General features: G+C 41.4%; 1 pseudogene; it reads right to left on the reverse strand.

Annotated features, from left to right (window-relative positions):
• Positions 1–129,226: 129,226 nt before the first annotated feature.
• LOC117354851 lies at positions 129,227–130,561 on the reverse strand (annotated as a pseudogene).
• Between the last annotated feature and the right edge of the window lie 13,618 nt (positions 130,562–144,179).

The following is a 144,179-nucleotide window of genomic DNA, read 5'->3' on the forward strand; positions in this document are numbered from 1 at the left end:
TCTTTTTCCTCTGTTACCACTCCTTTCCTGTCTCCGTCATCCAATGGTCCCACTTCCTCCCTGGCTGGTTGCTTCCCCTTCACATACCTGAAGAATGGTTTAAAGTTTCTTGCTTCCCCCGCCAGTCTTTCCTCATACTCTCTTTTTGCTTTCCTAACCTCTCAGTGACATTCTTTCTGGTGCCTTTTGTGCTCCTTCTGGTTGTCCCTTGTTGGGTCCTTTTGGTGTTGTCTGTGAATTTTATTACCTCGCACTTCGTCCCTGTTTCTAGATCATTTATAAATACATTGAACAGCAGCGGTGGAACACCACTCATGACCCTCCTCCAGTCAGAGTAGTGGCCCTTCACTCCTACCATCCTGTTCTTTCGGATGGCCTACAATCACCAGACAGAGTCAGCATTTTGGATGTTTTCAAGCAACTCATTTTTATGTGGTCAAATTACAAAGGACCCCAGAAGAAGGTTGTTTAATATCGAAACATGGACCGTGTTGGGTCCTTACCACAAAATTGATACTGTGCACTACAGGATTTGTCAATGATATGCAACACTTTTACTTGTGAAGATTTTTTACAATAAACTTTTCATCAAGATCATTGTTCCCACAGTTTTGTTTTTTCTTGGTTGTCTTCTTCTCACTGTGGAACCCTTTAGTGATTTTCTCTTGCTTGCTGTGTTCAAAGTCTGCTGCACTGACCACCAGGTTACTCCTTATACTTGTTTGCTGCTCTGTTAGAAATAGTGACAATACCTGTCACTGTCATGGAGCCTGCTATCCACTGTCACTTTCACTTCTTAGGGGGTAGGGATAGGAGGGACAGTGTGTTCATCCCTCTAGTGCTCAGCTGCTTAATCAGGGCACCTTTTTGTTCCCTGGATGTGGTTGAAACAGGTCTAGATAAAAAGTATATATATACAGTATATATTTTTGCCTTCAATGTTTCTTCCCATTCCATTATTGCTGAAATATGTCCTACATTTGGGATCTCCCTAGTCCTGCTCAAAACATGCCTACAACATGGCTTCTTTCTATTTGGATTAACATCCGATTTTTGTGAAACGCACAAGGCTACCACATGAAGTCTTGGCAGCCATTTTGAAAAAAAAGCATTGACACGGGTTCCAGCAATGGTAGCAGGCAGGAAAGAGTGGGGAGCTTTCCTGCCCCTGAAGAGGCCTTTAGACCACCAGGGTTGTAAAGGTAGGTCTGGGGAGGGCCAGCCTATTCCCCAGTTCATTTTACACACACAAGTTTTGCTACAGGTGTATATTGATTGAACATAAGTTAATGTGCATGCACTAAACTTTTTATGGCATCTAAATGAATGCATGCTAAAGAATGCACAATCCGTACAGTTTTCTTATATTGTAAATGTCCTTCTTAATCTTCACTCCTATGTCTCCTTTCTTTACTGTTTTCTTTATTTATCTATTTCCCTCACTTCATTCCATAATTCCCAGGCTTTCTACTATCTTGTTTTCTTTTCTTTCATTAAAAAAAGTATAATCCCCCTCCTTTACAAAGCCATGCTAGCATTTTTTGTGCTGGCCACTGCGGTAACAGCTCCGATGATCATAGAATTCCAATGAGTGTCTGAACTGTTACCCACTGCAGCTGGCACTAAAAATACTATTGTGGCTTTGTAAAGGAGGGGGTAAATAAGCTTTGTTCTAATACCAATCAAAATTGCTTTCCTCCCCTCAGTTCTATTTATTAACTTACCCGTCCCCAACCCTCTTTTATCTAGCTGTGCTGACAAGCAGCGCGAGCTAAATACTAAGGGGTCCTTTTATCAAGCCGCGCTAGCGGGATTAGCATGTCGAACATTTCATCACACGCTAACCCCCGCGGCCGGCTAAAAAACTAATGCCTGCTCAATGTAGGTGTTAGCGGATAGCGCAGCAGGCAGTTTAATGCACGGTATTACGTGTATTAAACCCCTACCGCAGCTTGATAAAAGGATCCCTAGGTCGCACTGCTCAGGAGCGCAGCTTGATAAAAGGGGGGGTTAGTGTTTCATAGAAGAGGTTTATAGCAAAGCTTGGTTATTTAAGTCATTTTTTCTATTAATTGTAATTGTACATCTGAAATTAAATGCAGTACTATGGAAGTTTCGTACTATCAAAAAATATTTTGATTTAATGTCTTTTAAATTGTCGGTTCAGTCATCAATTCTATCCACTCTGGACTATTGTAACATTATTTATCTAGGTTTGAGCATGGGAATTGGACGCCCGCGCACTCACAAAGCTGCAGCTGCCAACCAAGCCGCCAGCCTTCACTCAAGGTGTGAAAAACAACAAAAAACATGAAAAATTGGCACTAACGCAAAGTCACCAAAATATAATTATGTATTTTATTGTTTCTATTTTTCAATCATGAAACCAAAAGAATAAAGCATAATTGCGTTAGCCGTTGCATTAGCGGGAGGTCGTTATAGTTGCCAAAATGCTGGCCTTCTGATAACGAGCTCAGTTCAATATTTTGAAACACCCCATTATATACCTTTGGCTCAGTGTGACATCATCGGTTTATCAGTCAATCAAAAACAGAGGTGGTGTTTAAAGTTAGACAAATAAATTCCTCTACATTTAAAAGTTTCAGAAATTACATTTGTTCTGTTTACATTCATTTCTGAATATACATTAACATTTTATAACCTCCAATATTCAGGAGAATCTACAATTGTTAACAGGGTGCTGAAAATTTTCTCAGCCTGCTGAAATGTTCTCAGCCTGCTTTGAACAGCCAAGTTTCATGTTACCTACAAATAGTGCTGAAAATTGGTCAGCCTTAGAGGAAAGGAGAAAGTGAAGGAGAAGGCAATCAAAGAGAAGGAGGGGCTGTTTTCCCCCTCTCCCTAAGCTGACAGTTTCAAATTTCATTGATCTTCACATAGAAGCCTTCTTATGTTAGAGACTGGAACAGCAATCTCTGACTCTAAATTAACCATTTCTGGATGTTGTGTTCAGGATTTTTTCCTTAGTATTCTTCCATTTCATTTTTAATACATCCATCCATTCATACTTGCTTGGGCCCAAGCATTCATACATTCATAACTTGGTCATTCATATTTCATAAATGTTATATCTCAGTTTAGGATAATATGTTTTTCCTACCAGCCTAAGGCACATCTGGTATCAATTAGAACCACGATGCTTAGAAGCGGGAAAAACTCTGAACAAAGACTTGACAGAGAGAACAAAGAAGACAGAAAATCATTGACACAAAATGGAGTCCAAGACACAGCAGATATAGAAAGACAGAGAACAAAATGGAGTCCATGTATATCCTGATTTCCTCCATGATCTAGCCTAATAGCAAAGTAAATAAAATAATATTATTATACTTTCCCTTAATATTAATCTGTAGTGTGTTTTTCTGGCCTTGACTACAGCCATAATCAGATTTTTATTCACCAATTTTTCATACGCTTCTATTGGGCGTGGCCTTAACTGACACATATGCTTGTATCTAACTAGAGTTACCCAGAATCACATGAAAAAACAGCCCTTTTGTAGAAAAACTCTACAAAATACTGCACTATCATGTCCTGATGTCCATTCCATTACCGTCCCATAAATATCACCCCTACTGTCCAAGAGCCACTACTCCTCAGGTTCTTATTAAAAAAAAAAAAAAAAAAACTTTTTGTAGACTTAGAATGATACAGAATACAGCTGTCCATCTGATTTTTGGCCTTAAAAAATATGATCATGTAAGTCCTTATTACCTAAAGCTCCATTGGTTGCCATTCGAGGCTAGAGTTTTGTTTAAATTTGGTTGTATTTGTTTTAAAGCTTTATTTGGACTGATTCCAACCTACCTCTCTTCCCACTTTGAATTTTGAATTTTATAATTCAAACAAGAATACACAAAGAACTTATTGGTTTATGTTTCCATCAGTAAAAGTATGTCGCAGGAAGAGATTCTTCGGAAAAACCCTTGCATTTCAGGCTAGTGTAATGAATTCATATTGGAATGCTCTAATTCCTCAAGCTCAGTCTTATTATCTATTTCGTAAAATTCTTAAAACTTATCTGTTTGAAAAATACTTGACTCAATTATAATTGTATTTTCCGAGAAACATTTGATGCTATGCTTGTAACTCATTGTTTGTTCAACTGTTTTTGCTGTGAATTGCCTTGAACTAAAGGTTTGGCAGTATATAAGAATAAATTATTATTATTATTATTCTAGTATACACTCAGAACATGGTACAAATTAGATTCTTTGTAGTTTATAATATCTTTTTTATTAAAAACACAAAAAAGGAAAAAAAATGTTTTGCCAAAAGAGATAAAGAGGCACTATTCTGTAAATACTGGCTGATTATAATTTACTAGATATAACTCAATCAGGGTTTTGTAGTCTATATAGTACAGACTGTAATAGCTGAAATGAACTAAAGTGCTTGATAGATATAAACAGGATTTTATAAGAACATAAAAATATCCTTACTGGGTCAGACCAATGGTCCATCAAGCCCAGTAGTCCGTTCTCACGGTGGCCAATCCAGGTCCCTAATACCTTGCCAAAACCTAAGGAGTAGTAACATTCCATACTACCGATCCAGGGCAAGCAGTGGCTTCTCCCATGTCTTTCCCAATAACAGACTATACAGTAGATATCAGACTATAGACATCAACAGCATTTGATCTAGTAAACAGGAAAAGTTATTGGTGAAATGAGTGATGTTGGGGTATCAGATGTAGTTTTATGATAGTTTAGCAACTTTTTGAAGAACAGGTAATTTCAGGACTTTTAAAAGGACAAATTTTCAGTACCATGCAGCATGTATTATGGAGTGCCACAAGGTTCTTATCTTCCATTTATCTTATTTACCGTATATACTTGAATATAAACTAAGATTTTGGGGCCAAAAAAAATGGCCCAAAAATGGGGGTCTCTGTTTATATCCAAGTCTACTACCATAGTTTTTTGTTGTTTTTTTTAAAATCCAAATTTAAGCCTCTTAGGCTGTAGGGAATGGAGTTGCAGGTCAGGGGCAGGGGCAGGCCTGATATAGAAGGCAGGCAGCTGACTCCTCTCGGCAGCGTCTGCAGCCATCCTCCCTGCTCTTTGCCAGCTGCCAAGAGGAGGAGGAGGTGAAAAGTCAGCAGCAAATCAAAAATTGTGAGCAGCTCTGCCTTTGGTCCCGTTCCAGTCCCGCTAAACCGGCTGACAATAATGAAGCCAGAAGCCATGGGGTCCTTCTCTCTTGCCAAATCTCTATAGGCTCTACTGGCCTTGATCCTGCTCCTCAGAGCTGCTCAAAATTTTGGATTATAGAGCTTAATTTCATATATTAGTGAAACCAAAAAGAACCTCCTTCACTGTAATCATAAATTTTATGATAAAGCTGCCGATTGTTTGTATTATGCAAAAAGAGTGTAGAAGGCCACAGATAGAGGAACAAGGTGGAGTCATATTCACAGGGAAGCACCTTGAAATAAAGACCTGACACAGCCCGTGTTTTGGTGAATGTGCGCATCAGCAGTAAAAAAGTCACCAACATTTCCAAAGATTTTCTGTCAGAAAGACACATTCATAAAAGCAAATATTGGATTATCAGAGACATGTCCTCTTCTATGAAAACTCATATAGAAACATAAAACATGAGAAACTATTAATTTACAATTTTGGAATGAACATCAGAGCCCCCTGGAAGAGAAGAACATTTTGAAGGGTTTAACCTGACTGGACTAGACTTACTTCAGCAGTAAGTACATTATATTTTTACCAATGCTTTGCATAGCTATATCAGTTTTTTTGGTGTGTGGGTTTTTTTTATTTATCACTGTATTATTTTGCTACCATTTCTATCAGTAGCCATCTGGACGTTTTTCTAAAATATATCGATATAAGGGTAATGACAATCTCAATTATCTACTTAACATAGGGCATGTTTTATGAAGCCGTGTTAGTGAGTGTCGCGTGGCAAAAGCCCTGAAGCTCTTTAAATCCCTATGGGCTTTGGGGCATTTATTGCAGCTGTCTGTGCTAATCGGCTTCATATAAGAGGCCAATAAATAGTAATTTTAATTATTCAAAAAGGAGTACGACAGACAATCTAGCTATTATTGTTATTAAATACACTATTAAACTGTCTCAAGCATGTATCCTAAAGAACAAAGGTAATGCGTTTGCATCTCTGAAATTAGCTGTTTATTTTATTTTACAGTAAATAATTGATAATACCAATTCAAAGGTTAATTATGCTTTAGTGTTGTTTTTTTTAAAGAAATCGGGGTTGCATTTAGAATAACAATATTACATTTTATTATAATACTCTTCCATGTCAACATTAGGGCTCCTTTTATATAGCGGCTTTAGCTTATGTACCTTTTTAGCGCGCGCTAACCCCCACGCTAGCCGAAAAACTACCGCCTGCTCAAGAGGAGGCGGTAGCGGCTAATGTGGCTGGCAAATTAGCGCGCACTATTATGCACGTTAAACCGCTAACAAGGCTTCGTAAAAGGAGCCCTTAATAAATAAACGGAAATGTCCACTTTCTAAGCAACACAAAATGTGCCCTTAAAATAGTGGCATAGTGAGGGTGAGAAGAGCCCCTCCCCTGCCCTCATCTCCCCCCCTGCTCCTTCCGCAATCCCCCCTGCCCCGCACCCGCGCTCCCTTCCTCCGTACCTCTAGCTGTTCACCACCGCAAGTAACCACTTCAATGTGCTCCTTGTGACCCCGATGGCTCTCCTTCTGATGTCACCTCCTATGCACGGCACCTGGAAGTGCAGTTTAAGATTGTTGCAATTATACATCAGACATTGTATCGTGCTTCCCCAAAGATCTTACAATAATTTTTTTTCAGATCTATAACCTAAGAGAGCTTAGAGATGTAAATGGGATGAAATTAGGTTTGGAGGGTAGAATGTCAACTATGCAAGCTAGGATCAGAGCATCAATGATATCTGTGGCTGGCGTACAACTGTGGAATGCCTTGCCTGGTATCCTGCAGTTTTGTGGGGGGAGGATGAATTTTAAGAAAACGCTGAAAACTCAATTGTTTGCTAATGTCTTCTTATGCTAAGATGTATTTTAGTTGATAATCGCCTTCTAGAATTTTCTTTTTTTTTTTCTGACATCGAAGTATGATTCTAAAGCTTGTTTGTACTGTATTTTTGAATTGATTGAATTTGTGCTCTATCCCTATTATAACAAAGATGATTAACGATGCTGTCTCGATATCTCTATGTTATACGTGATAATCCAGGGGTCTCAAAGTCCCTCCTTGAGGGCCGCAATCCAGTCGGGTTTTCAGGATTTCCCCAATGAATATGCATGAGATCTATGTGCATGCACTGCTTTCAGTGCATATTCATTGGGGAAATCCTGAAAACCCGACTGGATTGCGGCCCTCAAGGAAGGACTTTGAGATCCCAGTTATCAGAGGGAAACAAGATTCTATGTATGTCATATGGAAATCACATAGTTGTATGCGGTATATACTTTTTTAAATAAATAAATAAGTTGTAGCTTGCAGTAGTGAACAACTAGAGGTGCGGGGGAAGGGAATGGGGCATGCAAGTGGTGATGGGAAGAGGCGGAGGGGGAAAAGAGGAGAAGGGGTGCTGGCGCCCGCACTAACATGGTGCCCGGGGCGGACTGCCCTCTTCATCCCCCTTACTATGCTAGTACTTAAAGAAACATAGAAAAAGGAAGGCAGATAAAGGCCTATCTGGTCTGCCTAAACATGCTATCTACTATCACTTAGAGATCCAAAGTACTTCTCCCAAGCTTTCAATTCAGATATACCTTTTGAGGGAAATTCTATAAAAGGCAGCTAAAGATAGGTGCCTAAATAAATAGGTCAGAGTTTTACAAGCCTACATTATAGGCACCTAAGTACTTAAGAGAATCACACCTAATAGTGCCTAAGTCCTCCTCTGCCTCTAAATATGTCTACTTTGGAGTTAGGTACCTATTTTATATAGAATCTTGGCTAAGGAGATACTATATGCACCTATCACCCAATTAGTTTTTATATTTTTTTTCAATTATGAGCTTATTAAAGCTCATAATTTAAGACAATATACTAATTAAGGGGTCCTTTTATTAAGGCGCTAACACGCCCATAGAATATAATGGGCGTGTTAAAATTTAGCACATGCTAATCTTTAGCGTGTGCTAAATCAGCGCGCCTTAGTAAAAGGACCCCTAAGTTAGGTGCCTATTTATTTAGGCGCCTTTTATAGAATTTCTTCTACTGCGGCTTAGTAAAAGGGGGAGGGGTAAGTTTGGCACCTAACTTATGGTGCTATTTATAGAATATGCCCCTAAGTGCTTTTTTGGCAGTGACTGTTTACTTTACTGGGAGATTCCACATAAACTACTGAAAGAAAGAAATACTAGAAGAATATGCAAAGGTTAGTACCGTACACAAGATTCAGTCATTTCATGGAAGGGTGGTTGTTGACAAATTTAAAGCCTATCCCTTGAAGACATTATTTGAATGACTCTATGGTCTATTTGGGGGGCAAACATTTTTTTCTAACACTGATTATTTTCAATATTGGGGGGAAATGCTTCTGCATGATGTAGTTGACAAGGTTTTCGTCTCCATCTGGTTCTTGACACAGAATTGTCCCAAGGCCTTCCTCTAAACCACCTGTCTGCAGTATAATATTATTCATAAAATCTCTACTATGTAAAAAAGAAAATGGATCTCAGTGTTTATAGTTAGAATGCTAACTAGATTTCCATCAGCAATTATTTACTTTTAGTTTATCCTCACAAATCTCTCCTTGAATTGGTTTTTATAATTAGTTTCTTTTTTATTTGTAGCATTTCTTGTAAAATATGTTTCACCAAAGTTATTCTTTTCTTGTATATCGATACTTAATATGCATAATTGAAATAACTTAAAAAAAGTCTCTACTATGAAGGATTGATTCACCTCTTTAAGGTAGTAAAATTTTGTTTGTACTCTTGAGGTCACTTTATTATATCATGCCAGGATTCTTTATTAAGTTCATAAAGGGTTGCACTGAAAAGTTCATCGAAACTCACATTCAGCACAGTATTGATCTGTTCCATAGCTATGTTAGCAAACAGTCAAGGATTTTCTCATAACTTAAATCAACCCTGCCAGACTTAGTTGGCCCTGATTTAATCACTTCATATCTATGGTTCACATGGCCCTAATAAAAATAAAAATATATGCAGAGCTCCTTAATAATAAATGCTAGGAGACTTGACAATAATAGTGTCTGACATGAACAGGAGAGAGAAATTCTGCAACAAGGCAGTACACTCTGCTCAAAGACCACTATAACAGAGCTAACTAAACTCTCTGAACAATACATATGATAGTTACATAATCAATACTTGCTCTCTGTCCCTGTATCACACTTGTGCAATTTTGTGCTTCATACTTTCATAAATAAACCACCTCTTTTACTAAGGCGCGCTAGCCGATTTACCGTGTGCGAAATATTGATGTGCGCTAAATGCTAACGCGCCCATTATATTCTATAGACGCATTAACTTTAGCGTGCGCTAAATTGGCTAGTGTACCTTAGTAAAAGACCACCTTAAGTGCGGTGTCTCCAAGTGATCAACTGTCTTTATCAAGCCCAAAATCTTAAAACTATTAAAGATCCAAACAGTACACAATTTCTCTTAGCTTGTGAAGATACTTTGAATTGCCATAAATTCAGTCAAACTTCAGGTCCAACGAGGTGCCCTGTTTCAAATACTGCTTTTGGGACTCTCAGCAGCTCTAACATGCTGTAAGTTTACAATCCACTTAAAAATTCAACACAGCTTAATAGAAGTCATTTGAAACTCTCTTTATATCAAATTGCAATGAACAAAACCTGATGTCAGAAGACGTGATGATGCCATTGTAACAACTTTATAAACAATTCTCAAATGAACAACATAACTCTAAGGGAATTTCTAACAAATTAAAAAATATATTTGTATAGGCCCCAATTCTATAAAGTCATGTCTAAGTCATGCCTAAAGTTAAGGCATGCTATAGGCATCTAATCTAAATAGTTAATGAGCCAATTAAGGGTCTTAACAAGCGATAATTGGTGATTAGGTGTCCAAAGGACGTAGACACCACTTTGTAGATGCAGCCACAATTTCATGGATGCCCATGTTTAAAACTCGCACCCGATTCAATAGGAGTGGGCGTGGAATGGGCGTGGTTTGGGCAATGATTCAATTTGGGCATCCTTCCATTCATTTATATAACACTGAGCAATCTAGGGCATCCATATCATGCCTATATTGTAGGTGAATGAAAACCAGGTCTACTTTTGAGCCTAGTTCAGTCTTCAAATAGATCTGAGTTCTATGGACGGAACTTAGACACTCTTTGGACATTCTTAATGCTATCTGCTAAATAGCTCTCTGGGATTTATTTTTGCTTTATTAAGCTCAAAATACATTTAATAAGGCACCAAATAAACGTGGCACATCAAAACAGATATATTGCATGCAAAACCTTCTATTTTTGTGGACAAACAGCAATGCTATTTACTAATTAGAGAATAAGATCCATTAACTGAAGCACAGCACATGAAAAACATAGCTTTAGTTTTCTTGCTACAAAGCTACACTTTTTTTCTGGCTAAACAGTGCTCCAATTAGCTCATTCTTGAAAGCAAAGAAAGCACATGAACAAAATATATAGACTGCATACATAACTTCATTTGCAAAAGCTTAAAGACAGAAAAAAGAGATACAGACCTTAGCATTGCTGCTACTTCATTGTAAATTGAGGTTTGCAGCTGTACAATGGTGACCTCATTGTGAAATCATCAAGGTGCACCTGCAAGGTAGAATGACACAATTAAAATATATGCTTGGGAGCTGGTTTGGATTTGAATTTATGACCTCTAGAAGAGAATCACTGGGCTTATACTTATTGAGCTATAGCAGCTTTCAGGTAGGTGTTGCTGACTGCCCTGTGATATGATAGCTTAGAGATCTGCTAACTTTAGACGCATTTTGCAGAATCGGGGCCATGTTTCTTTATATATGATATATCCTTTCCAAACTGAATCCCATTTTCCATTTTAATTATATAATGGTATTCCACTTCACAAAATTGTTAAGACCCTGAAGTTTAACTGCTTGTAACTGCTGAACCCAATACTGATGATGATACAAAGACACAATGGGACAAAATCATTTTTTTTAGCATGTAGGAAGTGTGCATTGATCTTAAAACTATCTAAGCGTGCTCTTCAATAGTGGTTTTTAATGTGTTAGTGCTTTTTGCAGCTTAGTAAAATGGTCCCCATAATTTGTTACTTATAATTAAAGTTGCAACGAGTATAAAACTATTCCATGCAACAGACAATCTAAATGTGAGGTAGACTCACATTCCTCTTTCCTTAACCATTTAAAAAAAAGCAATTGACCCTCTCTCCACTCTCTTCCCACCTTCTTACCCCAGTCATCAAGAGCTCCTTTTACAAAGGTGTGCTAGCATTTTTAGTGCACGCACTGGATTAGCACATGCTATAGCGCATGCTAGCCGAAAAACTACTGCCTGCTCAAGAGGAGATGGTAACGGCTAGCACACGCTATTCCGTGCATTAAGGCCCTTACGCGCCTTCGTACAAGGAGCCCCAAGTCTTCAAGATATACAGTATAGATAGATATAGATCTCATAAGGCATTGCAACCCAATTTTTTATTGAGTTGAACAGCTGTGTATTATGTATTGTGTTATGTTAAGTGCTATCTTATATCCCACTGAATCCTCATTAATTAGAGTTCTAGGCAGGTTACAGGAAACATATTGTTGCATAGAATTTTATATAGAGTTAAATATGTTCAGATAAGCTTGCATCATTTTGAAAACAGTACTGGAAGCACATGAAAACTCAGATAATTGGATAAGAGATTGAAAGAAGCTGGAATGAGTGGATAGAGGACCTGAGATATATATATATATTTTCATTTCTTTTCTGCAGTTTATATATCTGCACAAGGAGCAAAGTATGAGGAGGGAGGGGTAAGCAGTAACAATGAAAGTGAAACCTAATGAGCAGAATACTCCACAAGTCTTGGGATCTTTGTGTGTATAGCCTGAGGTTTATCGTATTATTCTCTCCTTGGAGAAGAAAACCTATAATGGCAGAAGCCTGTTCAAAATAGACCCAGTTTGGGAATACTTTAATTAATTTCTTCTACCTATGGGTAAAGCAGGAATGCATGCAAAATATAAACAGTGCAACAAAGAAATACAAGGCACAATGGCCTGGATAAAAAAGCATCAAGAAAAGTTATTTGATAAAGATGACAAAAGGAATATGTTTGACCAGGCAGGATCTTCAGGTTGGTAAATATTTTGTCATCATATTTATAAAAGATTACCTTGAGAAAAGGTCATATTTGAGCAAAAATATATTTATTAATATAACACTGGCATTCACAATTCCATTCACCTTTAACTTACTTCATTAACCACCCAAAATTACCTCAAACCATATAAATAGTGGCAAAACATTGGCCACAGCTTTATTACAATAAAACACATTCCTTAACAGTTATATTAACATAATACCATTACAAATACAATTGCTTCCCTCACAGCTAGATAGTACTGCACTAGCTGTCTTCTTCACTCTGAGTCTTTAACTCTTTCTATCCCAAAATACATAACCTGCTATATTGCAAGATCACTTTCCATCTCATGGTAGCATCACACATGATCCCCAACTTGCAACACCCTGAACTCTGTATCTTACTCAATAATTCAAAGGACCCTCTTGCCTTCCAACCCTTTCTTCTCTGCCTGCTGCAATCAGTCAGAACCCAACCCTTCCACCCCCCACCCTCCCTCAAATGAAAGGCAGGCAGGGTGGGACAACATTCATCCCACAGTCTCCCATTGCTCTCTCCACCCACCAAAAATCCCTTCCCACCTCATTCCCTTTACTTTTTATCCTGCAAACCAACCCCCTTTCCCACAATCTTCTAATCCCTTCACTCCTTTTCAGATGTTGATTGGGGTATCCCTATTGCAGGGACTTCTAGAAGTAGGGAGATCCTGGATTCTCTACAAGGAGAATTGTTCCAGCAGTTGGCAATGAAATACATGTGGGATGGGGGTCATACTGGACTTAATGCTTACAAACGGGGAAAGTGTTTCTGAAATTATAATGCGTGATCATCTGGTATCCAGTGATCACTGCATGGTGCGGTTTAATATTAAGACGAGTATAGAGAGGGCTCATTCAAAAGTAAAGGTTCTAGACTTTAAAAAAAATCTAACTTTGATCGGATGGGGGATTATCTTAAGGAATTGTTGTCTGGATGGGAACATCTGGAAGGAGCAGAAATGCAGTGAGCAAAACTGAAAGGAGTTATTGTAAGGGCGACAAACATTTTATGAGGCAAGTAAGTAAAAGTAAGAGGAAAAGAAGGCTGTTTTTGTTCTCAAAAGTAGTAGCTGAGAAGGTAAGGATTTCATAAGAGGTTAGATTTCATAAACTACAAAAGATCACAGAAAGAGGAAAACAGGCAAAAATTTCTGGAAAAATTAAGAGAAGCTAATCGAGTAGTCAGAAAAGCAAAAATACAAATGGAAGAAAAAATAGTTCAAATGGTAAAACAAGAAGACAATTCATTAAAAAAAATATCAGTGATAGAAGGAAGTGCAAAAGTGGCGTGAGACTCAAAGGTGAAGGGGAGAAATATGTAGAAGCTGATAAAGAAAAGGCTGAATTGCTTAACAAATATTTCTGTTCTATGTTCAAGGCTGAAGCGCCAGGAATGGGAACGCAGTAGACAAATGCGAATAAGGATAGATAAGTGGTAAATCCTGATCGATTTTCAGGGGATTGTGTCCTTGAGGAGCTAGCTAAATAAAAGGTAGACAAAGCGAAGGGGCTAGATGGTGAACATCTGAAGGTGCTGAAGGAACTTAGGGAAGTTCTGGTGCCTCCACTGACTGACATTTTCAATGCTTCTCTAGAGTCGGGAGTGGTACCAGAGAACTGGAGAAGGGTGGAAGCAGGGAATTACAGGCTGGTATGTCTGAGTTCTGTGGTAAGCAAATTAATGGAAATGCTTTTAATACAGAATGGTGAAGTTTCTGAATCCAGTGGATTTCAGGACTGAAGGCAATATGGATTCACTAGAGGTAGGTCTTGTCAAACAAATCTGATCAATTTCTTTGAATGGGTGACCTTTGACAGTGTTCCACACAGATGTATAATAAATAAACTGAGTGCCCTCGGGATGGGCCCCAAAGTGGCAGACTGGGTCAGGAACTGGTAGAGTAGAAATGAGAGAGGGTAGTTTTTAATAGAGATCACTCTGAGGAAAGGGATGTTACCAGTGGTATGCCTCAAGGTTCTGTTCTTGGGCCTGCTCTTTTAAACATTTTTATAAGTGATATTGCTGAAGGGCTGTCAGGTAAGATTTGCCTCTTTGCGAATGATACCAAATTCTGCAATAGAGTATAAAGCCTGGATGGTATGAAATAACATGAAGAAGACCTAGCAAGGCTTGAAGAATGGTCTGAAATTTGGTAGCTAAAATTTAATGCTAAGAAATGCAAGATCATGCATTTGGGCTGCAAAAACTTATGTGCACGACGTAAGAATGGGACAAGGGTGTGATTGTATGTGATCATCTTAAGGTGGGCAAACAGGTTGAAAAGGTGAAAGTGAAAGCTACAAGGATGCTAGGGTGCATATGAAGAGGTATGGCTAGTAGGAAAAAGGAGGTATTGGTGCCCCTGTATAAAACCCTGGTGAGACCTCATTTAGAATATTGTGTACAATTCTGGAGACCGCACCTTCAAAAAGATATAAAAAGGATGGAGTCAGTCCAGAGCAAGGCTACTAAAATGGTAGGTGGTCTTCATCATAAGGTGTATGGAGACAGACTTGAAGATCTCAATGTGTATACTTTGGAAGAAAGGTGGGAGAAGGGATATATGATAGAGACGTGAGTCGAGGCTCTTTCATATGAAATGAAGCTCTGGAATGAGGGTGAAGTTAAGAGGTAATAGGCTCAGGAGTAATCTAAGGAAATACTTTTTTACAGAAAGGGTGGTAGATGCATGTAACAGTCTCCCGGAAGAGGTACAGAGACTGTGTCTGAATTCAAGAAACTATGGGATCGGCATGTGGGATGTCTTAAATTGAGGAAGAAATAATGGTTACTGTAGATGGGCAGACTGGATGGGCCATTTGGCTTTTATCTGCCATCTTGTTTCTATGTTTCTCCACAAAAAATATCCAATCCCATATCCCCCTTTCACACAACTCCAAACTGTTCCTTTTAACCCTTTTTTTCATACCTTAAATCACCTATCCCCATTAAATATCCCTACCTTATTACCGTGAGTTGCATTAGCTTCCTGTTGAGGCCCGGGTGATCCATAAGTTAGGATGCTTTTGTTATAAAACTGCCTTTGGAGCAGCTCCACTATACCTTGCCGACAGGTTTCTCATAGTGTCGCATAAAAATAGTAGAAAAATCAAACGCCCGTTTCACGTTTCCATCAGTTAAGGGCTCTAAAAGTAAGAAATATCACGAGCATACTCTTTCATATCAAGCAGCTTACTATGATAAATATTTCAGACCATTGCTGCTTAGATCGAGCTCTTATGGACATTTTAGAAAACTGCTGAAAATCTTTCTTTTTTTCAAAATTTCTGACTAATTAGATTTTTCTGTATTCTTCATAACATAATCTGTAATTTTCATAATACGATCTTTTGTTAACCACATTGAACTTATGGCTATGCGGTCTAGAAATTTGTTGTTATGCTATGTACCTTCTTTCCTTGATCCTTGCCTCAGATTTCATCCCTATAACCTATCGCACCCTAAACTAATACCTTCCCCAGATTCATGGAATGTTCCTCTAGTGTTATTATCCCACTGTCCAAAACAGAGATTTTCTTATTGCATGTCACCATCTTTTTAATACAGTTGTTATAAAGAAATAAAAGAGTTTAAACAAGCAAATATTCCTTTTTTGAGTGGGATTGATGTAAACCACTTAGATGTCTTACAGAGCAAGTGTCAATAAAGATAAACCCCCCTTTTTACAAATCCGCAGTAGCGGCTGCTGTGTGGCAAATGCTTCACCATTCATTATATCCATATGGGCATTGGAGTGATTGTTGCAGCAGCGGCTACCCTGGCTTTGTAAAAGGAGTCCAAACATAGATAAAGATAATTTGAACTAATGCACATTGACATGGGTTAATTCAAGACATGCATTAGTAGATCCCATTGACAAAAATCAGGTTTCTCTTAAATAACATGTTGGATTGCATCAACATATCTTAATGTGGATCAGTGCTTATGGACACAACAGTGCACATTAGTACATTTAGCCGTAAGACTGATAATCTAAACCCTAAAATTGTCACCAACTACAATTCATTCTCAGTCAAACCTCACTGTGGCAATTTTGAAAGTCACAAAGCAAATATTTTATTATGTGCCTGAAGCAGTGGATTAAATATTTCTGAAAAAGAAGAGGGAAATTAAGTATGAAGTTCTCTTTTTTTCAGGATATTATTTCTGAAGCAGTATGGCAAAATATGATGTCATGTTGGATTAATTCTCTTGTGGCAGTTATATTGATTATCAGTCTGCTTCTCAAGATAAGTACTTACTTTTAAGATTGCTTTTTGAAGTATGGCTTTTAAATTAAAGGTAAATAAAAAATGGATCCATGAAGATGTTGTAGTGATTTGTATCCTTGTAAACAATTTTGGATTCCAATAGAAGAAAAATAGTTTATAATGAAGAAAATATTAAAATTCTTCTCTAAGGGGGGGAATTCATCAACAGGCGCTAACCCATGTTAGCATGTGCTAAACTCTAATGATAACATTATGGGGATGATTCTATAAGCGAGTGTCCCAGTTGTAGGCAGCGATTGGCATCTGGCAGCCAATTGGTATGCATAAAAAAAAAACAACAACCCTGAGGCAGGATGCCTAAACTGTAGGAATTTGTCATGGGTCTAGGGAAATGCTTACGGAAACTTAAGCTCACACCATCCTGAATCCCCAACTCCCCACAATCTTCAATCCCCCCCAACCCCCCCCCCCCAAACCTCCAGACCCCCACCACGCACCCCTCAGGCCTTCCCCCACTTGATATCTCCCACCTCCTGTACCTTTGTAGAAGAATATCTGGCCAAAGTGATGCTTACTCCCTCTGACTGGCAGGCCTACCTCTTCAAAATGGCAGGCATTGAGGGCCTAAGACCCTGATTGGCTCAGATGCCTTAGGCCTCCTTCCCGGTGCAAGCTGAGATGGAATGGGCATGGCCTAAGACTCCAATTGGGCTTTGGGAAGGCCTGCCAGCTCAGCTGATTATGGATTCACTTGCTACAATAAGCTGATGGTAAGGGATCCCTCAATCAGGCAGGTTGGATTTTGTAACCAGCGCCGGTGACATGGGTGCCAATTAGGGAATCGGGTGGTAAAGAGTCTGTTTTTTTAATGACAGATGCAATCTGTATAGGATGCAGGTGTGCGATTCTCAGCTATTTCTTAGGTGGCCATTGAAACTGGCATCCTATGCAGAATCATCCCCTATATTCCTTTTGGGCATCTTTAGTGTTTAACATGTGCTAATTGTTGCAGTCAGCGCAGACTGAGATAGCGCCAGTTTATGAATTCCCTGCTAAACCTTAAATTAGATTCCACAACCATCGGAAGTAGTACATCTCCTAGCTGGTGTGAATCTGTATCTGTACACTCCAAACATCACACATAGAATAACTCCCACTCTTTTATTAAGCCGCTGTAGAGATTTCCACTGCGGCCCAGAGCACTAAATGCTTTGATGCTGCTCTGACGCTCACAGAGTTCCAATGAGGGTCAGAGCAACACTGGAGCATTTACAAATCTAGGCCGCCACAGAAACCTCTACCACAGTTTAGTAAAAAGTAAATTGGGGCAGGGGGCGGAACAGAAAAAAAATCAATAAACAAAGAGTTCATATACTGTCATGACAATGCAGGTTGCGGGGAAAAAAGACTTGAAATATTTTTAGCCATTATTGACTTATCTGTTTACTTTATTATTTTTCTCCATTACTAGTCAAAAAACTTGAACCTTTAATTAACTAATAATAGTTTTTTTTTGTTTTTTAGTAATAATGTGACATTTATCTTAGATGCAATATGAAATAAATCCACAGCCCAGATTTACCAACTATGTGATTAAAGCCAATTTCACACTATTAGCTGCATCAGGGGTGGGCATTAAGGGCCATATTCTATAAATGGTGCCATAAGTTGGGCAGTAGTAGGTACCCTACCACTGCCTAATTTAATTTTTTTAATTAGGCACTAGGAGGCATCTAAAGTGTAAGTGCTTTTAATGTGTCTACAGCAGGATGCCTGATGACACTTTACATCTAAGTGGAAGTGGTTAGGGATACAGTGGGACTTAGGCGCCATTAAGCTGGCCTACATCGCAGGCAACTACCCCCTCCCCTCCCCGCTCATTTTACAAAACCAAGGAAGAGGTTTTTAGCGCCGGCCAGTGTGCTGATTGCTCTTTGCTGTTCCGAAGCTCATAGGAACTCTGTGATTGTTGGAGCAGTGCAGAGCATTCAGTGTGCTGGCTGGTACTACTACTAATAATAATAACTTTATTTTTGTATACCGCAGTACCATAACAGAGTGGTTAACAGAGTAAGAGACTGTACATAGACAGCGATGTTACAAACAAGTCAATTGGCTTAGCTTAGCAAGTCGGGAGTAGTCAGGAAATTTGGAGACATGTCGAAGATACAAGGCAGGGAGGGAGTCAGAGAAATTTATCAAAGAGATGGGTTTTAATTGATTTCCTGAAAGTTTGGTAGGAGGGTGAGTTAGAAATTAGAGTGGTTAGTCATTTATTCCATTTGCCTGCTTGGAATGCCAGAGATCTAAAAACCTCTTGCGCAGTTTTGTAAAAGTGGGGGGTAAGCTTTTTCTTAGGTGTCATTAGCAATGATTCTGTTAATGGTGCCTAAGCATGTTTGACATGCTGATGGCACCAATTTAAATGCCATTTATAGAATTCACCCCCTAATTGTTTGCTGCTTCTAAATGATCATCTATATGTAATTCTAAGGCTCTTGCTAACAGTTAAAGTCAATCTAGTCAGATACCGATATTACCATATACTCGAATATAAGTCAATACGAATATAAGTTGAGACCCCCCATTCCCCCCCCCAAAAAAAGGAGGAAAATAGTTGACTCGAATATAAGTTGGGTGGCTTAATATTCAAGTGCCTTGCCCTGTCAGACTCTACATCTAGCCCCCTTCCCTCCATCCCCTTTAAGGCACTGCACCCAGCCCTTTTCCCTCCCTGTCAGGCACTGCACCCAGCCCTCTTCCCTCCCTCCCTCCCTGTCAGGCTCCAGACTGAATGATTTTATAGAATGGAACTGTGCCATCTGAATTGTCCTGTAGTTACTATTTTCCTTTTTATTTTTCTTGCTTTTTTAGGGCGCTGTTTGTTGCAACTCCATTTTTTTGTTTCAGGGGTTTTTTTTTCTTTTATTTTGAGGTATTTCTCTTTTTTTTTTTTGCAGCGTGTGACCTCATTTTGAATTGATGGCTGGTTGCAAATGAGCTCCCTGACGTTTTCACGCTAGTCATCTGTCTTTACGGCTTGACGTATGCCCTTGGACTGTAGTTAAGATGCTGAAGGCGTTTCCTCCCGGCAGCGTCATTTTTCAAACCTTGCTTTGTATACTACAGCTTGCTGGAATTATTTACTCCATGCAAAGCAGTGCTTAGTTCCCAATGAAGGTCTGTCCTTCGAAGCAGGGCCCGTTGGACTTTATTAGCCTGCGGAACGGTTCGGGGCTTTTGATTGTTTTTCTAGCCCAAAGATAAGTACAGTCTTTTTGATATATATGTTTTGGGGCCAGCAATGTTGTTTATACACTGCTTTTGTGGTGACCTTTAAATAAGATGCTGAGTGTGTTTACCTATGGCAGCGATATATTATTATTGTTTATTCTTTAATATTGTTTAGTACTTTTTTGCATTATCATTTTAAATGATTTTTAGGGTCCGGGGATGTATCACAAGATACCCTTTTTGGGTTATCCAGTGACAACTCTGTGTTAGGGGTTTAGCGATTTTCCCCAGGTGCGAGTTGTAATTACTGAGGGCCCTCCGTCTACTTTCTGAAATACTTTGCATTCGCTGCTATCAGTTTACACACACAAGGAGGGATCTTTTTTGCCTCTGATAGTATTAAGGCAGCTGGCCACAATTTTAATGAAATGTGCTGCATTGTGTTTTTCAGGCTTTTTCTTTACTGTTGCTTAAAATACCACATACTCCTCAGTATTCTCCCATTTTTGGCATAGTAATTTTCAGAATAACTTTTTTATGATACCCTTCTCTGCTGGGTTCTTTCTAAAATTGTAGTTATGAGTCCAGGGTGGCCATGTGGATCTGACTTCATCAGGAGTCTAGTAGGAGAGAAGACAGCATCAATAAAGGGCTCCATTTACTAAGCTGCACTAGCGTTTTTAGCACGCTACAATGCTGCGTGCGCTAGACGCTAACGTCTCCATAGAGCTGGCATTGGTTTTTCCACGTAGTGCAGGGGTTAGCGCGCGCTAATCTGCAGCGTGCGCTAAAAATGCTACCGCAGCTTAGTAAGTTTGAGAATCACTGTCCTACACTAACTCATTCAAGCTGCTTCTTGATTCAAACACTCTGATATGCCATCTCCCAACTGCTGGGCTGTCCAAGATGCTGTCTTGTTTCCTGCATCTGCTTATCCCTGACTTCCACCATTCTGATGCATTCTTTATTGTATTCACAAAATCCCTTATTGTGAATGTCACCACACACCGCTGCTTATCAACCGATGTTGAGACACGGATTAAGAAAATCCTGACTCTCTGGAGTGACTCATCATTTTTCGACTAAAATTCTTACTCACTGATTTAGAGATTGATCTCAGAGCTGCTGTTTTAAGCCATTCTTTTGTCATTGGAAATGATTACAGCATACATCTTCTTTTATAAAGCTTAGTTTTGAGGACATATAAAAATGTGTCTGCATCTAAGCCAATGATATGTCTCCAGGACTTTTTTTTTTTTTCATTTAAAATTGATCAAGAAAGTTAGACTTGCTGGAAGTATTAAATATAGCATTAAATGCTTCCCTGAAGGACTGTATTTTTTCCTGTTTAAGGCAGCAATTGTCCTCTATTAAAGAATCCTATTTTAGATCTTCAATCACTGACAGTTACCACTCAGCGAACGACTTACCTTTTTTTTTTTTTTGGGGGGGGGGAGACAGTTGATAGAACAGTGTTGTGCCAGTAAAGTATTGGGGTCAGAATAGCATATTATATTGATGGCATCTGCTAGCATGTTGTCCTCTTATCGTTCTTTGATTGCCTTCTGTGTTCTTTGGACAGGGATAGATATTATCATTTTCCTACAACTTGGTGTGGCCTTTGACATTCTTATCCCCCTTCCCCCACTGTTTACAAACCAGGAAATGCAGCACTGTCAGAACATTCATTACATCTGTGGGCTCTGGGCTGTGCACCCTGATGACCAAACATTACCAAAAATCTACTTAAAAAGGCAATCTGGGGAAAATATTTTTGTTATCTTATCATATACTGTATATTTCTAGTCCACCTTCTCCCAAGAAAGGTTCAAAGCAGATTACAATATAACTAATCAATCACTGGAATGGAACAAAGGCAGTTAAAACATGTTTAAAAATTTCAAGTAACCCTACTACAAAATTACATCTTAAGCTGTATATGATATCTAATATAATAAAACGCTAGACGCGCAAGCACATTCAGATCTGCGTGATCTGAAATCCCTGATCCGTGAGATGTATGTCCGTGGCTTTGCAGACGTGCGCATGCGCGAGTCCCGAGCCTTACTGCTTCCCAGCTGCATTGCTTGCCAGCCGCAACCGTTGCACTCCCTGCTCTCCAGATCGCGGTGTACAGACCGGTAGGGCACTGGGAGCTAGGGAGAAAGCAAGGGCTCAGTCTTCGTCGTCGTCTTCGCCCCTCCCCCCAATCCCCGTTGAGCCTCCCACCCGATTTTCTCTTCTCGCAGTCTGGCCAGCTCCCTTAGTCCCTTGCCGCCGCCGCCACCACCCCCTTCCCTTCCCTTCCCGCGGTCGACAAACCTCTTGGCTCCATCAGCGGCCGCAGCACTGTAAACACGCTGCTTCGCAGCCTCTACTGCCTTGATTTGCTCTTCCGTTTCTCTGATGATGTCATCAGGGACACGGAAGAGCAAATCGGAGCAGTAGAGGCCGCGAAGCAGCGTGTTTACAGTGCTGCGGCCGCTGCTCGAGCCAAGAGGTTTGTCGACCGCGGGAAGGGAAGGGGGTGGCGGCGGTGGTGGCAAGGGACTAGGGGAACTGGCCAGACCACGAGAAGAGAAAATCGGGTGGGCCACGAAGAGACAGGGAGGAACTGGGAAGAAGGAAGAGGAAGAGGGAGGAAGAGGGAAAGGGGCCTGCTTTGGGGAGGGGTGTGCTTGGAGGCACACAGCTTTGCTTGGGGGGGAGACAGAAGGGGGGCCATGGAGAGACAGGGAGGAACTGGAGTGGGAGAGGGAAAGAGGCCTGCTTTGGGGGAGGGGGTGTGCTTGGAGGCAGACAGCTTTGCTTGGGGGGGAGACAGAAGGGGGGCCACGGAGACACAGTCAGGGAGGAACTGGAGGGGCAGAGGGAAAGGGGTCTGCTTTGGGGGAGGGGTGTGCTGGGAGGCAGACAGCTTTGCTTGGGAGGGGAGACAGAAGGGGGGCCATGGAGACACTGTCAGGGAGGAATTGGAGGGGTAAAGGGAAAGGGGGCTGCTTCAGGGGGAGGGGTGTGCTGGGAGGCAGATCATTTTGCTTAGGGGGGAAGACAGAAGGGGGGCTACGGAGAGACAGTTAGGGAGGAACTGGAGGGGGAGAGGGAAAGGGGGCTGCTTTCTAGCACCCGTTAATGTAACGGGCTTAAAGACTAGTATGATATAACTACACTGCTTCCCAGCGAGAGCTTGTTTTGGTTTCAAAGTTGCTTGTCTGGTTTATAAAGAGTTTGGGAGATGGCACTGCTGACCACTTATCCAACACTGTAGAATTGCTGAAAAGAAATCATACTTGTTGCATATCAAACTTGGCTTTGCTTAAATACATGCCTGCCAGAGGCTTGAGATCTAAGAAAGTACTAGAAAATGATTTTCCATATCCTTTCCATCAAGCCTCTGGTAGACAGGTATTTAAGCAAAGAAAAGTTTGATATTGTAGTGCGTCGTCCCTTAGAGCAAGGCAGGGACAGGCACACAACTACTATCTAGCACTGGCGTGCTTCCCCAAGAGGGAAGAAGTCCCTGTAGTGGAGAGCTTACCCCCAGCGTGCAAGAGTCAGGGTACTATCACAAAGGTAAGTAGTCAGAATAATCAAGCCAAATTTATTTATCATTCAGTCTTAGCAAAAACAATATGCAGAAAAAGAATCCAAAACTATCAGCAACAATAATTGTAACAAAAAAAAACAGTGCTGCATTCACCAGCCTGGTCTGGTCAACTCCGTAGTGTTCGGCTTATGTCCTAGGTAAGTCCTACTAAATAGTGGCATCAACAGAACAAAGCACAAGTTCAGTCTCAAGCAGTCTGTGAGCTAAACACAAAAACTATAACTTCGCAATCCTGAAGATCTTCCCTCCTTTCTAAGAATTAAGGAGCAGAAGGTTGGTGGATTCACCAAATCAACCCCTTGACAAAGCAAAGAGCAAAAATAGACTCTCAAACCCACCACACAGATGTCGGGCAAATCCTGCCCCTGTACTGCAGGGACATAATGGTCAGCCCTAACCAGTTTAACAGGGTGAATTCTGGGGTTCCTAGCTGGCACAAGACAGGTATGGGAGTCGGGCTTGTGACAATATGCAACAAGTATGATTTGGTCATAGAAGGGGTTATCTTATCATATGTCTTCAACCCAAATATCATCCTACCTGCTGTATTCTGTAAAAGCTGACTGTCCTGACCTGTCAATTCCCTGAAAGATAGTTGAGCAGTTTAATTCTTTGGGCTTGTAGCCTAAATATTACCAAGCCTGGACTCTGTTCTTGAAAAAGGTCTTTTTAAATATCAATTTAAAACAAGCATGAACACTCGCAGTTTGTGGATCTTACAGCAGTGCTTTTTCACAAAGTCCATACACTCAACTGACATCTCCTTTAACTAGGGAAAGCCAAGAGTAGGTGGTTGTTGTTTTTTTTTTTTGCCTAGTCCCTATGCAGAGGTAATATGTGCTTTAGCTTCTCTCAGACTCCTAAAGTCAGGAGACCAGCAACCCCAAAGTGCAAAAACAGATTGGGGAGACAAACTCTCTCTGCAGCATGTGATGGACAAGATGGAGTCAGCTTTCTTCACAGAGCTGAAGAAGAAGATGGGCTCCAGCAAGCAGCCAATAACTCAGTGAGCTGCTAGGCACTCTGGGAATTTGAGTCCATAGAACACACACTATTTACACAACTTAGACAAACAATCTATTGTCTCTCAACAAAATGATTAGCCTCCAGTCACTATTGATAGTTCTATAGGTTGTTATCCAATAACATCATGAAATTAACATGTTTCAATGGCTGTATTCCTTATCATTATAATTTTGTTAGCTTTTAATTTTTAGAATATATTTTCTGTAATCTCCTAAGAGTCATATTTATTTTGCTTTTATCATTCTTTAAGAATCATAAAAGAGAAATTAATCAACGTATATCTAAAGAATGAACATAAGAACATAAAAATTGCCATACTGGGACAGACTGAAGGTCAATGAAGCCCAGTTTCCTGTATCCAACAGTGGCCAACCCAGGTCCAAAGTACCTAGCTAAATTTCAAGTAGTAAAGCAGATTTTATGCTGCTTATCCTAGGAATAAACAGTAGATTTCTCCAAGCCAACTCAATAATGGCCAAGGGACTTCTCTTTTAGGAAAGTATCCAAACCTTTTGTAAACCCTGCAAAGCTAACTGCTTTCATCACATTCTCTGGCAATGAATTCCAGAGTTTAATTAATCATTGATTGAAGAAATAGTTTCTCTGATTTGTTTTAAATCTACTGTTTAGTAGCTTCATTGGATAGGAACTAACAATTTAAGAGGAAGTGAAAAAAAATCTGTTTGTCTATAAGTATGAATAAATGTATGTACTGTATGTGTAAATACTGTATATGCATACATACATACAGGTACATGCTTTCTAAATATAGGGGTCTTTTTACTAAGGTATACTAACAGATTTTGCATATGCTAATGAATTGATGTACATTAAGGACTCAATTCTATTAATGTCACTGAATTTTGGTGCTGTTAAAAATTAGCTCTAAGCGTTAGTCTATGAACAGAGCTCAAAGGTAGGCAACGTTTTTAGAATAGCATTTGGCACCGGGATCTATGCCCTTATTTTATAACACAGCACAAATTCTAGGAAAGTCCCTTCCATGGCTGTGTTTCCTTTGCTGATCTACAAATAAAATTTATTTTCAGCATCATATATAGGATTAGGGTGCAATGAGACCTTATGCTAAAATAACACAACTTGTGGTAAAATAACCCATCTTAAGAGCAGCACATATTGATGAATTCCCTCCTTAGTGTACACTAATTGTTAATATGTGTTAAATCACCATAATAAAAGAACCTCCTAGTTATTTTTTTTTCAATCATAAATTCAGTTTTCTATACTATTCTCCAAGTGGAATTCAGAATGGTTTATATTAATTTATTCAGGTACTCAAGCATTTATTCCCTGTCTGCTACGGTAGGCTCACAATCTATCTAATGTACCTGGGGCAAAGGGGGGATTAGGTGACTTGCCCAGGGTCACAAGGAGCAGCATGGGTTTGAATCCACAACCTCAAGGTGATGACTGTAACTTTAACCACTGCATCACACTCTCAAATGATTTGCCACATATACAGTATCCATTTAAACTTTTTGATTTTACAAAAAAATAATTTGATGCATATAAGATAAGGGAGAGAAATAATTTTAACAATTAGTAACAGCTAAAATATTTATAGTAAGTTTCCTTTAAAATGGACATAGCATGAAAAAGTTCAATTAACCCAAATTTGAAAAATTATTTGACTTTGATGAATACAAATTATAGCATCCTATGTTTTAAAAAAAATGATGCAGTCCCTGCATGTTATAGGAAAACTGAATACATTATCTTTAAATGACTTCTTGGAGAAGCCGCCATGTGGAGCAGAAAACTAAATGGACACTAAGGACCATATAAATTATAATTAAATTGACCGTTTTAAAAATGCAGAGTACTCTCCTGATAATTCAAGCAACAATTCAGAATAGGCAGAATCAGCACACTGATCATGCTTACTACTTGACATTGTAGTTGTTCTTAAAGAAGCCAAAATCTCTTGTCCAAACATTGATCACCATATACTTATTTGTCTTGTCACACATATAAACACACAGAAGTTATAAAAAAGAATAAACTATATAATCTCACTAGCAAAGCCTAAAAAATATATATCCCCCTTTTACAAAACCATAGCATGGTTTTTAGTTACAGCCATGGCGGTAACAGCTCCAATGCTCATAGAATTTCTATGAGCATCTGAGCGGCTGGTACTAAAATCCATGCTACATTTTTATAAAAGGGGGGATATAGAGTATAACCCAAAACCAGACTAAGTACATTAGCAATTATATCAATAGAGTCTGCACTAGTTTCTAATAGTGGAGAAAAAGACCCCTCAGATATCTTGCTCCAACAACTTCATGAGACTGAATATATATATATTTTATAAAGGAGCTCCTCTAGTCATTGGTTAAAACAACTCAGATATCTAAGGGGTTTTTTCTCCATTATTTGAAACTAGTGCAGTCTCTGTTGATATAATTGCTAATGCGCTTAGCCTGTTTTCTGATTATACTCTACAGCATATATTTTTACACATAAACACCCATACTACTTAGAATTTAGGGCCTGATTCTCAAAACAGTGTCCCGATTGAAGGCAGCGCTAAGTGTCCTACTGTTGTCTAACAGACCAATTGAGACGCACATATTTTTGTAATTGATGTGGCGAATGTTGCCTACAATATAGGCATTTGACTCACACCTACAAAAGCATCTAGGCACACCTACAGATGACTAAGGCTGGCATAGATGTGTCTTATGCCAGCAGTGGCCTTAGGCATCTATAGGCATGCCTAGGCACTTCCATAGGCGTGAGTCAGGTACTTTAAATGTAAGCCTGTAAAATGCTGGCCTACATATAAGGTATCTACAGTGGCATAGTAAGGGGGGCGGTCTGCCCCAGCCGCCATTTTGCTAAGATCTCTGCACTTCTCTTTCCGCTCCCCCCCCCACTCCTATCCTTGCCACATGTGCACACCACTTGCCTTCCCCATACCATTTTTACTTTCCCAGCATGAGGTTGCTGCCTGCATCGGCATCGATGCTCTCTCTGATGTCACTTCCGGGACCGGCGTCTAAGAAGTGATGTCAAAGGGTGAGCCGACACTGATGTGGGCATGCTACTCACACCGGAGAAGTTAAAGAGGTAGGGGTACAAAAAAATGATGCAATTCTGGATGTGGTGTCTACTGGTATTGATATCCGGTGAGCGCCCATTTTGTAGGCATCTACAATGGCAGGCGCCATTTCCTGAATCAGGCCCTAGAGCCTAATTTTATCAAAATAGGAAAATGGGAATAAAATCTAGGACAAACAACCCAAATTACTGCTGGGTGTAGTACTCTGGACAAAATGCCTTGAATCTCTTCACTATATATTTGTGACCACTGAGGCAGGCTCATTTTAGAGCCGAAACACAGACCTTGTTGGGTCCAGCTTATGCACCTTAAATGCGATTTGTTTGGAGATTTAAGACATTTTGTCCAGAGTACTACACACAGCATTAATCTGAGTTTTCTCCCAGATTTTATTCCCACTTTCTTAATTTGGTGACTTATTTGTGGGATTATGGTTCCATTTCTCTGTCTTTGAGCCTAATTTTATAACAGAATGTCTATGTAAAAAGTCCAAAAAGGCAACCAGTTTAAAGCTAATTTATAAAGTAATATAGATACCCAAAACAAGCCTTTGCAGAACTCTACTGCCAATGTACACTTTAAAGAGGCCTAAACTAGTAGACTGCGGCTTGGCCAAAGTAGTTGTAACAGAAGGAACTGTGTATGAAGTACAGGAGCAGAACTAAAACAACTGGTGCTTGCGATATAAGCAAAAATTATCTATTTGCAAAACCAAGTAATTTAGTAGTAACTTATTATTGTGAAAGACAAGTAGTAATAATCACAATCCTTGAAGCAGGTGTACAATAAAGTACTAAAAAGTACATTTTAGGAATGCAGCCCCTTTTAAAAAGAAAAAGAAACAAACAGAAACCACGGTTATCCTCAGAAACTATACAAGGTCTCTATCATTTCTAAAAGATGAGAAAGGGTGTTTGAGTTGATAGGAGAAATCTCTGTCCTCTAGCAGACTCTGCTGGTATTTTCTTCCATAACAAAATATTTTCTGAAAGATGGAAAGTGAAACGTTTCTTCCATAATTTATTGAGGGATCATCTGTGATAACAAACTGAGCAGGTTTTAGATTCTGCAAACAGCGCCATAAGTTACTCCACCACTGCCTAACTTGTTTTAATTGGTTTAATCAGTGCACTAATTGAACGTGCCAATTAAAATCTTGTTAAAAAATGTAGGTGCCTACAAAAAGGGCACCAGAATTGCATCTATAGAGGCACCTAATGGCGCCTAAGGTCAAAATAGGCATGGTTTGGGCCGGAAATGACCTTATGCAACATTAAAACAACGAAGAGGCAAGAGAGATGTCTAAACCAACCAATAGTTACATTTATTCAAAACACCTTTCATGAGAAAAATATGTATATATATAAGTCCTAGGTCTTTAAACAGACCATAAAAAGTCCCAAGAAGTGGAATCCTAGGTAAGTCCCAACTAGCATCCGGGTTTCGGCAAACATTAGGCATGATTCTCTGTCAAGAGCAGGTGCCGGTAAAGTAGGCCTTTAAAATCCTGGCCTGTATTACAGGCATCTACCTTTAATAGGAGCTATGATTCTGCAAATGGCACTGTAGTGTGATTAACACGTGATTGGTGCCATTGTTGTAAGCGTCCACTGATTATGTTTATATTTATTGTGAATTTGATACACCGCTCTGGTATTGACAGATCTAAGTGGTTTACATAATAATAATAAAGGAATGTAAGTAAAACTGAAAATGGAAAGGAACTCCATAAAATTAAATAGGACAGAGAAGATATACAAATAGAATAATTACATCCCCAAATCAATCACAATGCTAAGAATCTGCACAGAAAATCCAGTAGAGGCCTTACATTGTCAAATTAGTTTTGTGGCAAAATAAGGAAAGGGGACAATCCCTCAAAAGCCTGGTTGAAGTAGAAAGATTTTAACTTTACCTTATTATTTATTTATTTTTTTAACTAAGCTTACTTCGAATGTCTAACGACTGGTTATTCCTTAGAGAGGGAGCTAAAGAGAAGAAGGCAATATTTCTGATAACTGCCCAATGAGCCGTAGAGATTGAGGGAATGGTCAATCTAAAACCTTCCACCAATCAAAGAACTCTATTAGGCACATAAAGGGAGATTTTACTGAGGTAGGCTGGTAACATTTCCCAAAGGGCTCTGTGAGCTAAGCAGAGAATTTTGTTTGATTGGTTACCGTACAGGTAACCAATGAAAGTTATAAAGCAGTGGTAACATGGTCATAAAAATGGACATTAGATAGGAGTTTTATAGTAACATTCTGAACTATTTTTAACCTTTTAGTTTGCACAAGTGGCAAACCTGCATAAACCATGTTGCCATAATCTAGCTTACCCAGTAGGAAGGAATGGATTAGAGTAAGTAGAGCTTTCTCATCAAAGTAGTATTTTATTGATTTTAGCGTCTGTAGTGTACAAAAACATTTCTTAACTAATTGGGAGATATGGTCAGTAAAGATAGGAGTCAAAGATAATTCCCAAATATTTAAATAAAGAAACTGGATTGAATTGGTGATCAAATAGTATAGGTTTTAAATTCTGAATTACGGCACCATTTGCAGAATCTGGCCCCCTGTGTCTCCATTGGTCACCGTTTTCATACAAATTCAAAGGAAGAAGAACTATGCCAAAGTTAATTGAAAAATGCCGTTTAAAATGGCAAAAAAACTGTAAAAAATAAAATGTTTATGGCATCTAAATAAAAGGCAGTGGATTTGCACCTTTGTAGGCACTTTAGGCCGCCTAATGCCAAAGTAGGTATGGTCAATGCTGTAGGTGGCCTTAGGCATCCTAAAGTGCCTACATAGGTGTGATTCCACCATCTGTTATGTCCTTATGTTCTTAAAGATAGGCACTGTAAATATAAGCCTAAAAAACCCTGTCCTACATTTTCAGTGCCTATTTTTGCTGGGGGATCCTGAATATAGTGCACTGCTTGTCATCAGCTGATCACCGCAAGGGAATCCCCAATCAGCTGAGCTGGCAGAACTGTTAAAGCTACAGCTTTGGGGAATCCTGCCAGCTCAGTTGATCAAGGATTCTCCTGCTGCGATCAGCTGAATGTTTCCACCACCTCTTCCGGGAGACTGTTCCATGCATCTACCACCCTTTCTGTAAAAAAATATTTCCTCAGATTACTCCGCACACCACAACACCCTCCTGACATAACCACACACCCCTCCATCCAGGAGGGATGCCCACTCTCTCCTGCAATAGGAATGCCTCTTCAAAATAGTAGCTCTTCCCCCTCCCAGTGCATCTTGGGATGCGGCTTCGGGGAGTCCTGCTGGCTCAGCTGATCAGTGATTCCCCTGCTGTGATCATCTGATGACAAGCCCTAAACTATTTAGATTTTTGAGGCACAATTCTCTAACAGGCGCCATCATATGATTGACATGAAATTGGCAGCTGCTTTTAAGGCAGCCACCGTCTTCGGCATCAATTAGACAATCCTGGCATTAATGTCCTAACACAAGTACAACTTGATAACTCCCTTCCTTAAAAGTTGCTCTGGAAGGATCAAGGAAATGAGGAAATGCTGAATAATTGAACAGAATACTAAATCCGAGTGCATCAGGTCACAGGTCATCAATGAAGCATCTCTAACAGGCTGAATACATATGCACTTGCCCTGAATATCTCAGACTATTCCCTGTATGACTAAGTTCAAAATGATAGGTGTGAATAAGCCTTTTGAACTTTATTTTTATATTAGCAATCCTAAGGCTTCTTTTACAAAATGGCGCTCCCAGTTAGTGTGCACTGATTGCAAAGAAACAAAGCTTCTTGATATTCAGCATGCCACTATTCAATAGCACCACTTTGTAAAATGAGCCCCTAATATGCCAAAACGCAGTGTCCTAAATAATTTCTAAAACATCATATTTTCATCTAACCTATTCCTTTACCCTATAAAAATAAATAAAATAGTAAATATAAGTAGTAATAGTCTTTTTAAGGGACAAATCAAACTAAAAAAACTGCTTTGCATCATTTCCTAAAACATAGGCTCACATTTTTAGTGCCCTCACTATCACTAAGGAAAATAGAACAGTGATGCTTGTTTATTTCAATAATGTCATTATCTCCTAGGATCTTTTTCGTCTGTGAGATAGTGTATAAGCCATTCATATTCCATATTTATGTTTTCAAGTGTCTTTTTTTATAAATATGATATAAGTTAATTTGTTTTATGTTGCACATCCATCATCTTGTCAGGTTGTGGATAAATATTGTAGGATAATGTCATAATGTGTCAAAATCACCTCAGAGAAAATGAGATGTTGCAACCCACGTGCACATTTCTCATCTGTGGGATACCTACATTTCGAAGAAGAGATGGGCACTTCATGGCAAGTAGAAATAAGATACTGCTTAAGCCTGCCAACAAATACACATCACTCAGGCCTCTCAATCCTGAATTTAACATTTTGCGTACCTGGAGTTGTAATGGGAAAAGGAGGATCATCACTTTTCATGCATGCATTGTGGCTAATTTAAGATTAGACCAGCCTGCTTGAATTGCACTAAAGCTAAAATCAACTGTGACAACATAGAGCTCTAGCAACTATCAGTGCTGTCCTTAATTTGGCTTTCCTTTCCTACAGTGATAAATATTTTGTAAACCACTTTGATTTGCTGTGAAAGGTGGTATATAAAGCCCTGAATAAACCATAAAAGCAAGAAATGGTAACTATTAGATATAATAGGCTATGATCTTTATTTTAAATTTACTAAAACATGACACAATTTCTAAAATTACCAGTGTTTTCACATTTTAATAAGCCAAAAAATGACAGTGGAACTGAAGCTGTTCTAACCAAACCATTCTCCGACCAATGTTTAGTGCTATTTAACAAGCCAGAAATGCTTAAATAGCGCTTAACTGGCTAAATGCAAATATTCAGCCCAAAATAACTGGTTATCTCGGCTGAATTTTCTTGGTTAGCGATTAAAAGTTTACTGGCTATATCATTCCATAACCGGTAATTGTCAGTAATGACTGGCTACATTTAGTGTCCAAATCGGAGTACGCAAATAGCAGTTCTATCTTTGGTCATTATAAACTTAACCAGCCAGCGTTGAATATTGACCTAGCTGGTTAAAGTTTATGCTGATCATATATAAACCAGATATTCAGTTTCAGTCTCTGGAAAGAGCCCAGCATTGAATATCTGCAGTCAGCACCGACTACGGAAGTTAGCCAGACAGCTTCCTACAGTTTGAATATTGGCCTATCCATGTTTTTTCTACTTCCTTTTTTAAGGTTTTGACTGATGTTTGTTAGGATGTGTGAATATGTGGCGCAAACACTGTTTTAAGGGTGTAGTTATCCAGCTGTACTGAGGGACAGATCTGAATTATTTGTCCCTTAATACAAATTAAAGGAAACTAACACTGTTATTATGCCCTAATACAGCATTAATGTAACCACTGTGGGGTTAAAAACATTTTTCTGATGCTGAGAGGGCTCTGGTCTCATGAAGAGATTAATTGCAGAATTCTGAGAAATATTAACACAGGCAAGCATATGCCTGCTGGTTGCCCTGGTAACCAGGGTAAACATTCTGGTGGCTGCTGTTGGTTGTACAGTTCAGTTGGGTGGTTTTCTTTGAGAGTGTAGGATCTGTGTGCTGTGGCTATAGCCTTTTGGGAAATTTAACCCTTTGGATGAAACATTGTAGGAGGGATATCTACTCGGGGCATCATGTGTTTCTATGGCTCTTAAGGGAGATCTGCAGCTCAATATGTCCGCCACTTGGCCCTGTTGCTCTTGTTCAGCATAAAGTTACGTATAGCAGCCATTTCATCAGCTGCAAATTAAAGGTTTTTTTAAAAATATCTTTATTCATTTTCAAACTTACAATAAGTGTGTCAATATGTTAAAACAGATTAACATTAAATATATCACTTAATAATCATTAATGGTACAAATGATATGCTCTTATCTCCCTCCCTTCCCACCCTTTCCTATCATATAATCTAACTATATAAACTAATCATATAAACTATATAATCTAACTATATAAACTAAATCATTTAAACTAAACCTTAGATTTGTATATCGCATCTTCTCCACAATCGTAGAGCTCGGCACGGTTTACAGGAGTTGGGAGAGAAAGGAATTCCAATGAAGGGTTAAAGGATAGAGTAAGAAGAATAATTAGAGGGCTTAGAATGCCAAAGATGGAGTAAGTATTACATTTTTGAGAATAGCCAGGTTTTCAGATGTTTGCGGAAAAGTTGGAGAGAGCTCAGGTTCCGAAGAGGGGATGTAAGGTTGTTCCAGAGCTCATTGAATCTGAAGGGGAGGGAGGTCCCTAGTTTCCCTGCATGGGAAATGCCTTTTAATGAGGTGAAGGATAGTTTTAATTTGTGGGTGGATCTGGTGGTATTAGGATTTGAGGAGTTCCAAGAGAGTGGGATAAAGGGAGGGAGGATGCCATGTAGAATTTTGAAAGTTAGGCAGGCGCATTTAAAGTGGACCATGGTGATTATCGGAAGCCAGTGAAGCTTGGACAGGAGCGGTGAGACATGATCAAATTTACTTTTTGCAAAGATAAGCTTAGCTGCGGCATTCTGAATCCGCTGAAGTCTATGAAGGTTTTTCTTAGTTAGGCTTAAGTAGAGAGAGTTGCAATAGTCCAATCTGGAAAGGATGATGGATTGGACAAGGACGGTAAAGTGTTTTTGATGGAAACAAGATCTTACTTTCCTCAGCATGTGAAGGCTGATAAAACATTTTTTTTTTACCAAGGAATTGAGGTGGTCGTTGAAGGACAATGTGGAATCAATGATGATGCCCAGAACATTGCTTGAGAACTCATGCTGCAGAGTGGAGCCAGAGAACAGTGGGATGGAAGTGGGTAGTTGGTCTAGTTTTGGGCCGAGCCAAAGTAGTTTTGTTTTGGACTCGTTCAGTTTCATTTGCACAGTGTGGGCCCAGGATTGGAGGTTTGTTATACAGGAGAATATGTTCTCAGAGAGGTTGGTGAGGTTTGAGTCAGTCTCGAGGAGGACGAGGATGTCATCAGCATAAGTGTAAATTGTTTTTAGGGGGGATAGATGGAGGAGTTTTATGGAAGACATATAGATGTTGAAAAGAATGGGAGATAGAGGTGAGCCTTGCGGGACTCCACATATCGGTTTCCAGGGGGCGGATGAGGTGCCATTCATGTTGACAGTGTAAGAACGAGAACATAGGAATTTTGAGAACCAGTCTAGGAATGTGGAGTTAATGCCTATCTCAGAGAATTGGAAAACTAGAATATCATGATGGACAACGTCAAAAACAGCTGAAAGGTCGAATTGTAGGAGGACGGCAAACTTATTTTGAGAATGAAGTTGTTGAACCTTTGAGATAAAGGAGGTCAGAAGGGATTTGGTGCTGAAGTTGGGACGGGATAAAAATTGAAATAAATAAATAATTGATGCCATTTAGCAATAATTAAAACCAATACTTTACAGTTTAACTCCAATTAACAGCCAGTTATTCAATGAAGTTATGCACAGCTCATCTTATTCTATAACTTGTATGTGCAAATTTGCATACTAATCAGAAATATGAACACACAAGTTTATAAAATTAGGGGGCAAGTACAAGATCCATTGCACAAATAAATGTTGCTGATCCTCCTAGCACAGACCCAACTTGTCTGGATCAAATCCACTTCATAAACTGGATGCTGATGTTCTCTTTTAACAGTCTCAGCAGACTTGGATCAACTTTGTCCACAAAATGGATGCTGCTGTTTCTCAATCATAGTCCCAGCAGTTATCAATCAAATCTTCCTCACAAAATGTGTGCTTCTCCAGATTCTCAGAATCAAATCCTCTTGACAAAACATAGGCTGATATTTTCCAAACACAGTTCCTGCAGTTAAACTTGACTGACTCTAGCTTGGAAGGCCAACATTTACTACAAACCATCATCAATAAAAGTATTGTTATTAGCTTAAAAGCCTGAGTGCTTTTTGGAAACTCTAAACAAAACATTTACACTTCAGTGTATTCTATTTCTTCTTCCTCATGGGAAGCTTTCACATTCTACCTCCATTTCCTCTTTCTGGAGCATACAATTCTCTTGTTGCATTTATTTTTCCTCTCTTGGCAGGGCTTTACCACTACATGTTTATCTCTTGTCTGTCTGAGGAGAGGGTAGTGCAGTGGTTAAAGCTACAGCCTCAAAACGGTGAGGTTGTGTATTCAAACCCTGTGCTGCTCCTTGTGATCCTGGGCAAGTCACTTCATTCTCCACTGCCCCACATGCGTTAGATTCAAGATTTATTTAAAATTTGATTAATCGCTTAATCATACTTCAAAGCGATGAACATAATTTGTAAAACTTTACAATTTTCAGGGGGAACAAACGCATAAACAGTACTCAACGAACAAGACATACATTACAAAAAGGGAAAAAAGGGTAAGAAATACAATATTTAATAGAAAAGAAACAAATTGATTAAGCATTAGGAGGGGTAAATAAAAACAAGGGAGTATAAAATTCAAAGGGCAGACTAAGGGCTCCTTTTACTGAGCTGCGATAGCGTTTTTAGCGCGCGCAGAATATTAGCGCACGCTAACCCCGTGCTATGCAGCTAGAACTAACGCCAGCTCAGTGGTGACGTTAGCGTCTAGAAAGCACAGCAATGTAGCGCGTGCTAAGCGTGCACTAAAACCGCTATCGCAGCTTAGTAAAAGGAGCCTTAAATTTTAAAAATAAAACTAAATCAGTCAAAGGCATCTTTAAAAAGAAAGCACTTTAACTTGCTCTTAAATCTGTTTATAAGACGTTTTTCTTATAGATAAATGGGCAAGGAATTCCAGGTTTATGTTGCTGTGACAGAAAAAAATATACGGTCGACTGGGACGGATAGGGAAAATGCTTGAAGTACCTGTATGTAAAATACTTTTTACTGTGATTGTAAAACTACAGAAAGGCAACATACAAGTCCCTATTCCCCTCTAGTTCCAAATCTCATCTAACTGCTAATATTCAGTGACCATCTCACATCAATATTAGCACTTATCAGTGGCATAGTGCGGGGGGAGAGGGGCTGTACTGGGTACTGTCTTGGTGGGGGCGCTGGCATCCATCTTCCTCTACCCACCCTCTGCTCCTTCACCGCCCCCACTACCATGCACGCCCCTTCCCTCCCCTCATACCTCTTTAATGTTTGCGGCGCAAGCAGCAACCCCAACCTGCTTCTTGCACCAGTGTCAGTTCTTCCTCTGACATCACTTCCTGGACCTGCCTGGCAGGGGGGGGTTCGCTATTGCCCCAGGCACCTCTCACCTTTTCTATGTCACTGGCACTTATGCAGCTCTATGTATACTATTTAGCCAGCCAGAAGTCATTTCTGGCCAGCTAAATAGCTCTGAATATTGGGTAGTTTATACCCTGAGCATATTTTGTGGAAACAGTTCTTAGTATAGTTATGCAGACAAAAAAAATAAAAATGTAATTTCATTTAGTTATCCTCAATGCTATTTTTTAACACTGTTAAATGGGCTCTCCCTAAACCAATAGGAACACAAGTGGTGTAAGGAGAGCCCATTTAACAGTGTTACAAAGCAACTTTGAGGAGAAGAGCAACTGCCTCTGAGGAAACATGCCAGTGAAATGGCTGGGTAGCCGTAGGGCTATAAGATAAGTGCTCCTCCTAAAATTATTTAAAGCACCACATAGATGCATTAGGATATAACCTACTTTAAAAATTTAACAAGACCGGTGATTAACTCATCACCCCAGTAAGGACACAAAATAAGTACAAGTAGTTTCTTAGGTGTTTGAGGTCTTGGTGTATACAAAAATCAACTGCAATCAGTTTGTTCATATATAGTTGCATGTTGTATGATTAGTTGAACAAGCTACTTTTCCATATATCAATTTGGATTTCATTTAGTTACCCATTAGAGAATGACACGGTGACAAAATTCATCACCGTTCCCATCCCTGCGGATAACCGCAGGAAATAATCCCATGTCATTTTCTAGTGTCTGTTTCAACCTCGGTCCTTCTACACCAGCATCCTTCAAAGCAAAGCTTGCGGGTCAGTGGTTGTGGCCATTCATACTCTGATTCTTATGTGAGCCAAGGATAATGAAGCCATTGTGACATCACTGATGTGATTGGCTCTTAGGCACTGGTGGAATGAGGCATTATGACATCACAATATCTGCTCTGGATACCAGAGACTGTCATTTTCTAGTGTCTATTTCAACCTCGGTCCTTCTACACCAGCATTCTTCAAAGCAAAGCTTGCGGGTCAGAGGTTTTGGCCATTCATACTCTGATTCTTCCCTCTCTCCTTAAAGAATGACATGAAAATGGTTTCCCGTGGTTATCCACGGGGACGGGAACGGTGATGAATTTTGTCACCGTGTCATTCTCTATTACCCATCTCATTTGTGGCTTTTTGAAAATATATGTTTTGGGAAATTTTCAACAAACAAGACTGTGGAAATACAATGTTCTTGGACCTTGGAGATAATTTATTCAAGATTTTCTTAATAAACTCAATCCACATGAGTCTTTTAGAACATGAGCCGTGTTTCAGCTAAACACACCTTCCTCAGGGATCCAAGATGTAAAAGACTGTCTTTCACATTTGTGCAAAAAGTAAATTCCTAAAAAAATCTGATTCCTGAAGCCGAAATGCTCAAATTTTATGTGTAATGTTCCAGTGCTGTAATCTAATCTAATCTAAACCTTAGGTTTGTATACTGCATCATCTCTACATTCGTAAAGCTCGACACTCTCCTCTTCACTGAATAGCACAGTATTTGGATGCTGCAAAAAGTAAGGATTCCTTTCTTAATAAAGACAATGCATCCATCCTTTCTCCTTTCAACCATATTGGTGAAAGTCTAGAATATAGAATTGTTTTTATGCTGGTGGAAGACGTAGGAGAGATATTGGGCTGCTTGAAGGGAGTTTAAATGGCAACTTGTCTCCTAAGGGTAGTACTATGATACTTTTGCTTAGGGCAGTAATTTTCAGCCCTCCCATGGAGACACACCTGGCTAATTGGGTTTTCAGGATAACCAACCACAATTAATATGCTTGAAGGAAATTTGCATACAGTTGAGGCAATGCATGCAGATTTCTCTCATGTATATTCATTGTGCATATCCTGAAAACCTGACTGACCAGGTGTGTCCCAAGAACTAGGGTTTTTTTTTCTTTTACTAAGGCGCACTAGCTGATTTAGCACGCGCTAAATGCTAACATGTCCATTATATTCTATGGACATGTTAGTATTTAGCGTGCGCTAAATCAGCTAGCGCACCTTAGTATAAGAACCCCCTAAGTTGAGAACCACTATGCACTTGTTTGACGCTGCTTTCAATTTCAAACTCCAACCCACCTTCTAAGCACCGATATCCATCTTATCGTTCCCTTTGTAATCCCCCCCAACCTGAGCACAGTGTCTTGATGAACCTTCATGTCCAGCTTGTCTGTCTTGACTAGATTGTAAGCTCTTTTGAGCAGGGACTGTCTTCTGTGTTTTGATGTACAGTGCTGCGTAGGTCTAGTAACACTATAGAAGTAGTAGGTAGCTGAAGTGGCCTTTTAGAATCAGGTTGCTGCTGGAGCAAAGCAGGGGAGGGGGTGAGGTGATCAAAAGAGTTGTTTTGGAAAGGAGATCAACATATAGGGGATAAAAACTAATTTAGAATGGTATGGGGACATGACTATTTTTAAAGGGGATCAGGTGTCTGGGGTTTGGGATGGGGAATTTTGACAAGAAATTAAGGACACAGGCAAGTTTTTACTATGCAAATTAGAAGCAACAATAAAAAAAATCATATCACTTTAAATAGTCTCATTACATGGTGAAACCCTACAGACTTTTCCCCTGAAACTGTGGTGCAATCCTTCTGTTTTCTTGCAGACTCAATGAGGAGGAGGATGTGGTAGAATTTTAAAAGGAGCAGGATGAACATAGATAATACATAAAAGGTGAGGAAATGGAAAGAAATAAGAGTTTCAGTGAGACTGCCACTGAAATTACTTCTTGTTTCTCTAAGTAAATATGGGATATGATGCTTGGAGCACAGTTACAACTCTAGAGGAAAGCATAGGACAGTTATAACTCTAAATAAAGGCAGGATGAGGGGGTAACCTCCACAAAGTAGCAGTTATATCCTAAGGGGCTCATAATCAAAACAGAAATACATCTAAAATCCTGCCCAAATTGGCACTTGGATGAGAAAAAAGACAGGTCGTCCAAGTGCCAATAATCAAAACGGGTTTTTAGACATATCCAGAGACTTTTTAGACCTCTGAATCCCGCTGTGTGCCCAGAGCAGATAGGGGCATTTTTAGAGGAGTGGTTAGGATGGGATGTGGGTAGGATGTGGGTCAACCTAGACTTAGGGCTCCTTTTACTAAGGTGTGCTAGCGTTTTTAGCGCGTGCTGCATTACCGCGCGCGCTAATCCCGCGCTACGTGCCAAGAACTAATGCCAGCTCAATGCTGGCATTAGCGTCTAGAGCACGCACTAAAACCGCTAGCGCAGCTTAGTAAAAGGAGCCCTTAGTCATACTGCAGGGACAATCGAAAGTTTTATGAGGCTACCTGGACAGAACTTATACGTTGTGACTTGGGCGATATAAAAACAGGTCCAAGTGCTCAGAAGCTATCCAAAGTGACCAGATAACCACTGCAGACACAAAGTACAGACCCCGCACCCACACTCCCCCAGTGATCACTGAACTTCCCTCCCACCACCATAAAAATCAGACTAAAAACATCAGCACTTGGCATAGGAAAGCCTAGTAGAGCTGGATATGGTTAAAAAAACTAAATGGATAGTTTTCCCAGTGGCTTAAGAAGAAAAATGGAGTGTTCAAGGATTTGCCCAGAAACTGGTGCTGTTTAACTTATTCATTAATGATCTGGAAAATATAGCAATGAATAAGGTAATGATATTTGCAAACACAACATTATTCAAAGTAATTAAAATCTGAGCAGATTGTGAGGCTTGGAAGGAGGACTTATGAGACTGGGGTATTGCATATTTAGATGGCAAATGAAATTTAATGTGGACAAGTTTAATGTAATGCACATGGGGGAAATAATCCTAACTATATTTATACAATGCTGAATTTCTCATTAGGAGTTACTACTTAGGAAAACAACCATCAGTTCATTGTGGATTAACTTTGATATCTCAGCTCAATGTGCAGGAGTGATCAAAAAAGCAAAGAACATTTAAGAATTACTCACGAAGGAATAGAAAATTGTCAATAGCGTAACACCTCTGCATAAACCCATGGTGCATCCATACTTTGAATATCGTATTTTGTTCTGCCCCTCCCATTTCTAAAGTGACATAGCAGGAACGGAAAAGGTACAGCGAAGGGCAACAAAAATAGCAAAGGATGATGAATTGCTCCTTTAGGAAGAAAGGCTTAACAGTTTAGGACTCTTTAGCTTGAGATGAGTTTCTCAGGGAATATGACAGAGGTTTATAAAATTTATGTATGGTGTAGAAAAAAAAAGTTAATTGGAACAGTTAATTGCCTTTCAAATATTACTAGACCTCGGGTATAATCCATAAAATTAAGTGGTAAAATGTTTTAAATTTTTTTTTTTCAGGCAATGGACAGTGACTCTAGGAAGTGTATTCAAGAAGGAGGTGGTCAAGGTTTGCAGCAGAGATGGATTTATAAAAAGCTTGAAGAAGTTTGTTGAGGAGAGATCCAATAGAAACTACAAGGCAGGAGACTTAAGATCACTACTTCAGGGAATAAGCAGCAGGGATTTACTGAAAACCCAAATTGGCTGCTATCAGGATGCTGGTCTCAATAGACTATTAGGGCTCCTTTTATTTTTATTTTTTCCATTTGTGTGTCACACATACCTATACAAGCTCTAGGTGACATTACAGAGGAAAGGGTTAGAAGAGGGTAGAGAAGACTATGGAGGGCAGGAAGGAGTGGAGAGGAGAGAAGCATGTAGAATATTTCATAGAAATTCCTAACTTTACAGATAGGAGCATCTAAATGAATTAAAGTAATATATAAAAAGGAATAGAAGGGAGGAAGCGTTAAACAAACAAATTCAGTTAATAAAATAAAAACAATAGGGGTAAAAACAATGGAATAAAATTTAAAATAATTCATAAACTGGAACAAAAAATTGAAAAACAAAATCAAATCAGTCTGGCAGAAGTCCAATTTCCTGAAGCAGCTCTATTGCCTCAGCATATTTTAAATAATCCCAACGGCAAAAGTCCAGACGGGACAGACATCAGCTCAGGTTTTCCAGCTGCTACAGCCCTGACTCATCGCTTCCAGGCAGAAGATGCACAGAAATAGAGAACAATCCAGCGCCAGGCCGCACTGCTCTTGGTGGGCGGCGGATGCTCATGGGCAGCTCCTGAAGAATACAGCACTCTGCCTCCATCGGACAACCAAGAGGAGGAGTCCACGGCACGGTCCCACTCCAAGGATTCGGAGACACCACCAGCTCCTCCCCAATGAGAGAACAGACGCCGCCCCATCCTAAGCAACCACCAGCAGCGATCCACCATGCCTCCACTGGTCCCGCCTCAAGCAACGATCTCCCCACAGCGATCTCCAGTCACCACACACAGGTAGGAAGGTCCTCTGCTGAAAATGAACCATTCCAGGCCTTTAGGTTAGTAGACAGTTATGCTGTGATTCTATAATTGTCAAATTCCTCCTATCTAAGATGTTTTCTGACTCGCCCGAGTGAAAATTAAAAGAAAAAAGTACAGAACCCTGTAAAACTATGAATAAGGTAGATGAAAGGAATAAAATAAAGTAGAAACCAACAAAATAAAACTAAATAGAACTAAAAACTTTAAAATATAAGAGAGAAACACTGAAGCCCAGGTCTTACTCAGGCAACATTCTAGAACAGAATCATCTACGAATTTACTAAGCTGCGCTAGCATTTTTAGCACGCGCTGAAGTTTAGCGCATGCAAACCCCGCGCTACACAGAAAATACTAACGCAAGCTCTATGGAGGTGTTAGCATCTAGCACGCACAGCATTGTAGCGTGAACTAAAACGCTAGCGCACCTTATTAAAAGGAGCCCTTAGTATGTCCCAGCATGTTGTTATTTACTATGGCTTGACTGCTGGGAATAGGATTTGATATACACTTTTCCCTCGTTATTCGTGGGGGATACGGGCAGAGCCGGACCGCAAATGGCAAAAAACCGCGATTATCTGGCTCTGACCCACCCCCACCTCCCTGCCGCCTTCCCGGCCTTACCTGGTGGTCTAGAGGGCTTTCGGGGCAGGAGCGATCTTCCTACGCTCCTGCCCCATGCAGATCGCCATGAGAAAATGGCTGCTGTGAGTTCCCGTAGTCTCTCGAGACTACAATGGGAACTCCCTACAGCCATTTCCTCATGGCGATCTGCACGGGGCAGGAGCGTAGGAAGATTGTTCCTGCCCCGAAAGCCCGCTAGGCCACCAGGTAAATCCAGGAAGATGGCAGGGAAGTTAAAAATATGTGTTTTTTTTATTTTCCCCCTCCCCAGAAAAAAATCGCGATTATGTGAAATTGCGAGTGCAGAAACCGCGAATGGGGAGGGGGAAGTGTAATGTCTTTCTGTGGTTACAATCAAAGCGTCGAAAAAAGCCAACAGGATGCTGGGCATCATAAAGAAGGGTATTACAACCAGGACGCGGGAAGTCATCATGCCACTATACCGGGCGATGGTGCGCCCGCATCTGGAATACTGCGTTCAGTATTGGTCGCCGCACCTCAAGAAGGACATGGCGGTACTTGAGAGAGTCCAAAGGAGAGCAACAAAAATGGTAAAAGGGCTGGAACACTGCTCATACGCCGAGAGGCTGGATAAGCTGGGTCTCTTCTCTCTGGAAAAAAGGAGGCTCAGGGGAGATATGATAGAGACCTTCAAGATCCTGAGAGGCATAGAGAGGGTGGATAGGGACAGGTTCTTCAGACTGAGAGGGACAACAGGTACGAGGGGGCACTCGGAGAAACTGAAGGGGGATAGGTTCAAGACAAATGCTAGGAAGTTTTTCTTCACCCAAAGGGTCGTGAACACATGGAATGCGCTCCCGGAGGAAGTGATCAGGCAGAATACAGTACAGGGATTCAAACAGGGATTGGACGGATTCCTGAGGGACAAAAGGATCGTAGGGTACTGAAACCAAGGGGTGATTCAGACAGGTCGTGACCTGTTGGGCCGCCGCGGGAGCGGACTGCTGGGTGGGATGGACCTGTGGTCTGACCCAGCGGTGGCACTGCTTATGTTCTTATGTTCTTATGTTCTGTCTGTATATTTTATGCAGATATTTATTTTGTATCTAGGGTAATAGAGGGTTAAATTTGTGTTATTTATTGTTAGGTATTTATATACCACCTATCAAAGTTATCTAAGCACTTTGCAATCAAGTACTCAAGCATTTTTCCCTATCTGTCCTGGTGGGCTCACAATCTGTCTAACATAACTGGGGCAATGGAGGTTTGAGTGTACATAATCAAAACAAAAATACGACTAAAAGCCTGCCTAAATAGGCACTTAGATGACCTAAAAGACAGGTCGTCAAAGTGCCAATAATGGAAATGGGTTTTTAGACGTATCTAGAGGCATCTTAAACCTCTTGACTGTCGCTGTGTATCAAGAGCGAAAAAGGGGCATTTTTCAAAGAGTGGTTAGGGCGGGAGGTGGGAGATTGTAACATTTTAATTTAAAGTTTCTCTTTTAGGGCAATTCCTTGATATTTATTTATTTATTCCATTTTCTATACTGCTGTCCCAACGGTGCTCAAAACAGTTTTCACTAATTTATTCAGGTACTCAAGCATTTTTCCCTGTCTACCCCGGTGAGCTCACAATCTACCTGGGGCAATGGGGGGATTAAGTAGCTTTCCCAGATCACAAGGAGCAGCGTGGGTTTGAACCCACAACCTCAGGGTGCTGAGGCTGTAGCTTTAACCACTGTGCCACACACTCCCCAGCAGCAGTGAAACATGCCCCCTCTTTTACTAAGCTGTGGTAGCATTTTTAGCGCATGCTGCCGATTAGCGCGCCCTACTCCCTGCGCTGTGGATTAGCGCACGCTACTCCCCGCGCTACACGCCAAGAAGTAACACCAGCTCAATGGTGGCATTAGCGTCTAGCGCGTGTGGCAATTCAGTGCGCGTTAAAACCGCTAGCGCAGCTTAGTAAAAGGAGCCCATAGTGCCTAAGCCAGAACAGTAAACCCCCAGCTGAGTGAATTGCTAAACTTAAATTTAAAGATGAGTATTTGATTTATATTTTTGAAATTTTAAAAATGTTTCTATGATTGTTGAGATAAATAACTTTTGCTGAACCAATGACGATTATGCTGTTATCAGTCTGAAAGGCTGAGCTATGTACTGAGCAGCAACACCTCAGAGTTCTGTTTAGAGCACATAGCTCAGAGATGATACACTAGTGATGATTTAAGAAAAAAAACCTCTGAATTAAAGCCTATTCTGTGGTGCTCTGCTGGAGTTTTACATTTAAGACAATAATATGGCACAAAACACTAATGAATTTGTTGGACATTCATATGAACAATTTTATTAATTGTCACTCACTAATGGCTACATTAGTACATGTTACTTAAGAAATGTAAGCAAATAAAGTCTCACAATAATTGAACACAGTATAATAAATGATATCTGATTAGAATAATGAGGAAAAAGATCTCAAATACACCTATGTCAAAAAACAAATTTTTGCAGACACTTGTGTAGGGTTATAGGTTCTAATATTGATCAAATAAACCTCATTATTGGCACAGATAAGTGATGAGAGAAAAAGAAATTCAAAGGGTGTGCTCAAATCAACTTTAAATATTTTCTGCAGTGCACAACTTTTTTTTTTGACACAGGGGTATTTGAGGTCTTTTTCTTCATTTTTCTAATCAGGTGTCATCTATTATACTGTGTTCAATTATTGTGATACATTAGTGTATGACCATTAAATGAGAAAATAGAAAATTAGCCATTTTCCATTATGGTAAATACGGCTTTAGCATGAAGGAAAGATCTGCATAAGGGTGCACTGTGCCACTTTTTTTTTTTTTTTACCACAGCTTAATAAAAGAACCCCTTTGAAATCTCTGTGTGCACTTTCATACTGCCCACACTCCATCCAAACTCAAGACTTTGTACATGCCTTTTGGGTGTCATGTCAAAATGCCTGACTTTTATACCAGTTTGAATTGTAGAAAAGAAGATTTTCACATGCATGTGACCTCATACACAATCAAATTACTATAAATTACACCACACATTGCATTAAAAAATAGGCACTATGTCCCAGATTCTCTATAGCAGGGCTGCCCAAGTCCGGTCCTTGAGATTTACTGGCAGGCCAGGTTTTCAGGATATCCACAGTGAACATGCATGAGAGAGATTTGCATATCAAGAAGGCAGTGCAGGCAAATCTCTCTCATGCATATTCATTGTGGATATCCTGAAAACCTGACCTGCCAGTAGATCTCGAGGACCGGACTTGGACAGCCCTGCTCTATAGGGTGCTGATATTGGCGACCACCTAAAAAGCGGTTGCCAATCACATATCAATCACATGACAATGCCCTATATATAATTGCGCTTCCACAAAAGATAGGCGCCAGAAATGTAGGCCAGGATTTTCCAGGCCTACATTTTCAACAGCTATCTTTGTCATATATTGCACCTACATAGGCACTTTAAGTTACTTAATGCCACCTCCAGCATTAGCCATGCCCATAGTGGTATTCAGCAGCCTAAAGCACCTATATAGGTGCAGTTCTGGTGTGCATTATTTAGGTGCTGGTAGGCGCTTTAACTGTGCAATTTTTTGCCATAGTAAATGACATTTGTTATTTAACTTAGGTGCTGGGAGACCACCTAACGGTGCTTAAATTTTGGTGCTGTTTCTAGAATTCCCCCTATGGGGCAATTCTATTAATGGTTAACTCCATTTAAGTACCCTGATGTCACATGGAGCCTATACTATGAGTATAATGGCATCTGAGCACTATCTTATAGGATACTAGTGTTACCTGGTCTTAGCTTACATTTAAGCCAAAACCAAAGAAAATTGACCCCAAGAGATCCACAGAAATAAAATCCAGGAGAAACACACTGTGGCGTGAAGATGTTCCTGAAATGGACTTTATTGAAAATATCAAAGTCCAAGGATACAATTAAATAATCCACATAAAGATAAAATAATCCACATAAAAACTTAAAGGACCTAGTCCGCTGAAAGCGTAGGACCCAACACGGTCCGCATTTTTACAAAATAGTCTTCTTCATGGGTCCCTGAAAGTCCTATGGTAGTAGATATGTGGAAAAAGTGATATGTGGAGAATCGTGGAAAAAATGCTGCTTTGGTATCGAGCAGCGTTTTTCCACAATTCTCCACATATCACTTTTTCCACGTATCTACTACCATAAGACTTTCAGGGACCCCTGAAGAAGACTATTTTGTTGAAACACGGACCATATTGGGTCCTATACTTTCAGCGGACAAGGTCCTTTTGGTTTTTATATGGATTATTTTATTTTTATGTGGATTATTTAATTGTATCTTTGGAACTTTAATATGTTCAATAAAGTTCATTTCAGGAACATCGTCATACCACAGTGTTTTTTTTTGGTTTCTCAGCTTACATTTAAGCATCCCCACTTACACCAGCTATGTACGTGGTATAACTTCAGGCACTCAAATGCAGCAACAACATTCCCAATTTACTGTATTCTGTAAATTGTGCGGGTGTACAATTTGCAGCCCCGCCCATTTCCTCCTCATGCTCTCGTCATGTATATACCCTCCTCTCATGTATATACCCTAATTTCCTTTACAGAATAAGCTTTCACAGTATACTCTCTGAATGCTTGATTTGAGGCACCTGTTATAGAATGGCACCCCTAGCTCCTCACATATTTAAATGTTTTGTCTACTGTATCGGGGAGAGAGAGGGTGTGAGAGCAAGCAGGTGAGGACTGACTCAGTGTAAGAGCTGGAGGGAAAGAGGCATGCCTGTTGTATCTTCAAGTGAGTCTCACTCAGTGGCGTACCTAGGGTATGTGGCACCCGGGGCCCATCATTTTTTGACACCCCCCCCCCCCCCCCATGTAAAAAATTTTTTTTTTTTTTTTTTTGCAATAACCATGAAATGGAATAAATGGTCAGAATAGAAACAGGCAGTGAAAATTTTCTTTTATTGAACCTCATATATGTAACCATTATTCCAAACATAACAAAACATAAATTATGTCTAAATTGTCATGACATTAGAAGTACATATGGAGTAGTTGCAGGCAGTGGCGTACTTAGGGTATGTGGCACCCAGGGCCCATCATTTTTTGACACCCCCCCATCTATATGAAAAATATGATTTTTAGTACCAATCTACATATCGCACCACAAGAGTGTACCTAGGAAAAGGCTGCATCTTAAACACTGCAGTGAGCACTAGAACACCAACACATACATTGTAAAACTAAACAAGCCAGATCCCGCACAGTCAATTGGTCCTGTAGTCAATGCCAACTGAAAACTATGTCTTTTTCATACACACAGAACAGAGATACACCCTCGCCCAAAATGGAATAATCACAAACTAAAAATAGAAATATGTAGACAAAAGTTAAACTGATCCGCCAAGAAACCAGACCCTGGATACAATGCAACACCACAAAAAAACAGTAACACATGTCCTCTAAAACAGTGCAAAATATAAAGACAGTAGATGTAAATTTGAAAAAACTGATACATAACAATCACCACTTTATAAATTAACAAATAAAAATAAAACAAATAATGAGATATAAAAAAATACAATTTTATTGGACTAATCCCCGTAAGCTCGGTCCCCATCCCCGCAAACCACCTGATTCCATCCACACAAGCCTTGAATTGTTTATATTAAAGTATAAAAAGAAACAATATTCTGTACAATTGTCAATTTATAAATCAGCGTCTTCTCCCCACTCTCTTCCCCATTTCCCTTCAGCATCCTCAGCCCACTCTCTCTCCACTTTCCTTCAGCGCACGCACATAAAAACAAGCAAGTAATTTTATATCATTTTCATTCTATTCATTCATAGAAATTAAAGTCTAGATAATGCCAGTCACATAACAAAACATGATTTTACAAAAATAATTCCCTGCAGTCAAGCCTGCAAGGATTATTAGATGTCTTTCAGCAGTTCCCCTCCCTCCCTCCCCCTTACCTTTGTGGCCAAGTCAAAATGATCTACCAACAATAAAATTTTAAAAACACAAAGCACGCTGTACGCAGAGAAAATGTTAATTATCATTTATATTCCGCGGGTTTTCAAAGAGGTCAAGGCAGATGACTTTATGCAATGTCACCTCAGTAACAACTATACAAAAATAGACAAATATTCCCCCTCCCTTTTTACTAAACTGCGATAGCGGTTTTTAGCGTAGGGAGCTGCGCTGAATGCCCCACACTGCTCTCGACGCTCATAGGCTCCCTGCGCTAAAAAACTCTATTGCGGTTTAGTAAAAGGGGGCCATAGTGCAAAATATAGACAGCAGATATAAATTTTCAAAACGGACACATTTTGATCACTAAGTTGAAAATAAAATCATTTTTCCTACTTTTTTGTCTGGTGATTTCATGAGTCTCTGGTCCTTCTTCTGATCCTTCTTCTTTCTCTCTCCCCCTGGCTCCCCTCTTTATTTCTGCCTTTCTTTCTCTCTCCTCCTGGCCCCCCTCTTTCTTTCTGCCTTTCTTTCTCTCCCCCTTGACCCCCCTCTTTATTTCTGCCTTTCTTTCTCTCCCCTTGGTCCCCCTCTTTCTTTCTGCCTTTCTTTCTCTCTCCCCCTGGCCCTCCTCTTTCTTTCTGCCTTTCTTTCTCTCCCCCTTGACCCCCTCTTTATTTCTGCCTTTCTTTCTCTCCCCTTGGTCCCCCTCTTTATTTCTGCCTTTCTTTCTCTCCCCTTGGTCCCCCTCTTTCTTTCTGCCTTTCTTTCTCTCTCCCCCTGGCCCCCCCTCTTTATTTTTTCCTTTCTTTCTCTCTCCCCCTAGCCTGCACAAAGCCATCGTGCCGATTTCTCCACTTCCACGATTCTTTCCCTACCCTCACCCCCAAGCCAGCAGCCGATTTCTCCCTGCTCCTTCCCCGATGTCCTGATGTCCTGAACTTCATCGGGCAGCAGCAGCATTCACAATTCACTGATGTTGCCCGCTTCAGGCCTTCCTCTCTGTCGGGTCCTGTCTTCATGAAAACTGGAAGTAGGCAGGACCCGGCAGAGAACAAGGCCTGAAGCCGGCAACAGCAGCGAATTGTAAACGCTGCTGCTGCCCGAATAAGGTAATGGAGCACCGAGGCAGTCCGCTTCTCCCCCCTCCCAGCCGAACCCCCGCTGACCCCCCTATCTCCCCCCCCCCGTGAACCTTTCCGACCTTCCCAGCGAGAGCAGCAAACCTCCTTCGCGGCTTTCTCCTCCCTCTGCCGCGTTACTGATGACGTCATCAGTGATGCGGCAGAGGGAGGATAAAGCCGACGCTACTGGAGGGAGGTTTGCTGCTTTCGCTGGGAGGGTCAGAAAGGTTCACTTGGGGGGGGGAGAGAGATAGGATGGTCAGCGGGGGTTCGGCTGGGAGGGGGGAGAAGCGGTCTGCCTTGGTGCTCCAAGGCCTGGCGCCATTACCTTTTTCGATAATGGCGCCGATGCTGCTTTCGCTGGGAGGGTAGGAGCGCGATAGGGACCGGGCCAGCTGTGCACCCCCCCCTAAGGCGGCACCCGGGATGGACCTCCCCCTCGCCCCCCTTGGTACGCTACTGCCCTGGGGAAACAGCCTGCAACAAGATCGCGCGATGCCAGAGATTTTTGCCTGCTTCGGCTGTTTCCTCCGCCGCGGTCCCGCCCCTCCTCTGACATCAGAGGAGGGGCAGGACCGTGGCGGAGGAAACAGTCGAAGCAGGCAAAGATCTCTGGCATCGCGATCTTGCTGCAGGCTGTTTCCAGACGCGACACCCGGCGCGGGGGGGGGGTAACTGGACCGGACCGGGAGCACCCCCTTAGGGCTTGGTACCCGGGGCGGACCGCCCCCCCCGCCCCCCCCTTGGTACGCCACTGGTCTCACTCATACCTTTCTGTACTGTAAGCACGTTCTTCTCTGTTTGGGAGTGTGTGGCACAGTGGTTAGAGCTACAGCTTCAGCACCCCAAGGCTGTGGGTTCAAATCCCTCACTGTTCCTTGTGATCCTGTGCAAGTCACTTAATCCCCTCATTGCCCCAGATACACTAGATAAGAGTTTATGCCCACTGGGACAGATAGGGAAATAAGATAAAGTAATTGAATGTAAAAACCACGGATATAAGAGGTTTACAAATAAAATGGTGGTGCTCCTTGGGGAGGAAGACCCTGGCCAGCAGCCTGGAGTTCACCTCTACAAAATTGGGCACTTCCTGCATGCCATTTTACTGTATACAATTTTAATGCTAAAAAAACAGCATAAAATTGCCATTCTAATTACATCATAACGTTAAATCACGATAACATCATAGACGCTGTCAGACTGTCAATGCGACGCCTAAAAGGCAATTCTACAAAGCACGCACAAAAGACTACTCGATTCTATAAAGGATGTCTAATAATATAGACACACTTAGGGATTCCTTTTACTAAGCCGCGTTAGGGCTTTAATGCGCGGAATGGCGCACGCTACATTGCCGCGCACGCTAGACCTTAACACCAGCATTGAGCTGGTGTTAGTTCTAGAAGCGTAGTGCGCGGTAATTTCCTGCGTGCGCTAAAAACGCTAGCGCACCTTAGCAAAAGGAGCCCTTAAATTCACTGAGTGCCACTAAGCGCAGTTCTCTGTTGTGCATCTATACATAATAGAATTGCGCTGAGCATTGTAGTACTTGACGTCTAAACAATGCCTAACTTTAGGCATCATTTATAGAATTTGGCCCTTTGTGTCTATAGGAAACATTTTGTACCTCTATTCCAAATGCTCAAATTTTATCTTGAATACTGTGTTAGTACAGAGGTCCTACCTCCAGTAGGCTATTTGCTTTTATTTAATCATAGAATTACAGTATATATTTTCTAGCATCTATTACTTATATTAGAACCCTTCAGCAGGGTTTTTTTTTATCTTTTAAAAAATGCCCAGACAGATTGTTGTTAACCATATATTTTAGGCAGTTATTGCTTATACATCTTGGGTTCCTGTCTTTTTTTGAAACATTTTAATCTGAAAATCCCTACTTTTCTATTTAGTAATAAGTAGATTTATTTGATTTTCAATTCATTCAGCTGAACAGTGAAAGGTAATCTTTAAGGACCCAACAAATATAAGTTTTGCTGAATCCCAAAGCACAGCAGGATTGCATTTCAGGAAACACTTTCAAAACCACACAGGATTTAAGAAACATGTATGCTCTTTAATAGGTGCACTTATTACTTTCCACTTTCAGTTTTATAGTGTGGAACAAATGCTGAGCCCTTGCTAATCAGATAATTTTGTGTCCAATAAATCTTGTAAAAACGTGAAGGGCATGATATTCAAAGTCATTTATGTAGCAATGAACATATAAGATGCGGTTGTTGACCCTTTTGTCCTTCTGCTGTGCCTCATGCAGCATGGCCTCCACAGCACACAGGTTCTGGCAATTCATGGCCAACATACCTACCACCAGCATTACCCACAAGCAATAAACACTCACTGTTACCAGTTAAGCTAGCACTAGAGATTCAGAGCTAGGCGATGTGTGAGCACTGACAGTGACTATCTGGGGTTAATTAATGGAAGCAATGGCCACTGGATCTTATATGGGTCCTAACCCATCCTGCATGAAGTACTGGTGTCAGGGGTGTGGGGTAGGGTAGATTTTTCAGGGGGAGGGTGTGGGAGTGAGATCTGACGTCATCAGGAAGGGAGAAGGGGGATCAGGGTCTTTGGCACCTTTGTTTAGTTATGCCAATATTCAGGCAGCAGCTGTCTAGCCGAGTGCCTGAATTTAGCACAGCATTCATCCAACAGCGAGGAGAGATCATTATCTCTTTCCAGCAGACATCTATTGGTGGATCTTCTGCAGCAAGGCAGGTTTCAGCTTTTTCAAGGGCCAGAATTTGGCCTTTAGGTGCTAAAGTTCTTTATCTGTTAGTCAGTATAAGAACCAGAAAATCAGATGTGAACCTTTGAAAACCTGTGCTTAAAAGCACAGGTCAGAACCCTCTGTTCGTTCACCTACATTGCTCCATTCAAATCCTTCTCCTTAGCAGTGGTTACCTATTATTTATTGGGTATGTGCCATTATCTCTATAAGTTATGCATCTTGATAGTTCCCCCCCCACCCGCACACACACTATCTATTTGTATAATAGGTGAACATTTAACCATGTGTGGTTGTTTCTCTGCCAGTCAGGCAGGTAGCCTTGACTCCTGGGTGAGCCATCTGCCATGCCAGGAGCTGATTCTTCATTCCACAGTCCAGTATGGATATCCCTTGCATTGCACTTAGGGAGTAGGGGCTTTTCAGAGATTTATACAATGGTGTTCATGTATTAGATGCAGCTCACAAGGTATTCATGGTTGTGTCAGATGCAACCCTAGTACCCTAGCAAAACAGAAGTGAGGATATTATGATATGCATGCTATAGTGAAGGGATACACAGGCCAATTGGCTTTTATCAGCGATCATGTTTCTATGGCCTGGGATAGGCCCATGGGATCTCTCGGAGAGAGAAAGAGATAATGATTACTGTGGATGGGCAGACTAGATGGGCCATTTGGCCTTTATCTGACATCATGTTTCTGTGTTTCTATGAGATATAAAATAATGTTTATATGCCCCTTGTCATTTCCTATATAATTTTTTAAAACCTGATGACTCAAGTGTGCTCTATAGAACCACAGTGGCGGGAGAAACCAGAAATGCACACCCAGAGCGGCACACCCTCTAGCACCCCCTACCCTGCCCATTGCATCTTGGCCTTCACAGGAGGCAATCTGTGTGGCTACATCTACCTCAGAACCCTTTGGATGGGCTGCATAGTGCTCCCTATTGACAAATATTTATAAAAGTGTAAGACTTAAACTAGCCACCAAATGATACATTTAGATAGAAAGTGTTAAGAAAACTACACTCAAGTTCCTCAGTTTGCCACACAGTTTTTGACGTATGGTAGCTGTCCTCATAGGAACCGATAACGTGTAATTTTGTTTTTTTCTTTTTTTGTATATCAATAAACAACTTATAAAGTGCTTGTGCTTAGATTTTCATATTATAATTGCAATAGTAGCAAAAGTAGCAATTACTTATCTTTTTTATTTTACGTAGCAACTGGGTCTGGCTCAATCCCCACCGACGCGTTTCATTTTTTCATCAGGGTCGGGGAAGGAGTACGCAGAGCAGTTGAATATTTTAGCAGAACGCTAAATCCATAGGTATTGAGCCGGAAGTATACCTATGGATTTAGCGTTCTGCTAAAATATTCAACTGCTCTGCGTACTCCTTCCCCGACCCTGATGAAAAAATGAAACGCGTCGGTGGGGATTGAGCCAGACCCAGTTGCTACGTAAAATAAAAAAGATAAGTAATTGCTACTTTTGCTACTATTGCAATTATAATATGAAAATCTAAGCACAAGCACTTTATAAGTTGTTTATTGATATACAAAAAAAGAAAAAAACAAAATTACACGTTATCGGTTCCTATGAGGACAGCTACCATACGTCAAAAACTGTGTGGCAAACTGAGGAACTTGAGTGTAGTTTTCTTAACACTTTCTATCTAAATGTATCATTTGGTGGCTAGTTTAAGTCTTACACTTTTATAAATTAAGTTTCAGTGCCCTATTGACAAAATCATCTTTCAATGCAAACAATACTATTAAAGGGCATCTGAATAAAAATCACATCCATAAAGGTGACTACTTGTTCCTACGTCCACTTCTGGTGTAAAATACCCCTACTTTATTTATTTATATTTATTTAATTTGTTTTCTATCTCATTTTCCCCAAAGAGCTCAGAACGGGTTACAAAATATTCAGTTAACAGGTTACAATTTGTCATAGTTAAAGTACAAGATTTTTTTATACAAGTTTTTATCATAGTAAATGATGGCATATAAAGGCCTGAATGGTCCATCCAGTCTGCCCATAAGTTATACCTATTAAAAAATACATGATTAGATTAACTTGTCTCTTCTTTGATATTTCTGGGCCATAGACTGTAAAGTCTGGTATTGTCCTAGGTTCCACACTTAGTAGGGATCTAATACCAATATACAATATATAATATACAGGTTACAGGTTAAATTTGCCATAGTTACAGTTCTAGGTTTTTCAATACAAGTTTTATCCTAATGTGACACATACCAAGGATCTAGTACCAATATATAATACATTTCTTTGAAATCCATCGGTCGTGGTGTGGGAGTTAAGTGTATCTTTACAATACTTCCAATCATTATCCCCCCTTTATTTATTTATTTTTTTTACAAAGCCTTAGTGTAGTTTTTAGCACTGGCCACAGCGGTAAACAGCTACGATGCTCATAGGAATTCTATGAGCATTGGAGCTGTTACCGCCACTGCCGGCGCTAAAAACCGCGCTACGGTTTTGTAAAAGAGGGGGGTAAATTTCTCACTCATAGAGTGTAAAGCAGACAAAACAAAACCAGCTCGCTGTTCTCAAACTTCCCTTCTTGTCACTGAGGAATAAGAATTGTCCATATTTTCATTCTACATCTCTCAGATTCACATCCATCTGTGAACGATTCTACGTAAGAATTCCTTCCAAATGGTTCAAAATTTTTCTGCACTCTGTTTTTGGCCTGCAGCATTCTCTTCCTGCTTTTGGGATTTATTACATTTCAATTTGAACCACCACATTGTGCTCTCTAGCTTGTGTGTGTGTGTGTTCAATTTTGATAAAGGCACCAGTAAGCATCTCTATGGATGGGAGATGGCCGCCGTTCTTTGTAGGTGCCTCCAGGTACCTATATATATTTTTTTCTAATGTGTTTTTAATTGGTTTTAAATTATGGTGTCAATTACCACACTGTTTATCACTAAAACAATTAACTTAGAAAGTTGCCTAACTTAGAGTTTCAACAGATACAAAAAAGAAAGAGAATATACTCTTTTATATCTAAATAAATATTAAATATAGAATGTGAATCTTCAGTGTGAGGTTGTGAGCTCCACAGATCACTATGAGCTCTAATGCTCATATGTGGCCCCAATTATACCAAACATGAGAAAACTCTCACCATTTAGGCTTCACGCCCTCATAGAAATTCACTTGCTTGCAATAAAAAAATGTGCCTTAACATGTGCAATCAGTGAATCAAATCAAATAAAAATAAGAGTAACTCTGTACTACATTGAATGAGAGAGTCTTTCAAAAATGTCAGCTACAGTAGAAATGAAACATAAGAGATAAGAGCTGGACTTATCTTAATTGAAAGGCATGTCTATAAGTTCACCATGAAGACTGCCGTTCAGGATGGCTTAATGTGCATTCAGGTTGTGACAAGCCTGAGCTCATCCCTGTCACCTGCAAATCTAGGTGAGCAGTAATATTTAAAGGCAGAAAGGCACACACACCTAAAAGTGTAGAAAACACACTTCTTAAAGCTGTCTATCCAAAGCAGCAGACAAGACATAACCCTACAGTGACAGGAAAGGAAGATATCAGGACCAACTAGAGAGGGAACCAGAGTGCACCAAATCTGCTACATTTTCAGGCAGGTTTGAGTGTGACAAATTGATAGTTAAACCTTACTCACACAAGTTATGGAGGGCAGTCCAAGAAGATCTTCTATGAAAGTATCTCCAGCGCAAGCAGAAGCAGAGGGAAGAGCCTATGGAGTGGCAGGAGACTGAAAAGCCAACCCTGACAGAGCCTGATGAAATGGAGGAGGCTATGGAAGTCCTCACACCAGAAACAGAAGTGCCAGAACCTACTGGAGATAAAACTCACTATGACTTGCCACTGATTGTGAGCTTGCTTGGCTAGTTTTGCTGCTACTTCTGTGAAGAAAAGACAGAACTATAAGAATGTTTTTCTATGGGTGAGAATTTCAAGAAAACCTTAAAAGCTGTTGTGTTATAAACTGCTACAGTGTGGAGGTAATCAGAGACCCACACTGCACTGCAAACCTTTTGCAGGAAAGTTTCCTGCAGATTTTTTCTTTTTTGATTATGACTGCCAGCACAAGTTGCAGCTCTTTACTGCGATTGGAATTGTGTGGGGAGTTTTCTGAAGAAATTTGGGTTGGGATATTTTTGTGGGAGGCTTTTTGAGAAGCCTAGTGATAAAGCAAATTAGCAATTCTACTCCAGTAAGCTCTCTGGGGCTGATACCTGCTAGCAACACTAAAAGCAGGGCTGATGCACTAAATTGCTGGACTTTTGAATTGAGGTTTATTGTTTGTCTTTTTTTTTTATACTTCAAACAGTTTGAAGCAAGAAAGGGACCCGGTAAAGAAGACATGATTATGGCTGGTAAAGCCTGGGCACCCTATTGGGCATGGCAGCCACCAGCTTGCTATGGAACTGTACAAACCTCAGGAGACCAAATTTGGGGTGTGATATGAGCATGCCTTAACTGACTTTGATTTTTGTATCCTGATTAAAACTTAAGTATTTTTATTGCCTAAACAGAACATAAAGTGGTTCTATGGACTGTGGTACACTTGGCAGTTACCTGACTTTTTTTGTTATGTCTCTGAAAATAAAAGTGAATCATGTTTCCTTTTGAAAAAACCACTCTGAGAGTCATTGATAGCAAGCAAAGCACTAGGGCATACAGGCTTGCAGTTTACCACCCTATAGGGCTTTCTCCATCCAGAGAGGCATGCCCAAATTGTGAATGCCACCCACTGAGGCACTGTAATTGTGGCTAAGGCCAAAAGGGTGACAAGGTTCAACCAAGCTCAGTTTTAGGGGGGGAAAAATCCCTTTTTTCAGGAACCTCACAATCACTTTGCTTGTGATGAAAAGTTGAAAACAAACTTGGTTCAGACACCGCCACTCCATGCAATTTTGTGTTTCTGGCTGAAAGCCTAACTTAGGGCTAGATTCATTTACCAGCTTTGCGTGCCCAATCTGTGGCCAACCCATATAGGCCAAAACAGTAAAATTAAAATGAGGGTGATTGGAGGAACACCCCCTCCGACCGCAAGGATTGCTAGTATGCGATCCTGATGCACGCACAGACCATCTGCTTTCCCTGCTTTCCGCTTTCGCATGCGTTCGATGTTTGTTTTTGCTGTGTTTTTTTTTGTTTGTGTTTTGAGGGGGGGTCCTTACTCTCCTGCTATCTCTTCAACTACCATCAGTTCTCAGCTACGATCAGTTCTAGGGTGATCCCTGTAGCAGCAGCCTCTTTAAAAGGCTAACTCATTGGCCCTGACTCTCCTGCTCTCTGCCACCTTCCCTGCAGTGAGAGCCCTCAGGTTAAAAGTGGGGCTGCACTGCATAGTGTAGCCCCACTTTAAACACACGGGCTCGCACTGCAGGGAAGGTAGCAGAGAGCAGGAGAGTCGGGGCAGGAGAGATCAGTCTGGGTGGCAGAGAGCAGGGGGAGTTTGGATTCGGAGCAGAGAACAGGACAGCGAGTCAGGGCAGAGAGCAGGGTAGCAAGAGGAGAGTTGGAGCGACAAGGCTTAAAGTCAGGGCTGAAAGGCAGGAGAAGGGCAGAGAGCTGTATATCTTTCTTCAACATATTAGTGAGCGGAGCTGCTCTAGTAGCAAACTGGGGAATAAACCTTCTATAATATCCTATAAGCCCTAAGAACCCTCTTAGTTGCTTCTTCGTGAGAGGTAAGGGGTAGGACTTAATGCACTGGACTTTGTCCACCGGTGGTTTTACCTGGCCTCGGCCTACTTCATAGCCCAAGTACCTCACCTCCCTCTGTCCCAGAAAACATTTCTTAGGATTTACAGTTAAGCCAGCCTCCCTCAATGACCTCAGGACTGCCACAACATGTTCCAAGTGCTGAGTCCAACTGCTCAAGTGGATGATAATATCGTTGAGGCATGCCTCCGCGTAGGGATGGTGGTCCTGCAGTACCTCGTTGACTAGTCTTTAAATGTTGCAGCAGTGCCAAGAAGTCCAAAAGGCATGCGCCTAAATTGGAACAGGCCAGCAGGGGTACTAAAGGCTGTTTTGGATCTGGCATCTGGGACTAAGGGTATCTGCCAGTACCCTTTCGTTAAGTCCAGGGTAGATAAGTACTGGGCTTGTCCTAGGCGGTCTAGTAACTCATCTACCCTTGGCATGGGAAATGCATCAAATTGTGAGACCTCATTAAGCTGGCAAAAGTCTATACAGAACCTAGGAGTCTCATCTGCCTTTGGTACTATTACTATGGGACTGCACCATGGGCTTTGTGAAGGTTCAATCACTCCCAAGGCTAACATTTCATCCACTAGACCCTGCACCAACTTCTTCTCTTCAATCTATATGGTTTGACCCGTACTATTCTCCCAGGCCTTGTGAGAATATTATGAGCTACTACCTCAGTGCGTCCTGGGGCCACGGAGAACACATCCTCAAAGTTCTTAACCAATGTTCCCACCTGTTGCACCTGGTCGTCAGAGAGTTCCGTACCTATATTGACCCCCTCTTCCTGAGAGAGGTCTGTTTACTTGTGGCCCAAAGTCCTCCTCCTGGCTCTGCTGGGCTATCAGGGCTAATGTTTCCCTATCCTTCCATGGCTTAAGCAGGTTGATGTGGGATGTTTGTTTCCGACCCTTCTCATCCTTTACCTGATAGTCTACATCATTTAACTTTTTAACTATTACGGCCGGGCCCCTCCATTGCACCTGGAATTTATGGGGGGTCGGTAGGTACCAAGATCAGTACCCTATCCCCAACCTGTAGATGTCTCTCTCATAATAGGCTTTTTGTCTGACCCCACTCCAGATTGACTTTCCTCACTTGAGCAACCTGGGCCAATCTCTGTTTTAACTGAACCAAGTAGGAAACCACGTTAACTTGATCCTCCAGAGGGCTCCAACCTTCCCTTAATACATCTAAAATTCACCTGGGGTTTCTTCCTGTGGGTTGTCTTCCGGTGTCTGTAAGTCACTAGTCCACCAGTTCAAGTTCCCCAGCTTCAAAAAAGGAATAGCTCCAACAAAATCTAATGGTTAGCAAACAAACAAAAAAAAAGATTTTTTTTCCCCAAAAACCAAATTTTCCACCAACAGGGGGCGCTGTATCCCACTTCTGACACCACGTGTAGCGTGGCCGGCTCTTGATTCTAGTGGTGACCAGCACATGCCTACAATACGCCCTGATGTGCTTCCCCAAGAAGGAGAAAGCCCTGTTGGGAATACCTTACTCTGTGTATCAAAAGTCAGAATGACACAGCTCACGTAAGTATTCAAAAGAAAGCAATTAGATTTATTGATTATCCAGATAGGGCAAAACCAAAAATACAAGAAAACAAAAGTCCAAAAGCAACTATAATGTGCCTCAAAATAACATGGTTCTCACCAGCCTGGTCTGGTTCATGCTCCAGTGTTTTACTTATGTCCCAGGTAAATCCTACTTTGAAGTAGTGAGAACAGCCCAAAGTATAAATGAGTCTCCGGCAGTCTTTAGCTACCAAGCATAAATTCTGAGCTGTATAATGTTGCAATGCTTCTCCCTTCTCTCCAAGCATTAAGGAGCGGAAGGTTATGGGATTTATCAGATCCACTCCTAGGCAAAGTAACGCACAAAAAAAATATAACCCCTAAACCAGGGGTGTCCAATGTCGGTCCTCGAGGGCCGCAATCCAGTCAGGTTTTCAGGATTTCCTCAATGAATATGCATTGAAAGCAGTGCATGCAAATAGATCTCATGCATATTCATTGGGGAAATCCAGAAAACTCGACTGGACTGCGGCCCTCGAGGACCGACATTGGACACCCCTGCCCTAAACACACTACCTGGGTGTCAGGCAAACTGGCACCCAGCCTTCATGGTTTTCACCACACTCAAAACAATGCCTTAGGAAAGCAGACGGGACTTATGCAGAATCAGATTCCAATAAAGCCGAACTACTAAACGAATACTTCTGCTCAGTCTTTACCTGCGAGGTGCCGGGGTCCGGTCCACAGTTGCAAGCAAGGCAAAGATCAGAAGACCCGCTCTGGAATTTCGAGTTTACTCCCAGCAGCGTCTACTGTGAACTATCAAGACTCCAAGTGAACAAAGCCATGGGACCAGACAATCTAAACCCCAGGGTGCTTAGAGAGCTCTGTGCTCTTCAATCTTTCCTTGAGGGCGGGAAGAGTCCCCTTGGACTGGAAAATAGCCAATGTAATCTCACTCCACAAAAAGGGCTGCAGGTCAGAGGCTGAGAATTACAGACCGGTGAGTCTCACATCCATAGTGAGTAAACTCATGGAAACACTAATTAAGCATAAATTGGATACGATACTGGACGAGAAGAATCTACGGGATCCCTGCCAACATGGATTTACAAAGGGCAGGTTCTGCCAATCTAATCTAATTAGTTTCTTTGACTGGATAACAAGGAAACAGGATGTGGGTGAGTCCCTATACGTCGTGTACTTGGACTTTAGTAAAGCTTTTGATAGCGTCCCACACCGCAGACTATTGAGTAAGATGAAATCAATGGGACTGGGAGAGACATTAACTACATGGGTCAGTGATTGGCTAAACGGTAGATTTCAGAGAGTGGTGGTGAATGGTGCCCCTTCTAAAACATCAGAGGTGATCAGTGGAGTGCCGCAGGGCTCGGTCTTGGGCCCGATCCTCTTCAACATATTTGTGGGAGATCTGACTCAGGGGCTTCAGGGTAAAATCACATTATTCGCCGATGATGCCAAACTATGCAACATAGTAAGTGAGAACACTTTACCAGACAGTATGATGCAGGACCTACTTCTATTGGAACACTGGTCCTCGACTTTGCAGCTAAACTTCAATGCTAGAAAATGTAAGGTCATGCACCTTGGCAGCAGGAATCCATGCAAAACTTACACACTTAATGGTGAGACCTTAGTTAGGACCAAGGAGGAACGTGATTTGGGGGTGATCATTAGCGAAGACATGAAGACTGCCAATCAAGTGGAGAAGGCTTCATCAAAGGCAAGACAAATGATGGGTTGTATCCGTAGAAGTTATATCAGCCAGAAGCCCGAAGTTATAATGCCGTTGTACAGATCCATGGTGAAGCCTCATCTGGAATATTGTGTACAATTCTGGAGGCCACATTACCAAAAAGAAGTGCTGAGAGTTGAGTCGGTTCAACGTATGGCCACCAGGATGGTCTCGGGACTCAAAGACCTCCCGTATGAGGAAAGGCTGAATAAATTGCAGCTATACTCACTTGAGGAACGTAGAGAGATAGGAGACATGATAGAGACATTTAAATATATCACGGACCGTATTGAGGTGGAGGATATCTTCTTTCTTAAAGGTCCCTCGGCCACAAGAGGGCATCCGATGAAAATCAGGGGTGGGAAATTTCATGGCGACACCAGGAAGTTCTTCTTCAGCGAAAGGGTGGTTGATCGTTGGAATGAACTTCCACTTCAGGTGATTCAGGCCAGCAGCTTGCCAGATTTTAAAAGGAAATGGGATACACATGTGGGATCTCTAGGGGGGTAAAAATGGAAATGGGATACACATGTGGTATCTCTAGGGGGGTAAATTCAAGGGGGTGGGGTCGTTAGAGTGGGCAGACTTGATGGGCTATGGCCCTTTGCTGCCGTCATCTTCTATGTTTCTATGTTTATCAATGTGGCTTAACTGCTCCTAAGCATTGTCCAAGCAGCCAGACAGCCAACACCCAAAAATCAAAAAGAAGAAAAACAACGTTGTATGGCAAACACACAGCCAGATCAGCTCACTTCCATGGCCTCTGGAAAAGCAAGCTTTGGTAGAGAACTCCATTCCATGTCTTCCAAAACCTGGTTCTCCTATGTTTGCTCCTCTGCCTCTGGGTCAATCATTTCCACATCCGTGGATTCCTTCCACTTGGGAACTTCCCTGGACTTCCACTCTCTCCGGGACAGACAGCTTTCTAACTGTTCCAAAGCTGCTCTGCCACGTCCAGCCCTACTCAGGGGTAGGGCTTTCTTCTGCTGAGTCTGCATCCTGCCCTGTTTGGCCAGCCCTTTACAAAATGGTGGATTTAAAGGGGCAATACCTGTTTTCACAGGGCTATGGTCTAAGCTTGGCTCAAACACAGCCTGCGCTTCCCGATCTAGTTCCTGTCTTGCAGGCACAGAGTGATCAGCCCTGACTAATTTCACTGGGCGGTTTTTAAGGTTCTTCACTGGCACAAGGTCGTCATTGGGATCGGGCTTGTGCCATGGGTAAGCTTTGTGAATCTAGCCCTTAGAGTGCCATTATGAGAATCAGGCCACAGTGCTGTAGTGAACATGGCAAACTCAAAAAAGTTACTTGACTCTGGTGTTTTTATTAGTTTTACTGATATTTTTAGGCATCTACCAGCATAGTATTAATAAAGTAAACCTTTTGTGGCTTTCAGTTCTCTTTCTATGTAATTTTTTACACAGCCCATTCTTCTTTGACTGTTATTAGTGACACAGAACTCATTTCTTTCTAATTTTACAAGAAAATTCAGACATTAATCAGAGAATTCTATGAGTGAAATCTGATCTTATGATTTGTGACATTTAATTATGCCAACTCAGTCTTTTTTTTTTTATAGGGCATGCTAACACCAGTGTATATAATTTAATCATGAGCAGAATGTACAACTAGACAATATAATAGACTGCAGGCTACAGTCTGTAGCTCTACTTTCATCATTTCTATAAAAAGCAATAGTGCTCCTCAATCATGCTATTCATCATAATGAGCATATGGCATCTAATGATAACACAGGGAGGCTGGGTCATTTTCAGTTAGCCTTGAAAATTTGCCCTCTTGGGGCGTCCTTTTACTAAACTGCGGTAAACACTAGGTAATGCTTACCACAGGACATGCGCTGTTGTTCTGCTGTAAATTTGCCTCTGCACGTGTATATTGCATGCTAAAAAATATTTTTTATATTCTTCTAAGGTGGAATATTAGAGGTAGAGAGTGGGCGTGGCAGTGCCAATCAGTGCATGAGGCATTGCTGTACACTAATTGATTGAAACAAAACAAATACTTTTTTATGTTGTACAAAACTCTGAGGAACTTTTTACATGTATAATACTGTGTCTCAATATGTTGCAACTGCAACATATAGAAAAAGATATGCTCAGATACCTGGAGGCCAAATGATAACAATTCCCAAATATAGCTTCACCACACAATCATTGCATATATCTCCATGAGTCTTGAGTGTTATCATCCTCGTTCTAAATAAGTGTCCATCTTCTTCAATACATTAAATATGGTCATTAAAAAAAACGTATCTGCTTCTAGGTCCCGACGTGGACCACGTTTCGATCCTGCCTCAGGAAACCCAAAAAGTCAATTTTGAAATGATTCAATTTGTCAGGTCTCTGTATGTTAAATATTGTAGGCTAAGACACTCAAATTGCTTGAAACCGACCAAAAACACTGTCGGGTTTTGAAAGCTTAAATTATAGGCACCCAAGTACATTAGAGAATTGCACCTAATGATGCCTAAGTCCTTCTTTGTCCCTAAAAATGTCTACTTTGAAGTTAACTGTCAAAATTTGGCAATTGATATAGAAGGGCAAAAAGTCCCCCTATATTATATGTCAAAATGAGAAGTAATACAAGAAGATTTTTATATAATCATGTACCACTAAGATCTATGAAGCAAAAGAGGAAGACCTCAGTACTGGGGAACTGCTATGAGTCAAAATTTGAGTGGTATACCCCTGGGCTGACAACTCATATTTTCTGAAGCCTATAGCTTAAATAAGTTTGCCCCATACATCATAATGTCTTCCCCTTCATAAAAGAACTAATATGTGAAAAATAATAAAGTGACATTTTAAAAAATATTTATGTGTACACTTCTCCCTCCGTATTCGCTGTGATAGGGGATTAGCAGAATTGCGAATACAGAAAAACCACAAATAACTTTTTCATTTGTTATTTGTGGTTTTCTATTACAAAACCATCTTGAATATGGTGAAACCATGAATAACATGGTGAGAGACCTAGCCTGTTCCTGAAGGAGAGGAAAAATACAGTGAAGAAAATGCTGGGAATCAGCAATTTTCTCTGTAAACACTTAGAGGGGCATAATAAAAAAAAAAAATCTAAGTCCCTTTTTGGCCTAAGGCCTTAAACGTTGAAAGCAGAAGCAGGGAAAGTGTCCATAACCAAAACAAATGTCCTTGTTTTGATAATGGCCTGCCTCTACATTCAGCTGTTTAAACGCCCAGCCAACCACTACGTCTACAAGTACACCCCCATGACGTCTACACTTATATCCCATAATGAACCCAAAAAATGCATAAGCCTAAAACGTCCAACACAAGGGCTTTTAGGCGAAGGAGGAGCCAGTCCTTCGCCTAAAAGCTGGATTTAGTAACCGGTGTCTGTCAAAAACAACACCGGTTACAGAATCCACACCAAACCCCCCCCCCCCACACACACACACACACAACATCGGGGCAGGAGGGAACCCAACCCCCCTGCCACGGGCACCCGCGGTACCCCCTGATGACATTGGGGCAAGAGGGAGCTCAAGCCCTCTTGCCCCGCGGCAGCCGTAACACCCCCGATGATATTGGGGCAAGAGGGAGCCCAAGCCCTCCTGCCCCGTAGCAGCCGCGGCACTCCCGACAATATCGTGGCAAGAGGGAGCCCAAGCCCTCTTGCCCCGGCGATCGTGCCTCCCCCCAGCTGAGTACGATGAGGCCAGGAAGGAGCCCAAGCCGTCCTGGCCCCGGTGACCCCCCTGACTCGATATGGCCAGGAGGGAGCCCACAGGTGGGGCCTGAGGTGCCTGGACCAATCAGAATAGGCCCGGGAGCCTTAGGCTCCTCCTATGGGCAGGGCCTTAAGCACATGGGCCCCTCCTGGCCTGATCGTACTCGGTGGGGGAGGGCTCGATCACCGGGGCAAGAGGGCTTGGGCTCCCTCTTGCCCCGATATCATCGGGGGTGCCGCGGCTGCCACGGGGCAGGAGGGCTTGGGCTCCCTCCTGCCCCGATGTCATCAGGGAGGTCGGGGGTGCCGCAGGGCAAGAGGGCTTGGGCTCCCTCTTTCCCCGATGTTGTGTGTGTGTGTGGGGGTGATGTATCACGGAAGGAGAGATACCTCATCTCCCCTACCGCGATGCTATCACTCCTCTACCCAAACTGCCGCAACCCGCGGCAATTCGGGTAGAGGAGTGATGGCATCGCGGTAGGGGAGATGAGCCATCTCTCCTCCCACAATGGTTGCGGACAAGTGTTCCCTCTAAGCTGAGCAGGTGTCCTCCAGCTGCATTGCTACCACTAGGGGGTGGAATATTTTCAGTCGCTAAGGACAGGTATGTTCCCTGGAGTCCTGCAGAACTTGCCTGTCCCTCACAATTGAAAAATGTGACAGTAAAACAGCACCCTCTATTGGTGAGACTGTGGGTGGAGGACTCCTGCTCAGCTTAGAGGGAACAGTGTTGGGTGGGTGGGTAGGTTGCCGGGCCGCTGAACTGATTGCCCCAGCGGCTATCAGCTTAGCAGCCCCTTTTTCGGCACTTAGACCTGGTTTGACTTCGTCTAAGTCAAAAAGGTATAAGTGCCGACTAGGCAACCTGCCTAAGGTTTTGGTTATACCTGCTGCATGCCTAGGTGTAGGTCGGCCCACCTCCCGCCCACCGCCTGCCCTTTCCCCTCCTCTAAACATGCCTCTTTTCTCTCTGTGCGCTTAGAGACAGGGGAGAGGCCTAAGCTGGTTTTAGATACTGTCACAAACCCGAGCCCAATGCCAGCCTTGTGCCAGTTAAACCCCGGAGAAAACATCCCCTGAAACTGGTCCAGGCTAATCACTGTGTCCCTAATAGGCAGGAACAAGACCAGGAAGCACAGGCTGTGTTCAGACCTGCTGCAGAACACAGCTTGGTGAAAACTGGCAGGGCCCCTTTAAATCCTCCATTTTGTGAGAAGCTGGCTAAGCAGGGGAGAAGGCAGCCTCAGCTGAAGGAAGTTCAGCCCCTGAGTAGGGCTGGGCGTGGTACAGCAGCTTTGCAGCATTTGGAGAGCTGGCTGATCAGTAGGAAGGGAGACACTGGAGAAGCTCTCAGGTGGAAGGAGCCTCCAAGTCCCCCAGAACCAAAGGACATTGAAATGCTGGACTCGGAACCAGAAGGAACAACCCTGATAAACCCAGAATGTGAAGCAATGGATTGCAGTGCTTTACCAGAGGTGGGACTATTTGAAGAAATGGATATCAATTAGTTTGGAATTGCTTTTTGAGTTAAGTTTTGAATGTTTCCATTTCTGCTGGGCATAAGGATTTTCCTTGAGCCTGCTAGCTAAAGGAATGTATGCTAGCAAAGTGTTTGCTTGTATGAGAAGTTTTTTTTTTGTTTGCCAAGATGGCTGCTGTGAAAAGAACTTCAGCAATTTCTTTTCATAAGAGGTGAATATCCTGAAAGCTGGGACAGGACTTACCCAGTACCTTAGTGAAGGGTTTGCGGGTTACTTTGCTATTGGTAACAAGGAGCCCCTTTGACAAATCCGCCAGCCTTGCTGCCACTACTTTTGAAAGGGCAGCGCTGCACAGTGCAGTGTGACATAGTTTGTTTGCCAATTTACAAATAAGACTTGGAGAGAGTCAAGGACTCCCGGAGACTCTGTGATACCTGGGACATTGATGAAAGAACTTTGGGAATGTTATCCAGACCAGGCTGGTAATTATAATATATTTTGTTTTCATAATTATGACCAGGACCTTTGGAGTACATTTTCTTTTGACGCATTTTTGCTTGGACCTGTTCAATTGATCAATAAATTTAATTTCTTTATTTTCATTACTTACCTGTGTGAGGCCATTCTGTTTTATGCACATAGGATAAGTTTATTCACAACAGGGACTTCCTCCCTCTTGAGGAAGCACGCTGGGGAGAATATTTTAAGCGTGGGCCGGTTACCGCAAGCCTCGAGGGCCGGCCACGCTACAATGCGTCTAAAAACCAGCTTTGGTTATGGGTACTTGGACGATCAGGTTTTTTGATCGTCCAAGTAGCCATTTAGGACACTTTTTAGATGTTGGGGTTTTTTTTGATTATGAACCCCTTAGAATCAGCGATTTCTCTATGCAAGCTGATGCAATATGGGTGGAGGAGCCAGCAAGCTAAAACCGTGAATAATCAAAACCACGATTGCTGAAACCATGAATACGGAGGGAGAAGCGTACTATCCTAATTTTGACAAACGCTGTCTTCAATTTTCTTTGTGCTACTACAATATACAGGTATAGCCAAATTGCAATCCAAACATTAAACTTATCTGAGTTACTGCCCGACAGTCTCGCAGTCTTCTTCAGTAGCAGAAACTCTTTAATCCAATTCATAATCAATTAAAGTCCAAACTGTATAATGCTTAAAAAACCCTGTCCAAAAGACATAAGAAGTGAGTTCAAGTGAAACTTTCTTCCTCCATTGCTTGAAAGTTAATGAGTGATGGCGGCTGAAAAAGCCCCGCAAAAGAGCTCTGTGACGTAGCAGAATGGGACTTAGGGGTGATCATCAGTGAAGACATGAAGACTGCCAATCAAGTGGAGTAGGCTTCATCTAAGGCTAGACAAATCATAGGGTGTATACATAGGAGTTTCGTCAGCCGTAAGCCTAAAGTCATTATGCCATTGTATAGATCCATGGTGAGACCCCAACTGAAATACTGTGTACAATTCTAGAGGCCTCATTACCGCAAAGATGTGCTGAGACTGGAGTCGGTCCAGCGAATGGCCACCCGGATGGTCTCGGGACTCAAGGACCTCCCATTAGGGACGCCTCCACCGCTGCCTCTGCCACAGACCTATCCACGCGGCTCCTCCAATTCTCCTCTGCTGCTGTTCACTGCCTCTCACTGCGGGTGGTGCTGGCTGTAAGCAAACCGCCGCCACCACGACAGAGTCCGACTGGACACTGTTGGCTCTGCCGCTCCCGGACACTGCCCCTCCCCCTGGATGCCACTACCCCCTCTGCTGGGACTCTCAGGTGCTGGCTCACTCCTGTTGGACATATCCCGACTCCCATGCTCCTCCCAAGGCCACCGGTGCTGTTATCACCTCTTCCCCCCTTCCCCGACTGGCCCCATCTGCGCATGAGATCTAGAGTCTCATGAGAATCTCGGTGAGGATGAGATCCAGAAGGCCTTGAGCATGCGCAGATGCTCAAGGCTCAGCAGCAGACTGGCGGCAGGCACTTTCTAACTCCGGTGGCACACAGGTAAGGACAGGGCTGGTCGGTAGATGGGGAGGAGACAATCGTGAAGGGAGGGAGCAGCGCCGGTGGCCTAGGGGGGAGCAATATTGTTGGTTCCCGCGATCGGGTCGGGTGGGGGCTCGCAAATCGAGTCAATGCTCGGTTTGCGAGTCAAAAGTTTGCTGAGTGTTTTGCTCGTCTTGCAAAACACTCGCAAACCGGGTTACTCGTAAACCGAGGTTTGACTGTATTTCTGTGACTCGATGGTCACGAATTTAGACTTGGAGGATGAAATGTACAGCTTCAGCATCTATGAGACAAACTTGTTTTTTCCTGTTACACAGATCTGTTTGGACCCCTGTTAGGTTACACAGATTAGATAGTTCTAAATCTAATAGATGCTGGCACTATCATCTAGACATAGGGACGCTGGATCATATGCTGTTCTTTTGCCTGTTGATTCTCAGTTTTTGGAAATCGATATGGGGACAAATTAATGCAATACTTGAATTTTCATTCCCATTAACCTATGAGCTGGTCATATGCGGAATATTATTACATGTTAAACTCCCTATAGATCGTTACAAAAGTCATCTTTTTTAAATCATGACCAGGATTGCTATGCAGATGATAATGCATAACTGGAAAAATCATGATCATCATGATTTCTCTATTTGGTGGACAAATTTATGCTCCACATATAAGAATGAGAAAATGAATGCAGAGTTATAAGGACATGGTCATATATTTAAATTGGTTTGGGAACCATTGACATCTTTTATGAATGCAGTATAACTGGATTGTTTTTTTAATTTGGTGTACTTCTATTCACATCCATGATGGGTGGGATAATGATGCTGTATATGTATATTTATAAGTTGAAAGTGTGTTCTGTGCTTTATTCTCTGGTTGCTAATATGTATATTGCACTGTAAAGTTTTTTGGAAAATTAATAAAATATATTTTTTAAAAATCTTGAATTGTAACTATGGCAAATTTAACCTGTAATCTATATATAATGTATATTGGTATTTAATTCCTAGTAAGTGTTGAGTAAGGATAAAAATTTGTATTGAAAAAACTTGTACTGTAACTCGTAGGACAAATTGTAATCTGTTAACTGTTTATTATGTATGTTTACCTGTAACCCGGTCTGAGTTCTTTAGGGAGAACGGGATAGAAAATGAATTAAATAAATAAATGTATAACTAGCCTATATAAATGGCTAAATACTAAAAAGACTATTGATAAACACTATGCAGAGTGCAAGTGACAGAGAATAAACGCTAACAGAGTTACACAAAACATGCGAATAGCAAAGTGAAGAGGAAATGGCTAACTAGAGGGGAATGAGATGTGCTGTCAAGATAGAAACCTAAGGGCTCCTTTTACTAAGGTGTGCTAGCGTTTTTAGCGTACGCTGAAGATTAGCACGCGTTAACCCCGTGCTACATGAAAAATACTAATGCAAGCTCTATGGCGGCGTTAGCGTGTAGCATATGCGGCAATGTAGCGTGTGCTAAAACCGCTAGCGCACCTTCATAAAAGGAGCCCTAGCGTTTTTAGCACACGCACCGGATTAGCGCATGCTATAGCGTGCGCTACCTGAAAAACTACCGCCTGCTCAAGAGGAGGTGGTAGCGGCTAACGTGTGTGGCATTTTAGCGCGCACTGTTCCACGCATTAAGGCCCTAACGCACCTTTGTAAAAGGAGCCCTACGTAAAACTTGCATCCTGCCAAATGCAAAGTAATCTGAAAAAAACAAACAAAATTGCAATGCAGAAACCTATTTGACAAGAGAATAAAATAAAAAATCAAAGTAAAAAAAAGTATTTAACAGACAGCCATTACAGGAAGCTACTATACAAAAGGACTCACCACTTTTGTGTCCTTCAATCCAGAGCAGGCCATAACTGAAAAGCAAGGCATGCCTGTGAAGCCTTTTTTTTAAAGCTTTCTCAGAAAAAGTAAATACTAGTGTTAATGAATTGCTGATCACTCCGAGGAAGGATGAGTAAAAAATAAATTGTAGATCCCTCTGAGTGACACAAGAAATGTCAATAAAATGCTAATATGTTTAAAGAGGCTGACTGAGAGGAGCTATATTTGAATGATAAAGGAGGAGGAAACCAAGAATACTTATATAAAAAACCAACCTTGTGTGATTAAACATACAAACTACTTTCTGGCGTTATAATGCAAATCAAACTGGATCGATGACGATTTCTACAGTCTTCTAAACAATATGTGAAAGACAACTGCGTCAAATTTTGAAGATCCAAGTAAAAGGATGTATATATGGTTTTGAGTAAACTTAGATCACATACTACAGATGTTAGATGCATCGTAAGATGTGCATCTAATTGCACCCCTAGCAGTCTGACATGATAGAGAAATAAGGAGTGCCTCATCTTCCACTTTCAACTCAAACATCCCTAAGAGTAATTCATCATTTCCTATAAACATCACCTCAGTCTTTTTCAAATTCAGCACCAACTTATTCGTGTGCATCCAGCATGTTATCTTATCCATACAATTTTTTATTTTATTATTTATATACCACTTATATCCTAAGTGGTTTATATTCAGGTTCTTTATCATATTTCCCTATCTGTCCCAGTAGACTCAAACTCTATCTAGTGTACCTGGGGCAATAAGGGGACAAAGTGACTTGTAGCAAGGGATTTGAACCCACAGCCTCAGGGTGCTGGGGCTGTAGCTCTAACCAATCACCCAACCTTTGTTGTACATAATCTATCCCATCAGTCACAGGGAAAAAGAAGTGAATATTGTCTGCGTAAATATATTAATACACTCTAAGTTCCTCTAGAATCTGCCCTATAGATGCAACATAGATGTTAAATAAGGCCGATAGTGCAAATCCCTCTCTTTCATATTCATTGTCACTGAAACCCTAGAACCACATTTCACAACAAATTTCTGCTCAAGCATGAAAGACCTAAACCAGTTTAATACTGTTCCACCTATTCCTTCTATCCACAATTTAACCAACAGCAGTTTGGGATCTACAATATCAAAGGCAGCCTGTATATCCAAACACACCATACAGAATGTTACACCCTTATCATTACCTCTTCTTAACACTTCCACAGTAAACAAAAGAGTTTTGACCCCATGCCCCTTCCTAAAATCATATTGATGAATATCTAATCAATGTGTCTCCTCCACAAAATGCCTTTAACACAACACACTCAATGATCTTAGCAATGACGGGGAGTATTAAAATTGGCCTATAATTATTTAAAATTTCTTTTTCTAAATTTTGTATTTTTAGCAATGGTTTGACTATAGCTGTTTTACAGATATCAGGCACTACCCCTGTCGTTAGAGATTTAACAATCTCTGTTAACACAGCACACGTCTTATCCCCAACCACTTTTACCACTACTGATGAACATGGTTCGAAAATAGACCTTGTTGGCGTTAGTCCATTTATCAGAGATATTACATCTGACTCCCTGACCAGTTCAAAGTTAGACCATCCATTCTCTACATTCTCTATGTCACTCATGTACTCAATCCTCAAACTTTCATCTTCCTTCTGTATCAAATTATCTACTTTCAAAATCAGATATAGCAGCATATTAATCTACATCCAACCATTTCTCCATCCCACTATCATATCCATTCATCATAGAGTGTACCGTATAAAACAACTCTTTAGTATCATTCCCTGCCAACCTGATCTTAGTTAAAAAAAAAAAATAAAAATGTAGGCCAGGGTTTTAAAGGCATACATTTCAGGCACCTACATTTTTGGAGAATCATGCTTAGCAGTGCCTAAGTCAAGCTCTGCCCACAGAAACACCAACTTATTTTATTTTATTTTTTTACCAATTATTGAGGCTATTAAGAGTATTTTGCCAATTAACCCCCCCCTCTCCTTTTACCAAGCCATGATAGAGGTTTCTACTACGGCCAGGAGTATCCCTATGAGCAGCGGTGAACGTTTAATGCCCTGGGCCAAAGTAGAAACCTCTACTATAGCTTACTAAAGGGATAAGCTAGGTGCCCTTTATAGAATCAGCCTCTTGGTATATCATGGGGTGTTTCGCTGTTATTAACGCTGTTCTCTGAGCACAACAGACTGTGTCATCTTCTGCTGTTATACATACATTAATCAAATTGAGAGCAAATAAGACAGAGAAGGATTTTGTTTTTAAAGATTGGCTTTTTTAAGGAAATAGTTTTAAAAGTAGGAATATGTCAGTGAAACATGAATGACAATGAATATTTCTTTACTTTTGAATAATTTGTTTTACTACACATGATATATGGTATATCTATTCAGCTGCATACTATAAAGAGGCTGGAACAGTTAGCACCTCCGGAAAACCCATTTAACCTCATAAGCAAACATTTATATGAGGAACTTCTCCAAACAGCAGATGGACTGCATTCCCATTTCTGCCAGAACTCTTTCATAAGTGCCAGGAGATATGAGGATTATACATTGCCATCAGTTTTGGCAATATCATAAATTATGCTGTAGCACAACAAGAAAGGCACATCAATCCACACTATAAAAATGTCAAAAAAAAAATAACAGTGGTGGGACACATTTTTAAAAATGATAATACCAATAAAGGATTTAAAAAGTGAACTGCACAGAGAAAATAAAAAAATGAAAGCAATGCAAGTATAATTGAAAAAAAGTACTTTCTCAACCTATCTGTGTTAAAATGTAACATTAATAAGTCATTTGTAAGTACATATTCAATTCATTATGCACCTTAAAAAATGTACTTCATCTTTTATAAATCCCGATAGCACAGACCACTATGGTAACTGCCCTGAAGCCCATAGGGATTTAAAGGGCTTCAGATCTTTTGTAAAAAAAAAAAAAAAAGGGGGGGAGGAGGAAAGGGTTGTGTTCTGTTGATTTAACACAGACTAACCTATGAATTACATATGTATGTATGTATATGTATAACACAGAGTAGCAAAAGGAATTGACCCTATTTACTCCACAAAAACCACAAACAGAAAAACAAAATACTTGTGGAGAATTGATGTCCAAGTTGATGGCTTTATTAAAACAAATAAGCAAATGGGTCCAAATGTTTCTAGAGGTTCGGCCCTAGATGTATTTATGTGGATTGCTTATTTGTTTTAATAAAGCCATCAACTTGGACATCAATTCACCACAAGTTTTTTATTTTTCTATATGTATAAACACACCTCACATATCTATCATATACCCTCTGTGGCTCATATTAAAACATTAATAAAATAAACATATAAATAAGGTCAAAACATACAAATGATAACCTTCAAAAGAATGAAATAAAAACTATCCCAAATACATAACCAGAAAAATGTGTACTCCATAAATCAAATTATACCAAAATATCTACCTCAGTAACTACTCTATGATCTATTTATTCAAGAGAGGGACAACAAATGAGACTTCAGTTTATACCTAAAGAGCATGTAATTAGATTCTATGCAAATCTCACTGGGCAAGGCATTTCAAATATGCAAACCAGGCACTGAGAACACCATGGGCCAGATGCCAGCTAACTCAGCTTCATGGATGGAAAGCACCATCAACAACTTAATCCTTCCTAAACACAACATGAAATTGCGGATCTGCTGTTAGGGATCTGTAACTTGTTTTTTAAATAGTGTGAAAGGCACTCAATTTGAAAATTTATAAATAAGCATAGAAATATATAAAAAGATTAACATGCTAGCTTATGTATAAAAATCAGATCATTGAAACATAACATTTTTTGTAAGACTTTAGGAAGAAACACTTATTGGACTCATTATATACCACAGTGTCCTATCAATAGTCCAATTTTTTGAATTTTTTAGAAATGAAAGTGCAAACTGTGCTTTAAAACTGCTTAGACTATATTGGAAGAAGCAGCAGAATGATTAAGACAAGACTCAAGGAACAAAAATCAAAGATCAACACTAAAAAGGATAAAGCCCCGCTGGTAAATCAATGGATAGAAAAAGGCCACACTATTGCTACCATTTAGGGCTCCTTTTACTAAGCTGCGATAGCATTTGCAGCACACGCAAGATTTTAGAGCGCGCTAAACCCATGCTACGTGGCTAGAACTAACACCAGCTCAATGCTGGTGTTAAGGTCTAGCGTGTGCGGCAATTCAGCACGTGCTAAAACCGCTATCGCAGCTTAGTAAAAGGAGCCCTAAATGGTGCATTAATGACCAAGTGAACAGTGGGTGGTTGGGTGGTAATCTTCAAGTTAATCTTAACTATAAAGAACAATCATGGATTTTTAAACTCAATTCGGTAGAACCTTTTGGTTTAAATAAAGACATTGAGTGGATGACGTTGGTCTGATCCTTTGATTCGCTCTTTAAATCACATGACCTCGGCGTTGCTCAGCTGTTTCTTTTAAATAAAACGCAGCAGCCATTTTCAAAATTCACTTTAAGCCTTGACAAGCAGTTGAAAGAACAAAGGGTGCTTAGAGTCTGTTCTAAAACATTGTTGGTTTATCTACTTTACTCTTCTATGCTTAATTTGCCTTAGCTGCGTTCTAAATCTGTTTATTTTTGCTTAGGGGGAGAGAGCCTTCAGACATCCCTGGTGGTGAAACATGATCATGTCGGCTTGTTTTTTTCCCTCCCCGACATGACCACAAAGCTAAGTTGGTAAAATCTATTTACTATTAATGTGATAAAAAGTTATTGTCAAAAAGAAAGACACAACCAGCTTTTTTGACTATACCTATTGAAGATATTTATTGAAGATTCTAATCAGTTTTAAAGCACAGTTTGCACTTTAATTACTAAAAAATAAAAAAAAATTGGACTATTGATAGGACACGGTGGTATATAATGAGTCCAAGGGCTCCTTTTACTAAGTTGCGGTAGCGTTTTTAGTGCGCACTGCAGATTAGCGCGCGCTAACTCCCGCGCTATGCGGAAAAACTAGCGCCAGCTCAATGGAGGCGCTAGCATCTAGCACATGCGGCATTGTAGTGTGCGCTAAGCGTGTGTTAAAACCTCTAGCGCAGCTTAGTAAAAGGAGCCCCGAGTGTTTCTTCCTAAAGTCCTACAAAAAATGTTATGTTATGTTTCAATGACTTGTTTCTTAAAATCATCCATAGTACCTGAAGAATGGAGGTGGCCAATTTAAAACCAATTTTTAAAAAGGGTTCCAGGGGTGATCCAAGAAACTACAGACTGGTAAACCTGACTTCAGTACTGGGCTTAATAGAGTAACTATTATCAAGAATAAAATTACAGAACAGAGAGACAAACATGATTTAATGGGACATAGTCAACTTGGATTCAGTCAAGGGAAAGCATGCCTCACCAAATTGCTTCATTACTTTGAAGGCATGAGTAATTGAGTTAGATTGTATGCTCTTCCGAGCAGAGACTATATTTAAATGTCAAAATGTACAGTGCTGCATATGCCTTTCAGCAATACAGAAGTGATAAACAGTAGTATCAGTATGTAGATAAAAGTGATGCAGTGTATCTAGATTTTCAGAAAGCTTTTGACAACGTTCCTCATGAGAGACCCCTGTGAAACTTAAAAAGTAGTGGGATAGGAAGCAATGCTCTTTTGTAGCTTAGGAATTGGTTATTGGACAGAAAACAGAGAGTAGGGTTAAATGGCCATTTTTCTCAATGGAGAAGTGCCACAGGGATTTGTATTGGGACTATATAACATATTTATATATGATCTGGAAATGGGAATAAGTGAGATGATTAAATTTGCAGATGACACTGAACTGTTCAAAGCTGATAAAATGCATGAAGAGTGAAAAATTGCAGACAGACCTTAGTAAATTGGAAGAAAGGGCATCCAAATGGCAGATAAAATTTAACTTGGACAAATGCAAAGTGGTGCACATTGGAAAGAATAATAGTTACTTGATGCTAGGGTCCATCTTAGAAATCAGCACCCAAGGAAAAGATCTAGGTGCCATTGTAGACAATATGATGAAATATTTTGCACAGTGTATGGTGTCATCCAAAAAATCAAACAGGAAGCCAGGAATTATTAAGAAAAAAGATTGCAAATATGACCAATAAAACTATAATGTCTCTGTACTGATTTATGGTGCAACTTCACTTTGAGTACTGTATTCAGTTCTGATCACTTTATCTCAAGAAAAATATAGTTGAATTAGAAAAGGTTCAAAAAAGGGCAACCAAAATGATAAAAGAAGATAGAACACCTCATGTGAGGAAAGGCTAAACAGGTTAGGAAGATGGCTGAGAGGAGATATGATTCAGGTCTACAATATCCTGAGTGATGTAGAACAGAAAAAAAGTGAATCGGTTCTTTACTTTTTCAAAACGTACTCAATGAAGTTACATGGAAATACTTTTAAAACAAATAGGAGGAAATCCTCAGGATAAAATGGATCAGAACTGACTAGACCTTTAACAATTAAGAAACATCTTTTAAATACCATGCACTGAGCAACAGGCAGCCATCATAATGTTTGCAACACAGGTTTAGCGTGATCACCTTTCCTACCACCAGAAATCATTCTGAATGAGATAAAAGGACTTGGGGGTGGAGGAGGTAGCTTGGAAGGTGTGGTAAAAGTTGGGCTGTACCACATTTCATTTTACTATGGGTATTATCAACCAGCAGTAACATAGTACCACAGGTTACTGACTCCCATGACAAATGAATAATGCTGATTCTTTGCCACCTTTCAAGCAGTGCTATTTGACCATCTCAGGAACATTGGCCCATAAAGCTGCAGGCTGATGCTGCCAGGCCCAGCTTAAAGGGGCCTGCCACAGTTTAACCAATTTGCACCACAAGCCTCCTCAAATCAAAAACTGCCTTCCTGAATGGTCCTTATAAATGGTATGCCCACCCAATGGGCCTCCTATTTAAGATACACCCATATCAAAGGCCCACATAGCAGAAGCCCCCCAAGTAGCATGCCTCTGGATGTTTCCCCACCCACCCAAAAGCATCCTCAGAAGTAACAAGCCTGCCCAGAAAGCCATCGATCTCTCCCCCACTAACCCTTAGGCCCCCATAGACCTACATTAATGATTCCTTTGGGTATATAGAAGTGATCCCCAGTTGTTTCTGCCCTCATCAATGTCAGGTTAAAAATGGCACTGATGACCCCAGAGGTAGTCTTGCAGTATTACTGCTAGAAGTAGCTTTCCAGTTTTTGGAAAGTTATGTTATAGGTTTTACATAGTAATGTGGTGTTTTAAATACATTTTCATGTTTTGCATCTGTGTTATGGCTACACACTCTAAGTTAGTGCCTTTTAAAAAAAAGCATGTTAAAACTAAATACAGGCAATCCTAAAAGGCACACAATACTAAAATATAATCCTTGTAAGATCACTGCATGAACTACAGACTTGAAGTCAATGTACGATGGTGGCCAAAAAAGCAAAAAGAATGCTGGACCCACTTATCTACCACCCTAATAGCTCTTATGGCTGCAGAAGCCACTTATATGCCACTTAAGTGCCCGACAGAAGCTCAATGCCTGACAGTATGACGCAGGACCTACTCCTGCTAGAGCATTGGTCAAAGACTTGGCAACTAAGTTTCAATGCCAAAAAATGCAAGGTCATGCACCTTGGTGGCAAAAATCCATGCAAGCCTTACACCCTAAATGGTGAGATCCTAGCAAGGACTGTAGCAGAACGCGACTTGGGCATGATCATTAGCGAAGACATGAAGACTGCCAATCAGGTGGAGAAAGCTTCCTCCAGGGCTAGGCAAATCATGGGTTGTATCCGTAGAAGTTTCGTCAGCCGAAAGCCCCAGGTTATTATGCCATTGTATAGATCCATGGTGAGACTCCATCTGGAATACTGTGTGCAATTCTGGAGGCCGCATTATCAAAAGGATGTGCGGAGAGTTAAGTTGGTTCAGCAAATGGCCACCAGAATGGTTTCAGGACTCAAGGATCTCCCGTATGAGGAACGGCTGGATAAGTTGCAGCTATACTCACTCAAAGAACGCAGAGAGATGGGAGACATGATCGAGACGTTCAAATATGTCACGGGCCGTATCGAGGTGGAAGAAGATCTCTTTTTTCTTAAAGGACCCACGGCGACAAGTGGGCATCTGTGGAAAATCAAGGGTGGGAAATTTCATGGCGATACCAGAAAATATTTATTCACCGAAGGGTGGTTAATCGCTGGAATAATCTTCTACAACAGGTAATTGAGGCCAGCAGCATGACAGATTTTAAGAAAAGATGGGATTGGCTTGTCGGATCTCTTGTTGGGTCTTTGGTGTGGGCAGACTGGATGGGCTGTGGCCCTTTTCTGCCATCATTTTCTATGTTTCTATGTTTCTACAAAAGGGTTTTGGGGGTGTATAGGGGAGTGCACATGTTTCAGTATCAATGCAGTGATTACAAGGGCTTATGGGCATGGGACCTCCTCTCTAAGGGGCCCTAACCCACCCCCAAGATGACTTAAGCTGCCTCTGTGCAGGACGACTAGGCTTTCCTATGCCAGGCTGCCGGGTGATAATGTTCTGGAGGCTGAATTTTACAGGTGTGATTACGATTTTTATGGGGTTGCGAGGGGTCGGTGATCACTGGGGTAGTGTGTGAGGGTCTGTATTATGTGTTTGCAGTGCTTATCTGATGACTTTAGGTGGGTTTTTGTGACTTAGACCATATTTTAAATAGTCTAAGTCACAACGTCCAAGTTCCGTCTAGGCTCTGTTGTAAAACTTTTGGTTATACATGCTGTACGACTAAGTCTAAGCCTGCCCATGTCCCGCACAAATCCCGCCCTCGACACTCCTCATGAAATGCCCCATTTAGCTATAGTCAATCAGCGGCACTATGAAGGCCTAGGTCATTTAGAAATACATCCAAAACCCGGTTTGATTACCGGCACTTGGATGTCTTTCATTTATGATCATCCAAGTGCCGACTTAGGCTGGTTTTTGGATGTTTTTCTCTTTTGATTATGAGCCCGAAAGTTTTTAAGCTGGATTTAAATTTTGTCTAATGAATTAATTTCTTGAATATAAGCTGGCACAGAGTTCCATAATGTGGGGCAGTTACAGACAAAATGCAATTTCTCATAGTATTAATAACCCTACAGCACTGGCAATCCTCTCTGCAGGCAGCGGTAATTATCTGAAAGTAAGAGCGGGAGGCTGGCAAGAAGCCGGAGGACGCTGCAGAGAGCGAGCAACACTAGTACAGACAGCACTAGTATAGACCGCAGGCCACAAAATAGTACCTGGCGGGCCACATGTGATCCCCAGGCCGTGAGTTTGAGACCACTGATCTATACCCTTCCAGCCATTGAAGCCCTCCCCAGCCTATCCTCTACCAAACAGCCATATACAGACACAGACCGTGCAAGTCTGCCCAGTACTGGCCTTAGTTCTTCAATATTTACTATTATTTTCTGATTCTAGATCCTCTGTGTTCATCCCATGCTTTTTTGAACTCCGTCACCGTTTTCATCTCCACCACCTCTTTTGGGAGCGCATTCCAGGCCTCCACCACCCTCTCCATAAAGAAGAATTTCCTTACATTGCTCTTGTGTTTCCCACCCCTCAACCTCAAATTATGTCCTCTGGTTTACCATTTTCTTTCTCTGGAAAATATTTTGTTCTACGTTAATACCTTTCAAGTATTTGAACATCTGAATCATATCTCCCTTGTCCCTCCTTTCCTCTAAGGTATAAATATTCAGGGCTTCCAGTCTCTCCTCATACGTCTTTTGGCACAAACCTCCTATCATTTTCATCACCCTCCTCTGGACCGCCTCAAATCTTCTTACATCCTTCGCCAGATACGGTCTCCAAAACTGAACACAATACTCCAAGTGGGGCCTCACCAATGACCTGTACAGGGACGTCAAAACCTTCATTCTTCTACTGGTTATGCCTCTCTTTATACAACCCAGTATCCTTCTGGCAGCATCCACCGCCTTGTCGCACTGTTTTTTTGCATTTAGATCTTCGGACACTATCACCCCAAGGTCCCTCTCCTCATCCATGCATATCAGCCTCTCACCTCCCAGCATATACGGCTCCTTCCGATTATTAATCCCCAAATGCATCACTCTGCTTTTCTTTGTATTGAATTTTAGTTGCCAGATATTAGACCATTCCTCTAACTTTTGTAGATGCTTTTTCATGTTTTCCACTCCCTCCTTAGTGTCTACTCTGTTAAAAAATTTTGGTATCATCCGCAAAAAGCCAAACCTTTCCTTCTAAGCCTTCAGCAATGTCACTGACAAACATATTGAACAGGATCAGCCTCAGCACTGAATACTAATACTACTCACCTTTCCTTCCTCCGAGCGACTTCCATTAACCACCACCCTCTGGCGTCTGTCCGTCAACCAGTTTCTAATCCAGTTCTCCACTTTGGTTCCTAACTTCTGCCCTTCAAGTTTGTTCAAGAGCCTCCTATGAGGAACCATGTCAAAGGCTCTGCTGAAATCTAAGTAAATTACATCTAGCATATGTCCTTGATCCAGCTCTCTGATCACCCAATCAAAAAATTCAATCAGGTTCATTTGACAAAATTTACCTTTAGTAAAGTCAAGTTGCCTCGGATCCTGTAACCCATTAGATTCTAGAAAGTGCACTATCCTTTCTTTCAGCAACACTTCCATTATTTGTCAAACAAACAAAGTGTGGCTTACCAGCCTGTAGTTTCCCGCTTCATCCCTGTGACCACTTTTGTGTATAGGGACCACATTCACTCTTCTCCAATCCCCAAGAACCACTCCCATCTCCAAAGATTTGTTGAACAAGTCTTTAATAAGACCTGCCAGAACCTCTCTGAGCTCCCTCAGTATCCTAGGATGGATCCCATCTGGTTCCATCCCTTTGTCCATCTTCAGTTTTTCAAGTTGTTCATAAACACTTTCCTCCGTGAACGGTGCAGAATCTACTCCATTTTCCCATGTAACTTTGCCAGACAATCTTGGTTCTTCTCCAGAATTTTCTTCCGTGAACATAGGGCAGAAGTATTTGTTTAGCATGTTTGCTTTTTCCTCATCACTCTCCACACATCAGTTCCTAGCATCTTTTAGTTTAGTAATTCAAGTTTTCATCTTCTTCCTTTCACTGATATATCTGAAAAAACTTTTGTCTCCCTTTTTTACATTTTTAGCCATGCACAGTCTTTGTCTCCATCACCTATACTGATAGACTATTCCACATATTTACACCCCTTTCTATAAAAAAGTATTTCCTTAGATTACTCCTGAACCTATCACCTGTCTTGCCTATCACCAATGATTAAGCTATGCTTATCTGATTTGGATCTAATGCTGGTATTATTTAAGCACAGTAATTGCTGAGGTCTTTTTCTCTATTATTTCATGTTGACAGTGATTTCCTGGACTGGTCTGGAAGAGAATGTTTGTTTTTGTTATTTAATGCACTATAAATAATGGGGAACTAAATGTTTAAGTCTGTGATATTAATACAAATATCCTACTGATCACAGATCAAGTATTCATAATAGATTGCACAATATACTATAGATTATAATGTGATATGTGAACCCTCAGACCCAAACCCAGTGCAATTGTATTAAAACACAGCAATGGTCATTGCTGGGACTATCATGGCATCCACAGTCCCATACCACCTCAAAGATAACAGCTAATAATATCAATTTCAAAAATTTGAAAATAAGACACTTATCTTTGAATTGACTAAGGTGGAAGAAATTCTGTGACCTGCTGTGAACTAAAATCCCAACTATGTGACTGTGTGTTCCATTCGAGCCAGCCCCCCGACTCGAGTTTCACCTAATAAGGCTTCTTCAGGAGAGGTAACTCATATCAGACACAACTGACGGCAAGGTGACCACGCCGGCACTGATCTTCCAAGGCTGAAATTAATTTAATGGACATTAAAATCTCACAATACACATGATTTTTCCATATCCACCAGGAGTTTCAACAAGATATCAAATAAAATTTATTGATCCTTAAGCAGCTTTCCAGGTAGACTATAGACTATAGACAAATAAAGAGCATCTTATTTTTAATCACCACATATTACAAAGATGAAGATGCATCAGTCACAATCATTTTGAAACCAAGTATCTTAAAAAAAAAAGATAATGACTCCTCCTCCTCTTCTATCCTTCCCAAGAATTCAACAATGGGCAATATTGTTGAACAAGCAGAATATCCGAGGCTTGTAGCTATGACTCAGTAACGCATAATACATCAAATTGTCCCTCATCCAACAAATTATAGATAAATACTACTTTATTCTAGATAGATCTTGTATTACCGTAATCAATCCAACTTGTAAAGACTTCCTCTCCATGACATCACCATTATCTAAGACTATTTCCTTTAAAGTTTCCGTTCTCCCTAGAACACAGCATTTACAACCTGAATTATGAGCCAACTCCCCATACCTCCCTTTCCCCAATATAACTAAGAACATAAGAATATAAGAATAGTCTTACTGGGTCAGATCAATGGTCCATCAAGCCTGTTCTCATGGTGGCCAATCCAGGTCATTAGTACCTTGCTAAAATTCAAGGAGTAGCAACATTCCATTTTACCAATACAGGGCAACTAGAAAAAAAGTTATATAATCTCTATGGCTGACAAAATGTGAGGAGTAGTAACTGGCACATAAATTAAATCAATAAATTAATAAAATCATTAAATTTTTTTGTGTGTAGGAAGATTGGATTGATTAGTCAGGCTAATGAATTAATGTTTAATGCTTCAACCCCTGCATGGGCTAATGCCCAGTATACCACACCATCATAGAGTCTTCCTTTGTGTGATACAAATCCAGTGAACAAAATAATGTGCAATAACACACAAAATAATAACAATCATATATATCCACAGTGCTGTGTTTCCACAATTTGTGAGACAGAGGTACTGCACAGCCTTTTAACAAATAAAAACAAGACTACTTAGCTCGATGAGACGTCTGGAGAACACCAGGACTCCTAGAAAGCTTCCGGGCGAAAAAAGCCCAAGACAGATGATACTGCACTGCTTGGAAAAAAATCCAAAGGGTAAACGGTTCAACTGAGCTTCAGTTTTTGATAGACCTCCTTCTTCAGGAACCTCCAGTAATTATAAGCTTGAAACCATGATAGCAGCAAATATGCTGGGATAAACTTTTGGTCATGGTTGGGGCCGATCGGGATTCGGGGTGTCATGGGGGTACGCCTTAGGCAGGAGGGCTTGGGATCCCTCCTGCCCATATTTGAAGGGGGTGGTGGGGGCTTGCCTTCTGGTAGGAGGGGATGGGCTACCTCATGCCGGTATTGTCTCAGGGTGGGGGGAATTGCGGGGGATTCACCGTGGGCAGAAGGGCCTGGGATCCCTCCTGTCCATATTTGCGGGATTCGGGGGGGTTCGGGGGCTCACGCCTTGGCAGGAGGGGGGGTTGGGCTCCCTCTAGCCAGTATTGTCAGTGTTCGGGGGGAGGTGGATAGCGATCGTGGCATCTCTCCTGCCGAGGTCTGTGGCAGTTCAGAGGGGAATCACGATCGCGGCACGGGAGATTAGGCATCTCTCCTGCCATGATTGTTGCGGTGGGGGGTGAGCAGGATGCTGGGGCTGCTGAGCTGATCGCAGCAGCCACGATCAGCTCAGCATCCCCTATTCGGAACTTATACCTATTTTGACATGGTCTAAGTCAAAACGTATAAGTTCCGACTGGGCAACCTGTTAAAGGTTTTGGTTATACTTGCTGTACAACTAAGTCTAGGTTGGCCCATTTCCCACCCACCTCCCGCCCTATCCCCTCCTCTAAATATGCCTATTTTTGCTCTAGACATTTAGAGGCAGGGTAAGGGCCTAAGCTGGTTTTGAATACGTCTAAAACCAACTTTGATTATCAGTACTTGAACGATCTGGCTTTTTGATCGTCCAAGTACCAATTTAGGCCACTTTTTGAACTTTTTTTTATTATTATTATTATGAGCCTCTCCACCTTTTGTATATAATTTCTTCACAGACATGTATTACAAAATATAAATGTTGTACTTTTATATGCATTTGAAACTAATTGAAATGTATTAATGTAATGAAGATATTTTATTGGCATATAGAAAATGTATTTATTGTGATCCTATTCTCTCTGTGTGCTATATTTATTTTATTTACTTTTCCATTTATTTTGATTTTTTATAACTTTCTACCATACTTTTTTTTATCATACCATATTGTTATACTGTTATGCGCTGCGCCAACGCAGAAAAAGAAATCCTCAGCTTAGACCCTGATTCTATAAATGGCATCTAAGTCATAGGTGCTGTTAGGTGATATTATGAATTATCCACTAGACACTGGTTGTAGCAGGCCTAAGATACCTTAGGCATACTGCTGTTTAGGCCTGGTTTTTCTTTTCCAAAATGCATGTGTGAATGGGTAGGTGAAGATGCAGAATCTATTATTTAGAAAATACAGCTCTATTTTTTGAAATATGAAAATGGGAAGTAGAGTAGGCAAGGATTCTTATGTATAGGTCACTTGTGTGTACTTTAATTTCTAATTGCTTTGTACCACTTCTGCCTGTGTTAACTCAGCCAAAAAGCTGGATTTCTCAGCTTGCAATAATAACAGCAGGCATCATATTTTAGCAATATAGAAATGAGCCTAGATGTATTTTTCTCCAATTTTCAGTGTTTGTTAACAAATATTTGCTTTTTTAATGCCAGTGTTCAGTAGGATTAATAAATGTTCCAAATATGTCACGTCAAGCTGTATCAGCACAATCCTAATAGTTTTCTATTCTACTACTAGGGCTATTTTTAAATGGTTTCTTGCTATGAAACATTGCTTAGTAGCTATAACAATATTAGTAAAACACCTCCTTTCAGTTTGTCTACATCTTACTGGTTAAGAAGCGCAAGATTTTCCAACTCAGTTAAGCTTAATCCTTCCATCCCTATGCTCCAACTCAGTTAAGCTTAATCCTTCCATCCCTATGCAGGAGATCTCTAGGAATATTCCAGAAACCACCAACTCAAGATGTAGGTAGCCCAATGTACTGCACAAAACACACAAACACATAGAAATATATCACAATAATCATGTGGGAAATTTTTTGAAAGCTTTTTGCATTTATTATTGCTGTGTAGGAATCTGATTTTTTTTTTTTTTATTTATTTTATTTTAGAAATTTTTACATTATTTAACAAGCATATCATCTTCTACAGAAAGTACAATTAAGAAAACATAATATTGAACATAACATTAAAATTACTTTCTATCCAAAAAAAAAAAATAATTCTCAACTTAATCACACACTAGTTCTCAAAATTAGGATCCAAGACTTAAGAAACAGAGTGATTTAAAGGTACAAAATAACAGCCAAACAAAATCACATTATCTGATACTGAAAAGGAGCTAATTATTCCTTGGACGCTGATTTTTCTCCATTCCCAAGGCGCTTCGTGGAGAGGAAGACTATCAAATGAGCTGGTTCAAAAACACATATTTCAAAGTATGATACCTTACTACACATTTACAAGGATATCTATGGAAAAATAAACCCCCAATCTGGGTCACACCAGGTTTCAACATTAGAAATTCCCTTCTTCTCTTTTGAGTCTCTTTAGAGACATCCGGAAAAATTTGAATATGGAAACCCAGGAAGTCTATGGTTCTATTTTTAAAGAAAAGTTTGAGGATCCAGTCTTTATCTGGAGCCAGAGCTACAGTCAGTAAGAGAGTGGCTGAAATAGCCACCTCTCTGTCCGACTGTTCTAATAAAGCAGAGAGCTTTCCTGGGGTTTTCCAATTACATCTTTCTTCTGAACATCCTGAGTCTCCTGAGTCTTTTTCCTCCTCTATTTGTCATTCTGAAGTAGCTATCATGAAATGTTTGTGACTCAATGTTCTGAATAGTTTATATAATACATGATTGTTGTTTGAAGTTTCAGTAAGCAGTAGTGTTTGTTTTCCAAGGCAGTCTGAGTTATGTCACTTGAGACTACACTTCTCTCATGGAATAAAATCACATTTCCTTCAATTATATTCTCCAACAGTGTCCCTTTTGTTCACTATAATATTGGTAAACCCATAAATCACCCCAATATGGAGGCCTAGATGCAACACACTGAGGCCCAGATTCTCTAAAAGTGCGTCCCGATTTTAGGCAGCTGTAGGCGTCCTACAGCTGTCTAATCAGCCAATCGGGATGCACGTTTTTTTAAAAAAAATGCTCCCCAGGCAGGCCTGAAGGCGCCTCCTGGAGCCTAGGGAGACCCGCAAGATGCCTAAACTCATCTAAGGGCCTTAGGCTGAACCTAGGCGGCCCTACGCGTCTCCCTAGTAGATGAGAAGCTTAAAAATGTAGGCCAGCAAAATACTGGTCTACATTGTAAGTAAACGCGGCCGCTATACTTATCGCGGCAAGGGATCTCTCTGCCGCTATAAGTATAGCGGGCCGTGGCCCCTGACCGATCACTGGCAGGAGGGTGCCCAAACCCTCCTGCCCGAAGATGCACCCCCCCCCGGCGCTAACAACCCCCACTCTACCAAACCTGTTCTTACAGATGGGTCTTGCACGTCGAGCAAGCAGGCACGCCTCATCGAAATGAGGCGGGCCCGCCCCTTCCCGGCCCATCCCGCCGAAGCCTAAGGCCTGATTGGCCCAGGCTCTAGAAGCCTGGACCAATCAGGCCTTAGGCATAGCGGGTCCGCCCATCCCCACTTAATCTAAGGCCTGATTGGCCAATCAGACCTTAGACTTAGTATGGATGGGCGGACCCGCTATTCCTAAGGCCTGATTGGTCCAGGCTTCTAGAGCCTGGGCCAATCAGGCCTTAGGCTTCGGCGGGATGGGCCGGGAAGGGGCGGGCCCGCCTCATTTCGACGAGGCGTGCCTGCTTGCTCGACGTGCAAGACCCATCTGTAAGAACAGGTTTGGTGGAGTGGGGGTTGTTAGCGCCGGGGGGGGTGCATCTTCGGGCAGGAGGGATTGGGCACCCTCCTGCCAGCGACCGATATTGTCGGGGGGGGATCGGTAATGTCGGGGGGGGGCGATCGGTAGTGTCGGGGGGGCGCGGTCGGTAGTGTCGGGGAGGGGGGGTGCGTCTTCGGGCAGGAGGGTTTGGGTACCCTCCTGCCAGTGATCGGTCAGGGGGCCACGGCCCGCTATACTTATAGCGGCAGAGAGATCCCTTGCCGCGATAAGTGTAGCGGGCCGTGTCTAATCTAACCCGATTCTCTAACCCGCGTCTGTAACATGGACGCCGGTTACAGAATCGGGGTTTAGTTTAGGCCGATTCTGAATAGGACGCCTCTCCCGGGCATCCTATACAGAATCAGGGCCTAGGTGTCTTGCGGACCTCGCCTTCAATATAGGCGGCCTGCCTGGGGAGCATTTTTTTTTAAAAAACGTGCATCCCGATTGGCTTAGACAGCTGTAAGACGCCTACAGCTGCCTAAAATCGGGACGCACTTTTAGAGAATCTGGGCCTGAGTGTTAATTCTATAATAGCATGAGTGCCAAGGTTCCATTATAGAATTCTAGCAAAAATTGACATCTATTTTTAGCTCATACTTACAGTAATCTCCAGGTTTCCTGTGCTGGAGAAATGCATGCAACTATCTCTGACTGAATGGATTTGTGATTGTCTGCTGTTTTTTTGTAGTCTGCTAACCTATTCTATATGTAATCAAAATTTTTTCTTAATCTTTATATTTATTGTACTCCACATTGACTTGCTTTGTGTCAAAGACAGATTTAGCAAATTTTAATAAATGATATTTTCTAAGTCAAATGCATAAATGTTGGGCATACCCTTAGGTCTTCTTTGTAAATGCCTCCTTGCATTTACATACTTAGGAGTCCATACTATGGGCTGCATGGCACTTAACATACACTCATTTGTTAGCATGCACTAAATCCATTAGTGAACCTTAGTAAAAGGACTCCTAGGTGAATTGTGTGCATAATTTATAGAAGGGTTAGTATCCTTTAATAAGTGCACAAATGACTCTCTAAATTCAGTTAACAAGTTATAGAAGAATGGGGCATGTGGTTTAGAGCAGTCTGAGGATACATTTTTTTATTAGAGAGCTCAAGAAATAGCATCATTTACTAAGATTCCTCTGTTGTGAGAAGGTAGCAACTGTTCCTGATAGGTTGCAATTAAAAGGGGGGGGGGGGGGGGAGGGAGGAAAACACTGAATGTATGCCTACGGTTCCAACATGCTTTACCAGGCCTAGTGAAAGGAAATCCAGGCACTGTTAGGTGCCATTATCTGCTTTTTTTTCTTACCTAATGACATTGTGATTCAGGTAGAGCTCTTCTAACTATTGTACTTGCAAAAGCAATACTGGGAACTTCTGTAAAACAGGCTCAACATGTTTAAGGTTCTGCTGCTTGTCCCAGTCTGCTTTTTTTTTTTGCCTTCTGTTTATTTGTCCATTTCAGATTTTTGTTCTTTTTCCATGTCCACTATTCATCTTCCTTCTGCACTCTACTCATCCTGTCCAGCGTCTCCACGCTGTCTCAGCCTCATCCTCCTGTCATATTGAACATTTTCCCTCTCTATGTTAATATGCTTGTCCTGTTCAACATTTGCCCTCTTTGTCCCTATCCTTCCTCCTCATGCCCATCTTCTGCCACTTTACCATACTACTTTTCTCCTTCACAGCCCCTCCCCTTCCCTCAGAGCTATCTTCCTGTGTGGGAGTGTATAGGTCTTTATCACTCCCTCTGCTGGATATTCCCTCACATTTCCGGAGCCACCTTGACTCACATAGTTTCTCCCAAGGGGGAAATGACACAGAACGGTTGGAATCAGGAAAGAAGCTGCCAGGGAATATAAAAGGCAAGGCTAGAGCTGGGTTAAGAAGGTGTCCCTCAGTATAGGCCTTAACTGCAAATTAGATATTCTGTTTGGCCGAGGTAAGTCAACTACTTTTTGCTGAATACTTGTGAGTCTTATTTGGAGGTCTGGCTGGGGCCAGATCTGGTTACCTGACTGACAAAGCCATTTTCAAGACTGCCCAGCCCTGAGAAGTAACAAGACCTGGGATTCTGAGTTAATAAATAATTTTTATTTTATGTTCTATGAATGTGTCAGGCTGTATTTGTACCAGCCATACCCAACCCTTGCTCGCTCTATAACATGTGGTATCAGAAGTGAGATTCCGCTCAGCCTTTTCAGAAGTGGTGGACCTCATGAACTCCAGCGATTTGGGCCTAAGATTAATATCCAGCTATACTTTGAGGCCTAGGAGACTAGTTTTGTCTTCAGAGGGGACCCTTACACAGTAGTTAGTACAGGATAGGTAGGATTTTTTTTTCTATTTACTCAATGTGTACTAGGGCTGTCAGTAAAACATGGAGAAACCATTCCAGGCCCTGGCAGCAGCAGCAGTTCATGTAGTCACACTTGGGGCAGCAGCAGCTACATCAGGAAGTTCTACAGAAACAGGACTCTCATGCTCAAGCATCTCCGTGACTACAAGGACTAGAATCTCATGCAAATTTACCTGTTCCAATATTGTCTAAAATGACCTTGGAGGATGACTTGCATTGTTTCCTGTTGACCTTTGAAAGGAATTTCCACTTTGCTGGCTGGCTGGAGGCAACATGAATGACATATTTGGGAAATCTGTTATCCAACGTCAGCCAAATTGCCTTCCAAAGCACCAATCCTGATGGTCATGCTACCTCTAAGGATGTTAAGGCAGCCATCTTAGAATGGTTGGGGAATATCCCAGAATCCTCTAGGCAATGGTTTCAGAAAAGTACCATCCATGATATCCCGAAAGCTCTCTGATCTTTTTGAATTGAATTACCCTCCGCTATTACGGACTGTTTTTGCGGATCTGGATCGCTGGGAAGGTTTACGGTTATCTTGGATGGGTAGGATTAGTGCTTTGCGTATGAATATGTTGCCTCGTTTTTTATACTTGTTTTCCTGCCTGCCTCTCTCAATTCCTAAACAATTCTTACTTAGGCTTCAACGGCGGGCCTTTGCTTATATTTGGACACATAAACCACCTAGGGTACGGAGGGAACGTATGTATTGGGACAGGTTACATGGGGAAATGGGTGTTCCTGATTTTTTCACTTATTATTTTGCGGCCCAATTGCAGGTGTTATTCCATTGGGCCTATCCCTCTCAACGCTGGGTATCTTTAGAACAGGCCCTGCAGCCGACTTATCCATTAGCAGCCCTGCCTTGGCTACCTTTTGAGATCCTTCGGGATTTGCAGAACGGGGCTTCCTATGGGATGGTGTGTACTCTGCAGGCTTGGTGCCAAGTCCATCGGACTTGGTTTCCGCGTCAGCGTTATTTTTATGCCACTCTCATTAGGTTTGCCCCTGGCTTTCTGCCTGCCAGAGATACTGGGATTTTTCGACGCTGGGAATTGGAGGGTCTCCGGGTGCTGGGTCAATTAGTATTGGGTGGAGATTTGATCCTCTTTGCTGCCTTACAGTCTTTATATGACCTACCGGTGACGGATTTTTTCGCTTATGCTCAGCTTAGGGACTTTCTGAAAAGGAGGGTGATTCCTGAATGGGAAGGGGCGGATTCTGCCTTTCTTCAAGTCTTTAGGATGGGATCTGGGGTGGGCCTTATTTCTCATTTGTATAGGGCTCTTTTATACACCAGGCCTCAGGCTCGCATATATGAACATCGGTGGGAAACCTTGTTGGGTAGGACCCTTGATTTTCAGCAATGGGACCACCTTTATGGTACTTTACTTAGGGTATCTTTAGCAGCCCCCTTAGTTGAGCAGGGTTATAAGATGTTATTTCAGTGGTACCTTACGCCTGAAAAGTTGTACCGTTTCTATCATTGTAGAGATGGGCGCTGCTGGCGTAACTGTGGAGGTCTAGGCAATTTTGGGCATATCTGGTGGGATTGTATTAAGATTGTACCTTTTTGGAAGATGGTTCAACAACTGGTGATTGATGTATTAGATATACCCATATTATTGCGCATGGACGTGTTTTTGATTAATTATCCTTTAGGGAGCCTAGATAGCGATCAGACCCACTTTGTGGCCCTGGTTGCTACGGCGGCTAGACTCTGCGTGGCCACTTATTGGAAACATACTTATTTGCCTACTCGTTCTGATCTTTTGCTGAAGGTAGATCAGATTTATTTGATGTCCAAGTTGACTGCTTTGAACAATGACACTTGTGGTGCGTTTCGTCGTATTTGGCATAGGTATGGCCCCTGGAGGGGCCTTTTTTGAATCTTGCATATGTTTTGTTTTTTACCTGATATTTTCTTCTTCTTTTGTCTTTGTATTATGCTATGTCACTCAGTTGGGGGAGGGGGGTGTTTTTTGAGGGAGATTGTTGCTTTGCTGTTGGCATTCTGCCTGTGTATTGTTTTTCATTTTGTTGAATAAAATACAGTTTAAAACTAAAAAAAAAAAAGAAAAGTACCATCCATGCAAAAGAGACCCTTCACAGGTTTTTCTATAGACTGGCAAAGATTGCATGGAGGTGGTTGTAACTATAGGAAAAGTCTGGGGTAAAAATAGCATATGTGGTTCTCCTGGAGTAGTTCCTCAAATGAATAGTCCAGTCTATGAGACAGTGGGTAAGGCAGTACCCCAAGTTAATGCTAGAGACTGTCTTGTCCAAAACCAACAATAACCCAAAGCATATTTCACCCCCCCCCCCCCAGGGAGCTATTTGGTGTCGAAACTAGCTCCCATTAAGGCCTAGATGCACTAAAGATACCGACTGAATCATTGTTGGCTGATTTTCCAGCTGTGATTGATGCACTTTCAAGTTTGCATGCAAATAATTTGCATGGAGGTCCAAATCATTTAAGTTTTAAGTTTATTAGGATTTTATATACCACCTATCAAGGTTTTCTAAGCGGTTTTACAATCAGGTACTCAAGCATTTTCCCTATCTGTCCCGGTGGGCTCACAATCTATCTAATGTACCTGGGGCTATGGAGGATTAAGTGACTTGCCAAAGTTGCAAATGCAACCGATCAATCACTCTGTGAGCGATTGACACATGCGCAGAGCCCTAACAGCAGTGACAGGGGAAGCAGCCTCCTGTCACTGCTGTTAGGGCTTCAATTTTTTTTAATGGCACAGTTGTGTGTGTGTGTTACACATGCACAATCTGTCCCATTAAAAAAAAAAGAACTCCCCTTTACCATGGCCCCTCCTGTGTCAGGCACCCCTGAACCATCATCCCCCCAACCCAAAAAATGGCAGGAAGGATGCCCCCACACCCTCCCGAACCTCCCTGTACCTTTTTAAAAAGTTGGAAGCAGGAAGCCCGCTCTGAGGTTCATGCTTTAGGCTGCCAGTCCTAAATGATGAGCCTTCCCTTGCCTGGTGTATCATGTGATGCACAGGGAGGGCTGATTGATTCAGTTTCCTAAGGCCCCTCCTAAGGGGAGGCGCCTTAGGCATCTGAGTCAATCAGGCCATAGGCATCTCCCTCTTTATCTAGGTCAGGATACTGAGGGAGGAGCCTAAATCTGACCCACTTTAAAAGTAGACTGAAGTTTCTTATTTATAGTTCAAAATATTTTTATTGATTTTATAGATAGAATATTAACAACAAAAAGGCTTCGAGGAAGCCCAAAAAGAAATAGAAGTGACAACTCCCTTCAAGTACATCAAATTACAATAAGATAATATATCAGCAACAAAATATAGAAGCATCATACAATACAGTCTTCTAGCAGTAATAAGTAAATAAACAGACAGAGAAGTTGGTAGGGTATTGAATAGTTAATACTAAACCATAATTGAGGCAAAGAAAGAATTCCATAAAGATACAAAAGCAAAGCAAAACTAGGTACTATAGGTGCTGAAAGGGTCAGTGTTCAGTCTTGAAAATTCAGCAGAATAGAATCAACAATAAGAAATGCAAATGAATTAATCAATTAAATGAGTGATGTTATGTAGGCATGAGGTCTAATAAATATGTATTCAAAGGTCTTAAGCATAATAATCCACCAGTATCGACCATGTTTTATTATAAGTGGATAGTGATTTAGAGTGTTCTGCCATATGTCGTTCATATTTAACATGGAGACATACCGAATTCCACCATTGAGTGAAGCTGAGTTTTGTGAAGTCTTTCCAATTTTGCAAAATTAATTGAAGAGCCAGAAATATTAAAAGTTTCTTATTTATAGATGCTTTCAGCCTTTAATTTTTTTAACCTAATATCTTTAATCTCTCCCACTCATTTTTCATTTCTTGTCTCTCCTTCTTTATTTTCTTCTTTTTAACCCCTACCCTATTGTATTTTTCATATATTACTCTTTTGAACTTTAAAAAACAAAATTGTAGTTCCACCCCCTCTACACTTCTGTATTAGTTGTTTGTATGTCAATTTGTTTACCCTATTTTATATTTAGTTCTTAAATTGTAATAGTATATTTTTTTTTCTTTTTTGTGTGTGTTCTAATGATTATTATTATTGTATTTCGCTTAGTAAAACAAAATAAGCAATTATATCAATTTTTAATAAAAACTGAAACTTGAAATCCCTGATTGGTCTAGCCAATTGATCAAGCCAATCAATGCTTTAGGCTCCTTCCTTAGTATCCTGGATACAAAGGGAGATACCTAAAGCCTGATTGACTCAGATGCCTAAGGCCCCTCCCCTTGTGAAGGGCCTTAGGTGACTGAACCAATCAGGGCTTTTGATTCCTCCCCATGGACAAACTGCGGCTCTACACTCTTGAGGAGCGTAGAGAAAGATTGATTGATTGAGACATTTAAGTATATCACAGGTCGTGTCGAGGCGGAAAGCGATATATTCTTCCCCAGGGGACCCTCGGTCACAAGGGGGCACCCGCTCAAACTCAGAGGAAGGAAATTTAATGGTGACACCAGGAAGTATTTCTTCACAGAAAGGGTAGTAGATCACTGGAACAAACTTCCGGTGCAGGTGGTCAAGGCCACCAGCGTGCTCGACTTTAAAAATAAATGGGACATCCATGTGGGATCCCTACAGGGGTCGAGCTAAGGAACTGGGTCATTAGCACTCAGACTTGATGGGGTGGGTCAGAAGAGTGTGCAGACTTGATGGGCTGTAGCCTTTTTCTGCCGTCATCTTTCTATGTTTCTATGATGCACCAGGGAGGGGAAGGCCCATCATTTAGGACTGGCAGCCTAAAGCAGGATCCTCACAGTAGAGTACCTGCTTTCAACTTTTTAAAAAGATATTGGGAAGTTCAGGGCAGTGGCGTACCTAGGGTATGTGGCACCCGGGGCCCATCATTTTTTGACACCCCCCCCCCCATGTAAAAAAATTTTTTTTTTTTTTTTTTGCAATAACCATGAAATGGAATAAATGGTCAGAATAGAAACAGGCAGTGAAAATTTTCTTTTATTGAACCTCATATATGTAACCATTATTCCAAACATAACAAAACATAAATTATGTCTAAATTGTCATGACATTAGAAGTACATATGGAGTAGTTGCAGGCAGTGGCGTACTTAGGGTATGTGGCACCCAGGGCCCATCATTTTTTGACACCCCCCCCATCTATATGAAAAATATGATTTTTAGTACCAATCTACATATCGCACCACAAGAGTGTACCTAGGAAAAGGCTGCATCTTAAACACTGCAGTGAGCACTAGAACACCAACACATACATTGTAAAACTAAACAAGCCAGATCCCGCACAGTCAATTGGTCCTGTAGTCAATGCCAACTGAAAACTATGTCTTTTTCATACACACAGAACAGAGATACACCCTCGCCCAAAATGGAATAATCACAAACTAAAAATAGAAATATGTAGACAAAAGTTAAACTGATCCTCCAAGAAACCAGACCCTGGATACAATGCAACACCACAAAAAACAGTAACACATGTCCTCTAATACAGTGCAAAATATAAAGACAGTAGATGTAAATTTGAAAAAACTGATACATAACAATCACCACTTTATAAATTAACAAATAAAAATAAAACAAATAATGAGATATAAAAAAATACAATTTTATTGGACTAATCCCCGTAAGCTCGGTCCCCATCCCCGCAAACCACCTGATTCCATCCACACAAGCCTTGAATTGTTTATATTAAAGTATAAAAAGAAACAATATTCTGTACAATTGTCAATTTATAAATCAGCGTCTTCTCCCCACTCTCTTCCCCATTTCCCTTCAGCATCCTCAGCCCACTCTCTCTCCACTTTCCTTCAGCGCACGCACATAAAAACGAGCAAGTAATTTTATATCATTTTCATTCTATTCATTCATAGAAATTAAAGTCTAGATAATGCCAGTCACATAACAAAACATGATTTTACAAAAATAATTCCCTGCAGTCAAGCCTGCAAGGATTATTAGATGTCTTTCAGCAGTTCCCCTCCCTCCCTCCCCCTTACCTTTGTGGCCAAGTCAAAATGATCTACCAACAATAAAATTTTAAAAACACAAAGCACACTGTACGCAGAGAAAATGTTAATTATCATTTTTGGACTTGTCTCAGGTTTCTCATGATCATTCGCAATCATGAGAAACCTGAGACAAGTCCGAAAATTCTTTGAAAGAACACAATTCCAACTTATAGTACAATCCCTAATACTAGGTATATTGGACTACTGTAACATACTCTTCCTTCCATGTCCTGCAACTACGATAAGACAACTCCAAACAATCCAAAATACAGCTTTGAGACTCATCTACTCATTGAAAAAACATGACCACATCACTGAAGCCTTCATCAACTCACACTGGCTCCCAATCCAAGAAAGAATCCATTTCAAATTCTACTGCATATTATTTAAAACCCTACACGGAGACAGCCCATCATACCTGAACAATCGCCTCATCCAAGCACCCAGTACCAGACACAGAAAAACGCACTCCCCATTCATACCCCCCCCAATCAAAGAAGTAAAAAGAACAAAACTACACGACGGCCTCCTAGCCACTCAAGCCGCAAGACTGGACAACCAGATCTCCAACCTTCTGATAACCACCCCAGACTATAGGACATTCAGAAAAGAAATAAAAACCACACTTTTCAAGAAATTCCTGAAACAGCAATAACAACACGACCTCTAAATGCTCTTAAGATCTACAACTTACCTCTCTAGCTAATCATTGTAATTCTGTCTTTTTTAAATTAACCTTTTGTAATCCGCCTTGAACCGCAAGGTAATGGCGGAATAGAAATCCCCTAATGTAATGTAATGTAATGTAATGTAATATATTCCGCGGGTTTTCAAAGAGGTCAAGGCAGATGACTTTATGCAATGTCACCTCAGTAACAACTATACAAAAATAGACAAATATTCCCCCTCCCTTTTTACTAAACTGCGATAGCGGTTTTTAGCGTAGGGAGCTGCGCTGAATGCCCCACGCTGCTCTCGACGCTCATAGGCTCCCTGCGCTAAAAAACTCTATTGCGGTTTAGTAAAAGGGGGCCATAGTGCAAAATATAGACAGCAGATATAAATTTTCAAAACGGACACATTTTGATCACTAAGTTGAAAATAAAATCATTTTTCCTACTTTTTTGTCTGGTGATTTCATGAGTCTCTGGTCCTTCTTCTGATCCTTCTTCTTTCTCTCTCCCCCTGGCTCCCCTCTTTATTTCTGCCTTTCTTTCTCTCTCCTCCTGGCCCCCCTCTTTCTTTCTGCCTTTCTTTCTCCCCCCCTTGACCCCCCTCTTTATTTCTGCCTTTCTTTCTCTCCCCTTGGTCCCCCTCTTTCTTTCTGCCTTTCTTTCTCTCTCCCCCTGGCCCTCCTCTTTCTTTCTGCCTTTCTTTCTCTCCCCCTTGACCCCCTCTTTATTTCTGCCTTTCTTTCTCTCCCCTTGGTCCCCCTCTTTCTTTCTGCCTTTCTTTCTCTCTCCCCCTGGCCCCCCCTCTTTATTTTTTCCTTTCTTTCTCTCTCCCCCTAGCCTGCACAAAGCCATCGTGCCGATTTCTCCACTTCCACGATTCTTTCCCTACCCTCACCCCCAAGCCAGCAACCGATTTCTCCCTGCTCCTTCCCCGATGTCCTGAACTTCATCGGGCAGCAGCAGCATTCACAATTCACTGATGTTGCCCGCTTCAGGCCTTCCTCTCTGTCGGGTCCTGTCTTCATGAAAACTGGAAGTAGGCAGGACCCGGCAGAGAACAAGGCCTGAAGCCGGCAACAGCAGCGAATTGTAAACGCTGCTGCTGCCCGAAGAAGGTAATGGAGCACCGAGGCAGTCCGCTTCTCCCCCCTCCCAGCCGAACCCCCGCTGACCCTCCTATCTCCCCCCCCCCGTGAACCTTTCCGACCTTCCCAGCGAGAGCAGCAAACCTCCTTCGCGGCTTTCTCCTCCCTCTGCCGCGTTACTGATGACGTCATCAGTGATGCGGCAGAGGGAGGATAAAGCCGACGCTACTGGGGGGAGGTTTGCTGCTTTCGCTGGGAGGGTCAGAAAGGTTCACTTGGGGGGGGGAGAGAGATAGGATGGTCAGCGGGGTTTCGGCTGGGAGGGGGGAGAAGCGGTCTGCCTTGGTGCTCCAAGGCCTGGCGCCATTACCTTTTTCGATAATGGCGCCGATGCTGCTTTCGCTGGGAGGGTAGGAGCGCGATAGGGACCGGGCCAGCTGTGCACCCCCCCTAAGGCGGCACCCGGGATGGACCTCCCCCTCGCCCCCCTTGGTACGCTACTGCCCTGGGGAAACAGCCTGCAACAAGATCGCGCGATGCCAGAGATTTTTGCCTGCTTCGGCTGTTTCCTCCGCCGCGGTCCCGCCCCTCCTCTGACATCAGAGGAGGGGCAGGACCGTGGCGGAGGAAACAGTCGAAGCAGGCAAAGATCTCTGGCATCGCGATCTTGCTGCAGGCTGTTTCCAGACGCGACACCCGGCGCAGGGGGGGTAACTGGACCGGACCGGGAGCACCCCCTCAGGGCTTGGTACCCGGGGCGGACCGCCCCCCCGCCCCCCCCCCTTGGTACGCCACTGGTTCAGGGTTTAGAGGGGTGTGCAGTGGCAGGAGGGAGTGGGCATCCCTCCTGCCATTTTTTGGGGGGGATAGGGGGGACAGTGGCTCAGAAGTGCCTGGCTCAAGGGGGGGCATGGTACGGGGGTGTTCTGCGTGGAATGAGGGAGTAGACATTATGTGGTGGGCCGTTTTGTGCATCAGGCCAATACCCCATTTTCTATCCCACTGAAAGCTGTGACCCCCAAACCCCAAAGCTCATCCAAACCCACCCAAATCCACATAAAACCTGACAACCCCCCAACACTAACACAAAACATACTACTAGCATACACAGGAGGGAGAGAGGGACAATTTTTCCCTGAAGAGACAATTCTATTATTCTCCTTTCCTCACAAAACTTCCTCCAGCCTACCACAAACATTCAACCAATCCTATGACAGCTTGACTCCCATCTCTAAAATCTTCCCAATCTCTTTCTTTCTTACAAGCTTTGTCTCTTAACCTGTTCTAACCTCCTCTTCTACACTTGTCAACCTTTATTCTACAGACCCTTAACATCACCTAATATATATCCCTCATACCATCTGCCCTCCCCTTTCACCCCACCATACAAACAATATAACCAACAGGTGACCTTGGTTCAGCTAATGTTATATTGCACCAGATGAATCTGGTGTAGAGAGTTGCATGGGGACAGAAATCAAACCCGTCCCCACTGGAATGAAATCCATCTCTGTCCGTCCCCGCTGGAATCAAATCCATCCCCGCCTGTCCCTATAAACTTCTGAAGTAGTTATTTCATTTAATTATGCTACTGAATTAAAGGCTCTGGTAGAGACCCATTTACAAATAAGCAAAGACACTTTAATTAATTTGGAAAATTAATTGAGAAGAATACATACTTTGTAAATGGGCTTCTACCATAGCCTCTAATGTAAATATAAAATATAAATACTCAGTTGATGAAGACCCTCAAGCTGTCAGCAGAGGACTTACTATGCAGTTGGACAGGGGTCCCTTTTGCCAAGCTTGACAGGCAGCAGTAGTGTCTGAGTCACAGATGCTGGCACCTCAGTGGCTCATGGATGCTGCCAGTAACTGCTGTGCTTGGTGGAGGAGAGTTCTGGCTGTCTCTAAAAGAGGTCCTCTGCTGGCAGTGCTTGGGGATCCCACCAGCCACAGCAAGGGTCAGCAAGCACTTCAACACTGTAGAAATAAAACCAGAAATGCATTTCCTTTTCTTTTGAACACAATACAAAGACATCTGCTATATACATTTCCCAAAGCTAACATATTTCAGTCAATAAATTCTGATTTTTTACCTTTGTTGTCTGGAAACGTATTTTTCTATCAAGTTGGTCCTGGTTTCTTTTTTCCCTTTCCCATCTTCTGTAAATTTTTCTGTTGCTGTCCATTGGTTCCTCCTACCATGGTCCAGCATTTATCCCTTTCTCATCTTTTGCCCCTGGCCACCAGCCCCATGCCCAACATTTTTCCTTCTGTTCTATCACCCCTCTCCAGCACCATGCCATCTCTTCCTCCATTCCCTTCACCATTATGTCCAATATTCCTCCCTCTTACATCCCTTTCAATGTGTCCCACTGTCCCTTTCTACACTTCTCCCTCTCATCTTTCTCTTCTCTATCATCTGTACCTCCCTCCCTCCCTATGACCAAAAATTCTCCTTTTCTTCCATTCCATGAGTGTACACAACCATCTCTCTTTCCCGCTCACTGACACACCCACACCCAATTCTCCCTTTCTATTCCCTCCCCACCTCAGAATCTCTTTCCCTCCCTTTCTCTCTCCCAAGTTCATGCTTTCTGTGTCCAAAAATGCATTCTCTCCTCCACTTCAGCATCTCTTTCCCTCCCTTCCTCCATCCTCTCTCCCAAGTTCATGCCTTCTGTGTCTAAAAATGCACTCCCCCCTCCCTTCATTTGAGTCCAGATAACAGCAGGGGTTGGAAGCAGCTCATGCAGGAAGGCTCATCTTCTTTTCTTGCCTGCAACATGCCATATGTAGCTGACCCGGAAGTCTTCCCTCAAAGTCAGAGCTGATGTCAGAGGGAAAGCTTCGTGTCAGTCTGGCGGCGGTTGAGGTGTCAGGTGGGAGGGGTAGATACTGGATGTAGGAGGTGAGAGGAGACAGACTGTAGATAGAAAGGGGGAGGGATCAGACACACTGGATGACAGGGGAAAGATAACAGACAAGCTTGAATGCCTGGGGAGAGAGAAAAAGACAGATGATGGATGTAAAGAAAAGGAGAGGGAAGGAAGACATTGAATGGAAGGGAGGATAGGGAGAATATGTGGATGGAAGGGAGGAAAGAGAAAGACGGGGCAGACACTGAATAAAAGGGAGAAAAAGAGAAATGATACAGATACTGGGCTGAAGGGGGAGAGAAAGATGGGCAGATGCTGGAGAGAAGGGGGACATAGAAGGATGGATGATAGATGGGGTGACAGAGGGGGCAGAAAGGAGGAAGAGAGGAGACAGATGCTGTGCAGAAGCAGGAGAGAGAGGGGCAGATGCTGGATGGAAAGAGAGAGGGCAGATGCTGGATGGAAATGGAGGGGAGGGAAGATGCTGGAGAGAAAAGAGAGAGAAAGGACTAATACTGGGTAGAAGGGGAGCAGAGAGAGAGGATTGTACACACTAGATGGAAGTGGGAGAGAGAGGGGGAAATGCTGAATGATGGGAGAGAAAGATGATAGAATTAGTGACAGACTAGAAAATAAGAAGTAGAATAAGAGAGTCAGAGGGAGGGAGAGAAATGGCAAGCTATAGGTAGACAGAGCAGACCATCCAAGCTCATGGGGCTTCAGAAAGCTGGATTATACTGGTAGCAGCAGAGCAGCTTTCATCCTCGCATGCTGCAGTTCAAGATCCTAGGTTGCAGCTTCTCGCTGGGTTTTTGCAGCTTTGGCTCAGCAACCCTTGGCGCCCACCGATCCCCGCTCAGCTCTGAGCCTCAGATCATGGCTTATGCAGCAGAACCGGGCCCTGCATGCTGCACATGACTGGTGAAATTTACAGCTCATTTCGGGTTTGTCCCGGGGGAGGAGGAGGACTCTGTCCGCCCACTCTAGCCTGCACGTGACACCTCCTGACAAATCAGCAGCAACAATCTCTGTCATGTAGGCATGGAGCGCAACACTTATGCACACAGAGTTTGTATGCCTACATGCTGGTCTCACTGCTTATGTGACAGAGGCTGTTGCTGCTGATTCGTCAGGCGCCCAGTGCAGTGCTGGACCCATACCAGAAATTAGGTAGGTCTCGTGATAGGAACCACGGTTCCATCCCCGTGGGAGTTCCATGGGCCTGGGAGGGGTCCCCATGGGAGTCCCGTTGACCTTGGGGGATCCCCGCAGGATTCCCATGATCCCCGTTCCTGTGCAGACCTCTAATCTAGTGCTCTTCTTTATAGAATAGCACTTATCAAGATGCACATGCAAATCCAAATTGTGCCAATTGAGAGCAATAATTGATAGCACCAAATTATTACTGTTAATTGGCTCAATTAAATTGTGAATGCTGCTACTCTTTCCAGCATCATCCAAAGTGTGACTTGCCTCTATGCGCTCTTCTGCTTTTTACTACTTAGCATCCTCTTTAAGGAACTCCCTCCCAAAACCTTTGTGTCTTGAGCTCTCCTATCCTAAATTCAAATCTGGGCTAAAGACTCACCTGTTTGCTGCAACCTTCACTGGTTGACATGAATTTCCATCAGCCCTCAGCTCATTTTCTCCAGATTCATTGTCTGACCTTTGACCTAGGACCTCCAATTTTATTTTAAAATCTGTTGGTATTTTTTAACTCTCTTATCTCTGTCCTCTGTACTGCTGTTTGCCTTTGCACAATTTGTAGTTCCTTTCCACTTTCCCAACTTGTTTGTAAAACATTTATTAAAAGACAGTATATAAAAAAATAAATAAACCATAAATTGGGTGCATGCACAATTCTGAGCACCATATGTAGAATCCGGAGGAATATGCGTGGATTTGGCATATCTAGAAGACATAACTTTCCAGGCATACAAAATCATATTTTCCAATATTTCTGTATTTGCATTTGCTTCAGGACAGATATTTATTTTGTTTCCTAGGCAAATGGATGGTTAAGTGACATGCCCAGAATCACAAGAAGCTGCAAAGGGAAAAATCCAGTTCTCCTGGTTCCAAGCTGCTGCCCTAACCATTAGACTACTCCTCTAGTCTGCCACATTTGTGCATAAATATTAAACATGTCTTGGTTTTGCCGCTTCTGGGTAGGTAAAACCAACATTTCAGCCGTTATGCTGTGGCTTTCTTCAGGTGTACTATGAGTTCTGCAACTTGTTTTTATATATAGTGGGGCCTCCAACCTGATTGGCTGGGGCTTGAGGTGATTGAGACACATGGCCTTCATTAATCTGAATGGGGCCTGTTTACTAAAAATTATCATTAATGTTTTTTAGTTCATTACCACTTTTAGTGAACAGGTCTTGCATTCTGATCGACATAACTGATAAGGTTTATCTCATTAAAAAAAAATCTTATACCTGGTAAATTTATTTCCATATTGAAGGAGGCATTTTGTTAGGGAATTCTCAAGGGCTGAACTCAATTTCAGTGTAGCAATATGTTCATCAGTATAAAAAGACGGTGAAATGGAAATAGCCATGCAAATGACTGTGTGTTGCTAATTTCTGTATATCAATGAGTTGAAATATCATGCAAACTGAAATGGGATGCTAATATGCCAAAATTTCTAAATTAGGAATTCACTAAAATGATATAAGTTGTGAAAGGCACATCAAACAAAAAATAACATCAGAACATCAACACCAGCTGCAAGCTAGTGCCATGGCCTAAATAACTTGCTCTATAAAGCTGACAAGAAAATGCAAGCTTCCTGTTGCCACTGGGGATTCATTTGATACATTATGGCTCCTATTAGAGAAAATACAAGACAGTGTCAGACAAGGACAGAAAGCCAGGGATATAGACTAGGAGACAGAGAAAGAAAGGGAAATTGATGACCGAAGCAGCACAGATCTGCAAAACTGTAGGGAATGGGGAGAAGGACATTAGATTTTGAACCTTGGAATTATTGGGTACAAACATTTCTACTAGGATAATTGCATATATACAGAGCCAGATAAAGTACAGATTAGGGACATACATTACAAGGGGTCTCATGCATTAATAACATGGAAAACTATTAAGCCTACAATTTACTTAATTGGGAGACATATCTTAAATATTATAGATTAGGGTCCATAATATACATAAATCCAGTCCCAAGCAAGTGAATGTTTTTGTGGAAGGAAACCAAACAAGCTCAATGTTCCTATTCTCAGCGAGTTTAATAAATCTTTATTGAGTTTCACAACCAACAAAAATGTAATACAGTAGCTATACAAATAATATTAATCATATATGCATTTATAATCAATCAAAATCCATACAACAATAAAAAAACTCCACCCAACCAACATTTCATAAGGGAATAGAACCATACAAAGAAATACCCCCTCCCGCCCTCGCTCCCCCTGGGTGTGTGTGCAATATACCAACAGGAACAAAGGAAAAGACAACTATAATGAATCCATAAAAGATGTCAAAGGGCCCCAGATTAACTTACATCTCTTAGTATGTCCCAGCATATCCGCATTCATTTTTTCAAATCTATAAATTAAACATAAATTTGCCCACCAAAAATTAAAATTAAGGCAATCCCAGTTCTTCCAGTTGTGCGTTACCATTTGTATGGCTACCCCATGATATGGACAAGCTGACCTCTATATCTATCCAATGAGGGCTTCAGATGTAATATCGTCCCACATATGCCTCATATGTCAAAGGAATCGATGCCTCAAGTATAGCATTAATCTGTCCCCATATCGACTTCCAGAAACTGAGTATCAAAGGACAATACAACAGCAGATGACCCAGTGTTCCTATATCAAGATGATATATTTTGGATATTCACAGCAAGTTTAAATTTGCAGTTGCTGTGTGACTTAAAGCATGTATGTATCCTTATACTAGTAAAAACACTCATAGACAACAAGAATCCTGAAAAATGACAATGAGAGCACCCCATCTGCCCAAACCCTAGCCAACTTTTTTAAAAACAAAATCACAGACCTAAGAGCAACTCTACCCCCACCCACAAACAATATCCTCCACTATCTCGAACCCCACGACCAGAATATCAGATTAGACATGAGCTGAGACCACTTCGAATTCCCAAATTGGCATCAATTCCTAAATTTATTCAACAAATACAGCAAATCAAACTGCCTACTGGACGAATGTCCCCCCAAAATCATGACAACTGCCCCACCTGATTTCAAAATGGAAGTATTCACTTGGCTAACAACGGCTCTCACAAACGGAACACTAAACAAAGACATGGGTCACATACTGATTACACCAATCCCCAAAGATCAGAAAACCTCTACAGTACTAACATCCAACTACAGACCCATAGCAAGCATTCCCCTCTCCACAAAACTACAGGAAGGATTGGTCAACCTCCAACTGGTAAACTACCTAGACAAATTTAACATCCTCAGCGAACATCAATCAGGTTTCAGGAAAGGATATAGCACAGAAACGGTCATAGCCTCTATACTAAACCACCTCTATGATCTCTTCAGCAAAAGCAAAAGCGCACTGATCCTGCAATTAGACCTCAACAGTGCGTTTAACCTAGTAGACCACAAAATCATGCTACTGTGCCTTGATGCATTTGGAATCTCGAGAAAGGTAAAGAAATAGTTCCAAGAATTCCTAACAAACAGATCCTACCGAGTAGCCAGCAATGGAAATCACTCCAACCCATGAAATAACCTGTCAGGGGTATCCCAAGGCTCCCCTCTGTCGCCTACATTATTCAACATTTACATAGCATCCTTAGGTCACCGACTACAAAAATTAAACTTAAAACACTAAATATACGCAGATGATATATCCATCTTAATCCCCTTAAATGACATCTCAACTGAAATTATAGACATCCTTTCACACACAATGAGAGAAATCGAAAAATGGACCACCAACTTCAAGCTGAAACTAAATACAGAGAAAACAAAAGTCTTCTTGGCAAACCCCAATGACAAAATAATGAGAACATCATTAAAAATAAACAGCCACAAATATCCGATTTCCAAAACCATAAAAATTCTGGGTATCACACTCGACACGCACTTGACCATGGCTGACCACACAAACTTAACAGTGAAGAAATGCTTTTATACACTATGGAAGCTAAGGACTATTAAAAAATACTTTGACACAACATCCTTCAGGTTACTGGTGCAATCGCTGATCCTATCCACCATGGACTACTACCTGGATATCCCACAAAAAACAATAAAAAAAACTGAGATTAGTACAAAACACTGCAGTTCGCTTAATCTTCGGACTGAGAAAACAAGACCACATTAGCCCATATTACAAAAAACTGCACTGGCTACCAATGGAAGCGCGAATACAGTTCAAATTTGCATGCATCCACTTCAAACAAATCTGGGGCCTAGCACCTTCCTACCTGCAAACATACTTTACACAACCCCACACGAACAACCAGAAACAAAAACATCTTCGCCTTTCCTAAAATTACTGGCTGCAAATACAAATCCTACCTTGACAGAACCTTCATGTTCCAAGCTAACAGACAACAATCCTGGCTGGGAAACTACATAAATAAAACCAGACAGACCTACGATGCATTCCAAAAATCTATCAAAAACACTCTGTTTGACAAATTCATCACCTAAACAGACCAATCCACGCTCACTACACTTTTTCCCCCTACAAACCCAAAGCAAACTTCAGGCAATTCCTACCCCTCTCTCACTTTCCCTCCCCCTTTCAACCCCTCTTACATTCCCTCCCCTACAACCCTTTCCTTCTGTAACATTCCCCTCACGCATTTGTAATTCGCTGAATGGCCAGCCTTCTTTCGATGTGAACCGCCTAGAAGTCGTCTGACTATGGCGATATAGAAAAATAAAGTTGTTATTATTATTATACGTTTCCATAATTATACCTTTCAGGCATGTTACTGGCTTGCTTATGAATGTGTATTAAAAAAAAAAAATAATAATAATAATTAAATGAATGGGGTCAATATCAGTCTGTTTAACAATACTACCTTCACAGTCAATTCACTTGAAATTTGTCTACACAAAATAACTGTGTACAGACTCAGCCAGACAAAAAATGGGCTGGACATGTTTGGGCAAGTTTTAAAATTTAAGAGTTCACTGGATGAACCTCTTTAAGGGGGGAATTTAGCAATGTTGATCTATGGTTAAAACAGGTTCTTTTACTGTTAATCGGGGTTATTAGGCACTTCTAAGCACCACTCAGCAGGGTTGTCAGTTACCACTAAGCGCCGTTTACAGAATCATGCCTAGTGGTGTCTAACATGGCTTAGGCATTGTGAGGCATCCTAATGGTTAGGGTTACTGGATGTTTGGAATTCCCTGGACATAGGGTTACCAGACGTCCAGATTTCCCTGGACATGTCCAGATAGCTTTTCAAAACCTGGCATTTTGTCCGGGTTTTGAAAAGCTTCCCCAAAAATTATGTTGGGCGAGCAGCAGGGAAGGGGCTAGGGCAGGGTTAGGGGCAGCACTAGGGTGTAACGGGGCAGGGATGAGTGGGCCTGGGGCAGGTCTAGACCTACCCAGACATGTCCTCTTTTTAGTCTGGGTGTCCAGACATCTTTCTAACCTGTAAGGAGTTTGGCCAGGCTTTGGACTGTGTCTGGGACGGTGTCCGAGCATGCACAGATGTGATGTAGCGGTGTCAGAGAATGTCGGGTGGGTGTTGGAGAGTGTTGTAGGCTTGGGGAATTGACCGGGCCAATGGCAGGAGGGAGTGGGCATCACTCCTGTCAATTGGATGTGTGTATGTGTGTCTGTGGGGGGGGGAGGGTGTCTGGAGTGTCAGGAGCGGCATCCCTCCTGTTGGCTGACTTTGTGGGGGTGGGTTCCCTTCCACGGCCACTCAGCTGATCACCATCCACATCTATTTGAAATGTAGGCCAGCTTTTTGTTGGCCTATAGTTCAAGTGCCTATCGCAGCCCTAGGAAGATGCCTAGGGCTGTTTTAACTTGCCCTAGCTCACTTCCAGATAAAACCATGCACATGCCCAGCCTTGGACGAACTAAGCGTCCCTAAGTGCCTCCCTGCACGCTCAACAGATGCCTATAGTGTAGGAGGCCTGCCTAAAGGGTTTTAAAAAAAATTTTTTAGAAAGCGTGCGTCCTGATTGGCTGGTTAGACAGTGGTAGGATGCCATTTATAGAATTTGCCCCTTTAAGCTTACAGTGTGTTTTTTTTTGTTTGTTTGTTTGTTTGCTAACTTCTATTTTGATTGAAATAACATCAATATAAATACAACTTTTGAAGCATGCTGGCCTGGGTTCTGCATTGCACACAGAAAACCAAGCATCAGGACCGAGTTGACATGAGCAAAAATGTACTAGTAACTTACTTTTTGAGCATTTTTTCAGCTATATCACAGACACATAGACACAGACTCTTGCAGGGAAATTGGAAGGAATGCCATGAGTTTTCCATACTTATTCACCTGTAGTTTAAAGCTTCTTTGAATAAATTTCAGATACTGAATGTTTAGTGCAACTCAAAAAGAACAATGTTGCACCCCCCCCTCAATATGAGCACCACTTTAAAAAAGGGACAGTATTTCTGTTACTGATGGTATTATGCACACTCTGTGTATTCCAGGGAAGCCAGTGCTCAATTCCCACCGATGTTGCTTGAGATCTTAGACAGGTCACTTAATCCTGCATTCTAAGCCCTCCAGGGATATGAAAACACCTTCTGTACTTGAACATAACTTGCCTTGAGCCCTTACTGAGAAAGGTGTGATCTAAATCTAAAACGGAATCCAATATCAAGTGGCAGAGTGTGAAGTAGTACAAAACACTACAAATATCACTCAGGATCTACAGAGCAATTCTGACATACCATAATGGCAATAACTTCCACAAGTCACACAACAAGCACCTACCTAGGAAAAGACTGTACCATAAACACTGCTTTGAGCACCAGAATATCACTAAACCTATTGGAAAACTAAACAAACCAGATTAGAACACATTAATCGTGCAGTCAGTGCTAACTGAAAACCATAGGTCTTTCACACATACAGAACATAGGCCTTCACCCAGCTCCCCCGATTATGAAAGCTGTTCCTATCCTCTGATTGCTCTCCTCTATTCTGATTTCTGTCTACTCTCCCTCTTCCTTTCGTTTTTACCTTATATGTTTACTTTTCTTTAAATATTGTAGTTCTCCCTATTCTCTTGTTTTCACCGTAAGTTATGGGGCTCATAATCAAAAGAGAAAAACATCCAAAAACCAGCCTAAGTCGGCACTTGGACGTTCATCAGTCAAAAACGTCCAAGTGCCGATAATCAAACCGGGTTTTGGACATATTGATAAATGACCTAGGCCTTCATAGTGCCACTGAACGACCATAGCTAAAAGGGGCGTGTCAGGAGGAGTATCGAGGGTGGGATTTGGGCGGGACATAGGTAGGCTTAGACTTAGTCGTACTGCATGTATAACCAAAAGTTATACAGCCCAGGATCAATGGAACTTGGACGTTGTGACTTAGACCATTTAAAACATGGTCTAAGTCACAAAAACCCACCTAAAGTGACCAAATAAGCACTGCAAACACATAATACAGACCCTCACACACTACCCCAATGATCACCGACCACCACCCCCACCCCCACCCCATAAAAATATTGATCACAACTTGAAAATTGTGCCTCCAGAACATCATCACCTGACAGCCTAGGCATAGGAAAGCTTAGTTGTGCTACACAGAGGTGTCTTAAACCATCTTGGGGGTTGGTTAGAGACCCATAGAGAGGTAGACCCATGCCCATAAACCCCTGTAATCACTGCATTGATATTGAAACATGTGCATTCCCCTATATACCCCCAAAACCCTTTTCTACTGGCATATAAGTAGCTCCCGCAGTCATAAGGGCTATTGGGGTGGTAGATAAGTGGGTCTAGGGGATTCTGGAGGTGGTTTGGGGGGCTTACCATGACCTATAAGGGAGCTGTAGTGAGATGAAGACATGGCACTCTTTTTGTGAAGTTCACAGCAGTGCCCTGTAAGGTACCCCACTATTTAGGTGCCATGTCTGGGTGTTCAGTCAATCGCTTGGTTGACCCCTCCTACATCCAACAGGGCTTGTTCTAGGCATTTTTGACTTGGACAAAAAGTTGGACGAAAATGTGGTATAAAGATGGATGATTTAGCGACTTGGACGATCAGATCAGCAGGACGTATACTTAGACGATTTTCAAAATGAAAAAAAATTTGGACGTATTTTTCGAAAATGTGTCCTTGGCTGTTTTACTTTGGACGACTTGCGACTTAGACAAAAATGGACTTAGACGTTCCTTTTGATTATGCCCCACCACGTCAGTATGTATTGTTTTTATTGTAAGTTATGTCTGTATTGTTTTTAATTAGCCTCTTGATTGTTTCCCCATTTAATTTTATTGTACAATGTTTAGAATTTATGATTGGCGTTTTATCAAAATTTTAATAAACTTAGAAACTATAGAATAAGTAAGCAATATGTATCCCCCTGTATTATGCAAAATATAAAGATAGGCACAAATTTCTAAAAACTGTCATATTACAATTGCTACATAACAAATGCAAATAAAACAAAAAATGGAAAATAATAGCACGTTATTGAACTAAATATATTCTTCAATTGGCTTTCTGAGGCCAAACCCTCTTTCTTCGGGTCAGGACAATAATTTTATTTTAAGATAAAATAGTGTGGTAGCTGTGTTAGCAAATGTTAATAAGTAAAAATAGAAAATGCAAATAAGGTGATTTCCTTATATTGGATTAATTGTAAAACCTTTTTGACTAACTTTAGAGACCAAGACCTCTTTCCTCAGGTCAGAAGAGTTATACTGCTGTTATGGTATACCTATGGACTGAATTCTATATATTGTACCTAAAACCTTTGTGCCAAAAATCCCCACCTAATTTAGGGCTCCTTTTACATAGCCACAGTAGAGGTTTCTACTATGGGCTAGTGAGTTAAATGCTCTGATGCTCATAGGAATTCTATGAGCATCTGAGTATTTACCTCACCAGCCTGCGGTAGAAACCTCAACCACGGCTTTGTAAAAAACAGTGATAGAGAAGAGCAAGTGAGTTGACACCTGTGAAGAGGTATTCGTGTTATAATACCTATGAACTGTGGGATGGAAGGCAGTGCTAGTTGGCCCCAGTAATGTCATCAGGTAGGTCCAATTGAAGATCCTGAAAAACATGGCCTCCCCCCCCCACCTTCAAAACTAAAGAGAAGCCAGGAGCTTGGGAAATATCATTAGCTGATTGTTGGCTATAAGGTTCTTTTTGGTTATTTGTTTCATATGGGATGAAATGGTCAAAAGGAAGGGTATAGTTAAGAAAAAGACTGTTCCCTCTGTACCTGGACCTTCAGCGAGTCCATTGGATAGGCATCTAGTTCCAATTGAAAAGGTTTCTCATAATAATATATCCTCCATTCCATATTAGGAGCCTTTCTTAGTTTGAAGGATAAACCAACTCCTTATTCACCAGAACCTCTTTTAAGTCCTGTGGGATTTATATCCAATATGGTTCTTTTTTCCCCCCTCAATGAATACTCCAGGGAAATACCAGCAAACCACTAGTTAAGTCCTTGACACCTGTGACTTTTCTCATTGGGGAAGGGGCAGTGATTATACTGTTCCCCCATCTGGAATTATTCTCGTGGATGTCTGGAAAGGAGTGCAATACCTGGAAGACCTTTTAAAAGGTCCAGTATCTCAGCTATGTGACATTTCTGCTATGGTCACCTCATGTTTGCAGGAGACTAATGATAAAATTTTCCAGATGAGAAAACAACAGCCCATATCTTTATAGACAATTAGAGATCTTAAGAACACAAGAACAGCCATCCTGGGTCAGACCAATGGTCCATCTAGCCCAATTTCCTGTTTCCAACAGTGGCCAATCCAGGTTACAGTACCTACCAAAAATCCATATGGTAGCAACATTTCATACTACTGATCCAGGGCAAGCAGAGGCTTGTCCCATGTCTGTCTCAATAGCATATAGACTTTTTCTCCAGGAACTTGTGCAAACCTTTCTTAAACCTAACTACATAACTACATCCTCTGGCAACGAGTTCCAGAACTTAACTAGTTAAGTATAATAATATTTCATCCTATTAAAAAAAATGTATTAACATATAATTTCATAGAGTGTCTCTTGGTTTTTCTACTTTTGGAAAGGGTGAAAAATTGATCAATTCTTACCCATTCTACACCATTTTATAGACACCAATCATATGCTCCATCAACCATCTGTGTTAAAAGCTAAAGAGCTCCAAGCTCTTTAATTTGGTCTCATATGAGAGGAGATCCATCTCCTTTATCATTTTTGTTGTTCTTCTTTGAATCTTTTCTATTTATTTTTTTAAAAAACAAACAAACTTATATTTCACTTATCCTATATAATAAATCGCTATCCGCGCATGCGCACTCAGACCTGCGTGATCTGTAATCCCTGATCCGTAAGTCCGTGGCCAGAGTGCGTATGCGGCGGACAGATCGGGAAAGCACAGCACAGCTGGCGACTCCCCCCCTCCCGCCCTCACTCACTGCCAAAACCATCACCTCCTCCTTCTCGCCGGCTCACCCGCTTCACCCGCTTTTAAATGAACAGAAAAGCGCTGCACTGCGCCAACGCTGCCTTTGCTGTCATCTGTCCACTGTGGCCCGCCCTCTCTGACTACTTCCTGTTTCCGCTAGGGTTGACCGCAGTGGATAGAAGACGCCGAAGCCAGCGGCTGTAGCCGCCGATCTCCGTTCCTCCCGGGGGAGGGGGGTCTGGGAGGAGAGGTATCGCAGCCACTCAGCGCCCCCACCGAGGAGCCCAGCAACTTTCCGCTGCCCGGGACCCGAGTCATTTGCCGCCCCCCCTCTTTCCTTAACGCGGGCCCGACTGGCGATTTAAGCAGCATGTGCAGCAGTCTTCACACGCTGATTCGGGCCCTTCTACTGCCCTGATTTGCTCCGGACGTGCCAGAGTAAATCAGGGCAGTAGAAGGACCCGAAGCAGCGTGTGAAGACTGCTGCACATGCTGCTTGAATCGCCATGTGTAGTCGGGCCCGCGGGAAGGGAAGGGGGGGCGGCAAAGGACTCGGGCCCGCGTTTGTAGTCGCGACTATGGGAAGGGAAAGGGGGTAGAGGAAACGCTAATGCTGCTGCACAGGGAATTGGTGTAGGGGGAGGGAATGCTGCTTTGCACAGACAGACAGAGGGAGGAAGGGAGACAGAAAGACAAGAAGAAAGACACAGGGGCAGGTGCACAGGGAACTGGTGTGGGGGGAGGGAAATGGAGGGGGAGGGAATGCTGCTTTGTGCACAGGGAACTGGTGTGGGGGAAGGGAAATGAAGGGGGAGGGAATGCTGCTTCGGACAGACAGACAGAGGGAGGAAGGGAGACAGAAATAAAAGAAGAAAGACACAGGGGCAGGGAGATATACAGAAAGACAAACAGACAAAGGGGGCCAGGGACAGAGACAGACAGAAAGAAAGACAGTGGGAGTCGCATCAGGAGGGGTGCAGGATGCCGCAGAGGGAACTTTTCCAATGGGTGTAACTGGGCAGCTGTCGGGAGCCTCTGATCAGGGGCAGAGCAAAGTAAGTGTATCATAGGGATAAGAAGGAGGAGGGGGGAGGAAAAGGAAGGGACGCCTACTGCTGGACAGGGAGAGAAGGAAAGAGGTGCTGATGGACGGGGGGGTGAAGAAAAAGGAACGGAGGCCTAATGTTGGACAGGGGGAGAAGGAAGGTGCTGCTGGACAGGGGGGAGGTAAAACAAAGGGATAAGGGCTGCTGCTGCATAAGGAGAGCTGTGAAGGGGTGGTGGTGGACACAGGGGAGGTAAAAGGAAGGGAGAATGGACAGGGGGAGCAGGCAAGGGGTGGTGATGGACAGCCAAGGAAAAAGAAAGACAGAAAGAAAGAAAGCGGCTAAGGAGAGAGAGAGAGAAAGAAATAAAGAGAGAGACACACACATATATTCTAGCACCCATTAAGGTAACGGGCTATAAGACTAGTACCATTTATATATTTAAAAAAAAACCAACCCACACATAATCATAAGATTTAAAAACTAAGAAAGTATAAAATAAAATATATAAACATTTCTATTAATCACTTCATTCCTTTGGTCACTGCTTCTTAATCACTTAAAAAGCTTCTGTAATAAGAGATGTTTAAAATAATTGTTATTCATTCTCAAATGTCCAACCAGATTATTCCAAATCATCACTCCTGCCACGAAAATAGCCATAGCTCTGGTACAAGCATACCTCACATGCTGTAACTCATCAATAGATAAACACATCATGTTCTCCGATCTTAAGGTTCGATGGAGCTGGTGTAATGCCACATTATGTGAAAAAGACCACAGTATTCCTCAGTGAATTGCTTGACAAATCAATACCAACGCCTTAAACACTATTCAAGATTTAAAAGGTAGCCAGTGCAATTTCTGTAATAAAGGTGTCACAAGCTCAAATTTACTGCCGCTAAAGATTAAACTCACTGGAATGTTCTGAACAATTTATAAAGATCTACATTTAGATGATGGCATACCCAAATACAGTGCATTACAATAATCCAACCTTTGCAATACAACATTTTGAACTACATTGGTTTTAATCTACTCAAAAGTCATATCTGAACAAAAGCAGATTTAATGAAAGAAAACTTGATCCTTCAGGAATAAAAGAGAATCTATCCAAATTTCTAAAACTGTCATTTTCTTTTGCACTCTATCTATCTACCTTAACAATTTCCAGCCATAATGGATCTTCAATCTTTTTACCAAAACTAGTCTATGACATACTATCCAATCATTAATTGCACACAAATATAATGTCAATTTCTTCTTCAACTCACTTTGCCAATCTGACTGAAGAAATAAAATTTGTACATTGGGGCCCTGATTCTGCAAAGTGCGCCTAATGGTGCCTAAGTGGCGCCCGCCATTTAGGCATCCAATTTAAGTGGTTAATGAGCGATTTAAGGGTCTTAACAATTGGGACTTAGATGGAGGTAGGCGCTAGCTAGACATGCTTAAAATGTAGACGTGAGGTAGACACAAGTTTTCAGACAAATCTTCATATTTGTAGGCATTTAAGAAATTTGCATCTAAGTATGTAGACATGGGCGTAACATGGTCGTAACGTGGGCGTGGTTAGAGATAGGCTTCAGATAGATGCTAGTTGGGCAGCAGACCGCATCTAAACCTCTCATCGGCGCAAGATGTTTGACAACCTACTAGCGACGCAGGCAGTGAAACTTGACCACTCCATCTCCAACTTGCTGACAACAACGAGCAACTTCAAATCATTTCGAAATGGAATCAAAACCCTGCTATTCAAAAAAGTTATCCAGATATCTTAACTCTTCCCCTTGTCCTTTCCCCTCCCTTGTAAATCCCCCTCAATCCTCCTCATAGTCACACCCTCTCTTGTAATTTTCTCTCTCCAAAGTATCAACCATGTATACAGCTCCCTTAAATTGCAAATCTCATGGAAATTGTCCAGTTATCTTCTATGTAATCCTAATACCTAAACTGTAATTTTCCTGGAAATCTCCAGTTAGCTTCTTTGTAACCCACCTAGAACTGCAAGGTACGAGCGGAATAGAAGTCACAAATGTAATGTAATGTAATGATAACTAATATCTAACGTACGAAATACATTACCAAATGATCCTAGATAAAGATTGGAGAAAAGCATAGACAGGGCAGAACCTTGCTATATCTTTTTTTGAGATATGGTGACCTGAGATATGTGTACAATACTAAAGAAGAGAGATGAAGATGCACCATGGAGGGATACATGTTTTATATATTTTATAGATTCCATCCCTTTTCTAATAATTCCTAGTATCCTGGTTGTTCTTTTTGTCACAGCCACTACTACTACTATTCATTCAGTTTTGTCTGACCCTTGGATACTCTGTAGGCCAGTCTTTGCCTTGCTTCCCTGTTTTCCATGGCTTCTTTCAAGTTTGATGTTCATTCCCATGTCATTCTTGATGGTATCCAGCCAATGGTTCTCCCCTGCTTCCTTTTACCACTGACCATTCTGAGTAGCACCTCCTTTTCTAGTGCATTCACCCTCATTACATGTCCAAAAAAGATCAATTTCTGTCTGGTAATTTTGCCTTACAGGGACACTCTGGGTTTATATGATCAAGAATATCTTTGTTGGTGGTCCTAGCTATTCATGGAATTCATAGAAGTCTTTTCCAGCACCACAGCTCGAAGGCATAGATTTTTATTCTATCTGCTTTTGTGAGTATTCATGTCTTGCAGCCATATGTTGCAATTGGGAACACAATGGCAGTGACCAGTCTTTGTTTGATGGTGACTGAGATGTCCTTGCACTTCCATATTTGGTCCAGCTCACCATAGCTATACAACCCAGTGCTAATCAATGCTTGATCTCTGCTATTGAAACACCTCTGTGATAAATGATGGACCCAAGGAAAATTAAGTTATCAACCATTTTTACTTCTTTGCTGTTGATCTTTATGTGGACTTTGGTGGTAGTCATAATTTTGGTTTTCTTGATGTTTGGGTAAAGTCCTATCTTATTGATTTCTTTCAGCATCAGGATCAACTGCTTGAGGTCCTTCTCACTCACTGCCAGCAGGTTAGTATCATCTGCATATCTCAGATAGATGATTCAAGTGTTGGGGTAAAAATAAGCAGAAGAACCATCAGCAAAGTCCAGCTTCCTCATGATTACTTCTACATTGGGCAAAATATTCTCAGCGTAGTGTCTACAATGACATCTAATTCTTTTTCTTGGAAGTTGACTTCTATGGTGGACCATTGCATAAGATAACTATGACTTGGATTATTCTTCCCAATTTGCATTATTTTTCATTTGTCCACATTAAATTTATTCTGCCATTTGGATATCCATTCTTCCAATTTTGTAAGATCTTTCTGCATTTTTTCACAGTCCTTATGTGTTTTGACAACTTTGAATAGTTTATGTCATCTGCAAATTTAATCATCTCACTTGTTCTAATTTCCAGATCATTTTATTTTTTCTATTTATTTTTTCCTGCCTGATATAGTAATTTATATTTATCTTGTTAGATTTACTATTCTGTCTTTTTTCTCTACAATGTAACCATTCTGCTTCACTTTACCTGGTTCTCTACATCTCTCTGGGACTTTTTATTCCTTATCATCTTCTTACTATTTGTATCTTTAATGTATGAATGATGTTCTTTTTCTCTTAGTCACTTTATTTTAGACTGTCAGCTCGTTCAGGACAGAGAGTAAAGTCCAAAGTGCCTAATGTTTTGCAAACCACTCAAATCGTGCACTCAGCACTTGTTGCTCTATCCCAACCCCACCGTCAATCACAAGACAATACCCCAGTGCTCGTCAACAAGTGTGGAATTTATTTGGCCGCAGCCATAACTGGACAATACAATAAATCATGAACAGTAATCAACTGGACAATACAACAAATCATGAACAGTAATCAACTTACGTCAAGACTGAACATATGAACATAACATACCACTCTATGAACATATCACCAGTTACTAGTATGCAATGTAACAACCACATGATCAAGTGCACAGCATATGCCTCTCCATCAGCTCACATTGTGGGGTGCTGTACAAGCTTCCCACTGCTCACCCTGACCCAGCCCGTTCAAGGATGGGTCCTTTCCATATGCTGTACTTTGCCGTGAATACCATGGCCTGGCCTCCCCGCCGTCCAAACAAGGAGACATGCCCCTTTTCCCTAACCTATGTGAAGGTGTTTCTCTGTTATTCATATGCTGTGCCTGTGCCTATGACCCATATCTGGTACCCTTCACTACCCGGGATAGCGAAACCACATGGAGCGGTGAATGGTCTTGTCTCCGCAGTGAGGCATCAAGGATCGCGCGGTCCCAGCAGCCCCCACCCGCTCGCCCACCCAATCGATCGATCTAGAGTTTAGCCAGCTCCCTCCCTCCACCTCACCTTAGTTTGCACTGCAGGCTTTCTTTTTCGGCAACCCGCACGCGCGGCTGCTCAGTGTTCAATCTTCTGCTGTGATGCAACCGGAAACAGGAAGTTGCAGCAGAGCAGAAGATTGAACACTGATCAGCCGTGCGTTAGTGGCTCTTTGAAAGCGTGCGGGTCACCGAAAAAGAAAGCCTGCAAACTGGATCAAGTCCCGAAAATGGTTCAGTCTGAGATTCATCTTGATGAAGTAAATTGTCATCTAACGAAGAAAATACATTGCTTTCTATATGATCACTGAAATGACTCATCTGAGGAGAGCCAGCTGATGCAGGAAAGTTCATGTCCACAGAGGACAATTTGGAACTGCTAAAGCTGCCCTGAGGATGTGCTGAATGCAGCATTTGGAAACGATTTGAATTCAGTGTTGCACTGGGGTTAAGAATATGCTGGGTTGTTTCTTCCTTGGTCCCAGTTGCAGCAGAAAAAGCATCACTTATAGGAAAATCTGCTAGAGAGTGAGTTGATTGGCTGGTACTAAGAGCTGAGGATGACTGCAAAAGACCATTAGCGTGCTGTGATCGGGCGGGTGGGGGCTGCTGGACCGCACACTGGAAGGAGGGAGTGAAAGTGAAAAGGATTCTGTGCCAAGGGGATGAAGAGGGAAAGAAAAACCCACAGCAGGAAAGAAAGGGGAGGACAGGCAGGTGAGCCAGATGCTGGAAGTAGGGGGGGGAAGAAAGGGGGAAAGAAGCTAGATGGGGTTAAAAAGAAGAGACACACTGGTATGGAAGAGGAAGATAGGGGAAATCTGGACACAGGAAGGTAACAGATAGAGGGGAAATTATGTGCATGGGGCATAGGGACAGAGACATAAAGGGAACATGCCATGGGGATGGTATATGGACATGTGGTGGGGGCAATGCCAGATACATAGAGGAGATATTAAAATGGGGAAAAATAGGAACACAGAAGCGAGATGGTTTGTGGGGATGGGACAGGGACCAAGCTCTCAGGCTCCAGCGGCTTGCACAAATTACATTGTAACGTGCCACGAAAATAAGAGAGAGGGAGGTAGATAGATAGGCCACGCAAGAGGAGCTGAAGGGTGGTAGAAAGGAACAGATGGTAAAGAAGGAAGGGAAGGGTGGTGTTGGAAAGGAATAGAACAGACATTGAAAGAGGGTAGAGAGGAACAGACCCTGAAGGGAAATGTGGAAGACAGAGTGGGGAGAAGATGCTGGAAGGGAAGAAGACAGATGCCAGACTATGGGGGAGCGAAGGGAAGAAGATGGGTGCTAGACCAATTGGGGGGGGGTGAAGGGAGAGGCACAGTAACAGCAAATGGAAGATGCAGAGAGAAGACACACAGTGGATGGAAGGAATTGAATGAGAAGATGTGGAAAGCAGAAACCAGACAACAAAGGTAGAAAAAAAATTCTATTTATTTTTTGCTTTAGGATAAAGTAGTATATTAGTTGTGTTGATAAAAATTTATAAACAAAGCCCTGCCAGCTGAACATCTCTTTCTCTAGTTCAGAAGCAGGAACTTTGATTTATAAGAAAGGAATAAGCTAAATATTACAGTACTAAGGCTTATATGGATGCTGCGGGGACGGTGACGGGGCGGTGAATGGGATGGTAGTGGCGGTGACGGGGCAGTGAAAGGGATGGTGGTGACGGTGATGGGACGGTGAAGGGAATGGCAGTGACAGGGCGGTGCAGAGGATGATGGGCAGGGGATGGGGCGGTAACGGGGACATATTTTTTCCCCGTGTCATTCTCTACTCTATATGAAGGGCGTATGAGGGTGCCCCAATCACCTGAACCCCCCACCTCAGAGACGCTCATTCTTAGCTCCCAGACACTCATGAGTAATGGCCTCAATCTCTTACCTTTTTTGTGGGCTCCTGTCAGGTGAAACTAACCAATTGAGCTGGTACAAGCACCAAGTCTAAAGGTCTGAGGTAATGAGGTATCAAGCAACTATGGGTGGTAAATGATGGTATCATGGCAACGTAGCTGATGAAGAAAGAGAAACCATATGAGGAAAAGAAAAACAGTTACCGTAATACATGACGTATGCTGCAAGTGATGTCCGTCAGCAATCAATCCAGCTAGTCAGATCACACTCTGTATATGATAAGAATTGGCACACCACCCCGTATGAGTGCTCCCCTAACCCCTCACCTCAGAGATTCTACTGAGTAATGGACCACAAACATGATCAAGGAAGCTAATTAATGAGCACCCATGGCTGTGGGCCAATGGCAGCTGGCGGAGCTGGTCCCAGCTCATGCCTCACATCCTGCACCACTGGCCGCGGACAGACAAGAGAAGGTTGACATTCATGTATTCCAGCATGTGAGGTCTAACATACAGCTGTAATCTGTCAGAGCTCCATCTGCCGATCCCTGAATGGGAGCTGCACTGTTTAATAATCAACCCTATATATTCTAAAACCCTGCTGGCAATGCAATGTGATGTCCTGCTTGGGCGAACGCCTAGGTGCTCTATTAGCGCTTTCACAGGGCACATGCTGTTACCTGAAATCACTACCTATGTAACTCTATGACCTTTAGCCATCTGGTCCGTTTTAGGTCTACCAAGTCCACCTTTACCAAATCCATCTTTCAGTCTATGTTATCCAGTATTATCCCTGTATCTGACCTTGTGTTAGGCGGGTCTAGCTTCCAGCCTGACAGCTGTGCCTCAAATAGGGACTGGCATACTGGCCTGTAAGGGGCAAAGTGATGGGCCTAAGATCTAGTGTTCTGGGGTGTTCGAAAGGAAAAGAGATGCTACATAATAGACGGCTGGTACGACATGGAATTAGCCACCCTAAAACAAAAGTCACGCACAACTGGAAAGAATATGGAATGAAACAAAGAACAAAAAGGATAACACAATATGGAGATCAAAGATAAATGAGTACAAGAGAACCATCAAACTCTAACAAACTTCTACTCTAACAAAATAGGATCTTCAACAACTAATAGCAAAGAAATCTTCAGAATAATTAACGCCCTATTTGTGGCGAGGGCCGAACTGCGGCTTCCACTACAGTTCGGGTCGCCTCCCCTCTCTCATCCCACCCCCTGTGCTTACGTCCCTGACCCTGATTGGCCCCCTTCCTGGCCCTATTTCTCTCTACCCTGATTTTCCCCTCCCTCCCTCCCTTTCCCTTCCCCCCCTAGGCAATGGCCTCAGCCATTTTGTTGCCGCTGCCCCCTATATGGTGGGGCGCTTGTCCTAAGTCAAGCTCACTGGTCTGTAAAATCAGCATAATATTGATCAACCTCCAATCTTCAGGTACTACAGATGTTTTTGGTGACAAGTTACAGATCACTAACATCAGATCAGCAATTTCATGTTTGAGTTATTTCAGTATCCTGAGATGTATATCATCTGGTCCAGGTGATTTATCATTCTTTAACTTGTCAATTTTGCTCAGTACATCTTCCTGGTTCACCTAGATTTCTTTCCGCTCCTCTACATCACCCTTGAAAACATTTTCCAGATGAGGTAGATCTTTTACATCTTCTTCTGTAAAGATGAAAGCAAATAATTCTTTAAAACTCTCCGCTATGACCTTATCCTTCCCGAGTGCCAATTTTGTTCCTTGATGATCCAACAGTCCATGGATCCCCTCAAAGAAAATAATTCTAGGAGTAGGAATTTACAAATATAACATTTTCCTGTATGCCATTTACTATCAGCTGAAATATTGTTTAAGAAATACTTTAAAGAAGCACTAGCAATTGGGGAATTAGATTTATTGATTAAATCTAATTATCATTTGCTTAAATAAAAGAGACAAGCAGATCAAGGGGTGGCCAAATCAGAGGTGCTGCCAATGGATAATTTGTCCTTTAATAAGTCCTTCAATTTGTCCTTTAATAAGTAAAAATTCCATGAAATTTCTCAACATAATATCACTGAAAGAGCCACCCTGTTATTATCCTTCTCAAGTGATAAATATAAGATTAATGCTCTGTATCCATACTTTAAAAAAAAATATATATATATTTTTTGTAGTGCCAAACTGCACATTTTTCCTGATGTGGTGCGAGCTACACAGCATTGCCACAAGTCTTTTCCTTAGTTGAAAAGGTGTGTTCTAGTGATTGGCACCACATTTTTTCCTAAAATTTCTTTGTAAATGTTTAATTGGATTTCCTTAGGCTAGATAGATATTTTATAATCTGTTGTAATTAGAACAATTGTTAATTATGAAAGAAGTCAAATAGATAACAGCATTGAGGATGTAAATAGCTTAATTAATTGGGTATCTTAATGTAGGAATGTGTTTTGCTTTCCTTAAATTGCTTTTTAAAATTACTTTTGTTTATGTTCTCTCTCTCTCGTTCTTTCTCCCTCCATTGATGTGGACTAGAATATGGATTTCTTGTATTATCATATTATGTGCAAATATACATGATAATTGATACACACCTAAGTGCTATTTTATAAATGGTATCTAAAGTTTGGTGCAGTTTATAGACTAGTGCTTATGCCCAGGAGCCATGCCTAAGTTTAGACATGACCATTTGCACTAACAAAAACATAGTCCAAAACCTTGTCCTTAAAGTCAGGCATGGAGGTCCCTTACTCTATAATTGCATGCATAACTTAGATACAACCCTGATCCACTCATGACCTTCCCATTTTCATGCCTCTTTTTAGGTGCTGTATTTAAATTTAAACCCAATGTTAAAAATTGCTTGTTAAGAAATCAATTATCAGCACCAATTGACTCATTATTCAATGAAGTTCCACATGCAAATTAGGCATGCACCAAAATTTGTAGATGCTACTCAAACCACCATTTATGGAATTTGGGGAATAATGTATTTTTCACAATCAATATCCAACAGGAGCCAGTTGATTTAAGCAAAATTACCATGCCCTGTACATGAGTGTGATTCAGAGCAGAATAGCCTTGTTATGTTCTTATGCTTAGAGGGAAATTCTATAAAAGGTACCTAAAAATAGGTGCTTAACTTAGGCACCTATTTGGCACCTAACTTAATTTGTATATTGGCTTCAATTTTGAGCTTTAATAAACTCATAATTGAAAAAAAATGTAAAATCTTGCTAGGTCAGACCAATGGTCCATCTAGCCCAGTATCCCCTCTTTACAATGGCCAATCCAGGTCACTAGTACCTGGCAAAAACCCAAATAGTGGCAACATTCCATGCTACTGATCCAGGGTAAGCAGAGGCTTCCCCCATGTTTATCTCAATAACAGACTATGGACTTTTCTTCCAGGAAATTGTCCAAACCTTTTTTTAAAACCAACTTTATTAACTGCTTTATCGCAGATATACAGTTACATGTTTGAGTGGAACATTTTCAGAAATCACTGTATAGACATGTTGAACCATTAGAATGTACTAATGTTGCATGTGTGGTAATATTCTATTACATGGCTATGTGCAGTATGTGTGAAAAAGGTTGAACGGAATAATTTTGTTTGAGGTTTTTCTGAAACCTTTGCAAACTTAAGAGAAACAGTTTAAGTACTATTGCTGTTTCCTTATGAATGCACTAGATCAAATAATTTGTGAGACTGGCAAAAGAAAGTAAAAACATGATACAAAAATGTTTTCCTCATAAACAATCTACTTTTTCAAGATAAAAATCAGGACTATTAGAGCGCATGAGGAGATTTCTCTATGAAAATTGTGTAGAGCAGATTTGTGATTTTTCAGTAAACCTTTTAAAGACGGGAATACCTGAGAAAGGATTATAAAGGAATTGTCAGAAATAAGTGGTATAAGATTTGTAATGAATAGCTTACAAAATGACTAAATGCTATAAATCTAGTGTGAGACTTCTGAGAGTTATTAAAGCATACTGTAGCTGTAAGGGCTTTGTTCTCAGAAAAAGAGTGTTGTGATCATAAAAATTCTACTGTTTTTGAACAAGAGATCTGAAGGGGCTCTGCTGAAAAGTCTAACTAGCCACTGGGAATACAGCAAAATAAAAAGAGAAGGTTTGGTTACAGAAGATGAGTGATGAAATTGCAAGGAGCATATACTATATTGCCAGTAAATTTTAACTGAATTTAATTAAAAATAGAGCAAGCTAAGGGGAAAGCGGTATGTAATCCTTACTAAACTTTTAGACTCATCTAATGCACAGTGTTACCCTGAACAATCTAATTTTCACAGGAAATTCTGAACTGTTCTGTTCTTTTTGTGGGACTAGAGAAACCTAATCTAAAGTATTAAATGCAGTGGCTCTTAAAAAAGAGAGAGAGACACACACACACTATGAAAACAGTGATTGAAGGACTCTCTGCTATTATGTGCAATAGAGAAAGAGTACACTATTCCCTTCAAACAATAGGCTAATGTTAGATCTAAGCATTCATACACCTAATTAAATTGAATATATTTCATGTATTAGGATCGCAAGCGCTCGCAGTTAAGAGCTAATAGAACTAGTCTTGGCACTTAACTATTTCTCGAGCTATCATCAATCCTTGCATCTTTTTTAATTCAATTCAAAGTGTGTGACTTATATACTCTCATTTCTTAAGTTTATCTATTTATCCTTGTTTCAATCTTATAATGTAAATATAATAATACTTAGCTCGGGTGAGTGTTATCATACCCGGCCTTCTGACCACAGCGACACAATGGAAGATCTCCGTTTCGCTCTCATATACAATGAGAGAGTTTCATCAGGACCAGAGTGGTTGAATTAATCAACACTGTTCGAATAGCCCCTTGGTAACTGTTTTAATTTCAGCTTTTAGTCGAAGACTCATGGAAAAATTCTTCCAAATTACTTTTAGGGGGTCCTATGTCACATCCGGGCTTGTTTTACCGGAAGGGCATATAAACGCTTAGAACCAACATTAGCCTATTGTTTGAAGAGAATAGTGTGTTCCACAAGTTTTTTATTGTGACGTTTCAGTAGAGAAAGAGTTACACAATCTGGGACAATTATTTGTGGATGCCTTCATTTAAGTATCCTGTGATGAGATTCTATTCTACAATGACATCTGGGTGCCTAGACTCTGTTATAGAATGTTATTGTAACCTGGTATTTGCGTGCCTTACATTTCGGCATCTGTATTTACACCAGCCATAGACCTGACATAACTGTGGGCACCTAAATGAACATAAGAAGATAAGAACAGCCATATTAGGTTGGACCAATGGTCTATCTAGCCCGGTATTCAGTTTTCAACAGTGGCCAATCTAGTTCATAGTACCTGGAAGAAACCCAAATTGTAGCAGCAATCCATGCTACAGATCCAAAGTCCACCCAAAGCCTACTGTACCTACATAAAGATGATATGTGCAGACATAAAGATCATTGTTGTGGTGTACAGGTGGGTACAGTAAGTTTTAGGTGGGCTTTGGAGGGCTCACCATACAATATAAGCAGGTTATGGAGAAATGTGTACCTGGGAGCTTTTAATGTAACGTTTTCTGCAGTTCTACTATCTACAACAACAATGGAAAATAAGAAACAGTTTCTCTGAACCAAACTTTTCATAACTTCTCTCTGTCTTCGTCCTCTCCCGCATGGACTATTGCAACACATTATTCAATGGACTGAAGACAAAAAATATTAAACACCTCCAATGTGTATAAAACACAGCAATAAGACTACTGAAGAATCTTTGTGCTCACGATTTAGTATCCGAAGCACTAGCGTCAGCTCACTGGCTACCCATGGCTAAACATTGCATTTTCAAGGCTTAGTACTTGCATTCAAGTCCTTATACGACATGGCAACCGGCTACATAGCAGCCATACTCCCGCCTTATGTCCTGAACAGACCCCTCCGCTCCCAGGAGGAAATACATCTTCAAATGCCCCCTGGTCAGAGCCTCCAACTAGAAAGTGCCAGAAGAAGGTCATACTCTCACTTCTTACCGAAGTACTGGAATCAGTACCTCCTAACATCAATTCCCTTGATGGACTTTTGAGTTTTAGGAAAGCAATAAAAACCTACCTCTTCACCTGACTACTCAGGGCAAGCTAGCATGCAGACTGTTACACCCAAACCACTGTATTCCTAATAGATGTCCAACTGACTCTCTCCCTGTGCATGCTTCAGGCTTCATACATCTCCTTGCGTATGCTTCAGGCTCCAAGTGTCTGCTAATCCAGAACAATTGAACTATGCATACCTCACAGTGCCCTTAGTCTTCTGGTCCTTGTTGTTAATTGTTATGTCTTGTTTGCTATTATATATGTTACCATGTAACCTGTTCTCGGCTTCCTAGGGAAAATGGGATATAAATAAAATTAAATAAAAAAATAGTACTCTCTAGAGTGCCCCGCTGCTCTGCTCAGATATCTATGGCTAGTTTGCTAAGAATGCTAGCTGCTTGTATGTCCCAGTGGTTTGTTTGTGTTTTTCATTTGGATGTTTTCGTATTCGAAAATGGCCAAAACTAAAGGCCAGAACATCTAGATAGGTCATTTTCAGGAGAAAAAAAAAAAGATAGATGTCATGTGGTTTTGAAAATAGCCTAAACATTTTCTCTACTGGATTATTGGACGTCTTTCTCAAAACTTCCAAACTCAGACTTAGATGTCCTATTGAAAATGCCCCTAAAAGTTTATAATGGCAGTAATGTAGCTACCTTCATAGAATACTAGTGTATGTCTACAGTTACACAAGTGTAAATGCTCATGCCTAACTAGCTAGTTAGGTACATAACTGCCAGTATTCTATAACCTGTGCATATAAGGATTTGGCACACCCCTGATCCCTTCCAGAACCATACACCCTTGAAGTTGCACAGAATCCTCAACAATTATGCAGATAATTTGACAAATTGTTGGCTATAGCTAGTAGAATGCTAGAATGTATAGAGACAGACATAACTAGCAAAAGAAAGGAGGTGTTGATGCACCACATGAAGTATTGTGTTCAGATTTCAAGGTTGTATCTCTGCAAGGACACAAAAAAAACCCAAAACAACTGGAGACAGTTCAGAAATAGTGCAACAAAAATAGTATGGGGTTTGTACCAAAAGACATATGAGAAGAGATTGGAAAACCTGAATATGTTTACACTACAGGAAAAGCAAGATAGAGGAGATATGATTCTGTATATAGCAATCTCTTCCACAGAAATGGAAGTGTGGAACTAGAGGACATGAACTGAGGTTGCAGGGCTTAAGTATAACATTAGGAAATACTTTTTTCATAGGAAGGGTAGTAGATGTCTAGAACGCCCTTCCACTGGAGGTAGTGGAGTAAAAATGATGATGGAATTCAAGTATGCATACAACAATCACAGGGGATAACTAAATAAAAAGAGAAAGGAAGTAAAACATGGCTGCTGTTATGTTGGACAAGAATAGTAGAACAATCAAAAGAAACAAAGAACATACAATCAGAATAACACAATTGGCCTTAACTGAGCAAGAGAAGTTGGATACAAAAACCAATGCCAGACAGACTTCTATGATCTATATCCTGCAAATGACAAAAGACAGATGAAGATAATCTATGTATTCTACTGTATATAATTTTATTATCACATGGCACAAGTGAAGGTGCTGTGCATCTCAAGGGGATGCCCATTTATAGATTCAGCTCCTAATTGTCTTGTTACTCAAACTGGGTGCGCAGATTGGGCACACATCCAAATTTGTATGTGCAACTTTGAGTGCCATATATACAAGGGTTCTTCAAAAAAATGTCTGCACTTTCTTATTTTCACAGGAAATGGTTGGGGTGGGAGAAGTGTTAAGAGGGCGTGTTGTCAAATGTCATGATACTAGTCGGTCAGGCAAGCCTTTCAGGTAGTGATGTAATTTGCTTTGGAGATATTTAATAAATAGTGCTTAAAAAAAATAAAAGCACAAAAATGTTTTGAAGATCCCTTGTAGAATCCGGAGATTACACTTCTCCCTCCGTATTCGCTGTGATAGGGGATTAACAGACCCGCAAATACGGAAAAACCACAAATAACTTTTTCATATGTTATTCGCTGTTTTCTGTTAAAAACCATCGTGAATATGGTGAAACCGAACTAGGTGGGAGACCTGGCCTGTTCCTGAAGGAGAGGCAAAACACGATGAAGAAAGTGCTGGGAATCAGCAATTTCTCTATGTAAGCTGATGTAATTGGGGGGAGGAGCCAGCAAGCTAAAAACTGTGAATAATCGAAACCACAAATGCTGAAACCATGAATACGGAGGGAGAAGTGTAATATTTGTCAGCAAAGTTACTAAGTGCTATTCTGCAGGAGTGCAAAGGGGACATTCACATTTGTGGCAAATGGGAGAGGCTGGATAGTGCTGCCACTTATGCAGGAACCCTTGTTTCTTTTATACACCTGAAGTTATACCAGGTGTATGGCTGGTATAACCAAGGGAGTGTACATTTTAGTCACCCTAATGCTGGGTTATGCTAATAGTCTATAATTGAAACTTATAGAATTGCCTGCATACTTACACTGAATATATGCATAAATTTCAGTGCCAAAACTGTCTCCAGTACTGCTGAAAATTGGATGTTGATTAACAATAAATATATATCAATAATTTTTATACTGTTTATATACCCCAAGGGGATCCTAAGCAACTTTCATTGAATGGTTATCAGGTTACTCTAAGCCCCATATTCTTTTTTTTTTTTTTTTAGGGGGGGGCAACACTGTCCTTTTCAGGACAAATAAAATACATTTTATTACCCATTTTCAATTTCTACATTGTAGCTGAGTTTCTAAACACTGCCATTATGAAAGGATTCTGACACAGACACAGCAGACAGCTGTTTGGTTTTCTGGTCTATATCCACACCCACGTTTGTCTGGGTGTTTGCTACAGATATAAATAGATATCCTTGTGTGTGTATCTATCTATTCATCTATCTATATATGTGTGTGTGTTCAAAAAGTTTACTGGATGGAAAGAAGGAAAATCTAAGTATCTTTTTTTGGTACATTTTCTCTGTTATATATGCAATAAAAGTAAACATTTTGTGTTCTGGGGCGCGATGAAAAACACAGCAGGAGCTCCAACTAACGCATCGAAGCTGCAAGTTTCCTCAGTGAAGTGACATGACAGAGAAGGAAGCCCAGAGGACTGATGACGCCTCTCCGGCATTCTCCCTTTCATAACATGTAATAGGGGATGGCTGCTTAGAGCAGTACAAAGTTGAGCAGCAATGGACCTCTGATTGCTGAAGGGAAGATACATACATCCTCAGTTAACAGGTAATCAGGAAAAGAGCAAAGGATGGCACTGGGAGAAGAAATGAGTAGAGCAGTAGTAGTGATGGACCTCAGACTGCAAATTTCATCCCTGAGGTGCTGTCGCAGGAAGAGGTATTCAAGATGGTATACACATCTGAAGTGGAGTCCGGCCTTCAGACTGGAAGACAGAGGCTGCACATATCCTCGCTGCAGTCAGGCTGCAAGAAGAGGTTAGGTCTGTCCTGATGGGGTGGCAGGGACTGGTGCTCCCAGAGCATTCAAAGAAGAGATGATGGGCAATCCAGAGGCAGGCATGGATGGGATACCTGCTAACATACTGGAGGAGCTAACAGGGTTATTACCAGCTGGCATGCCTGTGCTGGGACCGGTCCTTTGCTGATCTTTTGATATTGGATAGAAATACGGGTGCTCCATTGCTTCATGAGCTGCGAGTCGTGCTTGATGATCATAACGCAAGAGCTTGTCAAGGAAATCCAATGCCTTTGTGCTCACAAGGTGCTGGCTCTTACTGTGAACAAAACGCTCCAATCGCTTCCGTGAATGTCTGCCCAAAATATCATTAAAGCGTGGATCTAGTTCAATGTTATATTTATCAATGTAGTCATACAAGTCTTCTGTTCCCAGCACTTTAGCAATGCGTACAAGCTGGTCATAGTTGTCATGCCCATGGAAGAATGGTTTCTTTCTGAAGATCATACTGGCAAGCATGCAGCCTAAACTCCACATGTCTAAACTGTAGTCATACATCTGATAATCTACAAATAGTTCAGGTCCTTTGAGAAATCTAGATGCCACTAGGACATTATACTCCTGTCCCTGATGGTAGAACTCCGCCTGGCCCCAATCTATGAGACAAAGCTTTCTGTGCTCATGGTCTATCATGACGTTGTGTGGCTTGACATATCTATGCATTATTCCCATACTGTGACAGCAATCAAGAGCCTTTAAAATTTCATACATGTAGAATCGAATGTCATAGTCAGATAGTGTCTGGTATAATTGCTTAAAATCTGTGTTGTTGACATGTTCAAAGACTAGCGCAGGTGTCCGAGACACAGGGTCCTTGACAATATCTAGAAGAGCGATGACGTTTAGATCCCCTTGAAGATTCTCCAAGATTTTAATTTCTCATTTAATTTTCTTCTTTTTCACAGGCTTTAGAATTTTCACCACCACTTTTTCATTGTTTGTGATATTAATGGCTTCAAAAACTTCACTGTATTTGCCATGGCCTAATTTTCTCACTAGTCATCTTGATTCCCCCTTGATTCCCCCATTCAACAACATGTGCTTCCCTAATCCCAGTACTCACGGGGCCTCTGAATGGTCAACTCTGCATACACTCTGGCACGGCTCTGAACTGGCTGCAAATTGTGTGAACACTTCAAGGTCAGCTTGCAGATTTGGATAAACTTAGGATCCAGATGGTGCATCATCTGGGCCAAAAAATAACAGAAACATGCTGATCCAAAGTGGTCATCGCCAAGATTCTTAATTATGCCCAAAAGCAGTGATGATGCAAACCTCAGGCCAGCGGCTCAAGACCGCTTCCATTCAGGCTTCCCGGGAGGCTCCGGGGTAGGTCTGGAGAAAAGACAGATGGGGGAAGGGGGACTCACGCCCCTTGCCACGCCCTCTGCGCCGCCTCAAATGTCACTTCTGCACATGTGTAGCCGCCAGAAAAAGCTCTCGAGCCTCATTGTGGCATTTCAATGGCCTCTGTCAGAGCGCTGCACTTTTTGCAGATCTCTAAGGCCCATATTCTATACACGATACCTTAAGTCAAGCACCTAACGTAATCAGTAAATGCCAATTTAAAAAGTTTTAAAATCTTAAAAAATAATTGTAGGTGCCTACTGGCACCTTAATCGTGTCTATGGAGGTGTCTTAAAATGCCTAAGGTTGAAGTAGGCGTGGTTAATACCAGAAATGAACTTAGGCCAGGGGTGTCAAATGCCGGTCCTTGAGGGCCGTAATCCATTCGGGTTTTCAGGATTTCTCCAATGAATATACATGATATCTATTAGCATACAATCAAAGCAGTGCATGCAAATAGATCTCATGCATATTCATTGGGGAAATCCTGGAAACCCGACTAGATTACGGCCCTCGAAAACCAACATCTGACACCCCTGCCTTAGGCGTTCTAAGTCACCTCTGAAGATTTGATTCTTATTAAAGGTAGCTACTGAAATGTAGGCTTTTAAAATCCTGGCCTACATTTATGGCAGCTACCTTTGATAAAAGTTGTGATTCTGTAAATGGTATCAATGCATGGTTGATACATGATCTTTGGCCATTTATTTAGTGTTTCATTCCTTAGTCCATTATGGAGGCGGTTGTCAAGGCGGAAGCGCCATATCTGAGGTGATCGGCACGGACTCTAACTCCCTGCAGCGATGCAGATTCGGATTTCCTACTGGCAAAGCGACATCTGCAGGACGGGAGGTCTGGAGAATGGCTTTTCATCATGCCTGGAGTCTTACCGCGCCTGATGTCCCACAGCCGACTTGGATTACTGTTGTGAGGGACAGTACCATCAAGGGTGAGGACTGGTTGAGTGAGCTGCATTGTCCAGACCAAGGAGCGAAGAATTGAAGCTGGAAGATCTGTGAGCTGTTGAGTGTAAAGGACAGTATTCTGGAAAATTGAGAAATGCTTCTCTCTGTTTTGAAAAAGTGGATCCATGGCTGATGTGCAGAGGTCGATGATGGCGGTTCCCCGGCTGAAACGGCTAAAGCACTAGGGATGATGATATTGATGATTGATGGAAATGAAATTAAGTCCTTCCAGACTTTTGTTCTATTATGCATATTATATCTATTTCTTTTTTATCTATTTGTTTAGTTTTCATTTAAAATTTCTTAGAATTCTATTGTTTAACTGTTTTCTCTTTCTATTCTATTCATATGCCTTCCTCTACCTTTTCTTTTTTCCTCACTTCTAATGTTTATTTTTCTTTTTACATTACTATATTTGATTTAATTCTTAAAATTATTTTCTATTTAATTAGCTTCTTTCCATTACATTATTATTTTGGAATGTACGTTTTGTTTTTAACAGTATGGTATTGAGAGTTCAATGTATTCTTGTTAGGAAGCTTCATATCTCATTTTTTTCCTCTATCTTTATTTTCCTCTCTATTATTTTGCTAATTTGTTTGTTCTTAGGTACTTTAGTTAGATTGTGAGCCTTCGGGACAGTAAGGGAACTTCAAAGTACCTATTCTTTATTTATTTATCTTATTTTTATTGTATTCTTTAATGTATATTTTTCTGTAACCTATATTACTTATAATTTTAATGCACCCTATTGTCTATTTTCTGCAAACCGCTTAGAATCCTAATCGGAGTTTAGCGGTATATAAGAAATAAATTACATTACATTACATTAGTTATTTTCCTGAAAATTTATAGAAATAAAATTAATTCTCTTTATGATATTGTCCTATTTAAATTCTATATTATGATGATTTTCTTAAGAGTAAGGCCTGATATTGAGTTAGTCTCTATAATGCTAAAAGTTAACTTTATATGTCTATTCACCAGCACGTATTGCTCAAATGGCACCACTATAGGCACATTAGTAAGTGACGTTATTAGTCCCTTGAAGATAACAGAGCCAGCATGATTTTAAAAAAGAACATTGTCAGAACCCCTAGGGAAGAAGTAAATGTCTGAAATGAGGGGCTTGGAAGGGTGAATAAATAACATGTGAGTGTTGGGATAAATAACAAAGCCAGTTGGAAGAACAGAATGTTGATGAAGATCCAATGTTAAAGCCCCCTTCAGGGTCCCATACATATATACTTTTCTTATTTTCAGCATCAGTTGAACAGTTGTTTGCCTTTGGGAAAAAGAAAATACTTTTTGCTAGCTGCTATTCAGATTATCTTATTCTATTTATTAAAAAAATATAAACATAAAACAGAGGTATGTCTACTGAATGATGTAAAGCTCTAACACACACAAGGCTCCTTTTACAAAGCTGTGGTAGTGGTTTCTGCTGTGAGCCGACGAGGTAAATGTTCCGACGTTCACAGGAATTAATTATCTCACTAGTTATTCCCATCTCTAGATCACAGCGGAACACAGCATCATTTAAAGCCAAGTTCCTTGAACTGTTTTGAAATTCTTATAGTATTTACGAATTTGTTTTTTGATTGTGTCCTTTGTTTCTACATATCATGCTAGGGCTTATTTTCGGGGTAGATCTTATTTTCCGGGAAACATGGTATGTGGGTTTCGTTGTATAGCACCTTGGATAAACATGAACATAGGTAAACATAATTTCACTGAGGGAGTCAGATGTTAATCCCACAGAGATCTTTAATGCTACTAATATCCACTGGATCCCCACTGGGTCTCCCTGAAGGGAAACACTGTGGTTTTTCCTCTTTGGTTATGCTACTTCAGGCACACACCTTTTGTTGCACACCTTCAGCTGCATATTACAAGCAGACATACCTTTATCCTTTCCAGATGATGTCACTAGAATAGATCAACTCACTGACCTTCCAGGAGCTCCTGCTGCATTAATGAGGGGGATTTCATAGTCTCCTCAGCAAAGGTACTTTGGTGTTCTCCCAGTATGCTCTGCAAGTCAGTGCACATTTATCCTCCCCTGAAGGCCCTCATGTGACAGGTACCTTGATTTTTTTTTTTCCTTGTGCTTGATATATTTTTCTATTTTTCCATAACCTAATATTTTATCAACTCTGCTAAAGTGATCTATAAACAACTACTGCCAAGAATAATTTTATGTAAACTTAATTAGCAATTTTAAATTTATTGCAGTAATTGAATGCTTCTAAAGTGGTTTCTACTGCTACTTCAAGCTTATACAATATAATTAAACTGAAACACTCAAAATATCAGTATGATCCATAAAGATACAGTACCTTTTACAAAATTAAGCTTTCAGCGATACTGGGGATAGATTTCATGAGAAAACAAAACACATATCTAACAGCACCAGTCTTCCAATATTTTATGTTTTTAAGAAAATACAATAAATATCAATTACACTGATGAATATTAGTTGAAAGAGGGCTTAGTAATATAGCTTTTTTTGGCAGGTATTATGTCAGCTATATTAAACATTATACATGAAGTCCCATTTTGCATAAAGAGAAATGGGGTGTCCAGTTCAGAACACTTTTCTCATTATTTCATAAAAGGCTTTGCCAAAAAGATTATTTGTCAGCATATACAGATAGACCTTAGACCCGTCCCCATGCCAACCCAGTTCTACCCATACCCACCCTGTTCGGCCCCAATCCTGATCTAGCTCTGCCCCAGTCCTGCCCCCTGTTGCCTACAATCATCGGGCAGGAGGAAATTCATGCATGCGCGGATTGTCTCCTACCCGACACAATTTAAAGGAGGCTTTTCAAAACCCGGACAAAGTGTCAGTTTTTGAATAGCCATCCAGACCCCCAGACATGTCCTCAAAAGGAGGTCACGTCCGGGGAAATCTGAATGTCTGGTAACCCTACATACAGGACTAAAAAACAAGACTGTTTCACTTAGGGACAGATTCTACAAATGGTGCTGGTCTTGGTGGCTGCCTAAAAAGTGGTCACTGATCACATGTGGGCACTGAAGGATTAAGTGACTTGCCCAGGGTCACAAGGAGCAGCACTGGGATTTGATCTCACAATCTCTTGAGTGCAGAGACAGAGAGGGGTGGGGTGTTGTGACACAGTGGGAGGTATTGTGCTGCAGCCCTCTGCATCACAACACAGGCTCTCTGGCAATCTCTGACACTAATCGGCATCCCTGGACCAGGGAAAAATCAAGTACTACAGAAAGGACGGACTACACCTCAACAAGGAAGGAGCAAGAGTATTGGCAGGCAACATGAAAAAGGCCATCGAGAAGGCTTTAAACTAAAAGACAGGGGAAAGCTGACAGTCAACCACCAGTTGATGGCACGGACGACAGGATGCCCCGACGAAGAAACCAAGGGCTACTACTCATGCACAGGAAGAGACGACCTCACAGCAAATAAGGGAGATAAGGCAGGAAGGGACAACTCAGACACAGGAGGGGACGACCACACAGCAAACAAGGGAGACAACACAGGAGTGGTAAGGGACACCGTGAAAGAAACAGTAGGGACAGCCAAGAGTAGAAAGTCCAAAAAGGTAACACGAAGAGAACTCAAATGTATGCATACAAATGCTAGAAGTCTAGGAAACAAAATGGGGGAACTAGAGACAATAGCAAGACAGGACAAATTGGAAATCATTGGCATAACAGAAACATGGTGGAATGAAGAAAACAATTGGGACACAGTACTACAGGGATAAAAGCTATACAGAAGAGATCGAGTAGGGTAGAAAGGTGGAGGTATTGCCCTATATGTTCAGGAAGGAGTAGAATCTGTTAGAGTGGCTACGACAGAAATGAAAGAGAAGCTGAAATCCCTCTGGATCAAGATTCCTAGTCCAAACGGCGCAGACACAAAAATTGCCCTTTACTACCATCCCCCAGGACAGGCGGAGGAAACTGACTCGGAAATGATAGAGGAAATCAAACAAGAATGCAAGACAGGCAATGTAATAATATTGGGAGACTTCAATTTCCCGAGGATAGACTGGAAACTAGGAACCTCCAATTGTGGCAAGGAGGCAAAGTTCCTGGAGGTGCTAGGGGATTGCTTCCTGGAACAAATGGTAAAAGAGTGACAAGAGGCAACGCCACCTTGGACTTGGTCATAAATGGCCTCACAGGACCGAAAAAAGAAGTAAAAGTCACAGTTCCGCTGGGGACGAGTGATCACAATGTAATCAACTTTAAACATGACATCGGGAAAACCTTAACCACAACCTTAAACTTTAAAAAGGGGAAATACGATCGCATGAGAGCCATGGTAGAACAACGACTCAAGAAAAAGGTGGACAAACTTGAAACGGTAGACCAAGCATGGGCCCTACTGAAAAATACTATCACAGAAGCACAAAATCTCTACATTCCGCGGATTGCCAAAGAACGGAGAACAAAAGGCAAAGGAGAACCGGCATGGTTTACCAGACAGGTGAAGGAAGCCATAAAAGAAAAGAAGGACTCTTTCAAAAAATGGAAACGCATGAAAACAACTGAATCTTGGAACAAACATAAAGATGATCAGAAGAAATGTCACAAGGCGGTGAGGGAAGCCAAAAAGAATTATGAGGAAAAATAGCGCAAGAGGCCAAAAACTTCAAGCCCTTCTTTAGATACGTGAAGGGGAAAAAACCCGCAAGAGAGGCAGTAGGACCCCTGGATGACCAGGGAAGAAAGGGGTAGATCAAGGTAGATAAACAAATTGCAGACAAACTAAATTCCTTCTTTGCGTCCGTCTTTACGAAAGAGGACACTGCAACAATGCCAGAAGCAGTGAAAGTGTTTAGAGGAGTAATAGAAGACAGCCTCACCACAGTTGAAGTGGACTTGGACCAGATATACTACCAGATCGACAAACTTAAAAGTGACAAATCCCCTGGACCGGATGGAATTCACCCGAGAGTCTTAAAGGAATTGAAGGTTGAAATCATAGAGTTATTGCAAAAACTTGCCAACCTGACAATCAGAACTGGACAGATACCGGACGGCTGGAAGATAGCGAACGTCACACCAATTTTCAAAAAAGGATCGAGAGGAGAACCGGGCAACTACAGACCTGTGAGCCTTATGTCTGTCCCTGGAAAAATGGTTGAAGCACTCATCAAGGATAGCATAGTCCAGCACTTGGATACACACGACTTGATGAAACCCAGTCAACATGGCTTCAGGAAAGGGAAATCATGTTTAACTAATTTACTTCAATTTTTTGGGACTGTGAATGAACAAATTGATAGTGGAAAGCTGGTGGACATAATATACTTGGACTTCCAGAAAGCGTTCGACAAGTTCCACGCGAAAGACTTCTCAGGAAACTACAGAGCCATGGAATAGAGGGAGATATACAAAGATGGATAGGCAAATGGCTGGAGAACAGAAAACAGAGAGTGGGCATAAATGGGAAGTTCTCTGACTGGGAGAAAGTGACTAGTGGTGTACCCCAGGGCTCGGTACTTGGGCCGATCCTATTTAATATTTATATCAATGAGTGAGATCATCAACTTTGCAGATGACACAAAGCTATGCCAGGCAATCAGATCACAGGAAGATAGCGAGGAACTCCAGAGCGACTTGTATCAGTTAGAGAAATGGGCAGAGAAATGGCAGGTGAAGTTCAACGTGGAGAAATGCAAAGTAATGCATTTAGGCAGTAAGAATAAGGAACACAAGTATAGAATGTCAGGTGCAACTCTGGGCAAGAGCGAAAAGGACCTGGGTGTACTGATAGATAGGACCCTGAAGCCGTCAGCACAATGTGCGGCAGCAGCAAAGAAAGCAAATAGAATGTTGGGCATGATAAAGAAGGGAATCACGAGTAGATCGGAGAGGGTTATAATGCCGCTTTATAGAGCAATGGTCAGACCCCACTTGGAATATTGCGTCCAACACTGGTCTCCCAACCTAAAGAAGGATATAAAACTGCTGGAGAGGGTGCAGAGGCGAGCAACAAAGCTAGTAATGGGTATGGAGAAACTGGAATATGAGAATCGACTTATGAGACTGGGATTATTCTCCCTTGAAAAGAGGAGACTGCGAGGGGATATGATCGAGACCTTCAAAATATTGAAAGGAATCGACAAAATAGAGCAGAAAAAACTATTTACATTGTCCAATTTGACATGGACAAGAGGACACAGAATGAATCTGAGGGGGGACAAGTTCAGGACGAATATCAGGAAGTTCTGGTTCACGCAGAGAGTGATGGACACCTGGAATGCTCTCCCGACGAGGTAATTGCAGAATCGACCATCCTAGGATTTAAAAGCAAACTAGATGCACATCTCCTTATGAGGGGCATAGAAGGATATGGGTGACTACAAATTATGCCAGGTGTACACCTGGGAGGGCCTCCGCGTGTGCGGATCACCGGACTTGATGGACCGTAGGTCTGATCCGGAGATGGCACTTCTTATGTTCTTATGCTTTTAGAAAATGAATTGGCATTTTTTAAGAATCCACTGGAGGGTATGACAAATCCAGGGTTAGTGAATAGTCAGGATTTGCACTGTGGCAGGTATGTAGTCCTGTCCCTTTAAGGCAAAGTGCTGTTAAAAGTAAGGGAAGGAAGCCTGCCAGGGAAATGCCTGAGTCTGCTTTCCTGCCCTGGCTTAAAGGGCATGGCCTTGAGCTCCTAAAAGGCCAGGTCAGATTACAGGAAAAGAGGCAGGAACACAGAAGGCAGAGTCACCAGAGGCACAGAAGTTGGAGAACAGGGAAGGAAGCTGTGAGCAGGTCAAGGAGAGATGGTCTGAGAACAGACAAATCAGAAGCCCAGCTGGAAAGCAGTGTGAGTTACTTTCCAGAGATTACCTCTCTGACTGGGTTATGCAAGAAGAGGAGGAATCTCCTATCAGCCTAGGAACAGAGTTTTTTTTTCATTGCATGAAGATATGGAGGTTGGTGAATGCTTACTGGAGTACCTGGAACTAGCTGAGGCCATGCAGATCAGCTAGATCAGTGAGTTTTGATTTTCACTTAACTTACCTGCCTGCTAATATATTATTTTTGGTTTCATGTTTGTGAAAGCACAATATTACTTGAAGAGTGTATCTCAAAGGAGAGAAGAGTGTGGAATTATCATAGGCTAGAATCAGCTTCTTTTTCACCGTTTGTGCTAATTCATGTGCTGTGTGCATCTGGGTTGTCTCTGTGAGGTTACTATGGCTACTGAGAGCAGAGCAAGAGCAAGAGCTATGTGAGTCATTCCCTGCTACAGGCTGTTTCTCTGTCATAAGAAATTCTCTGTGTCTCAAAAGAACTGTTTAAAACTGTATGTCATCAGAACACTGTGGCTGAATGTGTTTATGAACAAAGCTGGTATAAATTACCTTATCCAAACCAGGGTTAAACCAGCAAAGCAATTAACATCTGTTAAGAAGCATGGCCAAGAATACATCAGCTTTTTTGACATATTTATTTTGAACTTTTCCACTTTTTGCTTTCGTTTTGAACTACTCCAGTGCAGTGAACTAGAGTTGAATTTGCCAGGGTCTTATCCCTATACAAAGACTATTATCATTTTGAACTATTACTTGATACATGTCATGAACATTGTCTGTGTTATGTGCAGTCAACATAACACAAGCTTGGAAGTTTATCTGGCCGGTGGCCTTAATAAAGCTCTATTCCATCAAAAATTACAAAGACTGTGGGATACTAAATGAAGCACTTTTCTATATCTAAAAGGACTGGAATGAAGGTAGAAATGTTCTCTGGCAACTAGAATTTTAATTGACTTATCGAAGTTTTGCTAAGCCTTCAGTAATATTTTGAATAGTAACTGGATCTGAATTTATTCTGTGGAGAACACAGTTGCATCTTTAGGTTTATATTGCTTTAGGTATACATTCTAAATATAGGCTCAGGAAATACAACCAGGGTCTGTTTTGGGAAGAGTTAGGAAGGCAAAGTAATAGTTGGCACAGTCATTTGTTCAATCCGATATTATTCAGGACACAACTGTGATAAAAGAAAAACTGGAAAACCTGAGGGAGAGTGTGGTGCATCTGTTAATGCTACAGCCTCAGCACCCTGAAGTTGTGGGTTCAAACCCACACTGATTCTTGTTACCCTAGGCAAGTCATTTAATCCCCTCCATTGCCCCAGGTACATTAAGGGCTCCTTTTACAAAGGTGCATTAGGGCCTTAATGCACGGAATAGCGCATGCTAAAATGTCACACATGCTAGCCGCTATCGCCTCCTCTTGAGCAGGTGGTAGTTTTTCAGATAGCGTGCGCTATAGCATGCACTAATCTAGTGCATGCACTAAAAATGCTAGTGCACCTTTGTAAAAAGAGCCCTAAGTAAATTATGAGCCCACCAGGACAGATAGGGAAAAATGCTTGAGTACCTGAATAAATTCATGTCATTCAGAGCTCCCCTGGGAGAACAATATAGAAAATTGAATAAATAAATAAAACATTGAATTTAAAGACTTTTCTAGATATATATGAAGGAGCTTTTGAATATTCAAAAAGAAGGTTTCTCTCTCATTCATAAGATCTTTTATCTAGCCTCCTGAAAACCCACCAAGGGGGTTAAGAATGATTAGGTAGTTGGAAGGTATACCAATTTATTTCTAGAGAGCTTAGATAAATCAAGTCTTCTGGAAAGGTTAGAAGATGGATAGAACAATTGGTCCCCAAAGAGATGTATTGGGTTAGGAACTGATTGAGTGGAAGAAAATAGAGGGTAGTGATGTGCTGTGAGGTTCAGTTCTTGGGTCTGGTTTTTTTTTTAATTTTGTAAGTGATATTACTGAAGGGCTGCCTGGTAAGATTTGCCTGTTTGAAGATGATACCAAAATCTATAATAGGATAAAACCCCTGATGATGTGGATAACATAAGGAAGGACCCGGTGAAGCTTAAAGAAAGGTCCACAATTTAGCAGATAACATTTATGCTAAAAAAAAGGCAGGGCATGCATTTGGGCTGCACTAGAACAAGGGAACAGCACAATTTAGGGGTGAAGAACTTTTGTGCGTAAAAGAAGAGTGAGACTTGGGTTTGATTGTAAGTGATGGTCTTAAAGTGACCAAACAAGTAGAAAAGGTGACAGGAAAAGCTAGAAAGATGCTAGGGTGCACATGGAGAGGAATGGCCAGTAGGAAAAAGAAAATGTCCCTGTATAAGACTCTGGTGAGACTTCATATAGAATATTATGTACAATTTTGTAGACAGCTCCTTCAAAAAGATATAAACAGGATGGAGTCAATCTAGAAGAAGGACTACTAATGTGGTCAGTGGTCTTTGTCATAAAGTGTATGAGGAAAGACTTTAATATATATACTTTGGAGGAAAGGTGGGAGAGGGGTGATATGACAGAGACATTTAAATACTTACATAGCATAAATGTACATGAGGAGAGTCTCTTGCAATTGAAAAGGAGTTCTGGAATGATAGGGATTAGAATGAAGGTGAAGGTCACAGACTAAGAAGTAACCTCAGAAAATACTTTTCCCCATATAAGGTAGTGAATGTGTTGAATAGCTGCCTAGTGGAGGTGGTGGAGAAGAAAAATGTATCTGAATTCAAGGAAGCTTGTATTGATTTTCAAAGTAATATACAATGGGATTCCTTGGTATCTGACTCAGGTGCTGAAAGTGTACCAACCCTGTAGATCCTTGAGGTCAGAAGGGATGTTAAAGTTGGCTAGTGAAGGATTATAAGTGTACACTAAGGGCTCCTTCTATCAAGCTGCGCTAGCAGTTTAATGCGCATAATAGCACGCATTAAACCGCCGGCCACGCTAGTCACTACCACCTCTTCTTGAGCAGGCGGTAGTTTTTAGGCCAGCGTGGGGGTTAGCGCGTGATGAAAAGTCACGTGCATTAACCCCGCTAGCGCGGATTGATAATAGGAGCTCTAAGAGAAAATAAGAATTTCAATAATCTCAGTAACAGGAGTGCTTTTATGGAATAATTTGACTGGACCACTTAGGCTGCTATATGACATTGAGAAATTTAAAACGGCACTCAAAACAACTTTATTTATGATTTTCTTGAATTTTATCTAATGATAGAAATCCTGCAGAACTTTTGATACATGTAATTTATTCTGTGTTGTATTGTTATTTATGATTGTGTATGTATCTTGTGAACTGCCTAGGTTTAAGTGGGGTACAAATTTTTAAATAAATAAGTACATTGGCTCTATAAGAGAGAGGAAGGGATAGTGAATGGCAACATTTATTTCATGTTTATTGGTTCAATTCATTTTCTTTTTTTCTTCATTTTTCCAAATTTTTACAAGTAGAACTATTTGCTCCAGAAATACAGAAATCATATCCAATACAATAAGAATAAAGAAATAAAGAGAATGTAACAAAATGCCAAGTTTATTTCACAGTGACATTAAATTGCAGTTTATTTTCCCAATATCAATAGTAGTTGCTGGTCATGACCCAGCGACCCTTGTGTTAGAGAACACCTCTTGGGATTTTACCTTTAAACAGCCTATTCATAGCTATGTATGTTTCCTTCACCCATCAGGGACCAACAGGCTGGAGTATGTCCACTCCACCTCAAGCTAAATTTCTCTGGATGCACTTATTGGAGGTACAGCAGCATTAAGCCTTATCTTGAGCAATCGTAGTTCTCATATTTTGCTGTCAATGAGTCCATTTCTAGTAACTGTTTACACTATGGCTATGGACTCAGTAACAGAAAGAACCATACCAAGTAAAGTTGTGATAGATTGACTCAGTTACCTAAATAAGAACATAAGAATAGCCAAGCTTGGTCAGACTGACGGCTCATTTAGACTACTACCTTGCTAACAAGAGTGACCAATCCAAGTCACAAGTACCTAGTGTAGGGGTGTTTCCTTATTCACACCTGAAAGTTAGGCCTCTCTGACGTGGATAAGTGTAAAGTGATGCATGTCGGGAACAAAAACCTCATGCATGAATACAGGATGTCCGGGGCAGTACTTGGAGAGACCTCCCAGGAAAGAGACTTGGGAGTTCTGATCAACAAGTCAATGAAGCTGTCTGCACAATGTTCGGCGGCAGCAAAAAGGGTGAACAGAATGCTAGCAATGATTAAGAAGGGGATCACGAATAGATTGGAGAGGGTCATCATGCCACTGTACTGGGCCATGGTATGCCCTCATCTGGAATACTGTTTCCAGCACTGGTCGCCGTACATGAAGAAGCACAAGGTACTACTCGAAAGGGTCCAGAGAAGAGCGACTAAAATGGTTAAGGGGCTGGAGGAATTGCCGTACAGTGTGAGATTGGAGAAACTGGGCCTCTTCTCCCTTGATAAGAGGAAACTGAGAGGGGGCTTGATCGAAACATTCAAAATACTGAAGGGAATAGACTTAGAGAAAGAGACTGTTTACCCTCTCCAAGGTAGGGAGAACGAGAGGGCACTCTCTAAAGTTAAAAGGGGATAGATTCCGTACAAACGTAAGGAAATTTTTCTTCACCCAGAGAGTGGTGGAAAGCTGGAACGTTCTTCCGGAGTCTGTTATAGGGGAAGACACCCTCCAGGGTTTCAAGACAAAGTTGGGCAAGTTTCTGCTAAACTGGAACATACACAGGTAAGGCTGGACTCATTTAGAGCACTGGTCTTTGACCTGAGGGCCGCCGCGTGAGCGGACTGCTGGGCAGGATGGACCACTGGTCTGACCCAGCAGAAGTATTTCTTATGTTCTACACGAATCCCAATCAGGCTTCCACACAGCACAGCACTGAAACCGCCATAGTCTCCATTGTAGATCACATTTCCATATACTTAGCACTGGGAAGCAAGCACAAGTACTCCAATTCAATTTAAGCAGTGCTTTCGACCTGGTGGATCATGACATCTTACTCAGCTGCTTAGATGCCATCGGCATTACTGGCCAAGTACTAAACTGGTTCAAAAGCTTCCTGAGGTCCTGATCCTACCAAGTTGTCAATGAACAAGCCTACTCTCAATCGTGGACCAACCCCTGTGGTGTCCCACAGGGTTCACCTCTCTCTCCCATCCTCTTCAACCTCTGTATGGCCTCACTTGGACACAATCTATCAAATCTGAACCTCAAATCAAACATTTACATAGACAATATCACAATCATCATGCACATCTCTACCCTCTATTCTGAAACTAGAGACTTCATCGCATCAGTCATCAACCAGGTAATACAATGGACAAACAATTTTAAACTTAAATTAAATCCAGAAAAAAACAAATTCTTTATGGCCTCCCTGTCCACCAAAAACACAGAACCCTCACTTGACATAAATGGAAGCATCTTCCCAATCAACTCCACGATAAAAATATTAGGCATTACCATCGACCAACTCACATTTGAGGCCCATACAATCCTAACCAAAAAATCCTTTAACCTTCTATGGAAACTACTCACACTAAAACTGTTCTTAAATTTCACAGCGTTTAGACTTCTGCTCCAGTCTCTGATTCTAAATTTACTGGACTATTGCAACATTGTATACCTAGGATCTCATAAAAAAATCATAAAAAGACTAAGAGTGATCCAAAACATGGCGGTGCGCCTGAACTTTGGCCTGAAAAAAATCCGATCACAAATCCCCGTACTACAGAAAACT

The sequence above is a fragment of the Geotrypetes seraphini genome, chromosome 2 (assembly GCF_902459505.1).
Source record: "Geotrypetes seraphini chromosome 2, aGeoSer1.1, whole genome shotgun sequence".
NCBI lineage: Eukaryota > Metazoa > Chordata > Amphibia > Gymnophiona > Dermophiidae > Geotrypetes > Geotrypetes seraphini.